General features: G+C 46.5%; 2 protein-coding genes across 2 annotated transcripts; both read left to right on the forward strand.

Moving 5' to 3' along the window:
- Nucleotides 1–11,680: 11,680 nt before the first annotated feature.
- LOC136653732 (acyl-CoA (8-3)-desaturase-like) lies at nucleotides 11,681–52,272 on the forward strand. Its single transcript, XM_066630618.1, has 12 exons — nucleotides 11,681–11,887; nucleotides 21,669–21,779; nucleotides 26,153–26,350; nucleotides 28,741–28,842; nucleotides 29,646–29,774; nucleotides 41,314–41,374; nucleotides 42,302–42,378; nucleotides 43,552–43,625; nucleotides 48,526–48,649; nucleotides 50,121–50,200; nucleotides 50,390–50,515; nucleotides 52,221–52,272. The coding sequence occupies exons 1-12, from the start codon at nucleotides 11,681–11,683 to the stop codon at nucleotides 52,270–52,272; spliced, it is 1,341 nt and encodes a 446-aa protein (XP_066486715.1).
- A 4,379-nt stretch (nucleotides 52,273–56,651) lies between these two features.
- On the forward strand, nucleotides 56,652–91,901 carry LOC136636268 (acyl-CoA (8-3)-desaturase-like). The gene is made up of 12 exons (XM_066611245.1): nucleotides 56,652–56,858; nucleotides 62,225–62,335; nucleotides 64,059–64,256; nucleotides 65,388–65,489; nucleotides 65,884–66,012; nucleotides 79,092–79,152; nucleotides 81,133–81,209; nucleotides 85,453–85,550; nucleotides 88,681–88,777; nucleotides 89,745–89,824; nucleotides 90,006–90,131; nucleotides 90,321–91,901. Exons 1-12 carry the CDS (start codon nucleotides 56,652–56,654, stop codon nucleotides 90,370–90,372), a joined length of 1,338 nt encoding a protein of 445 aa, XP_066467342.1. The 3' UTR covers nucleotides 90,373–91,901.
- The last annotated feature ends 19,181 nt before the right edge of the window (nucleotides 91,902–111,082 follow it).

Genomic DNA, 111,082 nt, shown 5'->3' on the forward strand with positions numbered 1-111,082 from the left:
TGATTTAAAATTGCTAGGGTCTAGATTTTCTTGGAAGAGTAAATATGCCATACTTGAACCAGTAAGAAAGAAAAGAATTGTCCCAACCAATCACAAATACTAAACCTAAACCTAAAAAGTAAAAAGAAACTCATTTATACTTTAAAAAGTAAAATCACCAGGACCAGAAGGATTTACAGGAAAACATTACAAGCTCTTATTTGAAGTTACATCCTCTCTGTTATTACGCATTATGAACATAAAGCAAGATTCCTTTCCACATGAATGACATGAAGCCAGGATAGTCATGACAGACAAACAAAACAAAGTCATCCTGTCCCTCCTGTGCCCAGAGGGCACTCTGGGATAGGACCTCGTCCTGGAGCAGCAAGCAGAGACTTCAACTTTAGCACACCTGGTCCAGGAAAGGGGGCTACACCCCACCCAGACAGCCCTTCCCCATGGTGAATAATCAGTTTTAGAGTTTTGTGGCGTTCAGAGGTTTTTTCTCCCAAGGAATAAAATTTTATTAGTTGTTCTCTCCCCCTCCCCCTCCTTTCATGCAGGTAGGGATCATGAGGTGGGACATGGAAGACAAGCTTATGCAGGGAATAGAGGGGTTTGACACCTCTCTTGCCCCTTGTGCTGTGCTGAGGCAGCAGTCAAAGGACCCTGGTAAAAGCACCTTCCTCTTCAACCCACATGACCCCAGTCGCCCAGATTGGAGAGCGTGTGGCACAGCCACAAATTCAGGCAGTGAAGAATGCAGAAGGCAACTGAGCACTTCCGGCTCCTGATAAGGGAGGACTGGGGGACAATCAGCCCTCACCACAGTGGGTGGTAGAGAGCCTGTATGCAGATGCCAGAGTTCTCACCTGGGAAGCTGGAGGAGATGCTTATCAGCATAGCAGAACTGCTGATAACATGGCTGTTTCTTAGTAGCACCAAGCAGACACGTTTCAGGCAAACCCCCCCCCCCCATTTATGATTCTAGAGGGGAAGCTCCTTTCATACCTGAGTCAGTGGACGGCAATTTAGGGGGAGTGCTTAACCAAGGAACTCCCCCTTGGTTATTTCCTTGCTTAGGCTTTGTTTTGAACAATATATCTGAATATTACTGCTATTACTTTTTTTTTTAACTGGTTCCCTTTACTCCATTTTGGGTAGCAGAATGGTTAGTAATACACACTTTAGTTTTGGCACAAGATGGCTGTGGGGATAGGTGCCTTCAATTAGATGGGGTTGGAGAGAGCAAATAAGAAAACACTAAGAACAAAGGATCCCCCCAAAAAAGTCCTCAATGTAGGGTCAGCTAGTTAGGAACCTCTTCAGTGGATAAAGGAGTTGGTAGCGTATCAGGTCAGAGAGGCCAACCTCGGTCCTCCCTGCAGCACAGCTGGTAGTTCCAGGACCCACTCCTAACACAAATGGGGACTTAGGAAGAGGTGTTACTGTAGTCATTCCAGAGGGGGAGTCCTAGTGAAAATAGGCATAGATTTCCCACCTTCATCCATCAGCTTGGCATCATAGAGCTCCTCAGTGGCCTCCTCTCCACAGAGGAGTTAAGGGAGCAGTATCCAAAAAGCAAGCCAATAGACCATCACCCTCACAGGACAGGACAGAAGAAGTACAAGAAACTCAAAGAAAGGAAGTGATTCAGTGGACACTCTCAGCCACATTTCTCCAAAAGACATTATTCAAAAGCCAGTTCAGACATAAAGAAAGCAGAGCTGTTACAGAAGAGTATGAAGGCCTTCATACAGGACCATGGAAGGTTATTACCAATGGAAATGTTTCCCATCCTCTTCCTGGTCATGGCTATATACTGCTCAACTGACAGGTGACAAAGTTGAGGCTAAAAGGCCTTACTGCCGCCAATCTGAAGAGAGCCAAATCCATGTTCCTGTCAGGTCCACCAGAATAACTGGCAGTCTCATTCTCTGAATTTTTTGAAAGCTTGGAAAGCTTAGTAGTCAAATCCAGTTAAGGGGAAAGTCTCCTTGTGCATCACTAACAGGTTTTACTCTCTACCTCACAGTGCCATGCAGCTGCTTAAGGGCCCAGTGGTTGACACTCCAGTGGCAGCCCTGGAGTGCCAACAAACCTGTGGAAGCAGGGTTGGGCTCTGGGTTTGAGGCATCAGCCATTGCATTCAGAGTGTAAGCTGCCGCTTCTGGTTTTATCAGGGCTATCTGCTTGTGGGCAGAAGCAAGTCCTAGGTGAAAATGGGTCCCGCTTTGGGTTCCCTTGAAATATATATAAATAAATAAATTAGCAGCATCGGTCTACTCCCAAGCCTATTAAGAATACTTTGAAGAAAATAGCTGTCTCATCAGCCTTTATGGCTGATGCCATCTCTGATGCTGTCCAGTTGGAATCTAGAGTTAGGGCACCTAATGTGATCAGAAGGATTATGTGCCTGAGGACATGGGAACATGAGAAGTTGACTCAGGCTTACATATCAGATGGGCAGCCCAATCCTAACCTGCGCTGGAACAGGCAGGTTGGCTGGCCTGTATTGTATCCAGTGCAGGATTGGGGCTGGCTGCGACACAACCTGGGGGAAGAGGAATCACTTTCCCTTAGCTCATGTCACACAGCAGCAGCCTGAATGGGGCTTTCAGATCTGCACCATCTAAAGAGATGGTGCAGATCTGAGCGGCCCAGTGCTAGGTCAGGTTGCCCAGGAGTGAGGTTAGGATATGACCTAAGTGCCAGATCCTAGCACACCCAACGCTCACCCTGCCCCCACCCTGGAACATTCCAGTTCCACCCTCCCCAAATCCCCACACTGGCTTAGGGAGGCCAGTGCAAATTTACCTCTCTGTGACAGGCTGAATCTGGCTTCTGTGAGTGCAAACTTGCCTTACAGCACAGCAGGTCTGGCTCAAGTGGTAGAGCTGCCATCTTGTATGCTGGAAGATCTGGGAATGCCAGGCTGAAACAATTGGAAGTATCCAAGACCTGTTGACACACTGATAATGCTGATGAGAGGACCCTCGGCTGAAGAGAGAGGAGTTGCTGTGAGCTGAGCTTGGGACGTGAAGCAGCCAGAAAGAGGCCAGACTGAGAAGAAATCCAGCTAGAATGAAGGCATTCTACAAGAGATTAGAACTGTTGTAAAAATCCCTACGAGGGTTTAGAAAAGCCTGCCTCTATAAACCACCTTGAATTAAAGTCTGAGGAGAAATCTGATGACCAAGAAAGGTTATATATAATTACCAATTATTACCATTATTATTAGTAGTAAGAAATTTCTGCCAATAAATCAACCTTAGATTGTCTCCTAACCTTATCTGCAGGTCAAGGGTCAAGAATCTTCAGGGATGTGGCAGCAGCTAGGACAGGGGTCGGCAACCTTAAACACTCAAAGAGCCATTTGGACCAGTTTTCCGGAGGGAAAAAAACCTCAGGAGCCACAAAACCCTTTTGACATCTAAAATGAAGATGACACTGCATATATAGTTTTTTGTTGTTTTTTTTACCTTTATGCTCTTATAGGTCCCATTTTTATAATGTAGCCCCCTCTTATAGCTTTTAGTTAGTTTTGTCATACATTCTTGTCCTGTGTTTTCAGATGCCTGGTCCTCTATGGTGTTTTGCCTGATTCCAAGGCCATTCTCTGCCTGGAGAATTATGCCCACTTTAAGCAAATTAGCTCCCCTTCTTTCCCCCAACAAATGACCCTGGTTCTGCCCTGTAGTCCTGCTGGACCCCACCTCCAGGGTAGCTCGCCTGTTCAACCTGCAGAGGTCCTCTCTCCTGCCAGCAGCCTCCCACCACTACAGCAGCCCCTGGTCCTCAGCAGATCTTGGGCACAGCAGCCACACTTCAAACGCCAGTGTCTCCAGCAGTTAGTCACAAAGTCAGCCAGAGTATCCAGGGCAGAGTCCAATGTCAATAAGCCAAGTCACAGTCCAAGATCAGATTCCAAAGTAAGTCAGTCAAATCAGTCAGAGTATCCAAGTCAATAAGGCAAGTCAGTCTCCTCTCCTACCTCCAACCTGCACTCCTTCTCCAACCCACACCCCCCCCTTCCTGCCTCAGGTGCTCCTTATATCCCTGAGGGCCCTATTGCCTTCAAGTGGCTGCAGCTGTGCAGCACACTCTGCTGGATGCCCAGGCCTTACCCTTAAAGGGGCCACTGCTGACACCACATCTACCTCCTCACCAGATCTTCCAGGATTCCAATACATATATCGGTTATGACATCTGCTTATCTTACATGGATACTAAAGAACTCCCCCCACCTTCCAGAGGCACCCTGCTGGAAGGAAAAAAGGACACAGACTCCAGAGATGGGGAAGAGAAGGGGGGCAGCCACAGGCCAGCTTCTGCCCTGCCTGCTGCCCTCCCTCACCCAGGCTGCAACCCTCTCCACACTATCCTGGGAGTAAGCCCCATTGGCTACAATGGGACTTCTGAGCAGACAAGTTGGTTGGAGCTCTCAGGTTGCAGTCCTCTCCACACTTTCCTGGGAGGAAGCCTCACTGACTACTTGTGAGTAGACCTGCATAGGAGGGGGCTGAGGCTGCAGCCCTCCACACCTTCCTGGGAGGAAGCCTCACTGACTACAGCAGGGCTTATCTGCGAGTGGACCTGCACAGGAGGAGGCTGAGGCTACAGCCCTCCACACCTTCCTGGGAGTAGCCCAGGGACTACATGGGGCTTACTCTTGAACAGACCTGTGCGGGCTCCCACTCACCCATCCTTGCACTTGGCCTTGAGCAGGCTCCAAGGCTGCCATCCCAGGCACCCTTTCCTGGGAGTAAGCTTCATCCGCTGTAAGGGGGCTTGCTACTGAGTAGACACACAGGATGTCTCCTCTGCTGTGGAGGAAAAGCCTCTCCTTGCACTGAGTGGGGACCTGCTCAAGGAAAGGCGGGCTGCAAGGGCTTGCAATGGCTGAGGAGGAGGGCAGCTCAGGATTGGCTGGTGGTCAGCCAGTGAAGGGCCCTGAGCCATTCCAACAGAAAAAGCCAGGAGCCTGCTGGATGCTGATTGGCTGAGCCTGCTGGAGAGTTGGGTAAGGGAAAAACAGGGAGCTTAAGCCTGCAGAGCGGGCAAAATTGAAAAGGGAAACCAATGAGGGGCAGGTGGGGGTGAAGGGAGAGGAGGGCAGTGAGCTCAGGGGGCAGAGGAAAGCAGCCTGCCCTCCCAACACAGGTGCCTCCTGTTAACCCCTTTGCCACTGTCACCTGGAGGAGCCACAGCAGACAGCTGAAAGAGCCACATGCGGCTCTAGAGCCGCAGGTTGCCGACCCCTGAGCTAGGAGAAGCCCAGAGGAGAGCAAAATGACAGGGAGAAGCATAAGTTATCTCCTCCTTCCCTCTGGGCTGTTCAATTACACAGAAGGGAACAGTACACAGTACTGCATAAGCACCTTGTTAATCTCTTCAAAAGCAGTGGCAAGGCTCTGATTCTTCCCCCCCCCCTTTGAATCAAGCTACAGGGCAATTACAGCCATTCTATGCATATTTACTCAGAAGTACAGTTAATGTGACTTGTTCCAAGGAAATTGTAGATAGGACTGTAGCCTTAGGGCCATATCCTATCCAGTTTTCCAGCACTTGTGCAGCTGTGCCAATAAGGCATGCACTACCTCCTGCAGTAGGGGAGTCACTGAGGCCTCCTCTAGGTAAGGGAACATTTGTTCCTTTTCCCCAGGCCTGCATTACGGTTGCACAGGCACTGGAAAGTTGGATAGGATTGGGCCCTTAGTCTCCCAGGCTTTGGGACAAGCTGTAGCCAAATTAACATTTTCACTCCTCCAGGGAGTGAAGCTAGGGGTCATCGCTTCCATTTAAATAAAGTGTGCCTCATTCTCTTTGGCAGGATCACACCTGACCCTTCTGCACCCTCCTTCTATTCTGCAAATGTTTGGCAAACATCTGTTTTTTATAGCACTAGAATGTAATCCTCATTTCCATCTGAAACAAAGTCCCAGGCTACAATTCAGTGCACCATTATTTAAGAATAACACCCATGGAAAGCAATGGGATCTACCTCTGAGTAAATCACAGTCTGACATGGGACATTCCAGAGCTGTTCTATAATCTAGTAGCTCCATTCTGAGAAGCCAGCAGCAGCTGCCTGGTTGTGCTCAGGGTGCTTCGGCAGCCATTTTTGTGCCATTGCAGCCCTGCGTGCCAGGCAGCTCAGGATTGGGCTATGAGAGAGCAGAAGGAAGGAGCTTGGAGAAAATAGGACAGACTGATTAAATGGACTGACTGATGGACTGCATGAACAGAGACTACTGGAGACTGCTAGAACAGAGTTTGCTGGAGACACTGGAGGCTGCTACATCCAGGAGCTGCTAAGAGCCAAGGTGTTCCTGCAGCGGTTGGAGAAGCTGTTAGTGGGAGAGTGGAGGAAAGAGGAATGGGATTCAGTGGTGCTAGTGGTGGGATTCAGCACTGCTTTCTGCAGGATTAGGGCTATTAGCTTAGCTTAAAATGGACATAAGTTTCTGGACCAGGTTTGGCAAAGGAAATTGGCAAAACACCACCCAAACCAGACAGGCCTCTGCTGAGAAGTCAGACTAAATGTGTCCCAAACCCATTTCTAGCATGGTGCAAAAAAGGAATACAAAGTCTATACCAGCTTGGTTATCTCCTGGATCAACAAGGACTGCACCAGGTACTGGAGTTCCTGGACATCTGGTGATAAGTGGGCTACAGGACTCAGGCTCTCCAGTTGAGCAACCAGGACAGGATACTGTAGGGCTACTGGAAGAAACATCGCTTAAGTGGAAAAAAATTAACTAAAAACACCAACAGAGAAGTAATGATATGCTATTCTAAGTCTCGCCCAGCCAGAAGAGGTTATTTGAAAAGAAACAGATGAAACAGTGAACCACCTATTTAGTTGCTGTAAAAAGATTGTACAGTCTACAGACAAAGGCATGACAACATAGCAACAATGAAACACTGGAACACCTGTAAAAAAAAATACAAGCTACCTGCAGCCAGAAACTGGTGGGACCACAAAACTGAAAAAGTCCTTGAAAATGAAGATGCCAAAATATCATGGGATTTCTGACTACAGAAAGACAAACATCTATCGTACAATACCCCAGACATAACTGTAGTCAAGAAGAAAGAAAAACAAGTCAAAATCATTGATGTGCAGCGCAATCCTATCTTGTGCTGGAACAGGCAAGCCAGGAGGCTTGTGCTGTATCCAGCACAAGATAGGGCTGCAAAGTGGCTCAGCCGAAGGTAAGGGGAAACTCTTCCCCTTACCCCCAGGTCAGCCACTGCAGCCCCAATTGGTCTTCTTGGACTTGCACCATCTCCTGAGGTGGCACAAGTCCAAGGAGAGCGGAACGACTTGAAGCTGCTCTGTGCTGCTCGGGTATGGGGGCTAGAATCTAGCATAACTGTCGAATCTCAGCCCTGTCTCCCGCTCCCCACCCACCTGCCTCCAAGGCCACCCTCCCCCCGCCCCTGAACGCCTCCCTCCCACCTCCTCCCCGCCTTCCACAGCACCTTGCGTCAGCCAAGCTGGCCAACACAAGGCTCACTCCCTCCATTTGTGCAGAGGCTGCATTCAGCCTCCGCAGGCCGATGTACTTCCACACACACCCCAGCCAACTCTCAAGGAGGCACAAACGTGCCTTACGTTTGTGATCCTCCTGGGCCAGCACAAGGGACTTGCGCCAGCCCAATGACGAGTCAGGATTGTGCCATAGAGATATAGCAAAAATAAGTCAAAATCATTGATATAGCAATACTAGAATAATTGATATAGCGATTGATAGCAGAGTAGAAGAAAAAAACTGGAAAAAACAACAAAATACAAAGATTTCTGAATAGAAATTGAAAAGCTGTGTCGGAAGAAGACCAAAGTGATCCCAGTGGTGATTGGTGCCCTTGGTACTATTCCAAAACATCTTGAAGAGCACCTGAACAGCATAGAGGCCACAGAAATTACCATCAATCAACTGCAAAATGCAACTTTACTGGGACCAGCTTACATTTTGCAATGGTATTTATAATATAAAAATAGGGTAAAAACCAGGCGTCCCAGGTCCTTGGGAAGGACTCAATATCTGGATAAAACAAACCAGTCAATAACATCTACATGACTGTGCAATCTCATCAGTCATCATCATATCTCTGCGATTCCCAGAATTTTGGCTAGATCCTGATTTACTGACTATGACCAGCCAGCATAGGCTGTGATGGAAGTAATATAAATAAAATGATTATGACAATAAATTTCCCTACATCCTAGAATTGATGTTGATAGACTTTACCTAGAAAAAGAAAGAAATGGAAGGTCTCATCCTAGCTGCATAGGAACAGTGGACCACTGCAACAAATACAAGTCTAATTATCCACAGATTTTTCACCTGCAGTTTTATCTCAAAGCAATGAGAAGGGCCCTTTAAATTAAAGGAAAAAAGTCATTTAACAATAGCCTCATTAATGCAAGAGAGGCCAGCCAGCTGACAATCCATCAATCATTCTCTCTCCAGGCACTTAGAACAGCTTCACTCCAAGACAAGCAACCCCTCCCTTCCCTCTGAGCACATGAAAGCATGACAATCACTTTGTATTGACTTTGCATTTGTAATGTGCCTAGCAAAGGGACATTGTTTTTTAAATGGATTTGCTTTAATGCAGTTTTTGCCATCCATGTGAGTTCTGGGAACAGAACCCTCACAAATACTAAGACTCAACCTGTAGTATCAAAGCAAAGATTCAGAAGACCAGTTACAACAGCAAATGTCGACTTCGTAAAATGAAAGATGAAACAGTTGACCATCCTGTAGTAAGATCACCCAAATTGACTATAAAGAACCAGTGATGTATGGTGAGGTTGGAGGCTGGTGAGGTACAATGCTGCAGAGCTATGACATCATCATCAAACTTCCAGGTCACAAACTTCCACGTTTGTTTGTTCATGCAAGGGAAGGCATCAGATCAGGGCATCAAAGGCACCTGCCACGTTTCACTTTCTTTGACTTGCCTTTCCCTGACATAAACAAACACAGAAGTTCACAGCAACTCAGCACGTGTTCCTGGAAGAAAAATGAGTTCTCTACCATTCCTACAGAAAGCCAACTCATAGAGCTGCCCTGAGCTGCTAATGCAAGAGATAGAAGGATGTTAGGGGTGTGAGCTAATTCCTCCTTCCTTGACATTGACAAGGCATCAAAGGCTGTTGGCCAGCCTCATGCCCTGAAGTGGAATGGAATAGCATTTAAGCCCACTCTAAGCAATAAGAACTCCATTTTAATCAATGCTAGATTTCTGTGCTGGAAACACATGGGGCATAGGAACATTCCTGGCACACTAGATCAGTGTGCATCGCGATGATGGTGAACAGTTATCTACATTTATAGACCACAAACAAAAGTTGTTAACTGACAGGTTTACTGGTTGACCTGTCTAAACTTTTGTGTTCCCAAAGGGCTCTCAAAAGATGCAAAACAGAGTCCAGCCATTGTGAAAAACACCAAGCTGTGAGACGAAAAACACACCAACCCCAGCTGCAGCCACTGCAAAACCCAGCAAGCTGGGTATGAGACACAAAATACACCAACCCCAGCCACAGAGTGACACAAAACACACAGCCACAGTCTGTCCACAGCCACTATGAGACACACCAAGGGACTACTTATGTTCAGTTTCTGTCTGCATTCTGCACACTCTCACACTGTCCACACCGATCTCTCTCTGTCTCTCTGGGACCACTTAAGTTCAGTCCCTCCCCCCCCCCCCGCACACTCTCATACAGACCCTCTCTCTCTGCAGTCTGCACACTCAGGGCCCAATCCTATCCAATTTCCCAGTGCCTGTGCAACTGTGCCAATGGGGCATGCACTGCATCTTGTGGTGGGGCAGCAGTCACAGAGGACTCCTTAAGGTATGGGAACGTGTTCCCTTACCTTGGGGTTGCATTGCGGCTGCACCAGTGCTGGAAAATTGGATAGGATTGGGCCCTAAATGTCCACAGATCTCTTTCTCTCCCCCATCTCTGGGACCACTTAAGCTCAGTCTCCCCCCCCCATTCTCTCTGCAGACTCTCAATGTCCATGCTGTTTCCTCCCCCCATCTGCACTCTGCACATGCTCAGTATCTACAGATCTTACTTCCCTTCTTTAAAGTCTCTCTCTCTCTCTCTCCAGTGCAGTTTTTGGTGTTGTCCACCAAAGAAGCAGCCAGCAGATCTCTCTCAGTGTTGTTGCCAACAGGAGATCAATGTTGTCAAATGCACTCTCTCAGAGGAAACAGGTCAGGAAAGAAATTCAAATTTATTTATTTACAGTATTTTTATCCCACCTTTCTCTCCAAGGTGGCTTATAAAAACCAATGTAAAAATACAAGTTGGCTAGCCAGTCCAGTAGTCAATATCTTGCTTGCTTGTTTGCTTGCATGGAGTCACCATTAATTTTTGAATTCCATGTTGGTTCTGGCTCATCAATATTTTCCATAATGCTGAACTGTCTGTTCTGGTACAGAATGGGAAACAATGTTTAAAGCACACAGCAGCACAATGCGTAAGTTAAGTTTAAGTAAAAACAATGCAAGAAGCAGAACATATGTATTTGATATATCAGGTGATATATTATAATATTAAAGCACCTAAGGAGCTTTGATTACCAGTTGCCTTATCCCTGCTAACTGGTCAAAGAGTAACTCTTTTAAGTGGTGCTCCTCATATTTTTAGCAGGGGGAGAGTAACTGTCCCTCTTTATCCCAGCAAGGTGTCTTTCCTGATGGCTGCTACTGGTGTCCTGCCTCATTTTAGATTAAGAACCCTTTTGGGGCAGGGAGTCATTTAATTAATTGACTTTGAGCCATATCCTATTCAAATTTCCAGCACTGATGTAGCTGTACCAATGGGACGGGTGCTGCATCCTGTTGTGGGGGGACAGTCATGGAGACTTCCTCGGGGTGCAGAAATGTTTGTTCACTTTCCTCAGGATTGCATTGAGGCTGCATCAGCACTGGAAAGTTGGATAGGATTGGGCCCTTTGTCTGTAAACCATTTGGGGGGGGGGTGTTGAAAAGCAGTATATAAAAAATTTTAATAGAAGATTGCATGGCTAGCCACTAAAAGACTGCTGTTGAGGTTTGGACAATCCGCACTGGGTCTATCTCTTTATTTTATTTTGGGGGGGGGGGAGGTTGGTCTGCGTTTTTTGTCTGGCTATTCAGAAAAGGCTGTCTAAGGGTGGGGAATGGGGGGTGGCCCCAAAGCTTGGTGCGTCCTGCATACCTTCTAACACTCCCCCGAGCTCTCCTCATATGTTTCCAGTATGTTCTGTCTGAATCTCTCGCCTCCGTTGCCACCAGCTTGTACAACACAACAAATCACAGGCTCTTGCGCTTGTATAACATCAACACTGTCACAGCGCAGACGCCGACAGGACGGTTACTTGAGGTCCGTCTCTTGCATCTGCGGCCGCCCGTGTTTCTTTGCGTCTCCCCCGAATTACCAGGCGGCGCCCGCCGCTTCTCCCCATCCCCACGCGCGCCCTGCACCTGTCCGCTACCCACGATCCCGCAAGACTCCGGGTTGGTTTTTTTCGAAAGGAGAGTTTGGCTCCAGGCAGCCAGTAGGCGGGCAGGGGCGTGTCTGGCCACCCGGGAGCCACTCGCGGGCGAGAGCCGAGACTGGGCGCTAAATAAGGACCGTGCGGGCTGCTCCTCCGCGCTTGTCCAGCGGCAGGACGAAGGCGCACGGATGGCGCCGCAGCAGGACCCCGCGCAAGCCCCCCCGGGGCCGCGGCTCTTCACCTGGGAGGAGATCTGGCTGCGCACGAAGAAGGGGGACCCGCAGCGAGAGCTCTGGCTGGTCGTCGACCGCGGGGTGTATGACGTCAGGGGCTTCCTCCAGCGGCACCCGGGGGGCGTCCGCATTCTGAAAAGCCACGTGGGGGAGAGCGTGACGGTGAGCGAGGCTGGGGCAGGAAGGGGATCGCCGGGGAAGCCTGGAGCCCTCCGCTCCGGGGGCAGCATCGACGATGAGAGGAGGGGTCGTGTGAGCGCTCGAGGGTCTGGGAAGGAGGCCAGAGTCCTGGGGATGTCCCAGAGATGCGCGCTTGACCCTGCAGGGTTCCCTTTCAGCTGCTCCGGAGCTGAACTGCTTTCAGCATCTTCAGCCCTGCAGGGACTCCTTCCAAGCGGATGGAGCTTGTGTCTAACATGCCAAGTGGCCCTCGGTTCGCATAGCAAGTAAATGTTTAGAATGGCCACTTCCCCCCCCCCCCCCGTGGTGGTCCAGATGCTTTCAGCTCTTTCTTGCCTCCTTGGAGAAGGCTACAAGTGGGGAGCCCTGGAGAGTGGCCAGATCTTGTATTTTCACCCTTGTGCAGCAGGCCTCTTTCTCTTTATTGTTGTGGGACACTCCCCCTTATTCAAGCACTTTCCTCCCTGACCCCTTCTTTCTACTTTCAAACTTAGGAGATTTTGCTTAAAGTTGTATGGGCTGCATTCTAAGTTATTTTTCTTCTAGTCTAAGGGGGCACATGCACCTGGAAGGAGTAGTGTGAGGTTCTTGCCCCCAGAAATCCAAATGAAATGGTGACTTGACTTTGCCGTTATGTAATAAATTGAGTACCCAGGGCTTTTTTCCTAACGGAACCTGGGGGGACGGAGTTTCCACACCTTTTTGCAGGGGCCCCTCCCCTTTGGAGGCATTCTGGGAGGGGGGGAGCAAAATAGAGGCATTCACTGGGTGGGTGCTGGGGGGTGCAGGGTGGGCGGGTGCCTGGCCCCTGCCTGACTGCACAATGACCCCCTCCTGCCCCCATCTCCAAGCTCTGGCCTGAACCCAGCCCGCCTCCCCTCCCCCCCGCGCTCTGCTTCCCAGTGCAGCTTCCAGCCGGAGGAGGGCGTGGGGGACACGCGCCGACAAGGAGAACGGACAGCCAGGGAGACGGGCTGCGGCCCCCACAGAACACCCAGGTACTGGCTTGGCGGAGGAGGAGGGGAAGGAAGCTGGCTGGTGCAGCCCCGTGCCAATCTGCAGCAGGAGCCTAGGCTTGTCTACTCAGAAGTATGTCTCATTGTGCTCAATGGGGCTTGCTCCTGGGAAAGGGTGCATAGCCTTGCAGCCTGAGAGCCCAAGCATGGCTACTCAGAAGTAAGTTCCATTGTGTTCAATGGGGCTTACTCACAGGAAAGTGTCATAGCCTTGCAGACTGAGTAGACAGGCAGAGGAAGGGCTCAGAGGCTGCAGTCCTCTTTCCTGGGAGGAAGCCCCACTGCTTCTAGTGGGACTGACTTCTGAGTAGACAGGCACAAGAGGGGTTTTGAGGCTGCAGTTCTCTCCACACTTTCCTGGGAGGAAGCCCCACTGCTTCTAGTGGGACTGACTTCTGAGTAGACAGGCACAGGATTGGGCCCTGAGGCTGCCATCCTATCCACAGTAAGCCCCATTCACTAAAGTGGACTTCTGAGTAGACATGCATAGGATTGGGCTCTTAGGCTGCAATCCTTGGCACTTTCCTGGGAGTAAGCTCCATTGACTAGAATGAGACTTACTTCAGAGTAGACATGCCTAGGATTGGGCTCTTAATCCTGGCAGAGATATATATCTGCACCCATTTTCACATGCTAAGGGCAGGTGAAAAGGGATTCTATGTGTGTACAACATGCTGCCCAGCCTTGCCAGAGATCCTCCTCATCCTTCCCCCACAAGCATGCCCTCTGCCAGCCAGCGTTTGCAGCTCCTCTCCAGCAATGCACAGCAGCTGCTCAGGGCAGCAGAGAACATACAATTTCATGCCAAGTGCCTTCCCAAAGACACAGAGCATTCTGATACCTGAATTAAACCATATTTAATAGCTTGTTTGCAAACATAGCTGTTTATATGTGCACCTAAGGACCCCTCTCGTGTAAGAATTCCTTTTTTGTTCTTACTCCCACAGTTGCCTAGAGTAATTTTACTACATGGAACTCATGTAAGCCATTTTTCAGAATCCATTCACTGCTTCCTCTCCTCGAAGTAGTGCCACACTACATACTACACGCTACAAGTGCACCTGTACAGTATTTTTTCCCCGTCTGTAGAAAAAATAGCTAGGGGGAAGGGGATGTGGAGATTGACAGCCCAATCCTATGCCTGTCTACTCAGAAGTAAGTTCATCTTTAGGGGGAAGCACATAAAAAATATTTTATTTCTCCAATAAAAAATGGTTTGAAAATAAATAAATAAATAAATGATTAACAAGTTGTGAGTTCCTGCACCTTTTTATTTACAAAAAAAGCACTGTGAGTACCACAGTGCACAAGATGTTACACAAACAGCCAGCGCACAACATGTCACACACACAATTGTCAGTACCTCACTGTGCGGTAATTTCTTGCACAACTACCCATAGAATAACTTAAAATGTTTCCTTATTTTCCTGTGTGTTCCTTAGCATACAATCCTATATCATCATTTCATCCCAAACTATTGGAGAGGTAGCAAAAGTTTAATAGGTATTTTATTATACTTATATTTATTATTCTATTAATATAATAGTTCTTAGCAGTGCTTTTTTTTGTAAAAAAAGAAAAAGAAAAAAGGTGCAGTAGACATGCATAGGATTGGGCTGTCAATCTCCACATCCCCTTCCCTTGGATGTCATCTTGGATGACATCCACAAGCCCTTGGATGTCATCTTATTCTTATATACTGCTTTTCAACAAGACTAGTTCACAAGTCTTCAAGGGAGGGCACCAGGATGCAGGTCTCTTGTTATCTGGTGTGCTCCCTGGAGCATTTGGTGGGTCACTGTGAGATATAGGAAGCTGGACTAGATGGGCCTATAGCCTGATCCAGCGGGGCTCTTCTTATGTTCACAAAGCTGTTTACATAGTAAAATAAATCAGTAAATGGTCCTCTGTTCCTAAAGGGCCCACAATCATCTAAAAAATACAGAAGAGACACCAACCACTGGAAAATTCACCATGCTGGGTGAAGAGGAATAGTTGTTCTCCCCCTGCTTTAATATAAGAAACCACTACTTTTAAAGGTGCTTCTTGCCCAGTTAGCAGGGGTCTCCTTCCAACTTAGGAAGGACAGTGGCCACCTACGAGAAGTATAGAACTCAAGTTTCTTCAAGGTTGCATTTCTGTGCAAATTTACCTGGCAGTAAGCCCTGTTGCACACAGGAAAGCTTACTTATTGTCTGTATGTATTCTTTTTTAATTTATTGCAGAAAAGTAGGCTTATGTTTTTCTTGCATTCATACTGTCTTGTTATTGGATACTTACTCAGAGTCAGGTAGACATGCCAAAATAAGTTTGAAATGCAAACAACTATCTATTAGACCAGGTAGTATTTACTCAATAAAAAAGCAAGCTTTTCACCACTGTTGGTTGAAGATTAGTGCTGCCATCCTTCTTCCCTCCATCCTGAACTGGGTACAGTACGATGAATCACGCACTGCGCTAATATGGCTGCATGTCAGAGAAGGAAATTATAGGCAATTCCAGGCAAAACTTTCATATCACAGATCATGAGATCCTTGCCTTTGAAGATGAGCACCACCTGGGGCCCATCTAGGGCCACCAGCTGGTATAAGGGCAGGTCAGCTGACTTTCCTTAATCTGAACAAATTGGGTGTTGGTGGCAGACGTACTTGGTCCTTACTCTGCATTGCAAGATTATCTCTTTTCTCCTGCCTGTCTCAAGTCTTTCTCCAAGATCTTTCTCCATCTTTGTGTCTGAAATTATTAAACGGATCTCTTTTGAGTCAGATTTGTGAGGCAGGATGTGGTGGGATGGGGCACAGCAAATACCACTTATATACAGGGTGACCCAAAAGTAGGTGGACAGTAGGTGGAATAAATGTTATCATTTACTGTCCACCTACTTTTGGGTCACCCTGTATATTGCTTTCTCCATTACATCATTGCCTTTATCTCTTTTGTTACCTTTGTGCAAGCTTTATACATACCACTAATTTGATAATTCAACAGATTCCGCATTGAATGGTATATAACATGATGGTATACCAAGGTTTTCACAATTTTGACCACTAGTGTCAAGTTCAGGTTGTTGCCCCCCTAAAGCTTGTTGTTCGGTGCAGTTGCTACCCCCTGCATACCCTTAGCTACACCACTACATGTCTGGTTACCAAGTATCACTTCTGTTAGTGATCTGCACACATTGCCTGGCTTCTCTCCACACCTGAAGAATAGAAATAGATAACATCTAGCAACTTCTTTCAGGTTTCCTATTATAACTTGGCAGCTCATCACTGGAGAAGAGATAATGACCTGATTATTAAGAGAGCCCAATTAACACAGGAGCCCAATAGCCACACCCAGAAGCTTCCTTAGAAGTACTGTTGTCTTGCCACAGCTCCTCTGCTGTTGTCTTGCCACAGCTGCTCTACACGCCACTACATGTCTGGTTACCAAGCATCACTTCTGTTAGTGATCTGCACACATTGCCTGGCTTCTCTCCACACCTGGAGAAGAATAGAAATAGATAACATCTAGCAACTTCTTTCAGGTTTCCTATGACAACTTTGAAGCTCATCACTGGAGAACAGATTTATGTTGGCAACCTTCAGTCTCGAAAGACTATGGTATCGTGCTCTGAATGGTGGTTCTGGAACAGCATGTAGTGTGGCTGAAAAGGCCAATTCGGGAGTGACAATCCCTTCCACACTGGGAGCAAGTGCAGTCTGTCCCTGGTCTGTCTCCCTGGCTATGGGCCTTCCTTCTTTGCCTCTTTGCCTCAGACTGTTGGCCAAGTGTCTCTTCAAACTGGGAAAGGCCATGCTGCACAGCCTGCCTCCAAGCAGGCTGCTCAGAGGCCAGGGTTTCCCACCTGTTGAGGTCCACTCCTAAGGCCTTCAGATCCCTCTTGCAGATGTCCTTATATCACAGCTGTGGTCTACCTGTAGGGCACTTTCCTTGCAGGAGTTCTCCATAGAGGAGATCCTTTGGGATCCAGCCATCATCCATTCTCACAACATGACCAAGCCAACACAGGTGTCTCTGTTCCAGCAGTGCATACATGCTAGGGATTCCAGGACTGTGTTGTTTGGAACTTTGTCCTGCCAGATAAGCCTGGTTATTAAGAGAGCCCAATTAATACAGGAGCCCAATAGCCACACCCAGAAGCTTCCTTAGAAGTACTGTTGTCTTGCCACAGCTCCTCATGCCCACTTAAGGCTGATTAGTTTCCCCTGTGAAACTCACCATTGCAGCAAGCAAAAGTCAGAGTCCAGTTCCAGTCCACAGATTCCAAGTAAACCAGTCCAGTCAATGAGAGCTGCCAAATCAGAGTCCAGAGCCAATAAGCTGAGTTACAGGCCGCGGTCAGATTCCAAATTCAATAAGCCCAGTCAGCCTCCTCTCCAACCCACACTACTAGTTCCTCCAGGTGCTGTTTATATGCTCCCATGTTCACTTTAGCCTCTAGTGGCTGCAGCTGTGCAGCACACCTCCAGCTACCACCTGGGCTTTAACCCTGCATTTACTTAGAGCAAGGGGCACTGTGGACACCACATTCTACCTCCTCGCCAGATCTTCCGCTATTGGACTACAATTGTCCTCTGTGTTCAGTTGTAAATTTGCCTGGCCTTGTAGCCTTAAGGAGCCCTTGGGAAAGACTGTGGCCTAGACCAAGGATGGCAATCCTTCTTGAGAGCAGCATTTTCCTCACATAGCATTTAATGTTTAAGATGACATGTTCCCTTTAAACATTAAACCCTATGGAGCATGGGGAAGGAAGGGGGTAATCCAATTTCCGCTTACAATTAGTGAGTGGCACTACATGCCACATGCCGCCAAAAAATTTTTTGTGAGCCACCTCGGACACTGATGCCACAGTTTCACTGTCCCTGGCCTAGACCTTAATGTATGCCCCTAGGCAAATTTTTCAATTTGACTCCTTCCAATGCTTCCTCTTGGCTAATATTCTCTGAAAAGGGCAAAGTACAGTTGGCCCACGTCTTATGCAAGGATTATATTGGAGAGTAAAGCCAAAATTGTGTAAGATTGAAACTCCCTTCAGGCTAGCAAATTTATGCTCTCTCTTTAAGAACTAAAAGCACAGTATGAAAGATAGGCAGGATCTGAGGCAACCAAGGGAACAACAGCTTCATTCTCTTGTTTCAGGCTTGCTGCAGGGCATAAACAGAGTAGGTTGAATGGTGGCAGAATGTCCTTTGCTACTTAAACTGTTGTTTTTGCTGTCTTTTGGGGTGGGGAAGCATGTATAAGTGGCATAGCTAATGATCATGTAGCCGGGTGCTGAGCTCAAAATGATGCCCTGGAAGTGATATCACAACCATAAGTGATGTCACACTTGGGCTTTTAAAAAAGTGAAAATCGGGGGGGGGGGGGACGGGACCTCCTCCCCCAGAAGTAAGCCACCTACTTGCCCTGCTGCCTCCCTCCAGCCAGTGGCATAGCTAAGGCATCTATCTGCTACCTTGGGTCAGAGAAGATTTTATAGCCTCCCCCCCAACAAAATCAAATTTAATTAAGTAAATAATAAAAAGTGTGCCCCTTATTGGTTAAATACACTGTACTGGGGTGAAGAGGGACAGTTATCCTTTCCCTTCTAAATATAAGAAGAGCACCACTTGAAAACGTGCTTCTTTACCCAGTTAGCGGGGGTAACTATTATGTTACATGGAAATGAGAGCTGGCTCCTATTAACATCTTAATTGTTCCATGCTTTACCATACTAACATCTCATTGGCTTTCAGAACAATCAGTTTTGACTGATAAGTCAGTTTTGAGTCAAAGAAATCCACTTTTTTCATAAGGCAGTTTGTATTTTCATTTTCTGGTTAATTGGCCATAACTTTTGATAGAGTATAGATATTCCAAAGAGGTTTGTTTCATTGCATTCTGCATTAAATTACTTTTCCAGTGATATATAAAATGCTGATATTTTTCATGCATGCCAATTTTTTCACAGTTTTGACCACTAGTGTCAAGCTCAGCTTGTTTCCCCCTAAAGCTTGTTGCCTAGTGTGACTGCTACCCCCTGCACCCCCGTAGCTACACCACTACGTGTACTTGTAATTAAACAAGCCAATTATGTGTGAGATGCAGATCAGTTGTACTCTTGCTGATATGTCATGATTCCTGCTTTAGTCAATGTCCTGCACATGCCTCTCCCCACCCATCCCCTTGACTACATCCCTCTGTACAAGATAGGAATGAGTCCCAAACCACAGCTTTGGTTGTGTTTGTATGTGTCTCCTGTTTGGTTCTTTTTTTGGCCCAAAATCTAAATTGGAGCACTATTAGCACCAACTGTTTCAGTATTGTAATGTCTTCATGCATTGGTTGGAACACATGTGATAAATCTACGTTTCTGGAGTTCACCAGGTCCAGATCTGCTGGTGGCTGGATGGGTGCCTTTAAGGAGATTCAGAAATAGACTGCATGTGTAACAGACACTCTGCCTAGCTATTTGTTTTTAAAACAAAAGCAGTTGTTATGCTGAATCCCAGAATCATAATTTCTCTCTGTAATACTAAACCTGGAATGTTTAGATCTACTCTGGGATCTTTTGGTGGTAACTTTCCTTGGAGCAGAAACCACAGAAGTAAAGTACTTGTGTGAGCACAGACATTGAATAACATTCATACTGTCTATCTAAGGGTGTGACACACACCCCTGCCACATTTGTGTGTGCTTTGTAATTTGTTAGAGTTTCAATGTACTGTATAGCACACCTAGACTCTCCAAGAGTCCCACCATCAATGCTGCCCTCAGCCAGGCTATTGTCATTGGAAGTGAGTAGTGATTCTCTTTTCTCTATCCCCATTTTGTCAATATATGCAGGTTCAAGCTGCCTTCTGAAAGCAAGCTTCCTTTGACATCTTGTGTGGTATCAGTAATTCAAAGCTAATCTTTTGAAATGACTATTACAAGGCAAGCATATGCATGACACCATAATACATATAAGTGGAGATTAGATGACTCTCCATGTGTATGGAGATAGGTGGATCAGGAAAAGGGGGAAAAATAGAAGTAAACCAATCAGTAGAGTGAAATACAGTAATCTGGAAATACAGCAAAGTGGCTATTGTGCAAGGAACCTGCATTTCAAAGAAAGGATACATGTCGGGGGAAGGATGGAAGGCTGGAACTAGTTCAGCACAGTTGCAGGAAGGAAACATTGGGAAATATCTTTTCCATCTATAGTGGAGAAACCACAGAGATACAAAGGGACAGAGTTCTGTTTCTGTTTCAGGCAACTGGCTAAAAACATGGACTAGAATCCAAAATGAAATGTGGCAATTTGAAAGAATCCTGTTGCACTGCAGTAGGTTGTAATTAAAATCAAGCCTGGACAAGATACTCATTGAAATTTCAGATTGCTGGAGGCTGTCATAAGCATTACCCAGAGGTAATTCTTTCAGCCAGGTGTGGATGAAATATTAAGCCCTCCAGGAACTACAGGCAACAATGGTATCTGTTCAAAGTGTATTAACTCCATCTTCATGCTAAAGCAGTGCACCTAAGTGCTATTATGCAACATTAAGGGCTTTTTCCCTTCTAGTGAGATATCTTTGATTTTGCCAGTTTACAGACCCAGACCAAGCGAAGTTGATGCCTCAAATCAGGTGCATTGGCTCACATGCCATGCTTGCCCATCATTGGCACCACTTCCTCTGTCCCTGACTCTAAGGTGGCCAGACTCTAAAGTGGTACAGGCCTGGATTCTGCTCCCAGGATCCTCCTGGCTTGCTAGTTGGAAAGATGTAGCAGAGGAAAGGTGATTGACAAGCTATCAGCATCAGTCCCCTTCCCAATTAGGGAACTAGATCTCTGTGGCGATTATCTCCATGTCCAGATCTCCTGCCATGATCTTTGGTAGCAATTTGGGAGTAATTACTGCCTGCCTCTTTTTTCCTTTTTCCTCTTCCTTGCTCTGCCGTTGTGTTTTGAAATAGAGCAGCAGACTGGGAGCCCAATCCTGTGGTCAGTGGCACGGCTCCATGCCGCCAGCCACAGTTGCAAACGTGCCATAAGGCACGTTTGTGGGGCTCACCACTGGGCTCCCCCTGGTGCTAGCCCAGCGCCGGCCAGTGCTGGGCTAGTGCCGGGCAGTGTCCCAGGTTCCTTGGCTCAGCGGTCTCCCGGACCACCAGGCTGCGGAACGGGAGGCAGGGGCATGGACGGGGGTGTGGGGGAGGCTTTCCGGGGAGGGGGGAGGCCGGCAGGGGTGGGCGGGAGGAGAATCCGTGGAGCTAAGCTCCACAGGATCCAGGGTGCTCGTGCAGGGCTGTGCGCCCTACACGAGTGCCTTTACCGCCGACCAAAAGGTCGGCGGAAAAGTGAGTAGCCCCATTGCAGGGCTGGTTACCTTACTCAGAGGAAGGGGATGAACATCTCCCGAGGAGCCTCCCGCGATTGCGTGGGAGGCGCAGGATTTGGCGGCAGCCCTTTTCAGTGCCGCCGAGCCTGGGTGCTCCGGGCACTCAGGATTGGCCTGTGAGATTGCAACAAGGTGGTGAGGAGAAGCACCACTATCTTTCCAAAAAAAGGAAGAATTTTTTATCTTTTTTGGAAGTGGGAAACAGGGGTCTGGGAGCGAGATAGCTAGATGTTCGTCCGTGTTTCATTACATTCACAATTGCCTCTAAAAGGAATGTTTCTGGAAAAACTGAGGACTGGAACTATCCACAGGGAAACAATGCTCATACGATATTTCCTGTTGTGTGACCTTGTTCTTCTTTTCCCCTGTGAACTTGTAGGAAGCCTTTGCAGCCTTTCATGCCAACAAGTTGTTGGTGACGAAGTTTTTGAATTCACTGCTGATTGGGGAGTTGGCACCAGATCAGCCAAGTTTTGAGCCCAGCAAAAATGTAAGTCTTTCTGAAAGCTGAATGCAAGATAGACATTCCCTTCCTCAACTCATTGGGGAGTGGCTGTGTTATCTTTTGGGTCTCTGCAGCACTTAACATTAGCAACTGTAGAAACTGGGGCTGTTATAGGAATCCTAAAACACAACATTAGCATAGCACAGCATTTCCCAATCTTTCCCACGTGCTGCTTCATCACATCTGGGTGATAATCCTGGTGGTGCCAGGGGAGGCCTTAGAGGACTCTTCCAGGTTGTTCTGGGTCAGCAACCCATTCTACAGGACTCCAAATGGCGTGCAGAAGACTCTGAAAGCTATTTCCAGTTTTCAGAGATTTGTCCCCTTGCCTCTGGGTAAGCCCCAGCAGCTGCAATGGGTCAGCCCAAACTGTTGTTCTGTGTTGGTGATACAGGCCCAGGAAAGGGGATGGGATATGGTGCATGCCAGTGCTACCGATCCCACCCCCCCCCCGTCCCAATCTGTCCACCCCCAGCCAGTGGCGAAGCTAGCAGGGGTGGAGGGGGCAGGCAGCACTGGGTGACACCCTTGGAGGGTGGTGGTGACATCACTAGTGGCTAAAATTGTGGAAACCTAGGTTTTTATGAATAATATCATGTTCTATATCAGTCGTTAAGTAATTTAATGCAGAATGTAATGAAACAAACTTTGTTGAACTATCTGTGTTGTATCAAAATTATAGGTAAATAACCAGAATAAGAAAACACAACTGCCTTTTGTAACAAAAAGTGGATTTTTTTAAAATTCAAAACTGACCAATGAGTCTAATTGTTCTGAGAGCCAATGACACAACATTGAACCAATAAAGTGTTAGTATTAGTCAGCTTTCATTTCCATGTAACAGAGCTAATACTAGAACTATTCAGTTGTGTCAATGTCATCAAGTTGGCTACTGTTCTTTTGATTGGTTACTGATTTGTTGGGTGACCTATACTGTTACCTAGTAAAACAAATAAATAAAGTTAATGGGAGTGACACAATGAGTTGCCCTGCCAGGGGACACCAACCTTAGTGATACCACTGGTGAGAAGTTTGGGTGTTGTTGTCACAGGCTTAGATGTCTTTTAAAGTGGACCCCAGAACCTGGGGGGAGAAGAGTGGGATCATGGAGAGAGGACATGCCTGGGTCTAATATTGGGAGGTGGTGAAATGTTTCTTATATTGGACGGAGGAAGGAGAGTAGGGGGCAATGGGTGGAAGGATTACTATTTGGGGTTATTAAGTGAATTGTGAATTCTGTTAGGAATGGAGAGTAGGAATAGGAGGAAGGGGTTAGAATTTCAAGTGATTTTCAATCTTTTTTGTCTCATGGCACACTGACAAAGTACTAAAATTTTCAAGGCACACCATCAGTTTTTGACAATTGACAAGGCAATTGTGCTGTTGGTGGGGGCTGTTGGGGGTGCTGTTGGTGGGGGCTCATATCCCCCAACGGTCCTATTAATAAATGACCCTCCAACAAACTGCCTCAGCACACCTGGGAACCATTTGCGGCACACCAGTGTGCCATGGCACAGTGGTTGAAAATTGCTGGGTTAGAATAACTCTGTGGAAGTCTAACTTTGTAAAGTTTATTATAGCAAAAAAAAAAATGTTCTCCTGGGTTTTGCCTATATGCAAAGGTGTTCAGATCACACAGAGTTCCTGCAGCATTAGAATAGGAAGAAGGGATTGGGAGTTAATGGGGGGGAGGGGGGAGTTGTTGGTCACTGGCTTAGATCAGGGGTCTCTAAACTTTTCTGCCAAAGGGCCACATTAAATATCTGTCACAATGTTGAGGGCCGGAAAAAATTTAAATATAAAATTTAAATAAATACATTAGAGATGGAACTTACCATAGATACTCTCCTACAGATTAATAAATTTTTGCCCAGTAATCAAGCTTAAATTATCACCTTGTCTCTGAGGTAGATCAGAGGGCAGAGCTTTTCAACTCGAGCACCGCTTGATCATTAGAAGCAATTCAGAGATCATCAGAGGGCTGTTAATTTTTATGGTAACCTCCCTGGGAAATTCCAGCCAAAGTTAATCTTTTATTCTCCTCCAGAGAAAAGCGCTCAATCTTGTTCCGTTTTGCAAATGCTGCTGCAGCCTGGTTCCATTTTGCAAATGCTTGCATTTGGCAGAGGTCTGTTTTTTAAACACCAGGATGCAACCCTCCTTTCCATTTGAAACAAAGTCCCAGACTTTGAGTGCATCATTACTTAAGAATGATTCAGTGCATTCAGTGCATCATTACTTAAGAATAACACCCATGGAAAGCAGTAGTCTACTTCTGAGTAAAAAGGGTTGCAACTATATGCAGCTGCACTTGCTTATCTTTCTGCTATGAATTGCACACTCCCAGTTATGTGTTCTAAGTTGTATATTATATGTAGAGCTTCTGGCTTAACACACCAGGCACCTTAAAGGTGGATTTGATTCATGGTTCTCCTGCAGTGGTTCCCAACCTTTTTCACTTGCCTATCTCTTGGCAGCCTATTTCCATAAACTATACCCTTCATGTTAGCAAAATGTTTGTTATTAATAATATAAGCCCTCATCTTTACCCAGACTTCATGTATTCATCACAGTATTTTCTCTTTTCTGTTTGAAGAACAGAAGACTCTGCCTTTGCACTGTTTTGCACCAGAAGTGTCCTGAGAGATTCTTGGTGATTGATCACTTTCCAGATTATGTTTCAATGTTTTTACTGTGCTGGTTTTCAATCACTGATTCATACATGAATGGATGACCAAAAACTAGCTATTGGTGGGGCTTTCACAGCCAGCTAGCTACCTCCCTTCCTGCCTTTCCAGCCCTGCAAGGCATTCTGGAGCACTATCTTCCCTTTTCTGGCATTGTTCCATTCTTTTTTAAGTACTCCTTGAGGTCCTGTTCAGTGCATGAACCCCAAGTTGGGAACCACTGTTTTACTGGTATGTTGTTTACCATGCACATACTCTAATAGTGTTTACAAAAATGTGGTAAAGACCAGAATTTAAAAAGAATAAATATGTATCTTATGATCTTTTCCTATATTATTAATAAATTAGAGACTGTAGAGTTCTTAGGTAACAATTACTGGTAGGTTATTTTTCAGGATCTGGCCTCATGTAAAATCAGACAAAACTGTATATAGTCGGACACCCCCCTAAGTTTAACCCCCAACTAATCTGAGGGTCATAGAAAATTCCATGCTTTTTTGCTCAAAACCTGCCCTTGACTTATCTGTGAGATCGACTTATAGGCGAGCATCTGCGGTGAATGGATGGGCTGAAATGTCCAGGATTTCTCCAAGCACTAACACAGCCCAAGAAATATAGCACACACTTAAATGGGCCCCCATTCCCCCACCCCACAAGGACAACTCTGGTTGTGTTTGGTCAGCTGGGCCAGAGGCTCTCAGGGGACCATAGGCTTTCTGCGGGTCGGATAGAGGTTCTCCATGGGCCACATCTGGCCCCTGGGCTGGGGTATGAAGACTCCTGGCTTAGATGACTTTAAAAGTGGATTATAACAATTCATGAGGGACTGCAGGTCTATCAGTGGTTATTAACCATGATGGCTACGTTAAACTTCCATATGCAGGGGCAGTATGTCACTGAGTACTATGTGCAGGGGAGCAGCAGCAGGAGAAGGCACAGACTTTCATCTCTTGCTTGTGGGGAAATGTTTACTGTGTTTTATTTCTTGCCATTATTCTAATTTATTTCATGCCATGACTATTACTGAAAATAATTTTGTTGTATGGGGGGGGTGTGTGTGTGTGTGTGTCAAAAATATATGGGCCCCACGTGTCAAATTAACTAACTTCACCCCTGCTTCAGCAGGCCACCAGTGCTCTTAGCTTTCATACTTCCACAACATGCTTTATCACCCTTTTGCTGCCATGTGCAATACAGTACATAAAACCACTATAGCCATATATAGAAAAAAAACCTAAACATCGTAGCTGAAACATTAAAACCACAGATGATAAACTGCAACGGACCCCTCCCAATACCTACCCCAACCTATCAAGTCTCCCCCTATCCTATCAATCACCAAAAGCCATTTGAAATCAATATAGTCTCTTATCAGTATAAGAGTGAAGAAGAAACGCACATTCTGTTTCCTCTAAAAACAAAAACAAAAAACCACACTAAAAGAGATCACTAGGAACTAATTTACATGAGTGGGCATGCATATAGTGCAGTCCTTGGTTCAATATCAGCTTCTTATGGAAAACAAACATGCTACCAAAAGCACATCAAGGCTAGTTGTGAAGAGATGTGTTTGCAGTCTGCCTGTCCTGTGGGGAAATGCTGGTAGGAGGGGTAGTCCTTGTAGACAAGCTGTCATCCTACATTGAGCTGTAATTTTGGGTTTCCCCACAGAAATTGCTTGTTGAAGACTTCTGTAAGCTACAAGCCACTGTAGAGAAGATGGGATTCATGAAGTCTAACATGTCCTTCTTCATGTTACTCTTCTTCCAAATCTTGTTACTGGATGCTGCCGCCTGGCTCACCTTTGTATATTTTGGAACATCCTTAGTACCCTTCATTGTTTCCTTAGTATTGCTAACTATATCCCAGGTAAGTTGCGATACCCACATAAGACGTTATTAAGAATCTCTTTATACTAGCCTGGTGTTCCATGCATTGATTAACCATCTTTCTTCTTCTGAAAGGGCTGTTCACATGCTATGCTGCACTCAGGTACAGAATGTCTATACCCAGATAACCATTTCTGTGTGTGTGGCTGTACCTTGATCCATCTTACAGAGCAACAGTTTGCAAACACTATAAACAGATTGTGCCTGCATTGAGTAGAGCATGTGAATATCTGTTCCCACTTACTGACCAACAGTGACTGTACCCAAATACATAAGCATCTTGGTACAGTTTCTCATCCTTTACAAGTGGGACTGGTTTTGCTCCCAGTGTTAATAGACTTAAAAGACTTCGGTTCCTATCTGTGAATTTTGTGATAATCAGTTAGCCTGTGACTAATAAATAATAATAATACTGGTATTTACATGAAGCCGCTGGGAGAGGTCATCTGGGGGTTTGAAGTGGGTTGCCATCAGTATGCTGATGACACCCAGCTTTATCTCTCCTTTCCCCCTGATTCTGAGGAGGCGGTTGGGGTTCTGGATCGCTGTCTGGAGGCGGTTAGGGGCTGGATGTGGGCGAACAAGCTGAAATTAAATCCAGATAAGACAGAGGTGCTCTTGGTTCGGAAATCCACAGCTCGGGTGCTGGACTATCGTCCTGCTCTGAATGGGGTTGCACTCCTTCTGAAGGAGCAGGTCCACAGCTTGGGGGTTCTCCTGGATCCACAGCTGCTCCTGGAGTCCCAGGTGGCGGCGGTGGCCAGGGGAGCCTTTGCTCAGCTTCGGCTGATTCGCCAGCTGCGACCGTACCTGAGCTGCGCGAACCTGGCCACAGTAACCCATGCCCTAGTGACATCTAGATTAGATTATTGCAATGCGCTCTACGTGGGGCTGCCTTTGAAGACGGTTCGGAAATTACAACTAGTACAGAACGCAGCTGCTTGTGTGGTTGCTGGGGCACGTCGGTTTGACTCTGTCGAGCCGTTGCTCCAGCGCCTACACTGGTTGCCAGTTCTGTTCCGGGCCCAATTCAAGGTGCTAGTTCTGACTTTTAAAGCCCTTTACGGCTCGGGTCCGGGGTATTTGAGGGACCGCCTCCTTCCCTACAATCCTGCCCGTGCTCTTAGATCATCTGGGGGGGCCCTTTTGACTGTGCCACCACTAAGAGATGTGAGAAGGGTGGCGGTCAGGAAGAGGGCCTTCTCGGTGGTGGCCCCCAAACTGTGGAATACCCTCACCTTAGAACTGAGAACTGCTCCCTCGTTGCTGCCGTTTCGGCATGGACTGAAGACCTTTTTATTTCAAAAAGCTTTTAATTATTGACAGGCTGGCTGGCGTTCTTGCTTTTTATATGAAAATCCGCGGGGTTTGTTTGTTTTTAGTTTTTTTTTAAATTATTGTAAATTGTTTTTTAATGTATTTTTAAGGTGTTTGTAAGCTGCCCTCGTGTGCCCACTGGGCAAAAAGGCAGGGTATAAATTAATAATAATAATAATAATAATAATAATAATATAATATTTATATACCACCTTTCTGGTCATTGGATTACTCCTCTGACTTATTCAAGGCAGTTCACATAGGCAGGCTATCTCTAAAACCCTGAGGGGAATTTTACAGTAACAGAAAGGTTCTTCTTTCAAGAACCGCACAACATTTCAGATGGATCTTTTACGGTCTGGTATCACTTCTGGCCCCCAGTTACCTCCCACACTGGCTGACAAGCTTTGGACACCCCTGCTCTAGACCAGACCTCCTGCCCTCTGCCCCATAAAGGGGGGAGCACAGTCATTTCCCCAGGGACATGCAATCATTAGAGGCAGATGAGGCCACTGGAGTACCTTGGGGGCAAATGCCCCAGGCAGCACCCCATGGTGGGTGACACTATGCCCCTTTCCCCTTGCCACCATTTTTTTCTTTTTTCAGGCACATTTTCTGGACCTTAGAAGACTTTTTAAGAACCAGGGAGGCAGCCTGTGGCCTCCCCAGCCCCCAGAAGGCCTACTGAGGCCTTTATAATGCCAAAAAAAGCAAGTGACATTTTTGGGGTGGGGGGGCAGCATTTTGCAATCCTGGCCCCAGGTGACACCAGGGCCAGGTTCGCAATTGCGTAAGGCAGAGCCTCACACCACACACTGACCACACACTCAAAAAAAGGATCTGACAAGTCAGGTCCAGAAGTGTTCTGATGGCTAGAGAGGTCGTGCATGGCCTCTTATGTTCTCGGAAGGCCTTTATAAGGCATTAGAAAGGTACTTCCAGTTTTTTTGTAAAACCAGACATACCTTTGCAAGGTCTTCTGGAGGTCTCAGAAAAATATTGGCAATCCATAGTCCTGAGCAAATGTTCTCAGGATTCTTCTTTGCCTTCCAGGTCCAGGCCAAATGGCTCCAGCATGATTTGGGGCACCTTTCTGTCTTCCAGAGCACTAAGTGGAACCACCTGCTTCAGAAATTTGTGATCGGCCATCTTATTGTAAGTACTTGTTTATAAATACTTTCTTTGTAACAGATCTAGATTGATCAGAATACTGAGCTACTTTTTTTTTTGAAGGGATGCATAATGCATAAAGAGAATAGCCAGTATTATTCTTTATACCTGTGTAGAGAAAATACAGGGTAGCCCTAGTTATCCACAGAGGTTCCGTTCCTGGAACCCCACAGATGCAAAAATCCATGGATGTTCAGTCCTCAGTTTTGGGCACCCTAAAGCCTTGGAACCCGACCAGAGCCAAAATCTGGTCAACTCTAGTGGCCCTTCTGAGGGTCGAAAAGGACAACTTCCATTAGTTATTTTATTTTTCTCTGTAACCTGCTTTGTGAACTTTTCATTGAAAAGTGGTATATAAATACTGTTGTTAATAATAATAATAATAATAATAATTTTTGACCCTCAGAAGGCTTCAGAAGGGCCTCTGGACCCAACTGGAGCATAGCTCTGGTCGGGTTCGGAAGGCTTACAAGGTGTCTCACCGTATGGGTTTGTAACCCGCAGATATTCAAATCTACCTGCAGTTGCAGGAACTATATACAGTGCGGGCATTTGATGTTATATGAGTTTAGGTATCATGGCTTCCTCCCCCAAATCATGTGAATTGTAGTTTGGTCAGAAGCTGAGGGTTCTCCATTAGAAATATCTAACCTTTCTAGACAGATTGACAGTTTGCAGACTTCCCTGGGAAGAGACAATAACTGCTGAACCAGCTTAAGTCTGTAGTATAGAAGTGCCCTTGGTGATTTTTAGCTGTGGTGTGCCTTGATTTACGTTCTTTTTAACAGGGGGCATCAGCCAGGTGGTGGACTATGCTGCACTCCCAGCATCATGCAAAACCCAACTGCTATTCCAAGGACCCAGATATAGACATGCACCCTTACATATTTGCTTTGGGAAAGACACTCTCTGTGGAGGTGAGTGTCATGCTTTTGCTCACATGCTTCTTATGGCAATGGATGATCCATGTTTGTCCTTATTGCTTTGCAAAATTTCTTGAGCTATGTCTGTCTGCAGGGCCCTAACTCTGTGTATCAGCTTGACAATAGATGCATGCTTATTTGTAAAATGGTTATGTATTGATACATGAAACAACATGAAGCAGTAGCTTCAGGCAGCAGATTATGGAGTAGGAGGCATTTTTTTCCTGTCTATCTCTATTTGCCTTCTAGTCTAGAATGGGATGGAGTGCAACAGTGTATCATTTTGATGAGTGTGAACATGTCTGAAGCTGGCACTGAGTAGATCTTGGGTGTCAAATTCATGTTATACAGTGGGCCAGTGTTATCATTCGTGGAGCCAGCTGAGAGCTGGAAGTGATGTTGCTAAACAGGTGATGACAAGCAATAAGCACATGGTTCTCATCTAGGAATTCATTCGCCACAAATGACAGGAAAAAATGCAGATCTTGATCATATTTTCATGTTATGGAAGATCCCAGTTATCACACGGACTGCCTTTTCAGCAACACCACTTCTGTCAAGCAGTGTTCCCTCTAATATTTTCCCTACCATGCAGAGCAGTTAATGACCTGAGCAATACATAACCACTGTCACCTTAAAATGGGCAATGGCCAGTATGTTCTTTAGGTCATAAGGGAGATGCTCTTCATGCATCACAATTACAGTGGTCAGGTGGCATGTTTACACAGAATTGTCATACACAACATACAATATTTCATGACCCTTTGGCTCCATTCTATCAAACTGAGAAAAATATCCTCCATCTATTGAATGCTAGGTATTTTACTAAAATGGTAAAAGACTCTCTGAAAACACAGATTTACAGTATAAGCTTACGCATGTCTACTCATTGTGTTCAATGAGACATGATCCTATTAAAGTGTGCATAGTATTGCAGCCTTAGACTCTAAATCGGGGTCTGTCACTGAAATTCCAGCCCTACCTGGGCATGCCAAGGATTGAAGCTGGGAATAGGACCTGATTATTGTTAAACTTCCTTAAGATGATGTGTCTTTCTGGGTGGTACTAATAAAGAGATTAGTAAAGAGATTACTATATTGTGACTTAAGTTCTCTCTTTCTGCTTCCTGGTCCAAACCATGTCTAATTTCATACACCTACAACTTCTTGGCCCTTTTTCCCAAGCTAAAAAGCCCCTTATCCTTTTGGTAGCTCTTCTTTTAACTTCTGTACAAGGTACAGTGGTCTTTCTATCTTTCCCCACAATATTCTTTTGGAGATGGGAAAAACAGAAGCACACTCCTATCTGCATAGCCCGTATACCTGTATCACTTCTATCAGTAATCTGCACATATAGCCTAGCTTAGGGCCAGGTCCAGATTTTCATGTGCCAGTTCACTGCTGGTGTGTACTGCCACCAGCATGCTGCAAGGCATGTTTGCAAGCTTTACCATGGGCCCAGTACCAGAGCTAGCCCAGCGTGAGCCCATGCTGGGCCAGCTCCAGCACTGGGTCCACCAGCTGGCACTCTGTGCAAAGCTCTGGGCCACAGAGAAGTAAGACAGGGCGGGGGGAGGCGGGGAGGAGGTGTTCCAGCGTGGGCAGGGGGATGGCATTGTGGGGGAGGGAGAGTGGCGGGAGGGGGTGGGACTGGCAGAACTCAATTCCGCCAGATACAGAGCCTTGTGTCGGGCTGCACGGCTCTACACAGAACTCCTTGATTCTGCGCCGGCTAAAGAGCCACTGCAGAATTGAGTAACTCCATTGCAGGGCTACTTCCCTTACTTGGGGGGCGGAGCCACCGGCAACTGCCCAGCGTGCTAAGGATACCATGGTAGCCATTTTGGCTCCGCAGCAGCCCCCCATGCTGGGCAGCTCAGGATTGGACTGTTAGAGAACAAAAGAAAGAGATAAGACCCGATAAGAGCAGGCAATTTCTTTTAGAGTTCCTATTACATCTTGGGCAACTTCTTTCAGCATGAGCCCAGTTATCACAGGGGCTGCTTAAGGAGCTTCTCCATGGGCCTAATGAGGCCCTCGGACCTTATTTTTGATACCTGTAGTGTAGATGAATAGCATCACTTTTGTTAAAGCAGAAAGAGCTGATTGAGGAAAAATCACAGAACGTTAGTTGTAAAGGGCCTTGGAAGTCATCTAGTCTACCCCCTGCTCAGTGCAGGTGACCCACAGCATTCCTGACAGAAGGCCATCCAGCCTCTGCTTGAAAACCCCCAACAAGGAAGAGCTCACAAGTGCATAAAACAGCCTCTTGCAGGACCAGGCACCTCTTCTTTAAGAACTTCTTCCTCATATCTAGCTGAAATCTACTTCCATGTTGTTTCAACCCTTTGGTTCTAATCCTACCCTCGGAGAACTCTGAAAGTAAGTGATCCCCTTCTTCTGCATGACAGCCCTTCACATACTTGAAGACACCTATGTTACTGCTTTTTAAACAAGTGCAGCATAGGCACATGGGGGAAAACAATTCACATGCAAGGATGATGCATATACCCTATGGCATAGGTATGTGACCTGTAATGGAAAGGAAGAGGGAGGAGTGGCTGAAAGATGCAACAGAAAGGATTTATTATGGGGGGTTACCAGCATGAAAAATCGGGGAATCATGCCTCTTATAGTTTGTCTACTCATTGTCCTCTATTGGCTAGACATAGCAATGTCTTTTTATCTTATGAATGAAAGGGGGCATAGGGAGATGGGTTTCTCAGAGGGATGGGGGGTAAAGGGGGTGGAGGTTAGGGTGCAGAAAAGGAGAAAAAAGGGGAACAGGTTGAAGGATTAATGGGGCAACAAAGAAGGAAATTTATCTGCGATTCACACCATGGCAGAAGGCAGTGCCTGGAGAGCATCTCTCAGTAGTCTAAATGTAGTGCCACAGGCAAGAGTTTAACCTAGAGGCAGGTAGTGAAATCACTCACCCCCATTTGTGGAGGGGGACTAGTCTCTCACACTGAATGCCTCTTCTTAACCGATGTGGCAAGACTCCAAAGGGGAATTGGAAGGTAAGACTTTTCATGTTCTGGAGTTGGTTAAATTAAAGAAATTTATTCAGTGGAGGTTGATTTGGGGAGTTTGAACCCCCAAACAGTTTGAAATAAAAGAAATGGATTCCCTCATATGCACACAACACTTATAGAGAGAGTCACAATCATCAATTATATTGTCACTGACTATCTCATGTGCAGTCAATTTGACTAGTGCCAAACCTGGCAAGTGTCCAGCATGGCCAATCCATGACACTACTCCTGCCTATGTCAGTCTTTATGGAGTTGGACAGGGTAAGAGAAGGCTGAACGTGACCTTGAAAAACAGCTGCCCTCAGTTACCCATTCTAAGCATCCTGATGTGCTCACAATCAGTGACTAAAAGGGGGAGTTCTTTTCCAGAAAAGCTCAAGGATGATGAAGGATGAAAAAACACACGTACATGTGGGGAACCCCCAAAGACACATGTTACACTGTTTTTAGCAATCAGTTGGTTTTTACAATATTCTGTTTTAATTTTCTGATTAGTGTTGGTTGGTTTGTGTTTTGATATTTTATTCAGTATAATGTTGCTGAAAGCTTCCTTGAGGGCCCCTTTGGGGAGAGAAAAGTGACTTATAAACTGCTGAATAAATGCATCAAATAGCCCTGCCTCTCAGAAATGTAGGCACCTCCCTTCCACATAAGCATATACACACACATAGTGCCAGATTGCCACCATTCCCCTCTAAATATTCCTTTTAGCAGGCAGCAGCAGCAGCAGCAGCTTTTCCCTTTCTTTCCAGGGTGGGAAGATGGTACTGCTCCCTTTCCACCCTCTTAGCCAGGGTTGTCCAAACATTTTGGCCTGAGGGCCACATCATCTCTCTGACACTGTGTCGGGGGCCAGGAAAAAAAAAAAGAATTAATTTACATTTCAATTTTGAATAAATTTACATAAATGAATTTATTAGAGATGGAACTTATATGAATGAATGAAGGTCTTGCAGTAGCTCAAGGCCTATAAAAGGCCTTGCACAAAGCAAGGCCAGCCTTTCCTTTGCTGCCACTGCAGCATCACAGATGTGAAACAGCAAGTAGTGGAGAGAGCCCTCATCCCACAACTCTGGTGAGAGGTCAAACAGTCGTCATGCTGAGAGCAGTTGCGTTGGGCCAGCACGTGCTCCAGCAAGTCTCTGGAGGGCCAGAGGCTCAGTGGAGACTGGGGACTCCCTGAGGGCCAGATTGGGAGCCCCTGAGGGCTGCAAGTGGCCCCCAGGCCGGGGTTTGAGCACTCCTGCTCTTAACTAAGGAAAGGAACTAACGCGTTCTGCAGACGCGTGTGGCCTCTGGGAACCAAGTGCCTCTGGGAACTAAGTGCCAGGTAAGGCACAAGAGTTTAGCATCTGGGCGAGGAGAAGGCAAGGAGACCTCTGAGTTTTGGAGAAGGAGAGGAGGAGGAGCAGGAGCAGGAGGAGGAGGTAAGTGTACTCATTCTAACGCTTTGTCTTTCTAACTCCCTGTCTTCTAACCTTAACCTTACCTTTAAAGCAACCTTAAATCAAAATTGAAAGTTAGCACCTAAGGGAGGTACATAGGGCTACTCTGAGCAGGAGCAGAGTCCTACTCGTGAGTAAGAGTAATTCCTACTCGTGAGTAAGTGCCCAAGGGTCAGGCATTTAAATCAAAATTGAAAGTTAGCTGCACCTAAGGTAGCACTTAATCGAAGGAAGGGAGGAGGATAAAGTGAAAAGCAGGTTTTCTACTTGTTTAAATTAAACCTATACTTAACCCAGGTTAAACCTAATCTAAGTTAGAACATAACCTAAACAGGTCAGTAAATTGGGACACAGGATCTAGAGAGCAATAAATAATTAAACAAACCCAAATAAAAACTAGCTTGAGGTTACAAAAACAGTCCAGCCTAAGAGAACAGAACTAGGAGGGAAAGGACCTAGGAAGGGCCAATTCCCAACCCATTAAGAGCCCCATTAGGCTAATCCAAGCAGTCCATTCAGGAGCCTGCAGAGTAGGTCACGCCCATCAGCAGCCATTTGCCTTCCTGAGCTTTTGTAAACTCACCTGGGAAGGCCAGCCCCCTTTCAATCAGGAAGGAAGGAGGGGGGAGGAGCCAGCCAGGAGTATAAAGCTAGGCGGGCCATCGCGTGAGGCTCTCTGCAGACGCGTGTGGCCTCTGGGAACCCAGTGCCTCTGGGAACTAAGTGCCAGGTAAGGCACAAGAGTTTAGCATCTGGGCGAGTTCAGCAGCAGGGCGAGGAGGCCAGGGCCCCATACGCTGCCCTTCCTCTTCCCTTGAGAAGAGGGCTGCTATCCAGTGTACGGTTTTTTTTAGAGGACCCCTAAATAAAACAACAACAACAACAACAAAAAAGCTATGCAGTCAGACAGCCAGCAGCAGGGTGGGGGCTATCCAGTGTTCTGCATCGAGTGCCACATGTATGATTATATGCCTCTGGGGCATAAGTCATGGGTGTGTCCTCGGTGCAAGGAGCTCCAGGGTCTCAGGGAACGCGTCCGCTCCCTTGAAGCCTTGGTGGCCGACCTGGAGAAGCGCAGGCAGCCAGAGGAGGACCGTGGGGAGACTTCCGGGGACGATCAGGCTTCGTCCCAACCTCAGGCGTGCAGCTCCTCGGCTGCCCGGGTGGGAAGTCTCGGGACTGGAGGACGTCATCCTGGAGAGGAGGGAAACAATCCCCTAGGGGGGACCCCTTCTCCAGGGGATGGGCCCGTATCCGAGCGCACTCGGGATACTCCTCGGCAGGAGGGGGGTCGGGGGCTTCTTGTAGTGGGGGATTCGATTATTAGAAACATAGAGAGGGGGGTTTGCGACGGATGTGAGGACCGCATGGTGACTTGCCTGCCGGGTGCGAAGGTTGCGGACATCACTTCTCGTCTAGACAGGCTAGTAGACAGTGCTGGGGGAGAGGTAGCGGCTGTGGTGCATGTCGGCACCAACGACGTGGGCAAGTGTAGCTGGGAGGTCCTGGAGGCCAAATTTAGGCTTTTAGGCAGGAAGCTGAAAGCCAGGACCTCAAAGGTAGCGTTCTCTGAAGTGCTACCTGTTCCACGCGCAGGGCCAGCTAGGCAGGCGGAGATCAGGGGTCTCAATGCGTGGATGAGACGGTGGTGTAGGGAGGAGGGGTTTAGATTCGTTAGGCACTGGGGAACGTTTTGGGACAAGCGGGGCCTGTACAAGAGGGACGGGCTCCATTTGAACCAGAATGGAACCAGACTGCTGGCGCATAACATTAAAAAGGTGGCAGAGCAGCTTTTAAACTGATCCCTGGGGGAAGGCCGACAGGAGCCGAGGGGCATCCGGTTCGGGACTCCTCATCCCTATGGGATGAGGATGGGGAGGTTAGAGAACAACAAGACAAAGGCAGGGTAGGAGAAGAAATTGGGAAAGGTAGGGTGATGGGATGTGATAGACGGTTTGGCACAATGAGAGGATGCGGGGACAAAGGAGCGAATAAGCAGCCCATCCTGGGGCATTCCGTGTATAAATGCTTTTATGCGAATGCCCGAAGTCTACGAGCAAAGGTGGGAGAACTGGAATGTCTGGTGACAAGGGAAAATATTGACATAGTGGGCATAACGGAAAGCTGGTGGAATGCGGAGAATCAGTGGGATACCGCAATCCCGGGCTATAAACTCTACAGGAGGGACAGGCAGGGGCGTGTTGGAGGTGGGGTGGCCCTTTATGTTAAGGAAGGGATAGAATCCAGCAAAGTAGAGATTGAAGGTGGGTCCGACTCCACCGTAGAATCTCTGTGGGTTAAATTACCAGGCTTGTGCAGCAATGTAATACTGGGGGCGTGCTATCGTCCTCCAGACCAGAAATCTGATGGGGACCTTGAAATGAGGAAACAGATCAGGGAGGTGACAAGGAGGGACAGGGTTGTAATCATGGGGGACTTCAATTATCCTCATATTGACTGGGTCAATTTGTGTTCTGGTCACGATAAGGAAACCGGATTTCTTGACGTGCTAAATGACTGTGGCTTAGATCAGCTAGTCAAGGAGCCCACCAGAGGACAGGTGACTCTGGATTTAATTTTGTGCGGTACGCAGGACCTGGTTAGAGATGTAAACATTACTGAGCCATTGGGGAACAGTGATCATGCTGCGATCCGTTTTGACGTGCACGTTGGGGGAAGAATACCAGGCAAATCTCTAACAAAAACCCTTGACTTCCGACGGGCGGACTTCCCTCAAATGAGGAGGCTGGTTAGGAGGAGGTTGAAAGGGAGGGTAAAAAGAGTCCAGTCTCTCCAGAGTGCATGGAGGCTGCTTAAAACAACAGTAATAGAGGCCCAGCAGAGGTGTATACCGCAAAGAAAGAAGGGTTCCACTAAATCCAGGAGAGTGCCCGCATGGCTAACCAGCCAAGTTAGAGAGGCTGTGAAGGGCAAGGAAGCTTCCTTCCGTAAATGGAAGTCTTGCCCTAATGAAGAGAATAAAAAGGAACATAAACTGTGGCAAAAGAAATGTAAGAAGGTGATAGGGGAGGCCAAGCGAGACTATGAGGAACGCATGGCCAGCAACATTAAGGGGAATAATAAAAGCTTCTTCAAATACGTTAGAAGCAGGAAACCCGCCAGAGAAGCGGTTGGCCCTCTGGATGGTGAGGGAGGGAAAGGGGAGATAAAAGGAGACTTAGAGATGGCAGAGAAATTAAATGAGTTCTTTGCATCTGTCTTCACGGCAGAAGACCTCGGGCAGATACCGCTGCCCGAACGGCCCCTCCTGACCGAGGAGTTAAGTCAGATAGAGGTTAAAAGAGAAGATGTTTCAGACCTCATTGATAAATTAAAGATCAATAAGTCACCGGGCCCTGATGGCATACACCCAAGGGTTATTAAGGAATTGAAGAATGAAGTTGCAGATCTCTTGACTAAGGTATGCAACTTGTCCCTCAAAACAGCCACGGTACCAGAGGATTGGAGGATAGCAAATGTCACGCCTATTTTTAAAAAGGGAAAGAGGGGGGACCCGGGAAACTATAGGCCGGTCAGCCTAACATCCATACCGGGCAAGATGGTGGAATGCCTCATCAAAGATAGGATCTCAAAACACATAGACGAACAGGCCTTGCTGAGGGAGAGTCAGCATGGCTTCTGTAAGGGTAAGTCTTGCCTCACGAACCTTATAGAATTCTTTGAAAAGGTCAACAGGCATGTGGATGCGGGAGAACCCGTGGACATTATATATCTGGACTTTCAGAAGGCATTTGACACGGTCCCTCACCAAAGGCTACTGAAAAAACTCCACAGTCAGGGAATTAGAGGACAGGTCCTCTCATGGATTGAGAACTGGTTGGAGGCCAGGAAGCAGAGAGTGGGTGTCAATGGGCAATTTTCACAATGGAGAGAGGTGAAAAGCGGTGTGCCCCAAGGATCTGTCCTGGGACCGGTGCTTTTCAACCTCTTCATAAATGACCTGGAGACAGGGTTGAGCAGTGAAGTGGCTAAGTTTGCAGACGACACCAAAATTTTCCGAGTGGTAAAGACCAGAAGTGATTGTGAGGAGCTCCAGAAGGATCTCTCCAGACTGGCAGAATGGGCAGCAAAATGGCAGATGCGCTTCAATGTCAGTAAGTGTAAAGTCATGCACATTGGGGCAAAAAATCAAAACTTTAGATATAGGCTGATGGGTTCTGAGCTGTCTGTGACAGATCAGGAGAGAGATCTTGGGGTGGTGGTGGACAGGTCGATGAAAGTGTCGACCCAATGTGCGGCGGCAGTGAAGAAGGCCAATTCTATGCTTGGGATCATTAGGAAGGGTATTGAGAACAAAACGGCTAATATTATAATGCCGTTGTACAAATCGATGGTAAGGCCACACCTGGAGTATTGTGTCCAGTTCTGGTCGCCGCATCTCAAAAAAGACATAGTGGAAATGGAGAAGGTGCAAAAGAGAGCGACTAAGATGATTACGGGGCTGGGGCACCTTCCTTATGAGGAAAGGCTACGGCGTTTGGGCCTCTTCAGCCTAGAAAAGAGACGCTTGAGGGGGGACATGATTGAGACATACAAAATTATGCAGGGGATGGACAGAGTGGATAGGGAGATGCTCTTTACACTCTCACATAATACCAGAACCAGGGGACATCCACTAAAATTGAGTGTTGGGCGGGTTAGGACAGACAAAAGAAAATATTTCTTTACTCAGCGCGTGGTCAGTCTGTGGAACTCCTTGCCACAGGATGTGGTGCTGGCGTCTAGCCTAGACGCCTTTAAAAGGGGATTGGACGAGTTTCTGGAGGAAAAATCCATTATGGGGTACAAGCCATGATGTGTATGCGCAACCTCCTGATTTTAGAAATGGGCTATGTCAGAATGCCAGATGCAAGGGAGGGCACCAGGATGAGGTCTCTTGTTATCTGGTGTGCTCCCTGGGGCATTTGGTGGGCCGCTGTGAGATACAGGAAGCTGGACTAGATGGGCCTATGGCCTGATCCAGTGGGGCTGTTCTTATGTTCTTATGTTCTTATGGGGAGAACAGAACTCCATGAGAGAAACAGAAACATTGTGCATGCTCCAATTACCTGGGGACCCAGGCTTTATTCAGACTGGGCCTACAGGCCCCCACCTCATCCCTGGTTTGCACACTGCCCTATCAACTTTTCCATAGTGTTTGACATAGGTTTATGTTGGTTCTGAGTTAATCACTGATTTCCCATTCATGTATCTGAAATGTCATCCGGTGCAGCATGAAGCAGCCCCTGATATGACAAGCAGCGGATGCTACTCATGGATGCACGCACACATGCACACGCAGAGCAGAGTGCACTGAATACCTTCACAGAACTTCTACTGGTACACAGACTGTGTCACTAGCCCTCCAGTGTCGTTCCCCTTCTCTTGCCTGGGGGTGGTGGGGCTGCTACACTTGGGCTTTTGAATTCTACACATTTGATTCCACACTTCCTTCTGCTCCCTGCCCTATGCCTTTTCAAACAGGGCTTCTAGAGAATATCTCAGTAACAGGCAGGTTAACATGGGAGAAGGCAAGCCTTCTAATATCACAGTCTCCACAGCCATATAGGCCAGTGGAGTTTAAAATTAGCATTTTATGCAATGGAGAGTGAGATTAAAATTCATTTAAAGGCAGTGAATAGGCAGTATTACAGTCATGCTCATGTATGATCTCCAGTATTGGGAGGGCTACTTCTAATGTAGCTTGAAACATCCTTCTACTCTAGATGACTGTAGCTTATATTCAAAGAATTACATGTGAATGCAAACTCCCTTCCTCCTCTCATTCCCATCCTCCTCAGAAAAATCCTCCTGAGGGTCAGGGGACTCTCTGCAAGGGGTTAAAATGGGACATTGGAGGCTGCAGGGGAGGGGGAATTCCAGAATTCCAGAATTCCAGAAAATCAGACAGGGGGATATCTCTTCTTCAAGAGACTTTTTGGGAGGTGCAGTGCAGCAGTGTTTGGGGATAAGCAAGGATGTAAGTAAATGAAAGGTAATGAACATTGGTGTAAGAAATCAAAACTTCACATGCTAATGGGTTCTGAGCTGCCTGTGATGGATCAGGAGAGAGTTCTTTGGGTGGTGGTGGACAGCTTGATGAAAATGTTGACCCAGTGTGCTGTGTTGGTGTAGAAGGCCAGTTCCATGCTCAGGATCATTAAAAAGGAGTGGCCAATTAAAATGCTCAGGATCATTAAAAGGAGTGGCCATTGAAAATAAAGTGGCCAATATTATTATGCCATTGTAGAAATCAATGGTAAGATCACATCTAAGGTATTGTTCCGGTTCTGGTCACCACATCTCAAAAAAGATATAGTGCAACTGGAAAAAGCACAGAAAAGAATGACCAAAATGATTAGTGCTCTGAGGCACCTCCATTACGAGGAAAGGCTATAGCATTTGGGCCAGCATTTGGACTACAGCATTCTAGAAAAAAGGCACCTGAGGGGGCTGCATGGTGTGGATAGAGTGATGTTCTTTCCCTCTCACACAACACCAGAACCTGGAAACATTCTCTAAAATTGAGTAGTGATAAGGTTGGAACAGACAAAAGAAAATATTTTTTACCCAGCAAGTAATTAATTGGTGGAACTCCGTGCCACAAAAGATGGCACCTGAATGTCTTTAAAAGGGGATTAAATACATTTATGGAGGAAACATCAATCACAAGTTACAAGACATGATGACGGTATGCAGTCTACAGGTTTTAGAGGTAGCCTACCTTTGAATGCTGGATGCGAGAGCGTTGCAACAGGATGGGTCTATCTTGTTGTCTTGAGTGCTCCCTGAGGCATGTGGTGGGCCACTGCAGGTCATGGGAATCTGGACTAGATGGGCCCTTGGCCTGACCCTGCAGGGCTCTTCTGATATTCTTAAGAGGGGTGCATGCACACTTCTTTGATTACAAACTTTATATTGTAGCTGTGTGCAAAGTAGGTTGATCTGTGCCAAATAGCACAAAGGCTATGTGCATGATATGGTTGCATGTGGAGAAGAGACCAGGAGCCTGTATAATCATTCTTACTAGACTGTGGCCTACTTGCTTTCACAGCTTGGGAAAAAGAAGATAAAGTTCATGCCTTACAACCATCAGCACAAGTATTTCTCCTTCAGTGAGTATCATCAGCTTCTTGAGAGTCACTGAATTCATGCAGCTGATAATGAATTCCTGTGTTACCATGTCAACTGGCCATAGTGTGGTCTGGTTACAGCTAAAGCTGAACTCTGGGCAGGTTGGCATCAGGGGTCACCCAGCTTGAGCACTGACTGAGGGTGCACATCTATCAGGGAGCCGATTGTGTGAAATAAATAAATCTAACTAGGTTGATCTCTCAACCTTCAGTACCAGTGGCAATGGTGGTGCCCACTGGGGAGAGGCTGGGGCTACCATGTGTAAGGCTTCACCCAGGGCTCTCAGCAATTTGGCGCCCACACTGACCCTGGGCCTAGTGAGTGGACAAGGCTGAGCACTTCTACTCATATCATTTCACTTCCTGAAGTTCTTATAGACCCCCTTATTACAGTGCTTGCTGTTGCACTATTGCTGGGGTATCAGTGCTGCTCTATTGGGCATTTGGATGCTATGCACAGGGCTTGTGGTAGCTCTACTCCCAGAAAACCCCTTTTAGGCTGAACAGTGCTGCAGAAGCACTTGACAGGAAAACTGGTGCAGTAACATGGAGCAAACGTCAGTTGACTCATGGTGCCAGAGCAAAGAGATGAGTTCTTCCCTTACACTGATTCTTGGAATCATAGTCCAGATGCAGTGAAGCCTTAGGGCACAATCCTAACCAGGTCTACTCAGAAGTAGGTCCTATTTTGTTCAATGGGGCTTACTCTCAGGAAAGTGTGGTTAGGATTGCAGCCTTAGTGTTGGCTGAAACTGCTGAGCCTATATATTCTGTATATTCACTGTAAATGTACCTGTGGAGACCACTGATATTTCACCAGTTTCACTGATCCCCCCGTTTATTTATATAACTTGTGTTTTGATGCTGTGGCTAAGGATGTTTTTGTCTCTTTATTATCTCCTCCACCAGCTGTACCTCCACTACTGATTCCTATTTACTTCCAGTGGCACACCGTCCATTTTACTTGCAAAAAGGGATTGTGGGTGGTAAGTATTGCATTGTCAGGGTTGCAGTTGAAACAATAGAACCTCCAGCCTGGCTAGCTTCTTGGGTGGTGTGCCATGACAGCAAAGGATATACAGGTTTGTCCTCCTTATCTGCGAATTTGGGACCCGCAGATTTAACATACTGCAGGTTCTGAACCCATGGTGGAGGGCTGGACCTGAGCTCCCAGATGCAACCAGAGGTCTTCTCTGATCGTGCCCAGGAGAATTTCTGCCAACAGTCTCCCTGCCTGAGCTAGCCAGGGTGATCTCAGGCATTGCCTTGGAGCAGGGGTGTCCAAACTTTTTGGCAGGAGGGCCACATCATTTCTCTGACACTGTATGGGGGGGAGGGGAAAAAAGGAATTAATTTACATTTCAAACTTGAATAAATTTACATAAATGAATATATTAGAGATGGAACTTATTTGAATGAATGAATGAAGGTCTTGCAATAGCTCATGGCCTATAAAAGGCCTTGCACAAAGCAAGGCCAGCCTTTCCTTTGCTGCCACTGTTGCATCACAGATGTGAAACAGCAAGTAGTGGAGGGAGCCCTCGTCCCACAGCTCAGGTGAGAGGTCAAATAGTCATTCTCGTACTGAGAGCAGTTACATTGGGCCAGCGCAGGCTCCAGCAAGTCTCCAGAGGGCCAGAGGCTCATTGGAGACTGGGGGCTCTCAGTGGGCTGCATTGAGAGTCCTTGAGGGCCGCAAGTGGCCCCAGGGCTGGGGTTTGGGCACCCCTGCCTTGGCGGTTCCTGTATATTAGTTCTTGGGTACTTCAGTGTACATGATAAGGCTTCTGGAGTTAGGTGAGGTCAGTATTTCATGGCCTCAAAGGCTACAATCCTTTTTTTTTTTTTTAACTTTTTTCCCTCATGAGCTGAATTCTGAGCCCTATTCCTGTGCTTTTGTAGTGTGATCATTGAATCTTGTCATGAACATAGCTCTGCATGTGAATGTCTGCAGGCCTTAACTAGGAACTGGAAGTTATCAGGAAGTATTTAATTGTGGTAAAAAATTACTGGGGAGAATTTTTATAAGTGTTTTTTTTTAAGTGTAGATTTTATAAGTGTAGAATTTATACGTTTTTTAAGAATAAATGACCTTGCAAATAAGATGCCTGCTGCACACATCTTTCTTGCTAAAGATTTCTTCATCTCCCTTTTGACAGGACTTGGCCTGGATGGTTTCCTTCAATCTTCGATTTGGCTTCATCTATGGGTCTCTGTTAGAAATAAAGATTTTGTTGCTATACTACCTATTATTCAGGTATGACAAAACACATAGTCCCCTATCCAGCTGAGGTTAGGTGTGTCTATCCTATTGAAAGCACTTGGATTTGCATTAGTCACTAGCAATTGATATAAGCAGGTCTTCACCTACTTAATGACATCACTTCATTCTTAGTGACATCACTTCCATCTCTCGGCAGGCACCATGAATACTAACTTTGGCCTGCTGTATGAAATAAGTTTGACACCCCTGTTCTAGAAGTAGGCTTGAATCCAAAGAGCTGCTTGGGCATGCCTGTCTCACTACCACAGAGCTGATTCTCACTGAGCCCAAACCCCAGGGCACAGCTAGTCTCAGTCTTGCTCTCGGACAAACGCCTGTCTCCAAAGGTAGGCTGCCACCACCTCTTTTCATCTTCTTGTTTTCCAGCCAGTGCAAACTGAAGGCCTATAGACACACTCAGTCCAGTTCAGAGCAACACAAATCAAATGCTTCTTTACCCCAAGGTGCTGGTAAAATATTCAAAAGACAGTAAGATGGCTAACATGGCCAAGACCAGATTTGAGTGAATCAATTATTTCTCACAGACAGGACAGCTGTAGATTTTATAAGTGTTTTAAGAATAAATGTTTAGGTTATACCAGGGGTGCCCAAACCCTGGCCCGGGGGCCACTTGCGGCCCTCAAGGCCTCTCAATGCGGCCCTCAGGGAGCCCCCAGTCTCCAATGAGCCTCTGGCCCTCCAGAGATTTGTTGAAGCCCGCACTGGCCCAACGCAACTTCTCTCAGCGTGAGGGCGACTGTTTGACCTCTCACGTGAACTGTGGGATGAGAGCTCCCTCCCTGCTTGCTGTTTCACATCTGTGATGCAGCAGTGGCAGCAAAGGAAAGGCTGGCCTTGCTTTGTGCAAGGCCTTTTATAGGCCTTGAGCTATTGCAAGACCTTCATTCATTCATATATGTTCATCTTTAATATATTCATTTGTGTAAACTTATGTAAATTTATTCAAATTTTAAATGTAAATTAATTCTTTTTTTCCCCTGGCCCCCGACACAGTGTCAGAAAGCTGATGTGGCCCTCCTGCCAAAAACTTTGGACACCCCTGGGTTATACAGAAGTCAAGAATACATATGGCGCAATGTTATAGTGTCACTGCGCCAACTGTCACAAACATGCCATAAAGCAGGGGTCTTCAAATCCTGGCACAAGGGCCACATCCAGCTCTCCAGAGGATTTTATCTGGCCTCTGAGGTTTTATCTGGCCCCAGCCTCTCAGAGTTAAAAATAGCTCAAAAGATGCACTTCTGGGTTTCTCAGCATGGGAATATTCCTCATTCAGCCACTAGAGGGGCTGAATGTAATGCAATGTAATGAAATTATTCCATTAATTTGCATTACATTCAGCACCTCTAGTGGCTGAATGAGATATATACTGATGCGGGGAGACCTGGAATATAAATAAAAATTAAAGTTAATGTCTACATTAAACGTATAAGAGCAGAAAATGAGACTATTTGTGATTTGTGTTGTAGGTTGCTTGACGCTTTTTCAAAATCCATTCCTCTCTGTGCAAATCACGTTTTCCCTCTGCTCCCCTCCTCCTTCTACTCTCAGCCACTGATTGTATTCAATCAAACTTGCAGCACATCGGTTCTCTGTGTATGTATTATTTTTTTCTGGCCCTTGACACCATTTTCTGGCCCTTGTGCTGAAAAATTTGGAGACCCTTGCTGTAAAGCATGTTGCAACAGTGTTGGAGTTAGCAGCCCACGCAGAAAGGCCTGTCTGGTCAGTGCAGGATGGAGGGGGTGTAGTGGGGCAGGGAAACACAGCAATAAGTGGGGGTGGGTGACTCCGTCTGGGGAGGGGGATTTTTGGCAGCCACACATACTGTATCCCCTGCCCCTTCCTGGGCCAGATCCACCAACATGGATCCAGACAGACTTGTGCCAGTGATTTAGCAGGTGCGGCTCTTGAGTAGGCCTGTTGCCGCTGCTGGGGCCTCACTGCATTGGCGTAGGGGAATTTTAATAGGATTTGGGTTGTTCAAACAGTTTACAAGTTACAGTCAAAGCATTCACAGCAAATTAAACAATAAAACTAGCTCCTATGTCTTACTAGACTCTCTTTCACCTATGAAATATAACTCCTGAGCTTCAGCGCATTGTTGCCCATCCCATCTGGAGTTCCACCAAGCACAGTAATGGCAGTAATTCATAGTAGGATGGAATTGGAGTTCAGAACAAAGTTGACTTATGAGGACTCTTGACAAGGACCGATCAAATCTTTTGACATCTACTATTAGGGCAGGGATGCTCGCACTTTTTTGGCTCGAGAGCTACTTTGAAACCCAGCAAGACCTGGAGATCTACCGCCCCCCTCCAGCTGTGCCACCACCTCTGAGCATGTGCAAAGTGTTTTTCCCCTCACCAGACTGGGTGCCCCGCCCCCTCCAGCTACGCCACCGGCTGGAGGTGCTCCTGAGCACGTGCAGAGCGCCTTCCCTGCACAGGCTCGCCCCCTCCACAGGGACACCCTGCCTGGCCCGTGCCAGGAGCCCCCTGCCTACAGGAGGACCGGCAGAGGAGCAGGTGGCCAGGCTTGCCCTGACAGCCCCCTCCCCACAGGCTACGGAGAGTGGGGGGAGGGACCGCCTGGTCCAGCAGCAGCAGCAGGTGCAGCAGCAGCAGTCACGCCTCCCGGAGCGGGCCGGCGGGCGAGCAGCCTGGACCACCTGCTGCCCTCCTGCAGCCCCCCACGCTCCGCCTGCAGGGACCCCGCCACCCGCTCACCTTCCAGCCCAGGGCTGCGCCCAGGCCACCCTCTACCCTAGGGGTGGGCTGGAGAGAGGGGCGCTTCCTCTCACAAAAGCTGCACAGCGGGGAGGCGAGGCGACGTGAGGCTCTCTTGTCTCTCCCCCCACCCACCCTTGTCCGCCGGCCTGCGCTGCTGCAGCTCCAGCCTCTCCTGTCCAGCCCGGGCGCTGAGGGGGAGGGGGTGCAAGCGGAGCGGCAAACGGCAACTGCGCGCGCTCTCACTTTGTTTTTCCGCCCGCCCCGACACCTGGTGAGAGTCACAGAGCGAACGCAGGCACAAGCAGGCGCACGCACCCTCGTCGCACTCTAGGCTGCCCCTGCGCAGGCTCGTAGGTGAGCTCAGAACCCAGAAGGTGGCTCTTCGGCGCCACCTGCTGGCCAAGCCTCGGAACTGCAGGAACAGCTGGAACAGCTGGAGCAGCTCCGCGATCGACTCATTTTGCCCTCGTGATCGACCTGTCGATCGCGATCGACCTATTGAGCACCCCTGTATTAGAGTGTAGATCTGCATATCATATCAGGAGCTCCTTGAAGTCTGGGCAAGAAATCTGCCACCCAACAGGAAGAAAGAGATTCCACTGGGCCTGCCCAAGCAGCTTTTTGGCTCCAAGTTTTATCTTTGTATCTAAAACACAATGGAAGCAAGTGCAACCTATGTTCCTCTTATGGTGTGCTCACCCGCAAAAGGAGAAAGACATGATTTTTTGCCATTCCACTCCCCTTTCCAGCCCACAAATATCTACTATAATTTGGGAGACCCTCAATCAGATACAAGCCATGAAAGCTGGTTTCAGAAGTTTCATAACTGGAAAGCACTGCATTATTAAGTGTAGGTTGCAACCCACCAGTGGGTCAATCAATCAATCAATCAATCAATCAATCAATCAATCAATCAATCAATCAATAATACCTTTATTGGCATATAAACGGGTAAACAAAATTACAACAGTCTCTAAAAGAATAAACATGATGGGGAGGGGAGATGGGAAACGATTCAAGAGAAGAGAGAAAAAAAGGAGTTCAGGAAGGGGGGTATATTTTAATAATTTGGGATAGAAAACTGGCAACTGCTATGGTAATGTTTGCCAGATTATCACTTAGCAAAACAAAAAAGGGATCAATAAATGGGCCAGTAGGATGCCGTAAAAAGGGATCCAAATACAGCTTTCTGAGTGAACAATGCGCTGGACAATGGATTAGGATATGCTCAAGTGTGTCTGGTTCGAGATGGCAGATTCTCCCACATTCCTCGGAACTGCAGATTATGCTCCTTCTGTCACCAGTGGGTTGTGATCTGGGCCCTCCCTTGCACTGGTTTGGCTCCACATAGGAGGGATTCCAGAAGCCCCATTACTTACCAAGGTCTCTCCTGGCCCAGCAACCTACTCTGCAGACCTCAGAATCACTTTCAAAAGCTTCTATAAGCCACTTCTGGTTTTCTGAAGCCACTACCACCAGGAGCGCCACAACCCACCAAAGAGGACAAGGTTGCTACACTGTAAAGTTTGGGAACTCCTGCTGAATATGAAATACTTTCTTTGATGTTTTCCCACAGGTGTTGAAGGAGTTTAATTAATTTAGGTTTACAGATCTGCCTGTCACTAATTTCACTTTCAGACTGGAAGGAAAGAAAGAGGGAGAGGGACAACCACCTGTGACATTGAACCTATGAAGTGAGCCTCACTGGTTCCAACAGAACTTCTTTCCTCCAAGGGAAGCATGTGCTAAATGCACATACTTTTATACTAAGGCAGCTCTGGGCTAAATGAACACAAGTGGAGTAAGCAAATTTCCTCAGGCATGTTCAAACCATGTTGAAATATAAACATCTCGAAGAAAGGGTATGACATTTTTGAAAGATCCAGAATCTGCAAGATATCATTTACCACCCAAGTGTGTAATTTAGTGTTTGTAAGTATTTTTTAAAATGTGCTCACAACTGTTATTCTCAGAAGTTCTTTGTGAACTGTTTTGATCCTTCAGAAAAGTGTGTAAACATGGAGGAAAGAAGACCTTCTGAGCTGCAGACCATAGACCCAATCACAGATTTGTGCAGCATTTTCCAGAACAGGTGGTAATTGAGCTATGCTGACCAGTAATAATTTTTTTTTTTATCTATGCAGGATGGCAGAGAGCTCCTGGTTTGTCTGGGTATCACAAATGAATCACATACCCATGACTATAGATTATGATAAACATTTGGACTGGTTTTCCACCCAGGTAAGGTCTTTTACCTCTAGAAACTAAGTATGAAATGCACAGGGTTGCATTATATTCTCACAGGAGTGTATCAATACATTTGAAAAACCTAGGCTGAGATGAGTGGGATTTGAATGGGAAGGAGAGGAAAAAAACAGACATTGGAGCTTTCGTGGAACAGACTTCTCCGAGTTCCTACCTGGGCAAAAAAAAACCCACCTGCAATCCTAAACACCAGAGCTGACCCATCCATGAGGCCAACGGAAGTGGTCCCCTCAGGCAGCATATTGGCAAGGGTTCCCATCTCAGTTCATCCTTTTGCCCCCACTTCTTTCTCCTTTCACACTTGAATTGGAAAAGGAAGAGGGGGACAGAGAGGCAAAGGAAATGGAGAGGGGAGTGCTAAGCTAGAGCTCTGTCGAGTTGGAGGAGCAGAAGGTGGCCCGTCAACAGGTAAGGGGAGTGGCATTTGGCATGCTGCCTCAGGCATCAGGAAGTCTTAGGCTGACCCTGCTAAACACACTTATGTGGAAGTAAGGCCCACTGAATTCTGTGGAAAGTGCTTTGGAATGTGCTTAGCATTGGGCTACAAATTACCAACAAGTAGAAAGGCAAGTTATATTAGACAAACAGTGCAATCCTAACTTGCGCTGGAAAGGGAGGCTGGTAGGCCTACCCTGTATCCAAAGCAAGTTTGGGGCTGAAAGTGGCTCAGCCCATGGCAAGGGGAATGGCTTCCCCTTACCCCAGGTCAATCTGCAGCAGCCCCAATAATTCTACTTGAATCTGCTCCGCCTAAAGTTGTGGTGCAGATGAAAGCAGCCGGAGTTGTGCCACACTGCCCAGGAAAAGGGTCAGGATCAGGATCAAGTGCTGGGTCCTGGCCCCACCCCCCACTCTCCCGCCGCTTGTCCACAGGCCCACCCACCGCCCACCCTCCCCCCGGAACACCTCCTCCCCATGCCCCCCCCCAGGCTCCCATGCCAGCCAAGCTCAGCTGGCACAAACAAACCTGGGTCTGTAGGTGCAGAGGTTGGATGCAGCCTCCGTAGACCAGTGCACACCCTTGCACCGGCCCGGCTGACACCTGAGGAGGTGCAAATGAGCTTTACGGCACATTTGCGATCCTCCTGGGCCAGCCCAGCACAATGTTAGGATTATACTCAAAAACACCTTAGTGTGTAAGAGCCTGCCTCAGAATTCCTACACGGTTCTACATAGAAACAGTGCCAAATTCCCAGTGGTTGTCACTGAATCCTCAGTCGAGCAGACCTTTGGTTCTTCATAGTAGTCTGTTTATAGAACTATGGTAATTTAGTAGATGGACAAGAGTCCCATCTTCCTGCGCAAGCAAGCCTAGCTGGGCCTGAGGCTCATGGGAAAGAGATATAGGGGTGTGAGATATAAGAACCCTTTGAGCTAAGACAGCTACCACCTGGGCAAATCAAGAAAGCTGTTGCTGTGCTCAGACACTGCTCATTTCTTATTGCAGCTCCAGGCAACATGCAATGTGGACCAGTCCTTGTTCAACGATTGGTTTACTGGGCATCTGAATTTCCAGATTGAACATCAGTAAGTATTTTCTACTGTATCCAAGATTTTCCTCATGTAATGAGATTCTTTCCAAGAGAATTCTTTGTCACATGAAGAAACCCTGAGACATCTCTGGACAGTGAATCTGTGACTAATGTGCTGTTGATACTAAATAGATACTCACAAGTATCAGAGACAGCTTGGAATACTCTGTCTTCTTTTTGCCAGCCTGTTTCCCAGGATGCCTCGGCACAACTACTCAAAGGTGGCTCCTCTGGTGAAGTCCTTATGTGCCAAACATGGCATTGAGTACAAGTGCAAGCCTCTGCTGACAGCTTTTGCTGACATTTTGCGGTACGTATCAGTGACGAGAAATGTGGCACAATGATAAAGGTTTGGACCCGTAGACATTATATATCTGGACTTTCAGAAGGCATTCGACACGGTCCCTCACCAAAGGCTACTAAAAAAACTCCACAGGCAGGGAATTAGAGGACAGGTCCTCTCTTGGATTGAGACCTGGTTGAAGACCAGGAAACAGAGAGTGGGTGACAATGGGCAATTTTCACAATGGAGAGAGGTGAAAAGCGGTGTGCCCCAAGGATCTGTCCTGGGACCGGTGCTTTTCAACCTATTCATAAATGACCTGGAGACAGGGGTGAGTGTTGGCATCCTTCAGTCTCGGAAGACTATGGTGTCACACTCTGAATGGTGGTTCTGGAACAGAGTGTCCTCTGGAACAGAGTATCCTCTGCGTGAAGCCTGGGTAAAGTACGTATGGAGGATAGGCTGTTACCCATGCAGCAAATCCCCCCTCTCCACATCGCTGAAATGGTCCAATGGAAAGGCAGAGGCCAATACGGTTGGTTCCAGCGGCGTCGCAGGAGTTGCCAGAAACATGGTTGACTGTTCAGCCATGAACTGCATGAGTAGTGAGGTGGCTAAGTTTGCAGATGACACCAAACTTTTCTGAGTAGTGAAGACCAGAAGTGAGTGTGAGGAGCTCCAGAGGGATCGCTCCAGACTGGCAGAATGAGCAGAAAAATGGCAGATGCGCTTCAATGTCAGTAAGTGTAAGGTCATGCACATTGGGGCAAAAAATCAAAACTTCACATATAGGCTGATGGGTTCTGAGCTGTCTGTGACAGATCAGGAGAGAGATCTTGGGGTGGTGGTGGACAGGTTGATGAAAGTGTCGACTCAATGTGCAGCGGCAGTAAAGAAGGCCAATTCTATGCTTGGGATCATTAGAAAAGTATTGAGAACAAAACGGCTGATATTATAATGCCGTTGTACAAATCGATGGTAAGGCCACACCTGGAGTATTGTGTCCAGTTCTGGTCGCCGCATCTCAAAAAAGGCATAGTGGAAATGGAAAAGGTGCAAAAAAGAGTGACTACGGCATTTGGGCCTCTTCAGCCTCAAAAAGAGACGCCTGAGGGGGGACATGATTGAGGCATACAAAATTATGCATGGGAAGAATAAAGTGGATAGAGAGATGCTCTTTACACTCTCACATAACACCAGAACCAGGGGACATCCACTAAAATTGAGTGTTGGGAGAGTTAGAACAGACAAAAGAAAATATTTATTTACTCAGCGTGTGCTTGGTCTGTGGAACTCCTTGCCACAGGATGTGGTGATGACGTCTGGCGTGGACGCCTTTAAAAGGGGATTGGACAAGTTTCTGGAGGAAAAATCCATTACAGGTTACAAGCCTTGATGTGTATGTGCAACCTCCTGATTTTAGAAATGGGCTATGTCAGAATGCCAGATGCAAGGGAGGGCACCAGGATGAGGTCTCTTGTTATCTGGTGTGCTCCCTGGGGCATTTGGTGGGCCACTGTGAGATACAGGAAGCTGGACTTGATGGGCCTATGGCCAGATCCAGTGGGGCTGTTCTTATGTTGTTATGAGGTCCGGTAGAGAAGACAGGAGGCATTTCCCAAACTGGATCCTTTGGGTTTTTGCTCTCCTGATGCTGAGCAAGCTCTCTTTTGTTTGTTTGACTTTTGTAGAAGTATTACCCTTTCCTCTTCTCTCCTTTTTCCCTCTGCAGCTCTTTGAAGGATTCAGGAGAACTGTGGCTGGATGCCTATCTGCACAAATAAGAACTGGTCCGGTCTCCTCCTTCTTGAAGACTTCTCTCACATTAGCAGATTGATTGGTGGGGGTTACAAAAAAGTCAAAGCAGACTTCCCAGATTGTTCTTTCCCATTCTACCTTTTATATTTTCTAGGACTTGGATAAATTGGACTGAAATTTGGTGAATACTCTCACCAAAGATGCTTGCTTGGCATGGCATCTACATGCTTATCTTTTGGTGCCAGAGACTATTTTATTTGGGGTGGGAGTTAAGCTGAATATTCTAATGATCTATGGTTAAGTTACAAGATGTAAAGGAAAGTTGGAGGGCAAAATTGTCACTGGGCCTAATGGTTTGCAAAGGCACTCTTTTCCTTTCCACTTATTGGGTGAACTGGCAAAAAGCTGGGAAGAACAGTACTTTTACAGCCAACACCTAATGCTTGGCAGCCCAGCCAGAAGGAAGATGCCTTAGAGAAGCAGCTTGGGTGAATTAGGAGAGCCCCCAAATTGAGGAGGTTCCTTTCAGAAGCCAAACAGTAGCAAAACTTGAGCAGTGTGATGAGGCAACCCACTCCATCCCATGTGGACTGAGCACAAACATGGCAGGCACAACCACAGAAGAAAAAAAGGTGTGTTTTTTTAAAAAAAACTTACTATATTCTTTGATAATGATAATCTAATAAAACAAGAGAGGCTAGACACGGGATAAAACAAGATGTTGACCAATGAACAAGAGCAGGAAAAAGTGTCTTAGGTGGGCAGCCAAGATTGGCAAGGAAGTTAACATTCACAGCAAGTGGATGTGGCTTTCATGAAGCAGCAGCTGCTTCTTTTGACCAACCTAGGCAATATACAAGAGGTGGATTTCTGCTCTTTTATCTTTGGACTGGTCAGCTGGGGGTTACCTGAGTTTCTGCAGTGGCGTAGCTAGCAAGGGGTGGGGGCAGTCCGCCCCAGGTACCACCCTTGGGAAGGTGACACCACAAATGACCCAGTGTCACTAACATCACAAAGGTTAGGAGTAACCCCATCAGGCCATATACCTTTGGATGCGGAATTTCCAGCGGAATGCAATGCAAAATACCAGAAATGAAATATCTCAATATAAATGAAATATCTCATTTTCGTCAAAAGTTATGGCCAAAAAACCAGAAACCAAAAAATGCATGGAGCCCTACAGAAAGTGAAACCAAGCCATATCGCGCAGTTACTCACGAGTAGGCAGACTTGCCTTAGTCTATCAGAAAGGGCAGGCTGAGAGGAATCCAATGACACCAGAATGGTTCTTGTCTAATGAAAGCAGCCCCCAAAAACACCCAAGAAGAAAGTCCCTCCCTCCAAGCTGAGGAATGTATTGAGCCCTATGGAAAGTGACAGGAAGCCACAAGGTCACATTTACTCCTGAGTAGGCAAAGTGCCTTGGTTGATTGATTGATTGAGACCTTTATTGGCATAAAACAATTTCCAGGAGATAGAAACAATGGACAATATAAAATGCACACAGTAAAAACATGAACGTAATTTTAAAACATCAGACATTATACTACTGTACTCAGGGCACAAGATAAAGCATGTGGGGGGGGGGAATTATGGGTTATCCCATTTTAACAAATTATTGGAATGAGAAACTAAACTCTAGCACAGTGTAACTCCTGCAGCTTTGTTAGCTACATTAACTATTATGCACCTCATCAATTCATGTATGTTTAACTTTTCAAGTGAATAAAAACTCTTTTAAATGGGCAAGGCTACAGTTCTGGAGAAGCAGCAGGCAATAAATTAATATCTTTTCTAACAGGGTGAAGGGTTTTGCTGACCAGGTATGAGATGAATTCAGCAAAAATCAAAATTCCTGCAGTCAACAGGAAAATAGAAAGAAAAATAGAATTTAACAAACAAAGCATAAGAAATCCACAGTAGAAAATCATTACTTGGACAATTGTTCACCTTGTTAAAATCCTAGGCTGTATGAATATCTATTGGAACTCACTGCTGCATTTGTGGTTACTCTTTAGTGCCATGCCTATTCTAATTAGGTACAAAGTGGTGGTCCAGGCTGGAGAAATTTGCCATTGTGTGAGGTTTCTGAGAAATACATATGTCATAGATACATAGTCTGGCACAAGCGCAGTCTGGTTATAGTTGGCACAGTTGGCAAGTGCCTTGGTTCCTGGTCAAGTTGGGCACAGGGGAGTGCAAGGCTAGCTGCATGGTCCTGATCTGATGAAAGTGGAGCTCAACAAATGCTCCAGAAGGCAGCACCCCTCCCCCAAAGAATAAAACAGGCTTCAGCTGTAAGGGGAATTTTTACTTGTTTTTAGACTTCCAAAGCTGGGTGAGTCCTGATAGTGATATGCTTACTATCCCCCCCCCTCCAAGCCTGGATCCCCCCAATCTCCCTTTCTCCCCCCCTCCAAACCTGGATCCCTCCCTTTCTCCCCCCCCCCTCCAAGCCTGGATCCCCCACAATATTCCTAGTGACCAAATTCTGGAAATTGTGGCTTTTAGGAATACCATCATGTTATATACCATTTTATGCAGAATTTCATCCATTGCTTGTGGAGAAATATTCACTGCATTTATTTTCTGGCCATTATTATTATTCATTTCATGTCATGACTATTACTATTTCTGTCTCACCTACCTCACAGGGTTGTTGTGAGGACAAAATAAGGGGAGGAACCATGTACACCACCCTGAGCTGCTTAGAGGACAGGTGGTATAAAAATGTGAATTAATTCATTAATAATAAATAATATAATAAATTAATTTTATCACCCCATACGATGTATTAATTACCTACAGTGCTGGAAAGCACTGACATAAGGGGTTAGGATTGCGCCTGATGTCTCCTTACAGTCCAAGGGACTCTTTAAAGTCTTCTTCAACACTATAATTCAAAAAGCATCTGTTCTTCAGCACTCAGCCATCCTTATGGTCCAGCTCTCACGGCCATACTTTACTACTGGTAAAACCATAGCTTTGACTGTATGGACCTTTGCTGGCATGGTGATGTCTCAGTTTTTAATTAAGTTGTCTGGGCTTGCCATAGCTTTCCTCCCAAGAAGCAAGCATCTTTAATTTCATGACTACAATCTCCATCTGCACTGATCTTGGAGCCCAAGAAGATAAAATTTGTCACGGCTTCAATTTTTTCCCTTCTATTTGCCATGAGGTGATGGGACTAGATGCCATGATAAGTTTTTTAATGTTAAGTTTTCCCCTTGTCCCCCTCGCCCTCATCAAGAGGTTCTTTAGATCCTCCTCACTTTCTGCCATTAGAGTGGTATCATCTGCATATCTGAGGTAATTGATATTTCTCCCAGAGATCTCCCAGCTTGTGATTCATCCAGCCCAGACTTGCTCATGATGTACTCCGCATACAAGTTAAATAAGCAGGGTGAAAATATACAGCCTTGTACTCCTTTCCCTATTTTAAACCAATCAGTTGTTCCCTATCCAGTTCTAACTGTTGCCTCTTGACCTGCATAAAGATTTCTCAGGAGACAGATAAGGTGGTTTGGTACTCCCATCTGTTCAAGAACTTGCCACAATTTGTTGTGATCCACACAGTCAAAGGCTTTAGCATGGTTGATGAAGCAGAAGTTTTTCTGGAACTCCTTTGCTTTCTCCATAATCCAGTGAATGTTGGCAATTTGGGGCCCAATCCTATCCAATTTTCCAGTGTCAGTGTAGCCATGCCAATGGGGTGTGCACTGCATCCTGTGGCGGAAAGGCAGTCCTCAAGGTAAGGGAACTTACCTCTGGGCTGCATTTCGGCAGCATCAGTGCTGGAAAGTAGAAATTGGACACTTGATCTCTAGTTCCTCTGCCTCTTGGAAAACCAGCTTGTACTGTTGTTGAGGCTTGGACAATCCCCACTGGGTTGATCTTTTGACCCGGCCGTTCACAAGAGGCCGTCTAAGTGGGGGGAGCGGGGTTGGCTGATATTCTTCATCACAGGAATGCTGAGAGGCCCAAAGGCTTGGTGCGTAGATGTCTCATGTACGTCTTCTAACACACCCAGGTGCTCTCCTCCTATGCTTCTACTCTACTTAATTTGAGTTTCTTGCCCTCCGTTTCCACAGGCTTGTGCAACATACCACAGTCATCGTAACCTCGGGTGCTTGAACTTGTCACATACGAGACAAGGACTTGCCGGCTCTTGCATCTGCCATCGCCCTTGATTAGCGGGCGGCGCCTGCCACGTCTCCCCCTCCCCACCCGCTTCCCACGATCCCGCAGATTCCGCAGTCTTGGTTTTATAGGGAAGTTGGGGATGGGCAGCCAGTAGGCGGGCAGGGGAGTGTCCGGCCACCGGGAGCCGCTCGCAAAGGCTGGGGCTAAATAAGGACCGTCCAGGTTGCTCCGAGCCTGTCTGGCAGCGGGACGGAGGTAGCGGATGGCGCCGCAGCAGGACCCCGCGCAAGCCCCCCCGGGGCCGCGGCTCTTCACCTGGGAGGAGATCTGGCTGCGCACGAAGAAGGGGGACCCGCAGCGAGAGCTCTGGCTGGTCGTCGACCGCGGGGTGTATGACGTCAGGGGCTTCCTCCAGCGGCACCCGGGGGGCGTCCGCATTCTGAAAAGCCACGTGGGGGAGAGCGTGACGGTGAGCGAGGCTGGGGCAGGAGGGGGATCGCCGGGGAAGCCTGGAGCCCTCCGCCCCGGGCGGCGTCGACGGTGCGAGGAGGGTTCCTGAGCGAGCCTCGTGGAGGCGATCTGCCCTGTAGCTGTCCCTGGAGACGGAGGGTTTGGAAGGCGGGCCGGAGGTCTCGAGGATGTGTGCCTGCCCTGCCGGGCTGCCCGGGAGCGTCAGCAGTCCCTCCGGGCAGCCAGCCTCCAGTGGTCCCCATGCGCCCCAAGGCCAAGGAGAGCAGTCCAACGACCCTTGCCCGGCGGAACAGCGGGGAAGGAGGGCTTGTCCGGTGGGCTTCTCGGTGCTTCTCCGAGTCAGTGCTGGCCTGGACCTCATGTGTGGGGGGAAGGAGTCCAGCTGAATCCCAGCGAGGATCCCCCAGTAGAGATGCCCAGTAGAGATGCCCCACTCTACGGCGGCAGTGAAGAAGGCCAATTCTATGCTTGGGATCATTAGAAAAGGTATTGAGAACAAAACTAAGCTAATATTATAATACCATTGTACAAATCTATGGTAAGGCCACACCTGGAGTATTGTGTCCAGTTCTGGTCGCCGCATCTCAAAAAAGACATAGTGGAAATGGAAAAGGTGCAAAAGAGAGCGACTAAGATGATTACTGGGCTGGGGCACCTTCCTTATGAGGAAAGGCTTCGGAGTTTGGGCCTCTTCAGCCTAGAAAAGAGATGCCTGAGGGGGGAAATGATTGAGGCATACAAAATTATGCAGGGGAAGGATAAAGTGGATAGAGAGATGCTCTTTACACTCTCACATAACACCAGAACCAGGGGACATCCACTAAAATTGAGTGTTGGGAGAGTTAGAACAGACAAAAGAAAATATTTCTTTATTCAGCGTGTGGGTGGTCTGTGGGACAGCATCTGGTCTGGACACCTTTAAAAGGGGATTGGACAAGTTTCTGGAGGAAAAATCCATTATGGGTTACAAGCCATGAGGTGTATGTGCAACCTCCTGATTTTAGAAATGGGCTATGTCAGATGTAAGGGAGGGCACCAGGATGAGGTCTCTTGTTATCCGGTGTGCTCCCTGGGGCATTTGGTGGGCCGCTGTGAGATACAGGAAACTGGACTAGATGGGCCTATGGCCTGATCCAGTGGGGCTGTTCTTATGTTCTTAGGATTGCTGCCTGAGAGTCCAGTGACCTCATCTGTGCCAGCAACAGACGCTGGAAGGCTGTGTACACATTAAGCTGCAAGTCTTAGACTAAGAAGGGCAATGACCACCTGAGAGAAGTACTGTATAGTATTCAGGTTTCATTAAGGTTGCACTTCTATGTAAGTTTACCTGGCAGTAAGCCCTAGCGTACACAGGGAACTTACTGTGTGTAGGCATTCATTTTTTAATTTATTTTTTTGAAGCAAAAAAAAAAAAATAGGCTTGTGTTTTTCATGTGTTCACACTATTATTATTGAACACTTACTTGGAGTCAGGTAGGGAGGCCACAATGACTTTGAAATGCAAACAACCACCAGGTAGTGTTTGCTCAATTAAAAAACACACACACACAAAACAAGCTGTTCACCACTGTTGATTGAAGACTGGTGCTGCCATCCTCCTCCTCCCCTCCACTCCAAACCAGGTACAGTATGTGATGGATCAGGCACTGGCTTCCTGTCCAGTTAGTCCTTGTGTTGTCCTGGCTGCATGTCAGAGAAGGAAATGACAGGCAATTGTAGGCAGGACTTTCACATCACAGCCCATAAAATTGCTGCCTTTGAAGACAAGCAACACCCAGCTGGGCCACTAGCTGGTATAAGGTTAATGTTGCCCTTGAACCCGCAAAGTTCACTCCGGGAGTGCTACATCCCAATTTAATACTCTGAGGGAAGGTATAGCAGAAAACAGCTTGTTATTGCTGGTACCAAAGCAAGGCAGCGAGAAGGTCAGTTGCCTCAGATCAGATCATGCGCAAGTGTACCTAGACACAGCTAGCTTTTTATACTCAGTTCAACTCATAGGCACGGCTAGGAAAGCTAAGGGGACAAGGGTCCAGTAACTTCCACTTTCACTGCCCAGTCCCCCACCCACTGGTCTATCCCATCACCCTCTACCCTTTACCATAGTGAGCTGGACCATACTGGAGAGATAAGAGACCGCAGGCACTTTACGTAGGTTACCCTTGCTCCAAAGAATTGTTGTTGCAGACTGCCTCTTGAGGCCCTGCTATCTCTAGGAAAAGACTTTGGGTGAGGGTTGGCTTGCAGCCTCTTACTAACAAGCATTTTTAAGGCATGAGTCAGAACTGATGTTAAAATGGCATTACTTTGGTCAGAGTTTAGTGAGAGCTCTTGGCTTATGGCAACAGAAGGCCGACTGATTTTCCTGAATCTGAGCAATTAGTTGTTGATGGCAGAGGTGCTTGGTCCTCTGCACTGCCAGATCACTTCCTTTCTCTTGCCTGTCCCAACCTGTCTTTCCTCAAGGTCCATCTCTGTCTTTGGGTCTGAAATTATCAAGCAGATCTCTTCTGAGTCAGGTTTGTGGATGGAATGCAGTAGATGGAGCAGCGTGGGAACCACCTGTGTATATTGCTTTCTACATTACACCATTGTTTTTATCTCTCTTGTTACCTTTGAAAAGTTATGATCTGTAATAATTCAAAACATTTGCAGAGACCAGCAATTATAATATTTAAACCAACTTTTAAAAGTTATTCTAGAATACTCCAGGCTGATGAGTTATATGAATGCAAGTCAGAGGTGCCATCAGGGTTTGGTTCATGCCCTTAGAAGGCCCTCCCAGCTAAATTGAGCACCTGAACCCTCAGAACTGGTGGAAGTGGTGCAGTGGTGAATTCCGTAGTGCAAGATCTCGCCATGACTGCCCCCCCAATAATAGCTATACTCTGCAGAATAATAAAAAAGACTATATAATAATTTTATCTTTAAGAAAACGTGAAATAACTTTGTTAAGATTGTTGTGACAGAGTTTGAAGAATGGATCTCCATCATACCTGTATTATATTGTGACTTTTTGAGATTCTTTTCAATCCAAACCATGTCTGCTTTCATAAACTTTTGTTCTCCCCCTCCCCCACACACACTTTACTACTCTGTTTCCCCAAACTGAAAAGATCCTGATCATTTTGGTAATTTTTCTTTGCACCTCTATACAAGGCACAGTGATCTTTGTACCTTTCCCCAGGATATGTTTTGGAGATGGGGCAAACATAAGCACACTTCTGTCTGCATAGCACACTGCCTGCATCCATAATGGAAATGTACAAGATCCCTCAGGGGATAGGGTGTGGTGTTAACAGTGGCTCCTTACTCTGGCAGGCAAGCATGGAGTTAACAGCAGGGCCTTAGATTGCAGTGAGTGTGCTGCACAACTGCAGCCATTTGAAGGCAATAGGGCTCTCAGGGATAAAAGCAGCACCTGCAGGAAGGAAAGGGGGTTGATGAACTGACTGACTAGATGGGTGAATGGGGAACACAGGGGAGCTAATTAACTTAAAATGGGCATAGGTTCTCTTGTTGGAGCTTGGCCTTGGAATCTGGCAAAACAGCATCTCTTCCATCAGCAACCTGCACACATTGCCTGGCTTCTCTCCATAGTTGGAGAACAATAGAAAGAGATAACTGGCAACATTTTGCAGGTTTCCTGTTACAACTTCTCAACTCATTAGCTGAGACAAGATGACCTGATTATTGCTACAATAGCAGGCAGGCCCAATAAAGAGCTTCTGCTTGACACCCCTGCGCTATAGTAAATGTTTGTGGGCTTGTAGCCTTCAGGAGCCCTGGGGAAAGACAGTGGCCTAGATCAGGGATGGCACACCTTTTTGGAGCAGTACTTTCCTTGCATAGTATTTAACTTCCAAAAGGATCTATTCCCTTTAAACTCCATGTGAGAATGGCGCACAGGGAAGGAAGGGAATTACCCAATTCCTGCTTGCATTTAGCGAGTGACAGTGCATGCCGCATGTCAACAGAATATTTTTGTGTGCCACCTTGGGCACATATGCCAGTTTTACTGTCCCTGGCCTAGAGCTTAACATATGCCCCTAGGCAAATTTTTCAGTTTGACTCCTTCCAATGCTTCCTCTTGACTAATGTTCTTTGAAAAGGGTAAAGTACAGTTGGCTCACATGTTATACAAGGGTTATGTTAATAATAATAATTTTACCCCGCCTTTCTCCCCAAGGGACTCAAGGCGGCTTACAACAGGCTAAAACAGATTAAAAACATAATTTAAAACAAACATATTAACACATAACATAAAAACAGCAAAGATAACAAGAGAGATAAAAACAATGGTGTAATGTAGAAATACATCTTGTGTTATGTTACAAGACCAGAGCTTAAAGCCAAAATCATGCATAGTCGAAACTCCCTTAGTCGAAACTCCCATAGTCGAAATCCAGCAAATTCTCTTCAAGAACTAATAACCCTGTATGAAAGAAAGGTGAGAACTGAGGGAACGACTTCATTCTCCTGTTTTAGACTTGCTCCAGTTGGCAAAATCACCTGCCCTACTTAAACTGTTGTTTTTGCCACCTTTTGGGGGGGAGTGAAGCACATCTACTTGAATTTGTGCAAGCCAATTATGTGCAAGATGCAGGTCAACTGATAATGTCATGACTCCTGTTTTAGTAGATGTCCTGCATATGCCTCTCCCCATCCCACCCCCTTGACTACATTCCTCTGAACAAGATGGAAATGAGTCCAAAACCACAGCTTTGGTTACTGGTGCCTCAAATCAGGTGCATTAGCTCACATGCCTTGATCGCCCATCACCGCCACCACCTCTTCTGTCCCTGACTCTAAGGTGGCCAGACTCTAAAGTGCTGCAGGCCTAGATTCTGCTCCCAGGATCCTCCTGGCTTGCTAGTTGGAAAAATGTAGCAGAGGAAAGGAGGTGATTGACAAGCCAGCAGCATCAGTCCCCTTCCCAGTCAGTTAGCTGGATCTCTGTGGTGACTATCTCCATGTCCAGATCCCCTGCCATGACCTTTGGTAGTGATTCTGGAGTCAGGCCCCACAGCTCACCCACTTACTACCTGCCTCTTTTTTTCCTTTTTCCTCTTCCTTGCTGTGCCATTGTGTTTTGAAATAGAGCAGAAGACTGGGCTGCAACAAGGTGGCCAGGAGAAGCACCACCATCTGTCCAAAAAAAGGAAGTTTTTTTTCCCCTTTTTTGTAAGTGAGAGATGGGAGTCTGGGAGCAAGATAGCTGTATGTTCATTCTGTGTCTCATTACATTCACAATTGCCTTTAAAAGGAATATTTCTGGAAAAACTGTGGACAGGAACTATCCAATGCTTGTTCAATATTTCCTGAAGTGTGATCTTGTTCCTCTCTTCTCCTGTGAACTTGCAGGAAGCCTTTACAGCCTTTCACGTCAATAAGTCATTGGTGATGAAGTTTTTGAATTCACTGCTGATTGGGGAGTTGGCACCAAATCAGCCAAGTTTTGAGCCCAGTAAAAATGTAAGTTTGCCCTGAAAACCGAATGTGAGACAGAGAAAAATTGTAAGACATCCCCCCCTCCCAATTCAGTGGGGAGCAACTGTCATCTTTTGGGTCTCCATAACTCTTAAAAATAGCAACTGTTGAAACTGGGGCTCTAGAATAGCTTCAGATATCAGTGATAATAGGATTTAAGAAAGGCTTTGGCAATGAAAATGGTCATTGCTCAGTGGTAAAACACTTGCTTTGCATGCTACGGTCCCAGGTTCTCCAGATAAGTCTCCAAGGACAGCACTGGAAATAAACTCTGCTTGAGCCCCTGAAAAGTTGCTCTGGTGACAGTAGTGGGACATCTATCTAGCTCAGTACAAAGTCACTCCTTATATTTATTTATTTGCAGATGTATTTGCTGCCTGTCCCTAGGTAACAAATCCTGGTGTCCAAAGTGATTTACAAAACTTACAACCCTGTCCTAACTAAATTCTTGCACTGTGATTCAGTGGCACCAGCACAGGCTATGCTGCATCCAACCAGGGAATTTTGACGGCTGGAGGTCTTCTCTGGGTAAGGGGATGTTTGTCCTCTAATGCCTCTGGGCAAGTCCCAGCAGCTGCTATAGGTCAGCTTGGACTGCACCAGTAATATCACTGGCGCAAGTCTGGTTTGATCCATGTCAGTGGCTCAGGCCAGGAAGGGGAGAAGATATGGTGTGCATTACTGCTGCTGATCCTGCCCCCCACGGGGTCCAGTCCACCCACCCCCAATCTTTTCCAACCTTTCCCGCCATCTGCCCACTCCTATGCCAGACTTACCTGCTGCAGTGAGTGTTCCTGTGAAACTGATGCTCCTAGCATTCTTGCTGTTGCAAAGCAGTTTATGGCAGTTTATCATGAGACAATCGGATAGGACCCCCACACATGTATGTATGTATTCATGCATTCAAAATTGGTCACTGTGTTTAATAAAGTAGCACAAATTCAACCCAATTGCAATCTGGTGTCTTTGCTGGGGGCGTGAGCTTAAATAGAATGCTAGATGCAGGGAGGTGCTCGCAAGATGCAAGTATCCTACGGTCTTGTGTGTGTTCCCTGAGGTATCTGGTGAGCTGTTGTGAGATACAGGAAGCTGGACTAGATGGGCTCTGGGCCTGATCCAGCAGGGTGGTTCTTGTGTTCTTATGTGTGTGCGCACATGTGTGTATAATTGCAATACAGTACTTAAGACCACAGCAGCCATATATGGAAAAAACTTAAGAACAGTAGCTGAAACAATAAAATCACAGATGATAAAAACTGCAACAGACCCCTCCCAATATCCCCACCTATCAAATCCCCCTCCATGATTTGAAATAATTAAAGCATTATATAATTATAGGAATGAAGAAAAAAAGCATACTTGGTTTCCTCTCCAAAACAAACAAAACACTCTGAAAGAGGTCACAGAGTTATGCAGTGACGTGTTTGCAGTCTGCCTGCATAAGGGGGAGTGCTTGTAGATAAGCTGTCATCCTGTTAGCGTTCTGAAGTGCTACTGTGGCTGTACCGTGTCCAGGTCCCAATCTTTACATTGCTTCAAAGTCTATAAATGCAGCAACAATGGAAGATGTAATGGGGGAGGTATGGAGGAGGGTTCAAGGATCAAGGTCATCTGGACATGCACCCCCCTTGGTCCCCTTAAGAGCATTGAATACATTGAGAATTGCATCTCTTTCTAGAGTCAGCTGTAATTTTGGGTTTTCCCACAGAAAGTGCTTGCTGAAGACTTCTGTGAGCTACAAGCCACTGTAGAGAAGATGGGACTCTTGAAGCCCAAAACTTCCTTCTTCCTGTTGCTCTTCTTTCAAGTCCTGTTGCTGGATGCTGCCTCCTGGCTCACCTTTGTGTATTTTGGAACATCCTTAGTACCCTTCATTGTTTCCTTAGTATTGCTAACTATATCCCAGGTAAGTTGTGATATTCACATAAGACGTTATTAAGAGTCTATGTACTAGCCTGGCATTCCATACATCTGTTCACCATTTTCCTTCTTTCTGAAAGGGGTGCTCACATGCTGTACCTCAGTTCATTTTACAGATCAACATTTCATGAACACTGTAAATAGATTGTGCCTGCATTGAGTAGAACGTGAATAGCTGTTTCCATTTATTGACCAACAGTGATTGTACCCAGATACATAAGTACCCGAGTACAGTTTTAACACATGAACCATGTTTAGTTTTCTACTGTCTTGATTTAGTTCTCATCTTTTGCTCTCAGTTCTCAGTTAATTTAGTTCTCATTTGTTGCTCTTGCTAAAAAGACTTTGGTTGCTCCCTGTATATTTTGTGATTATCAGTAAACCCTGCAGTTTTCAAACTCTCTGGGAGCTTGAAAGCTGCCGTAAGTGCTTGCAGGGGAGGGGAGGGAGGCAGCGTGGACAGGGGGAAGGCAGCGACGTGATCCCCAGGATCTCGTCACTAAGGGGGGCTGCAGGGACTGGGATGCACTCACCAGTCACTGCAGCAGCATCCTGGGGGTGCAGGGAGCCCTGCGCGAGTGTCTGCAGGGCTCCCAGCATGCAGAAAGTGAAGCGATCGCGCTCCACTTCCAGATTTGTGGAAGTAGAGCGCGATCACTCCACTTTCACTTTCTGAATACTGGGGAGCCCTGCAGACACTCATGCAGGCCTCCCCACATCCCAGGAAGGCTGCTGCAGGGACTGGTGAGTACATCCCAGTCCCTGCAGCCCAGCTAGCGACGCGATCCTGGGGATCCTGTCTTCCCCCCTGCCCCTGCCCCTTAAGGGGGCAGAAGCCAGGGCCTTCAGGTTGGGGTGTCACGACACCCCAGTTTGAATACCACTCAGTTAACCTGTGACTTATAAAGAAAAAAGCACAGTCATTTCCCAGAAATTCATATCCAAGCTTACCCAAGTAGAAGGAGGCACACAGACCCATAGGAGGTTATTGTGGCATGCAGTGATACTGTGGCTCAGTTTTAATTAAGGCATGCAGAAGAAACTGCTGGAACCATTGAAAAAATGGGCAATCCAAAGCCCTGAGCAAATGTTCTCAGGATTCTCCTTTGCCTTTCAGGTCCAGGCCAAATGGCTTCAGCACGATTTGGGGCACCTTTCTGTCTTCCAGACTACTAAGTGGAACCATCTTCTTCACAAATTTGTGATGGGCAATCTTCTTGTAAGTATTGTTTATAAGCACTTTCTTTGTATCAGATCTAGAGTGATCAGAAGCTACTAAGCTACTATTTTTTGAAAGGCCTAAAGAGAATAGTGTTGTTCTTTGTAGATATGTGGAAAAAATAGTTGCAGGAGCTATATACACTATGGGTGTTTTTGATGTTATATGGGTTGAGGCACCATGGCTTCCTCCCCAAAATCATGTGAATTGTCGTTTGGGGTGAAGCTGTGGGTTCTCTCTTAGAAATACCTAAGCTTTCTAGACAGACTGACATTTCCTTGACTTTCCTGGGAAAAGACAATAACTGCTGAACCAGCTTAAGTCTGCAGTATAGATATGTCCTTGGTAATTATTTTTAGCTGTAGTGTGCCTTGATTTATGTTCTTTTTAACAGGGGGCATCAGCCAGGTGGTGGACTATGCTGCACTCCCAGCATCATGCAAAACCAAACTGCCATTCGAAGGACCCAGATATAGACATGCACCCTTACTTATTTGCTTTGGGAAAGACGCTCCCTGTGGAGGTGAGAATCATGCTGTTGCTCACGTGCTTCTTATGGCAATGGATGATCCATGCTTGTCCCTGTTGCTTTGCAAAATTTCTTGAGCTATGTCTGTCTTTATGGACCTAACTCTGTGCTTTGGCTTGACAACAGATGCATGCTTAGCTATAAAATGGATATTTATTGATGGATGAAACAACATGAAGCAGTAGCTTCAGGCAGCAGGTTATAGAGTAGGAAGCATTTTCTTCCAGTCTGTCTCTGTTTGCCTTCTAGTCTAGAATGGGATGGAACACAGCAGTGCATCAATTTGATGTTTTTACAGTGAGTGTGAACATGTCTGAAGCTGCTACTGTGTTGATTGGGTGTGTCATGTTAAGGTTCTTTGTAGTTAGGTCCCTGTACTCTGCCCAAGTTGAGCAGGTTGCAAGAAACAGCATACACAGCAGAGTAGTTTCAAGCAGCAGTTGTATTTTGAGCATGGGATATCACAAGCAGAGTAGTCAATAAACAGACCTAGTCAGCACAAAGAGCAGTCAGTCCAATGATAACAAATCCAAATCAGTTTCCCACAATACACAGTCAAGGTTCAGTCCAAGGTCAGTAATAATACATACATACATACATACATACATACATACATACATACATACATACATACATACATACATTGTATTGGCAACCTTCAGTCTCGAAAGACTATGGTATCGCGCTCTGAAAGGTGGTTCTGGCACAGCGTCTAGTGTGGCTGAAAAGGCCAATCCGGGAGTGACAATCCCTTCCACACCGGGAGCAAGTGCAGTCTGTCCCTGGTCTGTCTCCCTGGCTATGGGCCTTCCTTCTTTGCCTCTTAGCCTCAGACTGTTGGCAAAGTGTCTCTTCAAGCTGGGAAAGGCCATGCTGCACAGCCTGCCTCCAAGCGGGCCGCTCAGAGGCCAGGGTTTCCCACTTGTTGAGGTCCATCCCTAAGGCCTTCAGATCCCTCTTGCAGATGTCCTTGTATCGCAGCTGTGGTCTACCTGTAGGGCGCTTTCCTTGCACGAGTTCTCCATAGAGGAGATCCTTTGGGATCCGGCCATCATCCATTCTCACGACATGACCAAGCCAACGCAGGCGTCTCTGTTTCAGCAGTGAATACATGCTAGGGATTCCAGCACGTTCCAGGACTGTGTTGTTTGGAACTTTGTCCTGCCAGGTGATGCCGAGGATGCGTCGGAGGCAGCACATGTGGAAAGCGCTCAGTTTCCTCTCCTGTTGTGAGCGAAGAGTCCATGACTCGCTGCAGTACAGAAGTGTACTCAGGACGCAAGCTCTGTAGACCTGGATCTTGGTATGTTCCGTCAGCTTCTTGTTGGACCAGACTCTCTTTGTGAGTCTGGAAAACGTGGTAGCTGCTTTACCGATGCGCTTGTTTAGCTCGGTATCGAGAGAATGAGTGTCGGAGATCGTTGAGCCAAGGTACACAAAGTCATGGACAACCTCCAGTTCATGCTCAGAGATTGTAATGCAGGGAGGTGAGTCCACATCCTGAACCATGACCTGTGTTTTCTTCAGGCTGATTGTCAGTCCAAAATCTTGGCAGGCCTTGCTAAAACGATCCATGAGCTGCTGGAGATCTTTGGCAGAGTGGGTAGTGACAGCTGTGTCGTCGGCAAAGAGGAAGTCACGCAGACATTTCAGCTGGACTTTGGATTTTGCTCTCAGTCTGGAGAGGTTGAAGACCTTTCCGTCTGATCTGGTCCGGAGATAGATGCCTTCTGTTGCAGTTCCAAAGGCCTGCTTCAGCAGGACAGCGAAGAAAATCCCAAACAAGGTTGGTGCAAGAACACAGCCCTGCTTCACTCCACTTCGGATGTCAAAAGGGTCTGATGTGGAGCCATCGAAGACAACAGTGCCCTTCATGTCCTTGTGGAAAGATCTGATGATGCTGAGGAGCCTGGGTGGACATCCAATCTTGGGGAGAATCTTGAAGAGGCCGTCTCTGCTGACCAGGTCGAAAGCCTTTGTGAGATCTATGAAGGCTATAAAGAGTGGCTGTCGTTGTTCCCTGCATTTCTCCTGCAGTTGTCTAAGGGAGAATACCATATCAGTGGTGGACCTGTTGGCTCGGAATCCACACTGCGATTCTGGATAGACGCTCTCTGCAAGTACCTGGAGCCTCTTTAGCCATACATACATACATACATACATACATACATATGTATGCAGCCTCCACAGTCACTGGCAGCAGTTCCTCAGTTGTCTCCAACCACTCCCCTACTGCTGCACTGGAGGTTCAGCATACTAGCCCTTAAGTGGTGCGGTCAGCCAATCAGCGTAGGCTTGGTTACACCCAGGGTGTGGCTCTTACAGGTGTGTGCTTTTTTCTGCACCTGCTCCTGGACCAATTCTTTAGCTGTGTTTCTGTCTTACTCAGAGCTAACATGTCAAACGCATTTCATATAGCATGCCAATGCTAGCATTCTTGGTACCTGCTGAGGGCTGAAAGTGATGTCATTAAGCAGAAAGTGATGTCATGAAGCAGGTGATGACCAGAAATAAGCAATTGTTTCCCACCTGGGAATCCATTAGCTGCAAATGACAGAAGAGAAAAATACGCAAATCTTGTTCATACTTTCAAGATATAGAAGAGCCCAATTATCACACAGGCCACCCTTTGAGCAACACTGCTTCTGCCGAGCACTGTTCCCTCTAATATTTTCCCTATTGTGTTCAGCAGTTAATGACCCGAGCAGTACATAACCACCATCTTAAAATGGGCAATGGCCAGTCTGCTCCCCTTGGCAGTGGTCTCCAAACTATGGCCCAGAAGCCAAATCTGGCCTGCCACAAAATTTTATCTGGCCTGCAGCAACCGAACCACTTGCTAATTTGCCAGTGTCTGACATCATTACTACCATAGATACTCGCCTTTAAGTCTACCTCACAGATAAGTTGAGGGCAGGTCTTGAGCCAAAAATCATGGAATTTTCTATGACCTTCAGATAAGTTGGGGGGTTAAACTTAAGAGGGTGTCTGATTAGTTTTGTCTAATTTTTTACCTGAGGCCAAGTCCTGAAAAATGAATTACCAGTACAGTCCACTTGTACCAGAATCCAAATTAAATGCTTTTAAAAACAGAATACTTACCCCAGAATGCATCCTCAAGTTGTTTGCTGTTTGCCAGTCTTTGAGCAGTAGCTTCAGAGCAATGGACCTCTGTTGGGGGGCAGTGGGGAAGAGGAGAAGCTCACTGCAATTATCCTCCCACGTGTTGCTTGAGCAGGTGAGTGCTGCCTGTATGCGCTTAAGATCTAATATTATTAGATCATTATTAGAACATTAGATCATGATCATTATTAGATCATTATGAAGTTCTAATAATGCCCCCTCTTTCCCCCCCCCCCCAAAAAAACTTGCCCTTTTGTTACTTTCATGCTCCTGGCAGGGTGGCTCATCGTCCATAGTGTGGCTTAACTGTCATCCTTATGCTGGGGGGTGTGTGTGAGGAGGGGCTGGGCTGGGCTGGGCTATGGGCTCACATTCCACCTTCCTTTCTCTCTCCCTGATGTTCCTGTTCTCCTTCCCTGCCAGAAGACTGCAGCTCATCAAAACCAGCCAGACACCTGGCTGACCTTGCAACAATTGACTTTTTCCTCTTGCCCAAGCAGAGAGATTACCTGGGCATCTTGGGCACAGCTCTACTGTTGATGACTGCTTTTGTTTTGCAAATGATCTGTGTCTCTGCCAGAGGGCTTCTGCAATTCCTGTCTTTGCCCACTGCCAAGACTAAGGAGGTGTGTAGAAGGAGACTTTTCCAGTGGCTGAAGCTGTGCGCGCGCTCTCTCTCTCTCTCTCTCCCAGTGACTGTGGTGTGTGTGTGTGTGTGTGTTCGTTCCAGCTATTTAAGCAAGCAGTAAAGGCAAGCACTAGGACCTGGGGAAATTTCTCTTCCTCTTCTTGCTTTCCTGCAAGCTGTTTGCAAGCTCTGCCTTGCTGATTGCGTTGATTCCCCTTCCTGCACACCATTGCCTACTGCCAAAACAAAGAGGTGTGTTAATGGAGATCTTCCAGAGGCAGAAGCCGTGCTAAGTAACGGGTGTGTGCATGTGTGCGTTTGTTCATTCCCCCTGTATAAATGAGAGAGAAAGAGGAGGCATGCACTAGGACTCCGCAGAAATCTCTCTCCCTCACCCCCCCACCCATGTGCGCCAGAGACAGAACAGGAGAACATCTATGCTAATTCTTTTGGTAAAAACTTTTTGACTTGTAGGTGAGTATCCATGGTAATTGTGCCCTGGTAACCGCGGATCCTGTATCCATAGTTTCACTTATCTGTGGTTGTGGCCTCCTGCACACCCCCACCACACAATTCAAACTTACCAGGTAAAGGGGTGAAATTCTTGTATAAACTAGATCACTATGAGCTTAGCCCCTTGCAGTGACCTTCAGGTTGCCTCCCTCAGCCTGGTCTCTTCTAAATAACTAGCCAATAACTGTCCTTTTCCCACCCTCCCCCTACTCCAGAACACCTCTTGCTCTCAGCTCCTGGAACCTCTCTGAATGGCATGGAGGCCTGGTGCCTGCCTGTGCTGGCCTCTTCACTAGTGCCTACCTCTTCTCAATCGTCCAGACTTGCTTTATGGCATTTTTGTGATGGCCGTTGCCAGGCCAGTGTGCTGGAGACCGGCACTGCAGCCCTAGTGGGTTGTGCTGCCTGACCCAAAATTAGGGTCTGTTACCAGAACTTCCAGCCTTACCTGGGCCTGCCAAGGATTGAAGCTGGGAGTGGGACCTGATCCTTATTAAACTTAAGATGTTGTATCTTTCTGGGTGGTACTAATCAGTGGCGTACCTGGGGGTCCCTGTGCCCAGGGCAACCCCCAGTTTTCCGCCCCCACACCTTTTCCACACCCCCCACCCGTGACCTGGAAGTAATTGCGGTTATGTCATTGTTACCGCAATAACTTCCGTGCGGCTACCTACTCCTTCAATTGTAAGCAGCGTGGTGTTCTCCGTTGGAACAGTTTAGGGAACAGTTTAGGGCTGGAAGTCTGCCTGTTTGGGGCGCTGCTTCCAGCAGCCCCAGACCGCTTGAAAGGAAACCTCCTTTGTAAGCGGCACGGAAGCCTTGGTCGGGGCCCAGGAAGCCCAGATCGTCAGCGCTGACGCTCTAGGCCACCCTCTCGGTTCCGGAGGCCTCTCCGAGGAACCAAGAGGGCAGGGGCACCCGGGCTAGAGCATCAGTGCTGACGCTGTAGGCTGCCCTCCCACCTCTGGAGGTTTCTCCAGACAGCGGAAGGGCAAGATGCCTGGGCCAAAGCGTCAGCGCAACAGGAGTCGCTGTGATGCTCTAGGGCACCCCTGCCCTCTCCTCCTATAAAAGAGGAGGTGGGGGGGCAGCCCAGTCCAGCACTGAGTCACTGCCTGTGAGGCAGCTTCTTGCTGCCTCTCTAGGAACACTCCTGGGCACCCCTCCTCCCTCGGAAGGAGGCTTTTCTTAAAGGGACAGAAGCTGGCAGAGTTTCCGGCTTCTCTGCTTTTAAAGAAAAAAGCAGACGGGTGGGCAGTGGGGAGAGGCTTGAGGTGGTGCCCCTGGAGGGTCAGCGCTTGAGGCTTTTGCCCTGTTTGCCCCCCTTAGGTATGCCAGTGGTACTAATATTGTGACTTTTTGAGCTTCTCTTTCTACATAAACTTCTGTTTCCCATGGGGCCTTTTTACCCCTTTTCCCCGAAACTAAAATGCCCTTGGTCATTTTGGTAACCCTTCTTTGTACCTTTTCCCAGGATCAAGGGATCTCTTGCTAGCTGAGGACACCTGGTGGGTACTGGATTTGCCTGTCAAACCTGGGTGAGGGTTTGGTGGCTGTCAGGAGGGTTATTGGCTCCTTTGTATGCCTCCTGGACTGAATTTAATCATGGAGTTAGGAAGGACTGTCATCCTTTTGGTGTTTTGCTAAACTTGTTTTTCTGAAAGTCAGGAACCCTCAGGAGGTGGTTGTGATGAAGGTAGAATTTTGCTGTTCTGGCAGAACATTTCAGTTTGGAGTGGAAAGATGCTCTGAATTTTGGAACAGGCTGAGTTCCATTAGATCAGGGGTGCTCACACTTTTTTGGCTCGAGAGCTACTTTGAAACCCAGCAAGGCCTGGAGATCTACCAGAGTTTTTTTTACAATGTTCGCGCCATTGTAACATATAACATTTATGTTTACAATGTATGTTGGTGTACCTTGAGCCCCACTGAGTATAACAGGACTTACTCCTGAGTAGACATGCCTAGGATTAGGCTGTGAGGCTGCAATCCTAGCCACACTTACCTGGGAGTAAGCCCCATTGAGTACAATGGGCCTTACTCCCGGCATTTCCTCCCAGAGGCACCTGGGGGGGGGTCAGCACTCCGCGATCTACTCATTCTGCCTCTCGATCTACCGGTAGATCGCGATCCACCTATTGAGCACCCCTGCATTAGATCAAACTGATCTAAAAACGGGGGTGGGGTTGTGATTACTCGGTTCAACAAAAGCCTTTCCTTCTTGGCCTGTGAATCTGAGGCCTGTTGCTATCCAGTCCAGTAAATAGCCACGTTTCTTGCCTGGGTCCATGCTTTCCTGGCAGGCACTCAGCACCATTTACATGTGCATACATGTATGTCTCAAATAAACCATGTAAAGAAAAGAGTGACCAAGTCATAACTCTCATCTCACTTTAATCCTCTCTTCTCCAGTCTAAACATACCAAGCTCTTTTAACCTTTCCTCATTGGCCTTGGTTACCCTGACTCCTCACCATCTTACAGTGCATTCCTATGCATATCTACTTAGAAGTAAGTCTCACTATGTTCAATAGGCCTTACTCCCAGGAAAGTGTGTATAGGATTGCAGCCTTAGTTTAATCTGAAGCTGCTTAGCTTACCTGTGTCCTCCTTAAATCATGATGCTCAAAACTGGATGGTGTATTCCAAGTGAAGTTGGACTAGTACAAAATAGAGTAGAACTTCTTGTGATCTAGACTCTGTGCCTCTGTTAACGCAGACCTGCATTGCATGAGCTTTATTTGCAGCTAGATCATACTGCTGGCTCATGTTCAGCTTGTGCTCCACTAAGAAATGTAGAGTACATGTAAAGCACATCTGTTTTTGTCATACCAGCTTTCTCCCCCCCCCCATCTTGTATTTGTGTCTCTTATTTTTTATACTCATATGCAGGTCTTTGCATTTGTTTCTGTTGAATGTTGTCTTGATGGTATGAGGGCGCAACCCTACCAGGGTCTAGTGCTGTTGGAACAACCGTTCTGGTGGCGAAAGGTGCTTTCTGGCTGTTGCAAAACTCAGGGTGCAATCCTAACCAGCTTTCCAGTACTGACATAGCTGTGCCAATGTGGTGTGCACTGCATCCTGCAGTGGGGAGGTAGTCAAGGGGCTTCCTCAAGCTAAGGGCATGTTTGTTACCTTACCTTGGGGCTACATTGCGGCTAAGTAAGTGCTGGAAAGTGGGTTAGGATTGCGCCCACAGGCAATAACATCAGTTAATTGGAAAACCAGGGTGGGTTCCGTGGGTGCACCTTTGAAACATCTTTTGGAGGGGGCAAAATTTTGTGTTTTTAAAATTTGACATGTTGGCCTCCATTTGAAGTATAAGGGTTTGTTTTAGGAACAGGAACAATTGCAGTTAAAATGATTGGTGGCAGCTGGTGCTTCCTCCACAAAAACCTTAGGATTTCCCCTTGACTTTAGCCACAGGTTGTGAGGTGCCCTGGGGCAAAGCACTGTACTGGCCCTTTTGTGCCCCCCCCCAACTCACTAGCAGGAGACTCAGCAGCAGCTTTCTGTTCACCTATCCAGGTGGTGAATGGGGGTGGGGGGACTTTGACAACACCAGCTCTTCCCTCTCTGACTCCCAGTGAGCATGTGGAACAGGAGCTCCAACCCTGTCCAGTCAGTGCAGGCTTTTGCTGCTGTTGGTATTGGGGGGCATTCAAAGGTTGGCCTGGTTGAGTAGGCTCCCTGATGGGCCTGGGCCCCTGGCCAGGATCAGCCTGGCCAATCCATGACACTGCTCCTACCTGCATCAGTCTTTATGGAGTTGGACAGGGTAAGAGAAGATTGAAGGTGACCCTGAAAGATCTATTCTCAGTTAAGCATTCTCTGCTGTACTCACAACCAGGTGCATGCTCTCCTGCCAGGCACTCAGCACCCAGTCAGAGTGCCTAAAAGGGGGAGGTTTTTTTCAGGACAGCCCAAGGATGGTGGAGGAGAATACACCCCCCCAACCCCCAAAGACTCACATTACACTGTTTTTAGCAATTAGTTGGTTCTTTTAGATTTACTGTTGGTTTTATTACTTACTTACAAAATTTATACCCTGCTTTCTCTCCCTGCCTGGCACTCAAAGCAGCTGTATTTTACAATATTTTTTTAATTTCCGACTAGTGTTTGTTTTGCGTTTTGATATTTTAATCATTACAATGTTGTTGAAAGCTTCCTTGAGGGCTCCTTTGGGGAGATAAAAGTTACTTATAAACTGCTAAATAAATGCATCAAATAGCCCTGCTCCACACAAGTGTAGGCACCTCCCTTTCACATAAATATATACATGCACAAAGTGTCAGCTTACCCCCCTCTCAGCCCCACAATATTCTTGTTATGGAGAGGTTTAGCAGGCAGCAGCAGCTCTTCCCTTTCATTCCAAGGTGGGAAAATGGTACTGCTCCCTTTCCATGATTTTAACTAAGGAAAGGGAGGGGACAGAACTCCATGAGAGAAAGAGCAACACTATCAGTTGGACACCCAAGCTTTATGCAGACTGGGCCTTCAGGCCCCCAGACCTGCACCAGGGGAGGCAGGGTATAGAGCGCTAATCAGGTAACAGTGTGGAGGGCACCAAGGTCAGGGCATCATCCTGCCTCCTGAAGTGGTCATCCCACTGTGCTAATTTGAAGGCTGGCCACGACCTCTTAGAAATGTGGCCCGCCCACCTCATAAGGAAGACTGGCTGTAGTCCTGGCCAGAGCAATTGGAGAAATCTCTAAGGCTGGTCTGAAAAACAACAGTGAAAGGCCAGTGCAGGGTGGGGCCAGGCTGCTGTGCAAGTAATTTTCTCCTGCATCCTAATGAACCACAATTCAGACAGTGATGGAATACAGAACGGCTTCCAGAGAAGATCTCAATAATAGGGAAATTCAGATGGGAGACGGCACCCTTCTGGTATCCCAGTCCCAAGCCATATAGGATTTACAACCAGTTTTTTTAATACTTTAATAGTAGCTTCTTGGAAACTGCAACTTTGAGTGAAACGACATAAAGGCTCAAACACTTCTAGTATTAAACACTGAAATAAATGTGAACTTTCCAGGCCAGAGAAAATCCATGCAGACATGCAGAGAACATGGAATCTTCCCAAGACAGTGGCTCCTGTTGGGGAACTGATTTTTTTCTCAACTTTAAAACGAAACAATTTATAACAAAATGACTTTAAGCGAGGACTTGAAAAACCTTGAAAAATCCTTCTAGAATTGATGGTTGTAGCTTATATTCAAAGAATTGCATGGAATGCAAACTCCTCTCCTTCTGTTCAAAAAATCTCATCAGAGTCAGGACACTCTCTGCAATGGGACACTAGGAGCTGGGGGTGAGCAGGAATTTCCGAGAATCAGGCAGAGGGTTCCCTCACCTTCAAGAGAGACTTTTTTTTTTTTGGTGGGTGCAGTACAGATTATAAGCAGCAATGTTTGGGGATAAGCAATGATGAGGCCAAGTTTGCAGATGACACAAACCTTTTCTGGGTGGAAAAGTCCAGAAGGGATTGTGAAGAGCTCCAGAAAGATCTCTCCAAACTGGGAGAATGGGCAGCAAAATGGCAGATGAGCTTCAATGTAAGTAAATGGAAAGTGAAGGAAAATGGGGGCAAGAAATCAAAACTTCACATATAGGTTAATGCAGTGTTTCTCAAACTGTGGGTCGGGAGCCAATTTCAGGTGGTTCCCCATTTATTTCAATATTTTATTAATATATTAGACTTGATGCTACCATTGTATGTGACTGCATTTGGGGAAATTTTACAGAAATGTACTTTTAACAGGTTACTATGTACTGTAGACACTCACCTATAGTACATAAAATTTTTGCAAAGTAATCAAGCTCCAATTATCAATTCGCCTTATCTCCAGTGAAGATCTTCATGGAAGAAGTTTCATTTCTCAAGCAGCAGGCAGGCACTGCAGAGATAGTTTCTATAGCAACTGGGAAATTCCAGCCAAAGTTAACCTTTTATTCTCCTTCCTTCTGCTGCAGCCAGGTTCTGCCTTGCAAATGCTTGCAAAGCAGGTCTGTTTTTTTTCAACACCAGGATGGGATCCTTTCTATTTGAAACAAAGTTCCAGGCTACAATTCAATGCACCATTACTTAAGAACAACTGCCATGGAAAGCAGTGGGTCTACTCCTGAGTAAAAAGGGTTGCAAATATATGCAGCTGCATCTCTCTGCTGTGAATTGAATTGCACATGCTCAGTTATGTGTTATGAGTTGTAATATGTAGAGCTTCTGGCCTAACACACCAGACACCTTAAAGGTGGATTTGATTCCTGGTTCTCCTGCAGTGGTTCCCAACCTTTTTCACTTGCATATCCCTTGGCAGCCCATTTCCATAAATTGTACCCTTCATATTAGCAAAATGTTTGTAATAATACAAGCCCTCATCTCCTCTATATGAAAGCCCAGACTCCATGTATTTATCACAGTATTTTCTCTTTTTATCTGTTTGAAGAACAGAAGACTCTGCCTTTGCACTGTTTTGCACCAGAAGTGTGCTGAGAAATTCTGGGTGATTGATCACTTTCCATATTATGTTTCAGCTTTTTTACTGTGCTGATTTTAAATCACTGGTTCATAGATGAATTGATTACCAAAAACTAGCTATTGTGGGGTTTTCACTGCCAACTATCTACCTCCCTTCCTGCCTTGCTGGTCCTTGTAAGGCATTCCTGTCTTGCAAGGCATTCTGGAGCACAACCTGCCATTTTCTGCCATTATTCCATTCTTTTTCAAGTACCCCTAAAGGTCCTGTTGAGTGTCCCTCTGAGTACATGAATACCAGGTTGGGAACCACTGTTTTACTGGTATGTTGTTTACAATGCACTTATTCTGATAGTGTTTACAAAAAGATGGTGAAGACAAGAATTTAAAAAGAATAAAAATGTATCTTATGATCTTTTACTATGTTTTTAATAATTTAGAGACTACAGTTCTTAGGTAACAATTAGTGGTAGGTTATTTTTCATGATCTGGCCTCGGGTAAAATCAGACAAAACTATAGTCAGGCACCCCCCTAAGTTAACCCCTGACTTATCTGAGGGTCATAGAAAATTCCATGGTTGCTGGCTCAATGCCTGCCCTCGACTTATCTGTGGGATCGACTTATAGGCGGGTGTCTGCGGTGTGTGCTTTTTGCGATGATAGTAGTTTCTCCTGGTTAAGCATGGGTAGGATTGCAGCCTAGGATTGCTAAATGTTTCCCTGCTTGATGATGTCACTTCCAGTCATGACATCACTTCTGGTGGGTCCCAACAGACTGTCATTCCAAAAAAGTGGGTCCCAGTGCTAAACATATGAGAACCACTGGGTTAATGTATCTGAGCTGCTTGTGGCAGATAAAGAGATCGGAGGAAGAGGGGTGGACAGCTCAATGACAGTGTCTACGCAATGTGTGGTAGTGGTGAAGAAGGCCAATTCCATGGTTGGGATCATTAAAAAAGGAATTGAAAATAAAATGGCCAATATTTATTATGCCATTGTACAAATCAATAGTAAGGCTACATCTGGAGTATTGTCCATCCTGATTGCCACATCTCAAAAAAGATATTGTGGAAATGGAAAAGTGCAGAGGAAAGCAACCAAAATGATTAATGGGCTGAGGACCTCCCTTACAAGGAAAATCTACGGCGTTTAGGGCTCCTCAGCCTGTAAAAAAAAGCACCTGAGGGGGGACATGATTGAGACATACAAAATTATGCATGGGATGTGTAGAGTGGGTAGAGGGAGTGTTGGAGGAAATTAAAAATAGTTTCCTCTTTGGGGGGGAAGCAGAGTAGCTTAAGCAGCTTTTGGGTATCACCCCAGGGAACCTCCCTCACCTGGCTGACTGCTAATCAATAAAAAAGACAAAGAGGCAATGGCTTGTTAAAGTTGCAAAAAGAAGTTATTTACTTACAGTTCCATTTAGTGTATATTTACAGCATCTGATTAGGATCACAGGTTCAACTAACAGAGATAGCAAGGCCCTAGAGCTGCCTCACCCTGCATGCCTTGTGCTCAAGATGGCCTGGGCATCAGCGCCCTGGTGTGTGCCATCTTAACAGGTTGGTGGTCAGAGGACAAGAGGAAATGCTCAGTGGAGAAGGGAAGGATAAAGGGTTAGGGCCACACCCCACAAGGATCACAGAGAGAACAGGTAGAAAGGTCAGATTCATTGGGCCATAGCTTGACCCCTTCTGGACAGCATCCTGCCCCCTCTGGACAGCGGTTGGAGTTGCACCAACTCCCAACAGGGAGGTTCTTTTTCCTTCTGCAGGACACCAGAACCATTGAGTGAAGGTAGAGTTAGAACAGACAAAAGAAAAAATTTCTTTACCCAGAGTGTAATTAGTCTGTGAAACTCCTTGCCACAGAATGTGGTGGTGGCACCTGAAGGCTGAAATGTCTTTAAAAGGGGATTAAATAGATTTATGGAGGAAACATCAATCACAAGTTACAAGACATGATGATGGTATGCAGTCTACAGGTTTTAGAGGTAGCCTATCTTTGAATGCTGGATGCGAGAGCGTTGCAACAGGATGGGTCTATCTTGTTGTCTTGAGTGCTCCCTGAGGCATGTGGTGGGCCACTGCAGGACATGGGAATCTGGACTAGATGGGCCTTTGGCCTGACCCTGCAGGGCTCTTCTGATGTTCTTAAGAAGGGTGCATGCACACTTCTTTGATTACAAACTTTATATTGTAGCTGTGTGCAAAGTAGGTTGATCTGTGCCAAATAGCACAAAGGCTATGTGGATGATATGGTTGCATGTGGAGAAGAGACCAGGAGCCTGTATAATCATTCTTACTAGACTGTGGCCTACTTGCTTTCACAGCTTGGGAAAAAGAAGATAAAGTTCATGCCTTACAACCTTCAGCACAAGTATTTCTCCTTCAGTGAGTATCATCAGCTTCTTGAAGGTCATTGGATTCACATGCCTGATACTGAATTCCTGTGTTACCATGTCAACTGGCCATAGTGTGGTCTGGTTACAGCTAAAGCTGAACTCTGGGCAGGTTGGCATCAGGGGTCACCCAGCTTGGGCACAGACTGATGGTGCACATCTATTCAAGGAGCCCATCTTACTAGGCCAGTGGTTCCTGAACTTTTCTGGCTCGTGCCTCCCCTGATCCTTGTGGCCATTGGCCATGGCTCCCCATTACAACACCTCACCTCAGTTACCTCCAAAATGGGGATGAAGATGTTATAATTATACACAAGAAACAAACTGCCAGCACTCTGAGGCTGCAATCCTAACCACACCTGAGAGTAAGCCCCATCGAACAAAATAGGATTTACTTCTGAGCAGACCTGGTTAGATTGTGCCCTGAGTTTGTTAGGAGGGTTTTAGAAAGGGAGGGGGAAAGTGATGAATTTGCTGGGGGAGGGCAAGACTTTTTTGTGTGTATCTGCTAATTGCAAACTGATGCAAATGGAGACCTAGAGACTCTTTGACTGCAATACTAACCTCACTTTCTTGGGAGTAAGTCCCACTGAGCACAATAAGACTCACTTAGCTAGGATTGTGCCTTTTGTCTTACAACAGCAGCCAACAGAGTACCCCCCCCCCCCCAAAAGGAGGCAGGAGGAAAAAGGGGGATGGCTGAAAAGGAATGGGTATTTTTATATTTTAATCAATTTTTGGAGACAAAGCCATCAAGAGTGATTTTTTTTTCTTTTTGAAGGGGGAGGAAAAAGAGAATGGTGAGGATCCTTGGTTAACCTGACACAGACACCAGGCCTATGTAGGTCTACTCAGAAGGAAGTCCCATTTGAGTCAAACGGGCTTACTCCCAGGAAAGTGTGGAAAGGATTGCAGCCACACTGAGCAAGATTACAACTCACCCCAAAGTAGATGGGGGCTGCTCACACACATACACTGCAACATGCAGATGCCACCCCTATTCCCCCCAGGCAAGATGGAGGAATGCAGGCTGGAGCATTCTGACACCCCCCCCCCCAGCAGGCTGGCTCCTTCCTTCCCAAGCAGAGGAAAACACTGAGCTGCTTGTACTTACTCTTCCCTCCCAGTTTGAACCCTGCCAGGAGCGAGCCCTGAGCTGATGAGATGCAGCACCTCTTCAGCTGCCCAGCCAGCCTTCTCTCCCACTTCCCCTCCACCATGTTTCACAGCCCTCCCCACCTCATGCTGCCTCATTCACAGCTGCAGAAAAGCAGCAAGTCAGCAGGCAGCATGTGCAGCTGAACAGAGCAGAGCAGTGCAGCTACAGCCACCTCTCTCCCCAGTTGCCTCACAATGCTTCTGGAGGCTAGCCATGCCTCCCTAGGAAGGTGGGACGCACAGATTGAATTCCTCAGAACTAGGCTGATTTGTGAACCTTCAACACCAATAACAGTGGTGGTGCCCACTGGAGACAGTCTGGGGCCACCATCTGTATGGTTTGACCCCAGGGCTATCAGCAACTTGGTGCCCACACTGACCCTGGGCCTGGCAAGTGGACAAAGCTGAGGTATTCTGCTCATAAGGTTTCATTTCCTGAAGTTCTTACAGTCCCTGTCAACACAGTACTTGCTGTATCAAGGCTGCTCTCTTGGGCGTTTGGATGCTGTGCAGGGGGGTTGTGGTAGCTCTTCTCCCAGAAGACCCCTTTTAGGGCTGCAGTGTGCTGCAGAGGGACTTGGAAGGAGAACAAGCTGCCGGTTGACAAAGTTTGGGAACCACTTCCTTACACTGTCTTGGAATTGTAGTCCAGATGCAGTGAAACTGGTAGGCTGAAACTGCTGAGCCTGTATATTCTGTAAATGTTCTTTTGGAGTACACCTTGATTTTTCACCAGTTTCACTTATCTGCCCTGTTTATTTTATACAACTTGTTTTTTTGATGTTTTTGTCTCTTTTGTGATCTCCTCCACCAGCTTTACCCCCACTACTGATTCCTACTTATTTCCAGTGGCACACCATCCGTACTTCTTTCAAGAAGGGATTCTGGGCGGTAAGTATTGCGATCTCAGTGTTGCGGTTGAAACAACAGGCTGCCTAGTTTCTTGGGTGGTTTCCCATGAAAGTAAAGTGTCTATCTTTGTTTTCCCCAGGCAGGTAATTTGGGGCTCTTCAAGAATAAATGTACCTGTTCCAAGCGTGTCAGAGAAGTCTTATATGGCAAAATTAAAATGACATTGCATTTGGGCAAAAAAAAAAAATACAGATGCACAAAGTAGCATTTGCCACATTTCAGTTTGTTCCCATTATGATCACTTTGATAACCAGACGTTTAGGGTGCTGGTTTAGCATTTATGCACTTCTTTATTTGATTTATACTCATTCTAAAGTCTCTGAGTGGCTTACACAAATATTTAAGTTTACATAAAAAACAAACTGGTCTTTCCCCTTAATTACATTTTATAATATGATTTTTTAATAATTACATTTATTTAAAAATTACATCTTAGGTGATTGGCAGCCCAATCCTGAGCTGCCTGGGGTGTGGGGCTGCAGCAGTGCCAAAAATGGCTGCCGCCACATTCTGCACACTTTGAGCAGCCATGGGTGGCACCTTGGGAGAAGGGGACTTTCGTCCCCTTCCCCCAGGTAAACGCAGTAGCCCTGCAATGGGACTACTCGATTCACTGCCAACCAAAAGGTCAGCAGTGAATCAAATGCCTCTGTGTCAGGCAGTGAGCCTGAGGTGGAGGCTTTGGATCCGGTGGAGCTGTCCCGCCTCCCTCCCTCCCTGCTCCCTCCCCCAGCACGCCTCCCCCTGCCCTCCCCCTGCATCCTACCTCCCCCCAGCCCTCCACCCTGTTCTCTGCTTGTCTCCCCCTCCCCAGAACCCCTCCTCTCTGCCTCCCCCCATGCCCCCACTTACCTCTCTGCTGCTTGGCAGTCCACGCAACTGCCCAGCGGTGGAAGTCGGGTGCCCACCCAGCAGTCACCCGGCGCTGGCCAGCACTGGGCTACCACTGGTGCTCACCCGGCCCTAGGGCTTGCAAACTTGCCTTATGGCCAATGTGTGTGCCGATGGCAAGCCAGTGCACCAAACTCGGGATTGGCCTCTTACATAGCTAAAAACTATTTCAGTTGGTTGGGTGATGGGCCCAGGAAGATATGCCAGTGGGGGTTGGGCTGGCTCTTCTGGGGAAGGAGATGCATGCAGACCACCTCTCCTTCCAGCTCTTCCTCTAACCTGCAGGTCATCATTGGTCCTGGCAGCAATCCCTGCAGCACAAAAGAGTTCCTCTTGATGTTTAGCAATCCAGCGAAGAATAAGACCAGCCTGATACAGGACTTACAGTCCAATCCTGAGCTGCCAGGGGTGCAGGGCTGCAGCAGCGCCAAAATGGCCGCTACCACATCCTGTGTACCTCAGGCAGCCCCCGCCGACTCCTCTGGAGAAGGGAACTTTTGTCCCCTTTCCCTGGGTAAACGGAGTAGTCCTGCAATGGGGCTACTTGATTCACCATCAACTGAAAGGTCGGCTTTGGATCTGGTGGTCCCAACTCCCTCCCTCCCTGGCATGCCTCCTCCCCACCCTCTCCCTGCCTCCCACCTCCCCGTAACCCTTCTTCCCCACCCTCTGCCCACCCTGGAATGCCTCCCCCCTTCCTCCCCTCATGCCTCCACCTACCTCTCCACTGCTCGGCGATCCTTATGGCATGTTAGTGACAATGCACACTGGTGGTAAGCCAGTGCACGTAGCTCAGGATTGGGCTCTTAGTCTTGGGTAAAGGCACTCCCCTGACTTGTATCATGGGAACCTGGTTTGGTGAAGCAGAAGAGGTTGGTCTCTCCCAGTTTTGCCTGCCAGGTTCTCAGGGCTGCAGCAGCCACAACTGCAAGAGCAAGTTTGCAATAGGCTATTGTGGGACCATCTCCCTTACTGGATGCCCTGACGTCTGCTACAGGCGAGGTCATCCAGGACCGGGCGCAGCAGATGGAACGCTGGGTGCAGCAGTACTCTGAGCTGTATTCCAGAGAAAATGTAGTTACCGAAGAAGCACTGAACAACATTAAGTGCCTGCCTGTGTTGGAGGAGCTTGACAGTGAACCAACCCTAGAAGAACTTAACGTGGCCCTGGACTCCCTTGCCTCTGGCAAGGTACCTGAGAAAGACAGCATCCCTGCTGAGGTCCTAAAGTGCTGCAAAGAGATCATCACCACTGAGCTGCATGAAATCTTCTCTCTGCTGGAGAGAAGGTGGAGTACCACAGGGCATGAGGGATGCAAACATCGTCATCCTATACAAGAACAAAGGCGACAGGGGTGACTGCAATAACTACCACGGCATCTCTCTCCTTAGCATTGTAGGAAAGCTGTTTGCACGAGTTGCACTAAAGAGGCTCCAGGTACTTGCAGAGAGCGTCTATCCAGAATCGCAGTGCGGAATCTGAGCCAATAGGTCCACCGCTGATATGGTGTTCTCCCTTAGACAACTGCAGGAGAAATGCAGGGAACAGCGACAGGCACTCTTTATAGCCTTCATATAAAGATCCTCACAAAGGCTTTCGACCTGGTCAGCAGGGATGACCTCTTCAAGATTCTACCCAAGATCGGATGTCCACCCAGGCTCCTCAGCATCATTGGGTCTTTCCACGAGGACATGAAGGACACTGTAGTCTTTGATGGCTCCACATCAGACCCCTTTGACATCTGAAGCGGAGTGAAGCAGGGCTGTGTTCTTGCGCCGACCTTGTTTGGGATTTTCTTTGCTGTCCTGCTGAAGCCTTTGGAACTGCAACTGAAGGCATCTATCTCTGGACCAGATCAGACAGAAAGCTCTTCAACCTCTCCAGATTGAGAGCAAAGTCCAAAGTCCAGCTGAAATGTCTGCGTGACTTCCTCTTTGCCGATGATGCAGCTGTCACCGCCCACTCTGCCAAAGATCTTCAGCAGCTTATGAATCCTGCCAAGACTTTAGACTGAAGATCAGCCTGAAGAAAACACAGGTCATGGATCAGGATGTGGACTCACATCCCTGCATTACAATCTCTGCGCATGAACTGGAGGTTGTCCATGACTTTGTGTACCTTAGCTCAACGATCTCCGACACTCTTTTTCTTGATACCGAGCTAAACAAACGCATGGCTAAAGCAGCTACCATGTTTTCCAGACTCACAAAGAGAGTCTGGTCCAACAAGAAGCTGATGGAACATACCAAGATCCAGGTCTACAGAGCTTGCATCTTGAGTATACTTCTGTACTGCAGTGAGTCCTAGACTCTTCGCTTACAACAGGAGAGGAAACTGAATGCTTTCCCCATGCACTGCCCCTGACGCATCCTCGGTATCACCTGGCAGGACAAAGTTCCAAACAACACAGTGCTGGAACGAGCTGGAATCCCTAGCATGTATGCACTGCTGAAACAGATGCCTGAGTTTGGCTTGGTCTTGTCGTGAGGATGGGCGATGGCCAGATCCCAAAGGCTCTCCTCTATGGAGAACTTGTGCAGGGAAAGCGCCCTGCAGGTAGACCACAGCTACAATACAAGGATAGCTGCAAGAGGGATCTGAAGGCCTTAGGAATGGACCTCATCAGGTGGGAAACCTTGGCCTCTGAGCAGCCCGCTTGGAGGCAGGCTGTGCAGCATGGCCTCTCCCAGTTTGAAGAGACACTTGCCCAACAGATTGAGGCAAAGGTGCAAAGAAGGAAGGCCTGTAGCCAGGGAGACACACCAGGGACAGACTACATCTGCTCCCAGTGTGGAAGGGATTGTCACTCCCGAATTGGCCTTTTTAGCCACACTAGACGCTGTTCCAGAACCACTTTTCAGAGCGCGATACCATGGTCTTCCAAGACTGAAGGATGCCAATGAATGAATGTCCAGCAGTTCTCCAGATTCAAGTGTTTTTGTGTGACACCAAATAGGATTCTTTGGGTGTGTCATCCACATTTCTGCCCAACAGTCTCCTTGCCTGAGCTGGTCAGGGGGTTTCTGGGGGTCTTCATTGTGTTCATGGTGAAGCCCTTGGGATGAAGATAGCTCAGGATTTCATGGCCTCAAAGGCTATAAATCTATTTTTTTCCTCAGGATTCTGAATTCTGAGCCCTATTTTTGTGCTTTAGTGGTGTGATCACTGAATCTTGTCATGAACTTAGCTCTGCATGTGGATGTCTGCAGGTTTTAACTAGGAATGGAAGGGTATCAGGAAGTACATCTCCGTGGTAAAAGACTGACTTTGCAAACAAGGTTCCTGTTGCACATATCTTTCTTGCTGATGGTTTCATCTCCCTTTTGACAGGACTTGGCCTGGATATTTTCCTTTTTTCTTCGATTTGGCCTCATCTATGGGTCCCTGTTAGAAATAAAGAGTTTGTTGCTATACTTCCTATTATTCAGGTATGACAAAAGAAATCTCCTATCCAGCTGAAGTCAGGTATGGCTATCTTACTGAATGTGCTTAGATTTGCGTTAGTCACTAGCAGCCACCAGAAGATATAAAAGTACTGTAACTGAATGTTTACAATACTCAGTCATTCCAAGGATCATCATTTAATTCATCCTTCAAAACTCAGTAGTTTCCCATGCCAGAAATTAAGAGCTACGTCAGGGGCTGGCCAGATCAGGCCCATGCCCATAAGAGGACCCACCCTGTTGGCCAGTCCCCTGAACACTCCATCAAGCATGCATTGCAGCAGGGGTGCAAGTTGGCCGAGGTAGTCATGCTGATGCTGCACCAGACCTCCCTTCAGAAACTGGAGCATTCCCCAGAGGTCCCTGCATAGTTGTGGGATCTTCAGGGGATGCTCCCATTGACCAGTGGGGAAGAGAGGAGGAATCATTCCTGCTGTCCCCTGCCTATAAGCTTCTGAGGGTTCCAAGCAAGTGGGTTCCAATGTCTCCAGGGACCCTCTGCAGGGCTTTACATCCCAAGTCTCCAGCAGTCTAGCACTGGTACTGCCAGAAGAGGTTGGACTGTCCGAAACCTATATATAATTGTGCATCTTTTAAATGATCATTTTTTCCCACAGCCCCACCCATACAGACACAACATCTTAAGGAAATTTAATAGGAATGAGGTCCCATTCCCAGCTTCAATCTTTGGCAGGCCCTCGTAGGGCTGGAATTTCTGGTAACAGACCATGATTTAGGATGCAGTCCTAACTCCTAAATGACCTGGAGACAGGGTTGAGCAGTGAAGTGGCTAAGTTTGCAGACGACACCAAAATTTTCCGAGTGGTAAAGACCAGAAGTGATTGTGAGGAGCTCCAGAAGGATCTCTCCAGACTGGCAGAATGGGCAGCAAAATGGCAGATGCGCTTCAATGTCAGTAAGTGTAAAGTCATGCACATTGGGGCAAAAAATCAAAGCTTTAGATATAGGCTGATGGGTTCTGAGCTGTCTGTGACAGATCAGGAGAGAGATCTTGGGGTGGTGGTGGACAGGTCGATGAAAGTGTCGACCCAATGTACGGCGGCAGTGAAGAAGGCCAATTCTATGCTTGGGATCATTAGGAAGGGTATTGAGAACAAAACGGTTAGTATTATAATGCCGTTGTACAAATCGATGGTAAGGCCACACCTGGAGTATTGTGTCCAGTTCTGGTCACCGCATCTCAAAAAAGACATAGTGGAAATGGAAAAGGTGCAAAAGAGAGCGACTAAGATGATTACAGGGCTGGGGCACCTTCCTTATGAGGAAAGGCTACAGCGTTTGGGCCTCTTCAGCCTAGAAAAGAGACGCTTGAGGGGGGACATGATTGAGACATACAAAATTATGCAGGGGATGGACAGAGTGGATAGGGAGATGCTCTTTACACTCTCACATAATACCAGAACCAGGGGACATCCACTAAAATTGAGTGTTGGGCGGGTTAGGACAGACAAAAGAAAATATTTCTTTACTCAGCGCGTGGTCGGTCTGTGGAACTCCTTGCCACAGGATGTGGTGCTGGCGTCTAGCCTAGACGCCTTTAAAAGGGGATTGGATGAGTTTCTGGAGGAAAAATCCATTATGGGGTACAAGCCATGATGTGTATGCGCAACCTCCTGATTTTAGGAATGGGTTAAGTCAGAATGCCAGATGTAGGGGAGGGCACCAGGATGAGGTCTCTTGTTATCAGGTGTGCTCCCTGGGGCATTTGGTGGGCTGCTGTGAGATACAGGAAGCTGGACTAGATGGTCCTATGGCCTGATCCAGTGGGGCTGTTCTTATGTTCTTATGTTCTTATGTTCTTATGTAACTCGCTTTCCAGCACTGATATAAGGGCAATGTAGCTCTGAGGTAAGGGAACAGACATTCCCTTACTTTGAGGAGGCCTCTGTGAGTTACACCCAACTGTAGGATGCAGCACATGTCCCATTGGTACCGCTATGCCAGTGCTGGACAGTGGGTTAGGATTTGGGCCTTAGAATCTAACAGCCCAATTCTTTGCTTCCCTAGCACCTAGGGTACAGCGGCACCAAAATGGTCTCCTCAGGGTAAGGGAGCATTTGTTTTGAACATTTGTTCTCTCTCTGCTGTTCTAAAAGCTAAAATTGCCCTCCCCCTTGTTGATCTGCGTATGACATAGTGATTCAAACTGAGAGTCCATTTGCAGAAATCTTAGTGTAACAGCAGGAATCTGCAAGATAAAAAAAGGCATTTGCAGTTTGCTAGCTGAAAAGCATTGGAAGTCACATTTGTAAGCTAAAAAAAGACCCGGTTCAGCTTTTAAACCCTTTCCACTTTTCCACATTGCTCTGCACCCTAATACATGTCAAATGAGTGGGGGATGCCTAGATGTCTCATAGAACACAATGAGTTAACATGCATAGGCTTGTGCTGTAAATCTGTGTTTTCAGAGTCTTTTACCATTTTAGCAAAATACCTAGCATTAAGTAGGTAGAGGATATTTTTCTCAGCTGAATTGTCATAAAATATTATATGTTATGTATGACACTGCAGTTGTGATGTGTGAAGAGTAACCTCCATGTGGCCTAGAGAGCAGACTGGCCACCATTTGAAGGTGGTTATGCACTGCTCAGGCCATTAACTGCTCTGCACAATAAGGAAAATATCAGAGAGAACGTTACTCGGCAGAAGCAATGTTACTGAAAGGGTGTGATAATTGGGCCCTCCCATATCTTGAAAATATTATCAAGGTCTGCATTTTTTTGTTATCATTTGCAGCTAATTAATTTGTAGGTGAGAATATTTCTTATTTCTTGTCTTCACCTGCTTGATGACATCACTTCATGCTTAATGACATCACATCCCATCCCTCAGGAGGCACCATGAATGCTAACTTTGGCCTGCTGTATGAAATAAGTTTGACACCCATGTGCTAGAAGTAGGCTTGAATCCAAAGAGCTGCTTGGGCCTGCCTGTCATGTTACCACTGGGGACGCATGCAGGGAGGGTGCATACCTCTGGGGGTGTGTGTGTGGACCTGATTCGCTGATAAGTGAATCCACAGATACCAGGGCTGCCCTGTATAGGTGGCTTATTGAGCTATGCTGACCAGTAACAGTTTTATTTATCTATGCAGGATGGCAGAGAGCTCCTGGTTTGTCTGGGTATCACAAATGAATCACATACCCATGACTATAGATTATGATAAGCAATTGGACTGGTTTTCCACCCAGGTGAGGTCTTTTAACTCTAGCAACTATGTATAAAATGCACAGGATTACAGTATATTCTCACAAGAGTGTAGCAGTACATTTGATAAGCCTAGGTTGAGTAGAATGGGATTTGGATGGGAGGTCACTAAAAGAAAAAAAGCAGACACTGGCGCTTTCATGGACAGTTTTCCTGACATTGGAGCTTTTGTAGGACAGTTTTCTCCAAGCTCCTACCTGGGCAAAACACCTCAAATCCTACACACCAGAGCCAGCCCATCCATGAAACCAACTGCAGTGGTCTCCTCAGGCAGCAGATTTGTGGGGGTCCCCATCTCTATCCACCTCTTTGCCCCCTCTGCTTCTTTCTCCTTTGACCCCTGGATTGGAAAAGAAGTGGGGGACAAAGAGGCAGAGGAATTGAAGAGGTAAGTGCTGAGCTAGAGCACTGTAGACTGGGAGGAGCAGGGGGTGGCACCTTAATGGATAAGGGGCAGCATTTGACATACTGCCTCAAGCATCAGGAGGGCCTGCATTGACCCTGCTAAACATATTTACCTTGAAATAAGCCCCACTGAATTCTGTGGAATGTGCTCCAGAGTAAACGTGTTTAGGACTGGGCTACAAAATGCTAAAAAGTAGAATAGCAAGTTATATGAGACAGATACATGTTTGCCTTTAAGGGTCTGCCTCAGAATTCCTGCATGCTTCCATGTGGAAATATGGTCAAATTCCCAGTGGCCCTCACTGAATCTTCCCCAGAACAGACCTTCAGTTCTCCTAGTAGTCTGTAGAACTACGGTGAATTAGTAGATGGACAAGAGCCCCTTCCTGTGTAAGCATACCCATCTGGGCCTGAGGCTCATGGGAAAGAGGTATGGGGGGTGAGCTATAGGGCTGCTACAGGAACCCATTGATCTAACACAGCTGCCATCTGGGCAAGTCAAGAAAGCTGTTGCTGTGCTCAGACACTGCTCATTTCTTATTGCAGCTCCAGGCAACATGCAATGTGGACCAGTCCTTGTTCAACGACTGGTTTACTGGGCATCTGAATTTCCAGATTGAACATCAGTAAGTATTTTCCACACTATCCCCAGATTTTCCTCATGTAGTGAGATTCTCTCTGTAAGAAAATTCTCATGTGAAGAAGCCCTGAGCCATCTCTAGGCAGTGAATCCATGATTGATATGCTATTGGTGCTAACCCACAAGTATCAGGGGCAGCTTGAAATACTCTGTCTTCTTTTTGCCAGCCTGTTTCCCAGGATGCCTCGGCACAACTACTCAAAGGTGGCTCCTCTGGTGAAGTCCTTGTGTGCCAAACATGGCATTGAGTACAAGTGCAAGCCTCTGCTGACAGCTTTTGCTGACGTTTTGCGGTACGTATCAGTGACAAGAGAAATGTGGTACAATGATAAAGGTTTGGAGGTCCAGTAGAGAAGACAGGAGGCATTTCCCAGTGTGGATCTTCTGGGTTTTTGCTCGCCTGATCCTGAGCAAGCTCTCTTGTTTGATTGACTTTTGTAGAAGTATTACCCTTTCCTCTTCTCTTCTTTTTCCCTCTGCAGCTCTTTGAAGGATTCGGGAGAACTGTGGCTGGATGCCTATCTGCACAAATAAGAACTGGTCCGGTCTCCTCCTCCTGGAAGACTTCTCTCACATTAGCAGATTGATTGGTGGGGGTTACAAAATCACCTAAGGCAGACTTCCATGATTGTCCTTAACTGCTTATAGCACCATTCTACCGTTTTATATTATCTAGGCCTTGGATAAATTGAACTGAAATTTGGTGAATACCCTCAGCAGAGATGACCGTTTGGCATGGCATCTATACCCTTACCTATTAGGTGCCAGTTGGAGACTATTTTATTGGGGTGGGGGTTAAGCTGAATGTTCTAATGATCTGTGGTTAAGTTAATGCTGCTAGTTGTTGATTAAAAGTTTTGACTTATTGCTAACGAGGTGTAAAGGAAAGCTGGAGAGCAAAATGGACATTGGGCCTAGTGATTCACAGTGGCACTCTTTTCTCTTCCACTCTGCTTACTGGATGAACTGGCAAAAAGCTGGGAACAGTACTTTTGCGGCTGTTGCCTAAGGCTAGGAAGCCCAGACAGAAGGAGGTTGTCCTGGAGAAGCAGCTTGGGTGAATTATGAGAACCTCCAAATTGAGGGGGTTCCTTTCAGAAGCTAAAGAGTAGCAAAACTGGAGCAGTCTGGTAAGTAAGGCAACTCATTCCATTCTAAGCGGACTGAACTCTGGCAGTCACAAACATAGAAGAAAAAAGGTTCTGTTTTTTTTAAAAAGACATTAGATTCTTAATAAAATAATATAATAGTAAAGCTGACAAAACAAGGGAGGTTAGTAATGGGATAAAACAAGATATTGACCAATGACCCAAAACAGGAAAAAGGACTAGGTGGGCAGCCGAGATTGGCAAGGAGGTTAACATGCAGAAAGAGTGGACATGGCTTTCATGAAGCAGCAGCTGCTTCCATTGACCACCCTGGGCAATATACAAGGGGTGCATTTCTGCTCTTTTATCTTGGGACTGGTCAGCTGGAGGTTACCTGAGTTTCTGCAGTGGTGTAGCTAGCGAGGGGCGGGGGGTGGTCCGCCCCAGGTACCACCCTTGGGAGGGTGACACCACAAATGACCCAATGTCGCTAACATCGCAAAGGTTAGGAGTAACCCCATCAGGTCATATACCTTTGGATGCGGAATTTCCAGTGGAATGCAATGCAAAATACCAGAAATGAAATATCTCAATATAAATGAAATATACAAGGGCTGGTTTCTGCTCTTTTATCAGGGGGACTGATCAGCTGGGGGTTACATGAGTTTCTGTGTCTCTCTGCCTGGAATTCACATGGTCCAGTGAGCCAAGTCCAATTCAGATGCCTTGGTTTCTCAGTCAAAGTCATTCTCAGATAAAACATAGCAGCCAGGATCATGGTCCTGCATCAGGATGGGCTCAGCAGCCTTCTCAGAATGCTGAGGTACCTCAAAAGCCTTGGATTGAGCTTCAAAGGGTCCCAAAGGAGGAGACAAAAGTAAAAATTGACATTTTCACCACAGTTTTAATGTTATGTTCAAAATGGCACATAGCATATTGGATGGAAAAGCACAATAAAAATATTTAAAATTTAAAGTTTTTTTTTCCGTTTTTCTTTGCAAGCAACTAAAATTTCACAATGAACAGTTAGAATAAACTTTGTGTATGTGATGAGTAAACTTAACCAGGATTTTTATTAAGTGAGAGATCTTGGAAGGAAGTTAGAATGATTTATATCAGTGCTTCTCAATGTTTTTACCTACCACCCGATCCACTTTGTCGGCCATGGTGGCTGCATTGCGCCCCAGAATATGTATATATATAATTATTACCCCCGTGGGGCACCACTGAAGAAAGGCAAGAAGAACAAGAAAGCTTATTGGCTTTATCTCATGTACACAGTATTTTTCCCACCTTTTTCCACATTTTCCAACCAGAGCAAATTCAGCACAGTAAGTGTGGCTGCCTGAGTGCACCCAGTGCAGCATTAAAAATTTGGGCACATGCTGTGTAATGAGCAGCAAAGAAATCAAGCAAATTAAAAACTGCTGCAGTGCTTTCTTTATTATTATTTAAATGTTTTTCAAAAATATATGGTAACTTTACGTGTGCCACTTAGAAAGTGCCGCATGCCACAAGTAGCACTGTGCCACAGGTTGGCCACCCCTGAGGTAGATCATGTCAGTTTTCTGGGTCCTTTCTGTCCATTTGCAAAATCCTTTGGCCAGTGCAACTATCTCATGGACAAAGCAAGCAGATGGAGCAGCATTGTGTCTCCATCTGCAGGACATTAGTGGTAATTACACTTTTGGGAACCTTTCCATGATACTTAGACTTCCATTTTCCCTCAGCCTCCTATCTCTGTTGACTCCCTTCTTCTGCTACTGCTGTTTCAACTTTTAAATAAAACTGGATCAATTCGACCTCAGTCTGCCTTTTCCCTGGCTACGGGGTAATTATGAATTTCATGTCTCCACACTGCAGATGCTACCGTGTGGGAAGGAGGATTTTAAAAGGAACTGAGCTGGCAGCCCAATCCTATCAACATAAGAACAGCCCCACTGGATCAGGCCATAGGCCCATCTAGTCCAGCTTCCTGTATCTCACAGCGGCCCACCAAATGCCCCAGGGAGCACACCTGATAACAAGAGCCCTGCATCCTGGTGCCCTCCCTTGCATCTGGCATTCTGACATAGCCCATTTCTAAAATCAGGAGGTTGCACATACACATCATGGCTTGTAACCCATAGTGGATTTTTCCTCCAGAAACTTGTCCAATCCCCTTTTAAAGGCATCCAGGCCAGATGCCGTCACCACACATGTGGCAAGGAGTTCCACAGACCAACCACATGCTGAGTAAAGAAATATTTTCTTTTGTCTGTCCTAACTCTCCCAACACTCAATTTTAGTGGATGTCCCCTGGTTCTGGTGTTATGTGAGAGTGTAAAGAACATCTCTCTATCCACTTTATCCTTCCCATGCATAATTTTGTATGCCTCAATCATGTCCCCCCTCAGGTGTCTCTTTTCTAGGCTGAAGAGGTCCAAACGCTGTAGCCTTTCCTCATAAGGAAGGTGCCCCAGCCCAGTAATCATTTTAGTCACTCTCTTTGCACCTTTTCCATTTCCACTATGTCCTTTTTGAGATGTGGCGACCAGAACTGGACACAATACTCCAGGTGTGGCCTTACCATAGCTTTGTACAACAACATTATAATATTAGCTGTTTTGTTCTCAATAACTTTTCTAATGATCCCAAGCATAGAATTGGCCTTCTTCACTGCCACTGCACATTGGGTCGACACTTTCATCGACCTGTCCACCACCATGCCAAGATTTCTCTCCTGATCTGTCACAGACCACTCAGAACCCATTAGCCTATATGTGAAGTTTTGATTTTTTGCCCCAATGTGCATAACTTTACACTCACTTACATTAAAACGCATCTGTCATTTTGCTGCCCATTCTGCCAGTTTGGAGAGATCCTTCTGGAGCTCCTCACAATCACTTCTGGTCTTCACCACTCAGAAAAGTTTGGTGTCATCTGCAAACTTTGCCACCTCACTGCTCAACCCTGTCTCCAGGTCATTTATGAAGAGGTTGAAGAGCACTGGTCCCAAGACAGACCGCTTGGGGCACACCGCTTTTCACCTCTCTCCATTGTGAAAATTGCCCATTGACACCCACTCTCTGTTTCCTGGTCTTCAACCAGTTCTCAATCCAGGAGAGAACCTGCCCTCTAATTTCCTGACTGTGGAGTTTTCTCAGTAGCCTTTGATGAGGGACCGTGTCGAAAGTCCAGATATATAATGTCCACGGGTTCTCCCGCAACCACATGCCTGTTGACCTTTTCAAAGAATTCTAAAAGGTTTGTGAGGCAAGACTTACTCTTACAAAAGCCATGCTGATTCTCTCTCAGCAAGGCTTGTTCGTCTATGTGTTCTGAGATTCAGGCAGCCTATGCCACAGTACGTGACCGAAAAACAGCCACTGTATCCCATGGTCCAGGGAGGCAACCGGGGATCTCCTTGAGGTAAGAGATCGCTTGAGGTAAGAGATGTTCCCTTACCTCATGTTGAGCCCCGGCAGCCTCATTGGGTCTACTCTTATCTGAATCAGCTCAACCTCTGGCACAGATCCAAGTCGACCTGTATAGGGCTTTCAGGCATGAGGGGGGTGGAATAGGATCTGACAGCAGCTTCCTTTGTGATCCCTGCTCCCTCTCAGGCCTGAACCACTCTCCTTCCCATCCTCCTCCTGCCCAGTTTTGCAGCTGTGGCAGACTCTTTCAGCATGGATGCCACTGAATTGATCAAGCAAACACTAGGGGCCCTTCTCTACAAATTTAGCTGGAACTGGAATGAACACATCATGGCATGTCTTGTTTGGCATTTCACTTGCCTGCCCACTAGATGGCGCTCTGTGCTGGTAGGAAATTCTTAAGCAGTAACTTGATTGAAAAAAGGCAGCTGTCAGTGCCACATTCACCCCATAAAGGAGAGAACCAGATGCATCACTTCTCAGGTGTACTGTATTCAAATCTGCAAGACATTCACATGTGCATTTTGAGGACTGGGGAACAAGTTTTTCCACCTGCATTCCTAGCATATTGTTGACAGTAGTTCACCTCGCTCATTGTCATCTGAACCCCCACCTAGATTTGGAGTTCTTCTGAGGTGATTTTGCATGGGCATCCACCCCAGCCAAAGGGGTTCTTACAATGGGATCAGGAAGGAGGACTGGCAGAGAATCCATGAACAGAATCTGAGTTAGGAGAGACAGAGGGGGTGAGGAAGAGACTAGACAGGAGAGGAGGCTGCCTCCGGGGCTGCACATGTTTACTTGAGCTCCGTTTAAAAACTTCCTTTTTTCCTGTTTATGAGTGCCTTCTTACAATATTTTCTTTTCTGCGGCACCTCTGAATGCAGTTTTGCAAGCCAAGTGTTTTGGTTTGCAAATGTCCCTATTGGGGATAAGAAATCAGTTTTTATCTGTAAGTATGAAGAAACGAAGTAAACGACAGTGAACCAGCCCAGCTGCCTCCGGGGAAACCGCCCTGAAGAAGAAACGCAGCGTCAAGGTCTCTAAACAGCTGCTGTTATCGGAATGTCCACTTAATCATGGAAAAGTGAGTAAGACTGTGGAATTAATCTCAGAGGGTGCTGAGGTGGTAGAAGAAGGGAGTCAAACATTAAGTCAACCTGGAGAGAGGAGTGAGACGCCATTATCCTCCGGTGTTTTCAAGGGGGCGGTGAAATCCAGCTCTGTGTGTAATGCAGCTACCAGCACAGATAATTTGGAATGGATAGGTCTCAAGGAACTAAAAGCCCTGTCTGGCAAACAATGTGCTCTTATCTCACAAACTCTGCTTACTATCTTCAGAGGCCAGCAGGCTATGGCCTGTAAGTTAGAGGCTTTGTGTCGTCAGTTGAAAACACTCACAGTGAAGGACAGGCCTCCCTGTGTGGGTGACATTCCTGCTGTTTCCTCAACGTCGGAAGTGAAGACGGGAAGAAGATTGCAACCTTGCAAGATCTCCCTCTCCATTTTTCAAAGCCAGCTAAACTATGGCAGATGGCACACAAAATTCAGAGCAAAATCTTCTCTGAGCAGTCTTCTACGCTGTGATTTGCACGAAGTGGACTTGCAGAATGTGACCAAATTAAGGTCTTCTCCCAATTGGCAAAATATCCTGCTGTCTTTTCGACAGGATGTTATACCTCAAATGCTTCTTAAGTCATCTTCTCTTTTACATCATTTTGGAATACGACCTAAGAAAGTCTATTATGAGCCTCCCATTATTGCTTTTACCCAATCTCAGGGAGTTAGACATCCCGATACAGTTAGGGCAGAGGTTTCTCCTATTAGGCCTAGAACTTTTGAGCATCTGGATTCACAACTCTTGGACCCCACTTCTGAATTTCAATTGAAAGAGTCATTTTCAGAGCTAGCTTTGCTAGAACAGGAACGTTTGATTTCTGCCTTGAAAGAGCTGGTGCAAGACTTTGAAAACATACAAGACACATCAGCTTCTACTCCTTTCCAGAAACAGGATGTTTCTCCAGAAGATTCGATGGATATGGAGGTAGCTGCAAAGCAACCTACTCCTAGGACTCTTCATCCAGACCTACAGTGTCTAATGGACTTTAAAGAACAGTCCATGATATCTTCTCTTTCTTCAACTTCTCTGTTACTCCCTTCTCAGGTTGGAGAGAATACCCTGGATGAAGTAAAGTCTGCATCTGTTGCCCATGGCTTGGTGCTCCTATCTGCACAAAGTGGATGTCAAACCCCTGGATTAATAGAAACTGATATTTTACAGCAAAGTCATCTATCTAGTAATTTGACTGTGTTGGAAGCTGATGAACCTTCATCTGGCAATGATCAGACAATTTTGGATTATCCAGCTCAGGGTACTCAGTGTTCTCCAAAAACTGCAAACTTGTATCCTGTTGTGGAGTTGGGCTCAAGCCCAGTTGGGATCCAAAGAGTTTCCAATGGGGTTCCCTGTAGAAATGTGGGGGCTGTGACCCCAGTATTGAATCCCTGTGTGGCAGCCGATATTAGTTTTACCATCTCCTCTGTTGCAAATAGTCAGGCTCCTTCAGTGGGTATTTGACCCGAGTGCAGCTAATGTACTTCATCTTGTTTCATGGAATGTGGCGGGGTGGGCCGGGAAATTTGGGCAGTCTGATTTTTTTGATTTTGTCAAGAAATGGGATGTTTTATGTTTTCAGGAAGTCTGGCTTTCCTCTCCCCCCCCCCCCCAAGTAGATGGCTTTAGAGCTTTCTTAACCCCAGCGGTCCCTGGTTTGGGAAGGGGCAGACTTAAGGGGGGATTACTTTCATTGGTTTCTACGAATTCGTCTATTGTAGTGGAATCCTTGCCCGCTTTTGACCGTTATACTCTGGTGGTAAAACTTAATTTACAGCCAATTCCCTTAATTTTGGTAAATGTGTACTTCCCGCCATTTGTGGGTTTAACCACCTTAAGGCAAATATGGATCAATTTTGAGAAGCATCTCGGGGAGATCCAAGAGGCATATCCTTCTGCTCAGGTGGTCATTTTGGGGGATTTTAATGGTAAAATGGGCAGAAATGATTTGGAACTTTTTACAAAATTTGGAGCTTTCCCCCCGTCTTTTTCTGACCCTCCTCCATTGCGCAAACATGTTTCTAACGATTGTAGGTGTAATCGTCAGGGCTTATTTTTGGCCCAATGCTGCATAAAGCAAGATCTAATAATCCTTAACGGCTCATGGCCAGAGGATCACCCAGCAGTGTGTTCCTTTTGGAAGGGGACTAAACCCTCACTTCTAGATTATGTGGCTATTTCTAGGTCGTTGCTACCAGATTTGTTGGATTTTAGGGTACTCAGTAGATCAGAGAGCGACCATCTCCCTTTATCGCTCAAATTGTCAACAGTTGAGCAGTTTAAGTCAAGAGAGATCCATCACCCTACTGACCATTTAGGTCCTGTGACAAGTTGTGTGAAATGGACCAGTCATGTTAGTGCTAAAATTCAAGGGCTTTTGAGTTGTGAGCGGGTAATGGGCTTTAGGGATGCAATTATAGCTAAGGAAGGTGATCCTTTGTCACATTATAATAATGTTGTTGCTGCCTTAAAACCTTTTTTAAGTAATTATACGCGCAACAATATTAGTCTGAGAAGTAGATCTTATGACTGGTATGATTCTGAATGTAGGATCCTGAAGAAGCAGGTTACTGCTGCTTTGATTATGGCGAGAGAATCTCAATTGGAGGTTCATTATGTGCATTTAAAAAATTTTAAAAAACAATTTAAGGAAACTATTAAATTTAAGAAGGAAATCTTTATAAAGAAAAACTGGGAAGATTTAATTAGTGCAGCTAATCAGAAAAATACATCTCTCTTCTGGCACATAATTAATCCACTACTGAAGGTGTTTCCCTCGGGAGACCCAAATTATATTACAGCATCAGAATGGGTGGAACATTTTCAGGGGATTTATGCATCGGAAGAACCCCCTTGTCCAGATTTAAGATCTAAATTACTAGCTGAAGATCTTCCATCTTGGGAACCTGTAACCAGTGAGGAGGTTGTCTCTCTTATTAGGAGAGTTAAAAGTGGAAAAGCTCCAGGGGAAGATTTTATTAGAAGTGATTTGCTTAAAGAACATCAGGATTGGTGGGCTCCAACTTTGGCTGCCCTATTTTCGTATATTGATGAAACAGCCAATATGCCTTCTGATTGGGGTTGGGCGATTATAGTTCCCATTTATTAAAAAGGAGGTCATGAAATTCCCTCAAATTACAGGCCTATTAGCTTGCTCAATGTCATCAGTAAACTTTATGCCTTGCATCTGAGAGAGAAGCTATTGGCCTGGATGGAATCTCAAGACATTATAGCCAATATTCAGGCAGCCTTTTGCCCTGGAAGATCACACCTTGATCAGACTTTAGTGCTGCAATTTCTTGTCGAAAAACATCTGGCCACTAGGGGTTCTAGACTTTTTGCAGCCTTTGTTGATTTCAAGGCTGCTTTTGACCTAATTCCTAGATCAAGGCTATGGGATAAGTTTGCAGCCTCGTCCATTGACCGTCGATTATTGCTGCTTATGGTTAGCTTGTACAGCAATTCTGGCATAAGGATTAGGTGTTCATCTAATGGTCATCTAACAAATCCAATTTTGGTTAATAAAGGGGTTAGACAGGGTTGTGTTCTTGCCCCTCTCTTATTTAACTTTTATATAAATTCACTGATCACTTCTTTTGATGATCTGGCCTTATATCCTCCAAAGCTTGCTGATCGTCATGTTCCTGTTTTGGCATATGCCGACGATGTGCTTATATTATCAAGAACACAGGTCGGCATGAGGAGGGCTCTTCGCCATCTAGCCCTGGTCAGTTCACAGGAGGAATTAATTATAAATTCTGATAAAACAAAGGTGCTGTTTTTTGCTAGACGTTATAAGGCCTTTCGATGGCTCCTAAATGGGAAACCCATTGAGCAGGTTAAAATAATAAAATACCTGGGGGTGATCTTTCATTATCAAGGAGGCCGTTTGGCCCACAAAAACTATGTCAGTCAATCAGCTCAGAAAACATCTGGTGCCATTTATCATTTTTATTCATCCAAAGGCGCCAAATTTCTCCCTGCGGCTTTAAGGCTGCACACTGCTAAAACTAGGGTTCAATTGCTCTATGGCTCTGAGATCGCCCCATATTTAAATACCAGGTCTTTGGAGGTGATCCAGACCAAATTTTTGCGCCAATTGATGTATGTTCCCCGATGTGTGCCAAACACTGTGGTCAGGTTGGAATCCGGTACCCCAAGTATAGAGATGTCGATGTGGCTAAATGCCTTACATTATTTTTTGAAGATTCTCTCATGACAGGATAACTTTACTTATTTGATCTTTTCGGATCCTTTTGTAGGCACCTGGGAAAAAAGGTGCTTGGATCATTTCAAACTCTGCAGTCTCTCCCCAGAGTCTTTAATGATGATGAGCCCGGGAGACGCAAAAGAAATTTTGCGTCAGAGGTTGGTAGACCTTGAATTGAGATCTGCGAGAGCCAGACTTTCTGTGTATGTTTTTCTTGGGGATCAAGCTTTTGCATTTTCTCCTGCTAGATATTTTTATAATATTGTTATACCTAAATTTAGGATTGCTTTTACTAAAGCTAGGTGTAATGCACTTTTATCAGCAGTTCTTTTGGGGCGTTATGCAAGGCGTCCCTATTCAGAGAGACTGTGCCCCTGCCCTCAAAATGTGGTGGAGACAACTGCCCACATTGTTTTGCAATGTCCATACTATGACGATTTGAGATCTAAATTTATCTCCCCGATCTTCGGTATTGAAACGGGGATGCAGGTGGAGGAGCAGCTTGCTTTTCTGCTTTCTGATGTTTACTCGGATATATCACTCAGGGTTACCCGCTTCTGTTATGCTGCACAGTTGGTAAGGAAGAAAATTGAGAGTGTAAATCTCTGATTTTATGATTTTACATATGTGTAACGGGGTGTTGGTTTTAATTCTGTGTATTTTGTTTTGTTGTTTGTGACGAGCTGGTCGGATGACCGTAAATAAAGTATCTATCTATCTAGACAGGAGAGGAAACTGTATTGGCTTGTTGTAAGATGAATCAGAGGAAGGCATGGAATAAAGGCAGACAATAATCATGGAGAATGTCTACAGAAGAGCTAGGCTCAAGCATGCCTAGAAAACTGAGAAGAAAAAGAACTTCATGGGCAATCTTTGATATTGCCAATGAATTGGCAATTGACATTTATAATAAAATTGATAAAAAATGTGAAAATGACTGCAGGATGGACACTTTAAGAAAGAAAACGAAGGTCTCATCTAGCTGCACAGGATCAGGCCCTTGCAACAAGTAATGTCAAAGCAAAGATTCAGAAGACCAGTGACAGCTGCAAATGTTGACTTTTCAAGATGAACGATGAAGCAGTCAACACCCTGCTCAGTGCCTGTAGTAAGATAGCCCAAACTGACTGCACAAAAGAACGTCATGACGGAGTTGCAGGTATGGTCCACTGGAATATTTTCAAACAATACAATTTACCTTCATGCCCAAATTCCTAGGATCATAAACCTGATAAAATCACTGAGAAAAACCAAGCAAAGATCCTCTGGAACTTTCGATTACAGTTAGATAAACATAGAACACAATACACCAGATATAACAGTAGTTAACAAAAAGAAAAATCAGGTTTGGATAATTGATATTGCAATCTCAGGTGACAGTAAAATTGGAGATAGAGAACATGAGAAGATCACAAGATATCAAGAACTGAGAACAGAACTTGGGCATTCCTGGAAGAAGAAAGTCAGTGTTGTGTCAATTGTCATTGGAGCCCTTGGAGCAGTGCCTAGAAGTCTGAGGAAACACCTTGACATTCTTGGGCTTGAACCAATTACACCAGCTTAGCTCCAGAAAACAACATTACTACTTGAAACAATAAGAATCCTACCATATCGCTGTGATTCCCAGGATCTTCACTATAGTCTGGAATGCAGACTACAACCAGCCCAGCATAGGCTATGTTAAAGTCTATAGTAATAATAATAACAGAAGGAATAGAATTGCCCAATGGAAACAATATTAAGAACTTGGATGCAGTGGTGCAGCTAGGTCATTTGAGACCCGGGCCCATAAATTTTTGCCACCCCTACGACCACCAGCCAATGACCATGCATACTCGCCTATAAGTCAAAGGATTGATGCCTAAATATTGACCCTGAAAACCTGGGTCGACTTGTTGGCAACCTTCAGTCTCGAAAGACTATGGTATCGCACTCTGAATGGTGGTTCTGGAACAGCGTCTAGTGTGGCTGAAAAGGCCAATTCGGGAGTGACAATCCCTTCCACACTGGGAGCAAGTGCAGTCTGTCCCTGGTCTGTCTCCCTGGCTATGCGCCTTCCTTCTTTGCCTCTTTGCCTCAGACTGTTGGCCAAGTGTCTCTTCAAACTGGGAAAGGCCATGCTGCACAGCCTGCCTCCAAGCGGGCCGCTCAGAGGCCAGGGTTTCCCACTTGTTGAGGTCCACTCCTAAGGCCTTCAGATCCCTCTTGCAGATGTCCTTGTATCGCAGCTGTGGTCTACTTGTAGGGTGCTTTCCTTGCACAAGTTCTCCATAGAGGAGATCCTTTGGGATCCGGCCATCATCCATTCTCACGACATGACCGAGCCAACGCAGGCGTCTCTGTTTCAGCAGTGCATACATGCTAGGGATTCCAGCTCGTTCCAGGACTGTGTTGTTTGGAACTTTGTCCTGCCAGGTGATGCCGAGGATGCGTCGGAGGCAGCGCATGTGGAAAGCGTTCAGTTTCCTCTCCTGTTGTAAGCGAAGAGTCCATGACTCGCTGCAGTACAGAAGTGTACTCAGGACGCAAGCCCTGTAGACCTGGATCTTGGTATGTTCCGTCAGCTTCTTGTTGGACCAGACTCTCTTTGTGAGTCTGGAAAACGTGGTAGCTGCTTTATCGATGCGCCTGTTTAGCTCGGTATCGAGAGAAAGAGTGTCGGAGATCATTGAGCCAAGGTACACAAAGTCATGGACAACCTCCAGTTCATGCTCAGAGATTGTAATGCAGAGAGGTGAGTCCACATCCTGAACCATGACCTGTGTTTTCTTCAGGCTGATTGTCAGTCCAAAATCTTGGCAGGCCTTGCTAAAACGATCCATGAGCTGCTGGAGATCTTTGGCAGAGTGGGTAGTGACAGCTGCATCGTCGGCAAAGAGGAAGTCACGCAGACATTTCAGCTGGACTTTGGACTTTGCTCTCAGTCTGGAGAGGTTGAAGAGCTTTCCGTCTGATCTGGTCCGGAGATAGATGCCTTCTGTTGCAGTTCCAAAGGCCTGCTTCAGCAGGACAGCCAAGAAAATCTCAAACAAGGCTGGCGCAAGAACACAGCCCTGCTTCACTCTGCTTCAGATGTCAAAGGGGTCTGATGTGGAGCCATCAAAGACAACAGTGCCCTTCATGTCCTTGTGGAAAGATCTGATGATGCTGAGGAGCCTGGGTGGACTTCCGATCTTGGGGAGAATCTTGAAGAGGCCGTCTCTGCTGACCAGGTCGAAAGCCTTCGTGAGATCTATGAAGGCTATAAAGAGTGGCTGTCGTTGTTCCCTGCATTTCTCCTGCAGTTGTCTAAGGGAGAATACCATATCGGTGGTGGACCTGTTGGCTCGGAAGCCACACTGCGATTCTGGATAGACGCTCTCTGCAAGTACCTGGAGCCTCTTTAGTGCAACTCGGGCAAACAACTTTCCTACAACGCTAAGGAGAGAGATGCCAATGTAGTTATTGCAGTCACCCCTGTCGCCTTTATTCTTGTACAGCGTGATGATGTTTGCATCCCTCATGTCTTGTAGTACTCCACCTTCTCTCCAGCAAAGACAGAGGATTTCATGCAGCTCAGTGACGATGATCTCTTTGCAGCACTTTAGGACTTCAGCAGTGATGCTGTCTTTTCCAGGTGCCTTGCCAAAGGCAAGGGAGTCCAGGGCCACGTTAAGTTCTTCTAGGGTTGGTTCACTGTCAAGCTCCTCCAGCACAGGCAGGCACTCAATGTTGTTCAGTGCTTCTTCGGTGACTACATTTTCTCTGGAATATAGCTCAGAGTAGTGCTGCACCCAGCGTTCCATCTGCTGCGCCCGATCCTGGATGACCTCGCCTGTGGCAGACTTCAGAGCGGCAATTTTCTTCTGTGTTGGACCTAGGGCCTGCTTGATACCATCATACATCCCCTTGATGCTGCCCGTGTCAGCTGCTATCTGTATCTCGGAACAGAGCTGGAGCCAGGAGTCGTTAGCACATCTCCTGGCAGTCTGCTGGACTTTGCTGCGAGCAGCTTGGAGGACCTGCAGGTTGCGCTCGCTGGGACAGGCCTTGTATGCTGCATGAGCTCTCCTCTTTTCCTCAATGACTGGTGTCAACTCCTCAGAGTGGGCTTCAAACCAGTCTGCCATCTTGTTGGTCTTCTTGCTGAATATGGACAAGGCGGTGTTGTAGATGGTATTCTTGAAATGTTCCCATCTGTTGGATGCATTTGCGTCGGCCGGGCCTGGAAGAGATTCCTCAAGCGCTCGTGCAAATTCCTCCACTTTTCTCTGATCCCGGGTCTTGCTGGTATCAATGTGAGGTCTTCCTTCCTTTTTCGTGTGACACAGTCGCTTTGTTTGCAGTTTCACTCTGCTGCACACCAGGGAGTGGTCAGTGTTGCAGGCAGCACCCTGATAACTGTGTGTGATCTTGATGCTGGGAAGGCTGGAGCGTCTGGTGAGGATCAGGTCGAGCTGGTGTCAGTGCTTTGATCTTGGGTGTCTCCAAGAGACTCTATGTTGGGGCTTTGTGTTGAAGAACGTGTTGCTGACACAGAGACTGTGATGACAGCAAAACTCTAGCAGGCGTTGGCCATTTTCGTTCATCCTCCCAGTGCCGAACTGACCTAAGCAAGTGGGCCATGAACTGTTATCAGCACCAACTCTAGCGTTGAAATCGCCAAGGATGAACAATGGCTCTTTTACAGGGATCATCTTGATAGTGGTGGCCAGGTCATCATAGAATTTGTCTTTGGCTTCTGCTGGAGATGACAGAGTCGGTGCATAAGCACTGATGAGAGTGACAGGTCCTGCTGATGACTGGAGCTGCAGGGACAAAATTCTTTCACTTCCCACAGTAGGTGGGATGATGGATTTCAGCAGGGTATTTCTGATCCCAAAGCCAACGCCATGTTCCCTGGTTTCGTTTGGTGGTTTTCCCTGCCAGAAAAATGAGAAATTTCTCTCCTTGACAGATCCGGAATCTGGCAGCCTCGTCTCTTGTAGGGCGACGATGTCCATCTGCAGTCTGCTCAGCTCCATGTCGATGACAGCTGTTTTACGTGCATCGTCTATTTCTTGCAGGTCATCAGAGAAGCCAGGTGTCATTGTCCTAACGTTCCAGGTGCCCAGCTTTAGGGCAGGAGTTTTCTGTTTTCTGTTGCATGGTGCAGAGTTGTCGATCCGCTTGTCGGTTTTCACCCTAAACCCCACGCACCCCATGAGGTTAACGGACCGTGGCGAGGCAACACCTTACTGGCTGGGGACTGCCCAGCTTAAGGCGGGTGGTAGCTGCCCAATGAGATGCAATGATCTCTCCCACTGTCAGAAGCAGCCCCTGGCGTCATGCTCTACGCCAATCGAGCAAAGACTTATAACCGGTAAACTGCTGCTTCCCGTGTTGTGCTGACGCCGTATGGCGAAGTTGGAGTGTCCTCTACAGTGCGCGAAGCCTGGGTAAAGAAGGTATGAAGGATAGGCTGTTACCCATGCAGCAAATCCCCCCTCTCCACGTCGCTGGAATGGTCCAATGGAAAGGCAGAAGCCAATACGGTTAGTTCCAGCGGTGTCGCAGGAGTTGCCAGAGCGTGACTGTGTACAGCCGCGAACTGCCTCAGGGACTCCGGCTCCTGATTTTGCCTCGAGGTTGACGCCTGAAGCCTTTTTCACAACTGGATATAGCCACAAGGCAGTGGAGGTTTGAGGTCAGAGTTTCCTTCTCTTAGATGAGCTGCCTTCCTAGGCTGACGAGTCGCATCTACTCGATATTGCAGAGGCAGAGCAATAGTTCCGTTTGCCTGCTCCCTGCTCTCCCTCTGCAATCCCTCCCCCTCCCCCTCTGCAAACTTCCGTTTTCCTGCTCCCTGCTCACCCTCTGCAATCCCTCCCTCGACTTATACAGTGACTTATACACTCGACTTATACAGTCGACTTATACAGTTAATAAAGCAGCGAATAAAGCAGTAAATACACTCGACTTATACAGTCAACTTATACAGTGAATAAAGCAGAAGCCTCCAGGAAGCTTTGGGGAAGCTGAGCAGCTGTCTGGTGAAATACGGAGTGGGACTGGGCTGAGAAACAGGACACAAGGTGGAAGAAAAAGGATTTTTTACTAGTAACCATGGTATTCACAGGCAGCCATTTTGGTTTCTTCTCCAAACAGGAAGAGAAATGAAGGCATTTATGGGAATTGTAGGCTGTAGAAGGTTACTGCTATGGAAGTGATAGAAAGATTTTGAGATTCTTTTTCTGACGCACTGCTAAAGCAGTCAAAGATCTTTAGAAAGGTTTGGAAGCTTTATTCTTTACAATTGCAGTTCAAATGACAAACCAATTACCGATTTTTCAGGATACAAGAGTCCCATCTGTCTGCCACACAGTCTTGTCTTCCAAAAAACCACACCCGAAAATCAAGAGTTTTATAGGTCTGTCAATAAGTTGCCCATGTGACACTATACTCGTATGTCACTTACACATATAGTATTATGTGTACTATATTGGGCCTATTCTGACAGCTTTTGACTCTCGGCACTGGACTTTTGCACATTATTCCCAAATTAGGAGGTCACTCTGCCCTGACCATTTTATCAGCATCCTTCTGACACGTTGCTGGCCCACGGCCAACTGAGGCCTTGGTCACAACATGTTTTTCACTTTATTCTGCTGCACATGCAGGCTGAAGCTGAAACTCTGGCTGCAGCCATGATACTAGGCCTTCACTGTATGCCTGCATAGTTTCTGTTCATTCCTGGCCTTTTTGGTGGACCTAACTCATGTTCATTAAATGAATATAAGATTGTGAATGTAGGTGTATATGGGAACGGGTGAAAAACACTAATTTCTCCCACAGAAGTGCAGCACTTACTCCTCACAAAGCCTCCTCACAACTCCCACAAGCACCTCCAACTCCCTCTTAGTTTGGAGAAGGGAAAATGCCTCCTTTCTTTTTCTTTTTGCTGCTGCCTCAGAACAGTTCCTGGCATGTCCTTTTCAAAGGCTTTCACACCCCCTCAATTTAGGGGTCTGGTTTTTAAAACACCAGGATGGAATCCTCATTTCCATCAGAAACAAAGTCGCAGGCTGCAGTTTGGTGCACCATTACTTAATAACACCCAGGGAAAGCAATGGGTCCACTTCTGAATAAGTATGGTTGCAACTATATGCCGCTGCACTTGCTCCTGCACATTCCTTTTTGCTTGTCTCTCTGCTGTGAATTGAATTGCACACTCCCAGTTATGTGTTTTATGTTACATGTTGAGCCTCTGGCTTCACACACCAAGCACCTTAAAGAAGAATTTGATTAATGGTTCTACTGGTGTGTGGTTTACGATGCACTTACTTGTGAGTAAGTGCTTGCTTGCTTACTTGTGAGTAAGAGCCCAAGGTACAGGCACTTGGAAAAATAAATCAGAGGAGGATAAAGTGGAAAGCAAGTTTTTCTACTTTGTTTAAATTAACCCTATACTTAACCCAAGTTAAACTTAATCTAAATTAGAACATAATCTAAAGGTTCAGTAAATTAGGACACAGGATCTAGGTGAGAACAATCAATCAAATAAAGGTGAACACTTAATAAAAGCAGGATTTTAGCAGGGCTAAACAGGATTTAAACCTTAGTGTGTAAGTTCTGCCAAGCCAAAAAACTCTTAAACCAGTACAGTTTAAACTCAAATAAAAAACCAGCTTGAGGTTAAAAAACAGTCCACCCTCAGAGAACTGAAGTAGGAGGGTAAGAACCTAGGAAGGGCCAGTTCCCACCCAGCCAGGGCAATTTAGCATAGTCATTGTCCTTTAGGTCAGGCATGTTCAACAGGTAGATCCCGATCTACCTGTAGATTACGGAGGGGTCAGAGGTAGATCGCCATCCCCACTTGGCTCCATCTCTCCAGCAGCTCGCCCCATCGCTAGGAGAGCTCCTGCTGGCAGGTTGTCTGCCGAGGGCTTGCCGCTGCTGCTTATCCTTTGCCTGTCTTTTTCCCCTGCCTGTGGGAATCTTGCCTGTGGGTGTATTGTGGGCGCTTGTTGTTTTCGTGCCAATAGTTTGTGGGTACCCCAGGGGGCTGCTGCCTGCACCCCGCAACGACACGCCACAGGCCCAGCATCATACCTGGTCTCCTGCCTCTCAGAATCACCCATTCCTGCCCCCGCCCCAACACCCCTTAGACGTGTGTTATATACCGGGCGAAATCCATTCGGCCGGGCTTTAACTGAATACACTTACTGTATTAGTTGTGTCGTGTGCTGGTTGTTGGTTGCTTTATAGTTTGCTTTCATTAAACGTTTTCGGGCAGACACAACAAACTGTCAACAATTTGGTGATTTTGGTGGGCTTTTCCAATTTTGTTCTAACTTGCCTATGCCTTGCCTTTGAATTGGTTCAAACCATTTTATTTGGCCTAGCCTTTGCATTGATTCTACACTGCAATTTTATTTCGCCTTGCCTTTGCGTTGATTCTACACTGTGTGCAGAATTTATTAAATCATGTGTGGTGGTATTTGAACTTGTTTGGCGGTATTTGATTTTATCTGGTTTGCTGGACAGGTGTTTGAGTTTTTTTGATGACTGTTTGGTGGTATTTGATTATTGGTGCAAGTATGATGAATTCTTATTTTTACTTTAGAACTGCATGTGTGGTTTTGGCATCTCCAGTCCTTGTATTGCATATCATCCAGAGGTCTTCAGTTCCTGTTGATCTTTAATACTTTGGGACAGTGACAGTTTTGGACCAGCTTCATCCAGTGTTTATACTAACTTAGCAGATTTGGCCTTCTTACATCCAGCCACCCCAGTATAACGAAATGAGTGTTCCAAAGAAGAGCAAAACCTACCACTCTCATAATGAATGGGAAATGGACTACTTCTTCATTATGGTGAAATACAAGTGTAGTTGTCTAATTTGTAACACCCCAGTATCCTTGCCCAAAAAGCGTAATCTGGAAAGTCATTATAAACTTCTAAAGTCATTGTGAACTTCTAATTGAAAAGCGGTATATAAATACTGTTAATAATAATAATAATAATAATAATAATAATAATAATAATAATAATAATAATAATAATAAGGCTCTGCATAGCAATAAGTTTGATGCTGATTTTCCACCCAAAAGTGAAATTTGTAAACTGAAGCTCAAAGAACTTAAACAAAATCGGCTACTTGGCAACAGTTGATGGCGAAGCCAAGGTCACATTCGGTCAATGCAACCATAGCATCCTTCAAGGTCAGCAAGGTCAGCACAAATTACTCAATAAAAATTAAAGAAAGTTATTAAGACAGTTAAAGAAAGTTATTACTCAATAAAACTTTAAGAAAAAATGTACTTTCCATTTCTCCTCACAGTTCTTACTGGATTTTCGTCTCTCTGTTTTGTTTTTGCTTAATTTGCTTAACAGCTGATCACATCCAAGTAAATGACAGAAGGTTCATTAAAAATGGGGGGGGGGAATCCTCCAACTTTATTCAGTTAAAATTTAATTTGAAACTAATCTGAAACTTAATTTTCATGGTGGTAGGCCACCAGCACTTTTGGCCAGAAAAAGTAGATCACAACCTGTTCAAAGTTGGACATGCCTGTTGTATGTAGAGCTTCTGGCTTAACACACAAGGCACCTTAAAGGTGGATTTGATTCATGGTTCTCCTGCAGTGGTTCCCAACCTTTTTCACTTGCCTATCCTTTGGCAGCCTATTTCCATAAACTGTACCCTTCATATTAGCAAAATGTTTGTTATTAATAAGATAAGCCCCCATCTCGTCTATATGAAAACCCAGACTTCATGTATTCATCACAGTATTTTTTTTTTACCTGTTTCAAGAACAGAAGACTCTGCCTTTTCACTGTTTTGCACCAGAAGTGTCCTGAGAGATTCTTGGTGATTGATCACTTTCCATATTGTGTTTCAGCTTTTTTACTATACTGGTTTTAAATCACAAATTCATACATGAATTGATGACCAAAACCTAACTATTGGTGGGGCTTTCACTACCAACTAGCTACCTAGTAGTTCAGCCTAGAAAAGAGACGCTTGAGGGGGGACATGATTGAGACATACAAAATTATGCAGGGAATGGACAGAGTGGATAGGGAGATGCTCTTTACACTCTCACATAATACCAGAACCAGGGGACATCCACTAAAATTGAGTGTTGGGCGGGTTAGGACAAAAGAAAATATTTCTTCACTCAGCATGTGGTCGGTCTGTGGAACTCCTTGCCACAGGATGTGGTGCTGGCATCTAGCCTAGACGCCTTTAAAAGGGGATTGGACAAGTTTCTGGAGGAAAAATCCATTATGGGGTACAAGCCATGATGTGTATGCGCAACCTCCTGATTTTAGAAATGGGTTAAGTCAGAATGCCAGATGTAGGGGAGGGCACCAGGATGAGGTCTCTTGTTATCTGGTGTGCTCCCTGGGGCATTTGGTGGGCCGCTGTGAGATCCAGGAAGCTGGACTAGATGGGCCTATGGCCTGATCCAGTGGGGCTGTTCTTATGTTCTTATGTTCCCTCCCATCTTGCCTTGCTGGCCCTGCAAGGCATTCTGGAGCACTACCTGCCTTTTTCTTGCATTATTCCATTCTTTTTCAAATACCCCTAAAGTCCTGTTGAGTGCATGAATCCCAGGTTGGGAACCACTGTTCTACTGGTATGTTGTTTACAGTGCACTTACTCTGATACTGTTTACAAAAAGGTGGTGAAGACCAGAATTTAAAAGGAATAAAAATGTATCTTATGATCTTTTCCTATGTTAATAGATTAGAGACTGTACAGTTCTTAGGCAACAATTACTGGTGGGTTATTTTCAGGATCTGGTCTTGCATAAAATCAGACAAAACAGTTAGACACTCTTCTAAGTTTAAAACCCCCTCCCCCAACTTATCTGAGGGTCATAGAAAATTCCATGATTTGGGGCTCAAACCCTGCCCTCGACTTATCTGTGAGATCAACTTATAGGCGGGTAGCTGCGGTCATTGGGCTTCAGCTTGCCTATCTTGGGTTGAATTGTGGTGGACATCTCTGAGGTATCCACTGTATCCCACAGGGTCAAGCAGGCAGCTGGAGATCTCCTTGTAGTAAGGGAACAAATGTTCCTTGTGACAAGCTCCAGCAGTCTCAATGGGTCTAGTCGAATCTCTATCAGCTCAAACACTGGCACAGATCCAAGTAGACCTGTAATAGACCTTTCAGGTGTGGGGGGATAGGATCAGGTGGCAGCCTCCTTCACCATCCCCACCCCCTCCTGGGCCTGAACGGCCCTCCTTCCCTCCTCTCTGCGCAGTTTCATCTCCATGCTACTTTCTCTTTGTCCTGGAAAGCATCCCTGCCGCTCAGTGGGATACTGCTGATGGCTCCTAGAGCTCCTTGAACTGGTTCGAAGGTACAGTGCCGTCCTGCACTGGGCTCCGTGCTCATGCCTTTGTCATTCTGGCCACCACGCCTTATAGCAGTTTTGTG

This window comes from Tiliqua scincoides, chromosome 1 (assembly GCF_035046505.1).
Source record: "Tiliqua scincoides isolate rTilSci1 chromosome 1, rTilSci1.hap2, whole genome shotgun sequence".
NCBI lineage: Eukaryota > Metazoa > Chordata > Lepidosauria > Squamata > Scincidae > Tiliqua > Tiliqua scincoides.

What these genes read in the sequence shown, in the direction of transcription:
- LOC136653732 (XM_066630618.1), top strand. Translation starts at nt 11,681, where the DNA reads ATGGCGCCGCAGCAGGACCCCGCGCAAGCCCCCCCGGGGCCGCGGCTC. An exon ending in GTTTTGAGCCCAGCAAAAAT is followed by an intron (nt 21,780 to 26,152) that starts GTAAGTCTTTCT and finishes GTTTCCCCACAG; the next exon opens with AAATTGCTTGTTGAAGACTT. An exon ending in TTGTGATCGGCCATCTTATT is followed by an intron (nt 28,843 to 29,645) that starts GTAAGTACTTGT and finishes TCTTTTTAACAG; the next exon opens with GGGGCATCAGCCAGGTGGTG.
- LOC136636268 (XM_066611245.1), top strand. Translation starts at nt 56,652, where the DNA reads ATGGCGCCGCAGCAGGACCCCGCGCAAGCCCCCCCGGGGCCGCGGCTC. An exon ending in GCACAAGTATTTCTCCTTCA is followed by an intron (nt 79,153 to 81,132) that starts GTGAGTATCATC and finishes CTCCTCCACCAG; the next exon opens with CTTTACCCCCACTACTGATT. An exon ending in CTATACTTCCTATTATTCAG is followed by an intron (nt 85,551 to 88,680) that starts GTATGACAAAAG and finishes TTATCTATGCAG; the next exon opens with GATGGCAGAGAGCTCCTGGT.